The sequence below is a fragment of the Schistocerca gregaria genome, chromosome 7 (genome assembly GCF_023897955.1).
Source record: "Schistocerca gregaria isolate iqSchGreg1 chromosome 7, iqSchGreg1.2, whole genome shotgun sequence".
NCBI lineage: Eukaryota > Metazoa > Arthropoda > Insecta > Orthoptera > Acrididae > Schistocerca > Schistocerca gregaria.
In genome coordinates, this window is record NC_064926.1 from 267,807,206 (window position 1) to 267,951,384 (window position 144,179).

General features: G+C 43.4%; 1 protein-coding gene and 1 non-coding gene across 2 annotated transcripts; both read right to left on the reverse strand.

Moving 5' to 3' along the window:
• Positions 1 to 11,920: 11,920 nt before the first annotated feature.
• On the reverse strand, positions 11,921 to 79,089 carry LOC126282368 (uncharacterized). Its single transcript, XM_049982027.1, has 4 exons — positions 78,892 to 79,089; positions 70,602 to 70,707; positions 31,030 to 31,271; positions 11,921 to 12,250 (listed from the first exon to the last, which is right to left on the reverse strand). Exons 1-4 carry the CDS (start codon positions 79,087 to 79,089, stop codon positions 11,921 to 11,923), a joined length of 876 nt encoding a protein of 291 aa, XP_049837984.1.
• A 22,265-nt stretch (positions 79,090 to 101,354) lies between these two features.
• Positions 101,355 to 101,428, reverse strand: Trnas-gga (transfer RNA serine (anticodon GGA)). Its single transcript has one exon. It is a non-coding gene; the product is annotated as a tRNA-Ser (tRNA).
• Positions 101,429 to 144,179: the final 42,751 nt, after the last annotated feature.

Below are 144,179 nucleotides of genomic sequence, written 5' to 3' on the forward strand. Positions count from 1 at the left end.
AAAGGCAGGAGCAGGAAGCAAGCCAGTATGTCACAAGTGGCTCAGGTCGCCGACTCATTATGACATCTTGTGTTGAGTGAGGAAACGCATTCAGCAGAATAGAAAATGGTTCACATGGCTCTGAGTACTATGGGACTTAACTTCTGAGGTCATCAGTCCCCTAGAACTTAGAACTACTTAAACCTAACTAACCTAAGGACATCACAAACATCCATGCCCGAGGTAGGATTCGAACCTGCGACCGTAGCGGTCACGCGGTTCCAGACTGTAGCGCCTAGATCCGCTCGGCCACCCCGGCCGGCTTTCCTGAAAGTATTTTTGGGAGTGTAGCCATGTGAAACATGGACCATAAACAGTTTATACAAAAAGAGAATAGAAGGTTTTGAAATATGATGCTACAGAATAATGCTGAAGGTTAGATGGGTAGTTGACTTAACTAATGAGGAAGGAATAGAAATGGGAAGAACAGAAATTTGTGGCACAACCTGTCAAATTGCACATTATGAGACGGAAGGGATTACTAGTATAGTAGTGGAGGGAAATGTGGAGGGTAGAAACCGAACAGGGAGATCAAGTGATGAACAAGTGGACCAGATGCGGGAGAGTGGATGTTGCAGTAGTTATTTGGAGATGAGGAGGCATAAACCAGATAGAGCAGCTAGCACAGCGACATCAAACCAATCTTCGGGCTGAAGACCACAACAGTAATGCTAAAGTGAATGTCCTGAGTGAGTGGGTGAGTTACGGCTGTAGTGGCCGAGCGGTTCTAGGCGCTTCAGTCTGGAACCGTGCGACCGCTACGGTCGCAGGTTCGAATCCTGCCTCGGGCATGGATGTGTGTGATGGCCTTTAGTTAGTTAGGTTTAAGTAGTTCTAAGTTCTAGGGGACTGATGACCTCAGATGTTAAGTCCCATAGTGCTCAGAACCATTTCAATTTTTGAGTGGGTGAGTGAATATCGGCAAGAAGCAGCTAATACATGACCTATAACGTGGCAGCTATGTCATAAGACAGAATGATGGAACATTATTGGTGACTTACCTGGTGTCTAACACCAAGAGTAGCCTGTCGGTATTGAGGTCATGAATTCGTCACATTTCATCGCTTGTCTCCACTGGGACAGCTGAAAATCGCGTTACCTCACATGTGATCCTGTCTCGGTGCTGAGGCGCCGTGGATTCACGATTGTTTCCAGATGCTATGGTCAATGTTTTATTTCCTCATTGCGTCGTCCGTTATGGGTTATTTAGCTTCCACTGTAGCAGAATTTCTTATCTCCGTCTACATCGTGACCACCACTGTCGGTGTTGCGTTTTTCGCTTCTCTCATTTCTGATCCGTCTTTGTTCAGGTACATACTGTGTATTACCAGGATTTCCCTACAGCTCTCTACTATTTCTCTCATAATCTGAACATCTTGCCCCATTTTACGTTGTCGAACGATTTTCTAGGTCGACGATTCCTATGAACATGTCAAGATGTTTCTTCAGTATTGCATCTACTGCCAAACTAAATGTCCGAACCGCCTCTCTGGTACCTTTACCTTTCCTAAAGCCAAACTGGCGTCATCCAACATAACCTCCATTTTATTTTCCATTATTGTGTAAGTTATTCTTGTCAGCAGCTTGGATGCATGGACTTTTGAAGTGTTTGTGTGCTAGTTCTCGCACTTATCGGCCCTTGCTATCTTCGGAATTGAATTAATATTTTTCCGAAATTCTGAAGGGAAGTCTCAGTCTCATACATTCTACATAGCAACTCGAATAGTTGTCTGGTTGCCACTTCCCCCAATGATTTTAGAAATTCCAATGGCTGTTTATCTATTCTTTCTGCCTCACATGTTCGCAAATTTTCCAGAGCTCTATTAAATCGTAGCCTTAATACTGAATCTTATATGTCTTCCATTTCTACCCCTATTTCTTCCTCTATCACGTCATCAGACAATTCCTCCTCTTCACTGAGAGCTCGAATGTACTCTTTCCACCCATCCGCTATTCTGTATTTGACAGTGGAACTCCCACTGCAGTCTTAATGTTACCTCCCTTGGTTTTAATTTCATCGAAGGTTGTTCCTTCTTTTATGTATGCCGAATCATTCGTTTTGAGGGTCATTTCTTTTTTGATTCCTACACTTTTTTTTTGTAGCCGTTAAGCTTTAGCTTCCCCGCAGTTCCTGTTTATTTGCATTGCTGTATTCGTGTCTTTCTCGATTTATTGAAATATTTTTTTCTTTTTCCATGGTTTATTTGCAGTTACTTGATAAGCAGCTAAGTTTTGCTGTTCTTTTTAGCAAACTTCAAACGCGTCTCTTCATTCATCATTAATTCAGTACCCCACTTTCTTACACAACTGATTTCGAAGTCTCTCTATGACCATGATGTAATCCAGCTGGAGGCATCGCGTATCTCCCGGACTTTCCCAAAAATTCTTCCAACTGTTGTGACTGTTGAACCAAGTATTCGCTATTACTATCCGAAATTTATTACAGAATGATAATAAAGACTTCGAAATGTGAGCTGTGATTTTATTTCAGGATTTTTTTTCTCTGACGAAACCATTATCCACTTTCTGGAGGACAAAACTGTATCTGTGAGACGCAGGAACAATGATAAACTGTATGAAGATCGCGTAGTTGAACGAGTCATGTATCCTCTATCATGAAAGTTTCAAACCAAATGGTTCAAATGGGACTTGACATCTGAGGTCATCAGTCCCCTAGAACTTAGAACTAACCTAAGGACAGCACACACATCCATCCCGAGACAGGATTCGAAGCTGCTACCGTTGCGGTCGCGCAGCTCCAGACTGAAGCGCCTAGAGCCGCTCGGCCACACTGGCCGGCCAGGAAAGTTTGGTCTGTCAGATGAAACAAAGGAAATGGGAGCAGGAAATGGGCGCATTTATGTTAATGTTCGATGCGTCAAGATCAATACAGTTCATAACTGGCAACTAGACTTCTTCCTGAACTGTAGGAATGAAGTACAACTTAAGCACGATTCTACACAGTGTCACAAGGCCAATCTGAGCCTATATGATTAAATGACACAAGAAAGGATGTTCTGGACTGGCCAGCGAATTCCCCAAACATAAACACAATTGAAAATAGCTGGCAAGGACTCAACGGGGATACTGAAAACGGAGATGTATTCACAAACATGATGAGGGTGCCCGAAAACTTGTCAGGGTATGCAGTAGAACACCTGAACTCGAGACAGTTTCGAGGAAATGCATAATGAATATGCCAAGGAGAATTAAATATTTAATCGGTGCTAAAAAAAGACATACTAAGCATTGAGCACATCTTTGTACCTTTGAAACGTCCCCTTAGAAAAATTTGTGAATGACTGTGCTGATAAACCCCTTTCATTATTTGATCTTCAAACAGCTGAGCATAACTGAACGTACTCAGACATTTCGCTCTTTACTTATTCTGATCAACACTAACCTGACATCCAATATCTTTAGCGCAACGCAATCTGACTTTCAATAATCCATACAAAAGAATGGCCCTGACTAACAATAACCTATACTTCTCATGAATCACTTACCTCACAAAAATCTTCGTTAGTCGAAGTACTGCAATGCAGCAAGGCCACTACTGCCAGCTAAATAAACGATTCTAACTACTGAAGGCACTAACTACTGATAGGCATAGATTGCAAATGAAAGATTTTGATAGAGAACAAGCAATATATTTACCTTAATAATATTCAAGTTCCAGTCTCACAAATTTTCTCTTTCTGATTGTGCGCTCTCAAAATTCTGCCATCTTTCTCCCCGATGCTGGTGGCTCACCTCCAACTGCACAACAAACTGCCCTACACTACAATAGTGAATATTCCAACAATGCCAACCAGCAACAGAATGTACACAGCACAGTCAGTGATTTTCGTACAGAGCGCTACGTGATGTTGCAACATAAAAACCTATACAGCCTACTTACACCTTTCAGTAAAATTTTTTGTTCTACACCTTTCCTTTTACTTTAAAACAGATTAGTAATTCCATAGAAATGTAATATTAGTGTTAAATTTCGTAGAAAACGGTAGAATAAAGTGGCATAAATATTGTAATATGTTTGTTGGTTCGATATTTAGAGCTGAGAACGTCGTATGACTTGCCACTTTAAAAGAAATAATCCTAGAGCCTTGTAACAGTGTAGTGTTGGCATTGCAGTTTGTTAGGGGAAATTCTGTGGGAATCGGTCTATAAAGAGCCAGAGACATATTTCTTGGTGCAGCCGAAAGGATCCGCGGCCGGCGCCTCTATTTCTTTCGGCGAGAACGGAGCCTGATACATGGAATATTTCTGTACGTAAGATGCTGCGGCCCTTTTCCTGACGTCTCGCCAAGGAAACGCACGAGCTAGCCGAATATTCCGTGACAGACGCCGGAGCGAAAGTAATCGAGCAGTCAGGCAGGCCCTCCGGGGAAATCAGGGGCGTCGGTGGAGTCTGCGGCGGCGGCGGCGGCGGCGGCGGTAGAAGCGCCGTCGACGTCTCCCGCTGACCAGGTGAGTCGGCACGGTGCCGCGACCCTCGGGCGCCCGCTCTCCGTGCCGCAGCGCCGATATGCACACTGCCGTCTCGGCGGCTAGCTGGGTTGTCCGAGCGTGGTGTTTCCGAGTCTTTTGTAGGTGTCGCAGGTAGCGCCCGACTTCCGATCAAGCGGTTTTGCACCGACCGTTTTTCGACCATGGCTGATCTGCGCCAGTCGTTCTCCAGCAACGGATGTGTTGTCACCGGCAGTCAGACAGTGCCCTCGCCGGCAGCCTACGTTTCCATGCAGATTCATAGACCTAACCTACAGTAGTTATACAGGGTGGTCCATTGATAGTGGCCCGGCCAAATATCCCAGGAAATAAGTATCAAGCGAAAAAACTACAAAAAAGCTTGAAGGGGGAAACCAGAAGGCGCTATAATTGGCCCGCTAGATGGTGCTGCCGTAGGTCAAACGGATATCAACTGTTGTCTAGGATACCGAGCAGCATACATGACCGTTGGGCTATTTGATCACAATAGCCATACATCAAGACGATATCGACCTTTTCCGCAATTAGTAAACGGTCTATTTTAACACGGGTAATGTATCACGAACAAATACCATCCGCACTGGCGGAATGTTACGTGATACCACGTACTTATACGTTTGTGACCATTACAGCGCCATCCATCATAAAGAGAAGATAGTGGTCCAAGTAAAACATTCATATTTCTTTACGTACTACACGAATAGGTAATAAAAATGGGGGTTCCTATTTTAAAAAACGCAGTTGCTAATTGTTTGACCTATGGCAGCGCCATCTAGCTGGCCAACCATAGCGCCATCTGGTTTACCCCTTCAATCTAGACAAATTTCGTTCTTTGTATTTTTTTCGTTTGACGCTTATTTCGTGAGATATTTGGCCAGGTCACGATCAATGGCCCACTCTGTATAGACTGTGAGTAGTGGAAACAATTACAACGAAAGGGAAGCCGTACTTCTCAAGATTTGTAATCTCCACCAGGTACACAGAAAACGTGGTGAGTATAGGAAGTGGTTGTACGTGAATTCCGAAGATCGTAAAAATTGCAAATGGAATCTCATCCAGCTAACGAAGCAGACGTGCTGATTCAGAAAGGAATGCATGACAGCAGGAAAGTTTTATATAATGGATTCGCAAACGGCGAGTATGCATTGATATCAGCTGTATATTTTTTGATGGATCTGGAGTCGAATCCGGATTTCCCGCCTTTCGCGAGTGGTCGCCTTTACTACTTTGGCTACCATCGCACGCCTCCTGGACCGACCCAGACTTCCACGACCTACGTTTGCTCATTTGCCGCATGCCTTACACTCGCATTATCGTGATTCTCGCGCAGGGGAAGACAAATTTTTCTTAACCGTCATTTTAGCTCGTCGAGGCATGTATATCTATGATTTGCACAATATCTATTTTCCATACAGTGTTTGCCGCGCGGGATTAGCCGAGCGGTGTTTGTACACTCCTGGAAATGGAAAAAAGAACACATTGACACCGGTGTGTCAGATCCACCATACTTGCTCCGGACACTGCGAGAGGGCTGTACAAGCAATGATCACACGCACGGCACAGCGGACACACCAGGAACCGCGGTGTTGGCCGTCGAATGGCGCTAGCTGCGCAGCATTTGTGCACCGCCGCTGTCAGTGTCAGCCAGTTTGCCGTGGCATACGGAGCTCCATCGCAGTCTTTAACACTGGTAGCATGCCGCGACAGCGTGGACGTGAACTGTATGTGCAGTTGACGGACTTTGAGCGAGGGCGTATAGTGGGCATGCGGGAGGCCGGGTGGACGTACCGCCGAATTGCTCAACACGTGGGGCGTGAGGTCTCCACAGTACATCGATGTTGTCGCCAGTGGTCGGCGGAAGGTGCACGTGCCCGTCGACCTGGGACCGGACCGCAGCGACGCACGGATGCCACTTCCCAGCAAATTAGGGACACTGTTGCTGCTGGGGTATCGGCGAGGACCATTCGCAACCGTCTCCATGAAGCTGGGCTACGGTCCCGCACACCGTTAGGCCGTCTTCCGCTCACGCCCCAGCATCGTGCAGCCCGCCTCCAGTGGTGTCGCGACAGGCGTGAATGGAGGGACGAATCTAGACATGTCGTCTTCAGCGATGAGAGTCGCTTCTGCCTTGGTGCCAATGATGGTCGTATGCGTGTTTGGCGCCGTGCAGGTAAGCGCCACAATCAGGACTGCATACAACCAAGGCACACAGGGCCAACACCCGGTATCATGGTGTGGGGAGCGATCTCCTACACTGGCCGTACACCTCTGGTGATCGTCGAGGGGACCATAGTGCACGGTACATCCAAACCGTCATCGAACCCATCGTTCTACCATTCCTAGACCGGCAAGAGAACTTGCTGTTCCAACAGGACAATGCCCGTCCGCATGTATCCCGTGCCACCCAACTTGCTCTAGAAGGTGTAAGTCAACTACCCTGGCCAGCAAGATCTCCGGATCTGTCCCCCATTGAGCATGTTTGGGACTGGATGAAGCGTCGTCTCACGCGGTCTTCACGTCCAGCACGAACGCTGGTCCAACTGAGGCGCCAGGTGGAAATGGCATGGCAAGCCGTTCCACAGGACTACATCCAGCATCTCTACGATCGTCTCTATGGGAGAATAGCAGCCTGCATTGCTGCGAAAGGTGGATATACACTGTACTAGTGCCGACATTGTGCATGCTATGTTGCCTGTGTCTATGTGCCTGTGGTTCTGTTAGTGTGATCATGTTATGTATCTGACCCCAGGAATGTGTCAATAAAGTTTCCCCTTCCTGGGACAATGAATTCACGGTGTTCTTATTTCAATTTCCAGGAGTGTATATTATAGTGCAGTACTTTCCTGACCTGCACGTATGCTGACGACAATACGTATTCACAGTTGACGAACCCATTACATAATATTTACAACAGTAATCATCGAGACAGTTACATGTTTGAAGAACACTGAAATGTAATATGCCGACACTGTATAAAACACAGGCATCACGTAAGTCATTGGTCCACATGCCTCGACAGGTAAAAATGACGATAGTAAAATAATTGTTCTATAAAATTTCGTTGTGCATCGGCATAAAATCAGTTTCTTCTTCTAATATCTCGGCTGAATACCGTCCAGGCATCTTCAGAGTGAGCCGAGGTGACTAACTCTCCTACACCTGCTCCATCCTTTTAAACTCGAGGACCGAACCACTGCTAAAGATACACAAGGCGACAGAGACGTTGATGGGCTGCAAAGAGGAAATTAAATCTATGGCTCCGCAGTCGATCTACGCGGTGATATCGATGTGTCACCGAGAGATGTACCGTCGCGACCTCTTTGTGAATTAATAACAGAAATTGCCGGATTCCATGATTTGTCTAAGCAGATGCCGCTGTGTCTATTAATGTGTTCCGTGTACTAGAGTTCTCAGTACACTCATCGTCTGCAAAGAATGGTGGCAGGTATTTGCACGTAAATGTAAATCCCCATGGGTCGGTTTTCGATACACTGCATGTCCCAAAGTTCCATCATCTTTGGGCCGTACCAAAATCTGGCACTATACCATGGTCATGGCACCTTAATAAAAAAACTTAAAGAGCTCAGTAACCTTGCTCTCAAGTGTCTTAACTTGCCCAGCCGGCGAACATTTACGTTAATCTCTACAAATGAAATCAACATTGGGCACAAGAAAAGCGGAAGAAGACCGGGAAGTTTTAAACCCATGGCTTTCCTGCCATAAGTGAGAAGCTTTCGTCAAAAATAGAACGGATCCTCAAGACACACAAAGTGAAAATTATTTTTCGCCCTCCACCAAAGACTTCAGACTTCCGTTACAGATGATTTGGTGTTTCGGAAGCCTGGTGTTTATCACATCTCCTCTGAGTGCGGCCGTTCATACATCGGACAGACGACGCGTACAGTCCAGAATAGATGCACAGAACACGGCAGGTACATCTGCGGTGGCAGAGTACTCTATTAACACTGGGCACCCTTGGTGTACGATAATGTCGAAATTTTATCCTCGACTTCAACTTTCTGGGACTCAATAGTGAAAGAAGCGATTGAAATTCGGTTGGTGTCGAATTTAATTAATAGAGATAGCGGCTTCAGCTTGGACTAATCATGGAATCCGGCAATTTCTTTAATTAAATCACAAAGACGTCGCGACGTTACAGCTCTCCGTGACACATCGATATCACCGTCTAAATCGACAGCGCAGCCATAGAATTAATTTTCATGCATATGTTACATCTCTTTGACGCCTATCAACGTCTCCGGCGCCTTTGGCTGCACACACAGCGGTTCGGTCCTCGAGTTTAAAAGGACGGTGCAAGTGCTGGAGCGTTAGTCACCTCGGCTCACTCTGGAGATGCCTGGACGGTATTCAGGCGAAGTATTTGAAGAAGAAACTGAATTTACGCGGCTGCACGCCCAAAACTTTATGGAACAGTCTTTAAGCCTCGAAAACATGAAGATGTACAATAAAAAAGTTGTCTCTTCCTGTACAGGAATCACTCACTTCGAAAAAAACACTAATGCCATACTAGTCGCTTGCCTAAATGTCGCTGCTTATATCCCCGCATCGGAGTTGCGTTACGTTGGATATACGCTGCGGCAGCGCGAAATAGAAACTTATACTGTATTGTGATACTGAAAGACCTCACAACACTCAACAGTTCTAAATACCCTTAGTTTCTGCACTTCGCATCATTAGACGCCAATATCAGGAGAAAAAGTCACGTAAGTTGAAGACTTTTGCGTAACAGAGCTGTAGCTGTATCAGTTAGAACTGAAAATTGTAATTCGCTAATTCAAGATGTGTGAAAGCCCGAACCGCGTGTTAGGTTAAATAAAAATACATAACAAAGTGGCTGGATGCTGTATTTTTTAAAGTAATATAGCACACAATCGCAGAGTTCAACAATTGAAATGAATGAATTACTGTTTCCCAAATACATTTGAAGTTACTGTCACATTAACTCACTATTGTTACCTGCCTGGGTGTTCTGTACGTCGAAGAAGAAATAATGGAAATAAAAGAAAGGTTTAGGAGTGAAATTAAAATTGAAGGTAAAAGGATATCAGCGCTATAGTTAGCTTATAACATTGTTTTCCTGAGTGAAAATGAAGAAGAACCACATGATCTTCTGAATGGAATGAATGATCTAATGAGTACATCTTATAGACTACAGCGCCGCCTAGGCATAACAGAGTCATAAAAACGTCTGCCTTTGGAAGTAATATCAAGTTGAAATATGTTCGTCGTTGCTGAGTGCCACTTCTTCAATGGCTTTTGAACAGAAAGGCTTATATTTGACCGTACTCCGCGACACGCAGGTACTAGGGTGGAGTAGTAAGTACCATACAAGCGAAACGAAATTTTTTATACTTACGTTAAATTTTACGTGTGCTAGGAGATATAATGAGTGTGGTTATACTCAAACTTTCTGTTAGTGCACACAAAAAATATGTGCCACAGAGAAATATGATAGCATCAACCCGGAGTCTCCAGCTTGACTTCACTTTCATTGCAGCAACTATCAAATCGTCTATAATTACATTAAACAAAATAATTGTAAGAGTAAATAAGTTATCTCATTTTCAGAGTAGCTTATCGACAGTTAAACTAATTACAGAATACTGATTTATATGAGTTGTAAATAAATTTTAGCTTTCCCCGGGTATTGTTTGCGGTTGGTCTTAATGATGAACAGGAAAATTTCTGTGGATTAATCTAATGAGTGGACTGGCGTGAGATGTGTGTGGAATGTATCCTGATAGTGGGAAAGACGCCAAATCTCTAGCGAATTTTATTTACTGAAGACATACATGATGTGCCAGATGAAAATTCACTCGGTATACTTTGCTCTGCTCTGGGAGGAGACCAAGTGGATATTATAACAAACAGAATATTAGTACACTTTATTATAACATAGATGAGGAGAATTACTTAACTTCGTGCAATCCATTTCTACAATAATGTCATGAGTATTTACAACTGTCTCTGATACAGACAAAATAGGTCTCTCGCTCAGAGTACATTCAACAATAATTTTCACTTAAGTTTTCTGCCAAATAAACTGATGACTAGAAAACGATTCTGTCGTCTTAGCTGATGGTCGCGGTCTGTCAGAGCGGTCATGTGCTCGACCGTAAGTAGAATGGCCCTAGCAGCGGTATGAAGAAACTCTGCTGGGCGTGGTTACGCCGGCGTCACTGTTTCGTCGACCTGGCTTGCTGCGATCATCTTTTTTTTTTTTGTGGTTGCGTTGCGAGGTACCATCCTTGCTTTGGCAGCTCGACCTTCAGACGACATCACATTTGAGTTGACAGAAGTGTAAATTTGTGTTCTCCTGAACCCACTGCTCAACCGTAATACGTTTAGTAGATGCTTCTGAGGAACCAAATGTTAAACAGTGTCCATCACTTGGAGTCCAAGAAAATTTCTAAATTATCCTCCCAAGAATGTTACTTGCAGAAAACATGTAGTCGTCTCACATTGGAGGAGATGCTAGTTTCGTGGACTTAAACACCCCTCGTCATTATTTGCTTCTCATGTGCTGAATATCTTGGAAATACACTTCAACCAACTCCTTCTCCCAGACAATGAGATCGGCCAAGATATTTATCCGTTCTACCAACTTTAACTCTTCCCCAACCCACTCCACTCCACATCAGGTCTCTTGTCCTTTTCCCACTCCTTCCGTACCCATCCTTTTTCTCTTGTAGCCACTACCCTACCCATACACCACACTACCCCACACTCTCTGTCTTTCCCATCGACTGTATTTCGCGCTACCCACCTCAAATCCTACCTGCCGTCTTCAAAATTTTCCCACCTAACAGACCAGCATCTTTTTATTCCCACCCCTCAAGCCCATGGAACATACTTTCTCCCTCGACAATGCTTGTCACCCTCTTCATATCCTTCAGATTTTAAGTGCAGTGCTTCATTGGTCTTACGTTGTTGTTTTTTTTTTCTTTTAAATCAGAAGAATTTCAACTTCCTACAATTTTCCTTCCTTTATCTTACAGTTCTTGATTTTTAGTTGAAAGTATAAAATCAGCTCCGTATTTAGTTTCTAATTGCCCCCAAAAAATTATAAAAAAATTTGATTGAAGAGTGGAATATTGCACTGTTGGCAGCACACCCTCGTTCATATAACGATAAAGGAAAAAAAGGAAACATCATCACAAGTCTCAAATCTAGTAACTACACTGCAACAGAAATTTTACTTTCTTTGCAGGGCTACACAACAGAATGAAATGTCAATGTGAAAAATGAGTTTAACCTCAGAAAGTGGGCCAACAAGCCCGTTAAAGTTGAAAAACTACCTCTTTCATAGCTAAGACGAGAATTTATAGGGTAGTAAAACTGGTATTACACATTCATTGAGTAGTAAAGCAAGCTATACGATTACATAGTGGAAAATATGCCCCGCCGAAGAGGAGAAGGGCCTGAAGGCGAGACAGCAGTGCAGGAGCGAGTAGGTGGGATGAATGGCGGCGCCGTGTAGCGAGCCGTGGGTGAGTGAGTGAGTGGTAAGGTCAGCCGCGGAGCAGCGCGGGGGTCGCTGCATAAGCTGGCTCCGGCCACGGAGGGGCGGCTGGACGGACGTTTTAATGCTCCTCCTTAATGTCCGCACGCCGCGCTCGCCGCAGTAATCAATCACGTGGCGGGCTGTGTGCTCTTGAAGGCGGCGGCCGTGTTGCGGAGCAGAGCCGGCGAGGGGGGCAGCCTGTAGCGGGGAGCCACAGCGTCGGCCGCACACGGCTATCCCACGAGAGGCACGGGCTGTTCACTTAGACATACGCGAGTGGCCCACGAGTTTCGATGCGGGTATAGCCAGGACCAACAGAATTACTTCAGAACAAGACTACCTCTTCGACACTTATGAGGAGGCTGTCCTGAAGTCTAAAACCTTGGATATTCGGCGATCACGGACCCTGAACATCAGGTAACCTTGTGCTCTTCGCATCCACCTCTAGTGGGTACCCAGCTGCTGAAGGTCCTTCTCTCAGCTGATCACCCCATTACTTCCTTGTCTTCCAATTGGACGAGTTCCCTCATGTTTTCCCATAACCCCAGCATTGGCCCGGCACGTTCCTGGCCTCCTGGCAATGTACCGTGCCAGTCTTATTCTCCGCACTTCTGACGACCACAGACGTTACAGTTCGTGCACTGATCTTACAGTGTTCTTCCACATCTGGCCATCTTGCGCACCTTATTCCATCTCTCATTGACACCTAATAGCTGAAGTTCCTTCGTTAGTTAACCCTCCCATCCTTTCTTGGCCTTCCAAATAGACGATTTGCATGAGGTTTTCCCACAAAAATAGGTTTAGCTTGGAAAATTTCTGGTCTCCTGGCAATGTGCTCTACCAGACTTATTCTCCGCGCTTTCATTTTCTGCACGATCTTCGGTTGTTTCATTAAGCTGTGTAGTTGCTGGTTCTTTCTATGTATCCAAGTGTTACTTGGAAGCAGGCTGTTTAGGTTTTTATGTTGGAACGCCATGCAGCGGTCTGTATGAAAATCACTGGCTGTGCTGTGTGCAGCCTGTGGCTCCTTGTCATTGTTGTAATATTCGCTATTGTTGTGTTGGGCAGTTGGATGTGAACAGCGCATACCGTTGCGCAGTTGGAGGTCAGCCGCCAGCAGTGGTGGCTGTGGGGAGAGAAATGGAGGAGTTTTGAGATCGGACGATCTGGACGTGTGTCCGTCACAAAAACGAAATTTGTAAGACTGGATGTCATGAACTGATATATGACTTTTGAACAGTATTAAGGTTAATAGCATTGTTTGTTCTCTATCAAAATCTTTCATTTGCTAACTATGCCTACCAGTAGTTAGTGCCTTCAGTAGTTAGAATCTTTTATTTAGCTGGCTGTATTGGCGCTCGCTGTATTGGTGTAGTTCGAGTAACGTAGATTTTTGTGAGGTAAGTGATTCGTGAAAGGTATAGGTTATTGTTTGTTACGGCCATTCTCTTGTAGGGATTATTGAAAGTCACATTCCGTTGCGCTAAAAATTTTGTGTGTCAGTTTAGTGATGATCAGTATAAATAAAGAGAGAAATGTGTGAGTACGTTCAGTTTTGCTCAGCTGTTTGAAAATCAAATAACGTAACAGGTTTACCAGCACAGTAATTCATAAATTTTTGTAAGGGGACGTTTCAATCTTTCTCATGATTTTCCGTTCAAAGAGCAATAGGTTCTCTTGATATTTTGTGTGGTGTTTAACGTTTTTTCCCCACACAACAACACCGTTACTACCACTGCAGTACTGGCGTTTTGGATGACATTATCTACTTCGAACAGAAGAAAGTCTTACACCCATTTACAACGCTGATTGATTTCTAGTTTTCGGTTACTATGTCTTGGACCAGGTACAAAGGTGTTTCATGTTTTCGACTCTGATTATATTCCATATTCCAGCCAGTAAACAGGCATTTTTAGGGTCTTCTCTGGCTACTTCTGTCATTTCGGAAGTTTCCAAATTAATGTTCAGTCCTAACTGCGCGTTGCTACCAGATAAATAGGTTTCCGAACTGAGATATGACACAATGGAAAATATTTTGTAATCGGATAGCCGTCACCAGATATGGGTTGCACCGGCATTGCCGTCTGCACTGCGCAAAAAAAAAAAAAAAAAAAAAAAAAAAGTCTTTCAACGCTTAGTGTAGAGCTCAGCGAAAAGCGGAATGCATAAGATATTAAAACCGTCATGGGTATCTATGTCCGGCTGGTATAGACAGTGCGACAACAGCATTAATAGAGGACGAATGACCAAATCATCCAATTTTCCAATGCATGGTTTTTACAAAGAATCCCAAAAGCTACCAGAAATGACCGGTGCAGATATCGAGGGGGAGTACTGCACAATACGCAGTGAACAGCGGTGCCGGAACAAGCTGAGTTTTCGGTCATTAACGTCAACTCATAATGTGCTGTCGACACCTCTGTTCCAGCTGCGCCTCTATCATATGAATTAAAAACATACAGGAATGAGGAGGTTTAAAATATAATTGAAAAGCCGAACAATTTTGACATTGTACTCTAATAAGAAAAACTATGTAAGATTTTAATTGGAATTTATACAAGACTGAAGCTTAATGGTTGTGGTATCTTATCAAGATAACGCACGAAAGACGACTCTAACAAGATTATTCCAAAAATCAGAAGAACAAAGCTGGCGGACGAGTGAAATTATTCCAGTGTTTACATTTATCTTGTACACATAAGGGTTTAACGATCGATACAGCAAAGTAAGAGTGTAAATTCAGAGTAAGTGCACAGATACATCGTTTACACAGTTATTCTATGAACATTTCATACGTGGAAATTCTAGTAGACAAAATGTATTAGCACGCCGTCTTACTGGAATTCTTTGCTAAGTCCTCTACGGTCCCTGCCGTCTCTTCGACTACGCTATGGTTTGCAATGTGGTCTGCATATCCCAATAGCTATATTCTTCCATTTAGCTTCACCCCTTTACCTTCCCTTTTCATTTCCGGAATTACTTTCTCCAGGACCAAATTAGAAACCAATAGTGAAGTGGCATTACTTTGTGTCACACGCGCTCTGACGCTGAATTCCTAGGATAGGTTCCTTTGTGACTCCACACATTCACCAAGTTAATTAATTTCCTTGGTGTGTCACGCTTCCTCACTATGTGGCACTTAGCTAATGTGTGTAAATCATCATAAGGCTTTGATAAATCTACAAACTTTACCGGGAATCTATGACTGAGCTGTATTTCCAGCACTTGCCCCAGAATTGCCTCACGGTGAAAACTTGTTCCGTGGTTGATCTGCCTGCCGGAAAGCCTGCCTGGTCTCTTCCAACAATAGCTTCAGTAAAAGAAGAATTATTAATGATAACACGTTTTACAGTACACTTAGTAAAGAAATACCTCTGTAATTACTACAGTTCCTTTTATTATTCCTTTTATGCAGTGGGGATAATGGTACCTGACAATTTTGGGATCTCCTCCTCTCCTATACTTCACTTATCAGGTTGTATATCTCATTCTGAGATGTTCCGCCTCCCGCCTTAAACATCTCTGTTGTTATCCTATCTTCCTGGAATTTCATTTTCTTAATTGCTCTATTTATCTCCGGTGGGGGTACTTTAATTTCTTCTTTTCTACATCTTCCGCCAGTCTTCATTTTGGAAGACATTTTCAGGATCTTTATCACTCAGCCGCTGCTCAAAATATTCCCTCCACCTGTCCATAATTGTTTGCTTGTCCGTTATCGTAGTTCCATCCTTGTCATTAATACCTAACGCACCGTTTCTTTGGCAGTTCCTTACATGTTTGAACATTTGAAAACATTTTCTGCTGTCAGATATTTTTATTTGACCTCTCTGGTTCTTCAAACATGTTGGTCATGAAGTTTCTTTCTCAGAATCTTGTTTGCTTCTGTTTTTTTGTTCTTGTCTGCTTCGTGCTTTTCTGCACAATTACTGTCCAGCATACGTATTCCCATAGTTTTGTTCCTGGCCGTCATAGCTTGGTTCCTGGCTTTTTTCTTCTAGAATTTCCTTCGCTGCTTTAGTTACAGCGGTCATTATACGTTTCCATTAATCATTAACACGTCTTTCATTAGTGCGTCTTTAATTGATGCCAGAACGTCAGATTTGTTATAGACTCTCATATTATACTGGTGACGTAAATCTAAATCCTTAAGCCTCTGAACGTCATATGTATCTTGCCCATGTTGTTCCTCTTTCTTTTACATACGTCAAAAAAAGTTTTCCATCGTCTCAGTTCCGAGACTTCCGCAAATTGTACAGAGAATTGGAGTAGAGATCAACATAAACATCATTTCCGTCCTTTTTATTACTCACGAAAGCCACCCAATGCATTTGTACCAACATACAGCGAGACCTTCAGTGGTGATGGTACAGATTTCTGTACACACCGGTACCTCTAATACCCAGTAGCACGTCCTCTTGCATTGATGCATGCCTGTATTCGCCGCGACATACTATCCACAAGTTCATTAAGGCACTGATGGTCCAAATTGTCCCACTCCTCAACGGCGATTCGATGTAGATCCTTCAGAGTGGTTGATGGGTCACGTCGTCCATAAACAGCCCATTTCAGTTTATCCCAGGAATTTTCGATAGGTTTCACGTCTGGAGAATATGCTGTCTACTCTAGTCGAGCAATAAAGCTATCCTGAAGGAAGTCATTCACAAGATGTGTACGATGAGGGCGCGGATTGTCGTCCATGAAGACGAATTCCTCGCCAATATGCTGCCGATATGGTTGTACTATTGGTCGGAGGATGCCATTCACGTATCGCACAGCCGTTACGGCGCCTTCCATGACCACCAGCGGCGCACGTTGGCCCTCGCATAGTGCCACCCCAAAACAGCAGGGTACCTCCACCTTGCTGCACTCGCTGGATAATGTGTCTAAGGCGTTCAGCGTGACTGGATTGCCGCCTCCGACGATTGTCTGATTCAAGGCATTTGCGACACTCATCGGTGAAGAAAACGTGATGCCAGTCTCGAGTGATCCATTCGGCATGTTGTTGAGCCGATTTGTACCGCACTTTATGGTGTCGTAGTTGCAGCGATGGATCTCGCCATGGACGTCGGGAGTGAAGTTGGCATCATGCAGCCTATTGCGCACTGTTTTAGTCGTAACACGGGGTCCTGTGGCTGCATGTGAAGCATTATGCAACATGGTGGCGTTGCTGTCAGGGTTCCTCCGAGACACAGTCAGCCCTCAGGCATGTCATCGACAGTTCTTGTCTCTCTATCTCCTCCATGTCTGAATAACATCGCTGTGGTTCACTCCGAGACGCCTGGACCCTTGCCTTATAGAGAGCCCTTCCTATCAAAAAGTTACAATGCGGTCGATATCGAACAGCAGTATTGACCGTCAAGGCATGGTTGAACTGCTGACAACATGAGCCGTGTACCTCCATCCTGGTGAAATGACTGGAACTGATCGGCTGTCGGACCCCCTCCTTCTAGCAGGCGCTGCTCATGCATTACAATTTCCGCCCCTCCTGTTCTATGTATGCTTCTAACATTCTATGTGCCGACTCGTAAACCAAGAAGTCTAGCCGTTTTCATCCCGCGTGTTTCCACCCTTTTCTGAGACACACTTCTGAGCTTTAACCCTGCATAGTTATTTTTTTAAAGTTTTGTGTAAGTCTGAGGGCTTTAGTATCCCTTGTCGTTGTATGTAAAACCGTCCAGCCCATAGAAATGCATAATTCAATTTTTTGTTTTACGTCAGTCCGAAGGATTTCACACACCTGGTCGTTGAATATAAAACCTATTAGGCTTCAAAACTGCGTAGTTTTTGGTGTTTAACATAAGTCTGCATGCTTTTGCAGGCCTCGTCAGTGAATGTAAAATCTCTTAGGTTGTTTTGCGGCGTCATGTTTCTGTTTAGATATCTTTTTCGGGGTTGACGTTTAAACCCGTCAGCTTGGATCTTCTTCAGGACCCAAGGCTTCAGCTAGTCACCACAAGATTCTGAAGAAGACTCCATCATAGGGGTTTCTTAAGAAGATATCTGTAGAGACACGTGACGTGGCCCAACAATCTGAATTGTTTTACATTCAGTTTTTAGTTTGCTTTAAGGTAAGTTACGTGTCTAAAGTCCTGCTACACATTGAAATCCCCAATCCAAATCAAGCGTAGATCCAAGAGAAGGGGTAGGGTCCTAGGGTCCAAATTAGCATGTAAACTGTTTTAAAAAAAGAGGGGAACAAAAAATTCCAAACTGTGTATAATACGTTTTTCAATTTCTCGTGTGAAGGCTAACCAACATGGATGCGGTTGCAGAATGACCGGCTGCCGTACCTACCGCCGGAAAAAAAATCAGTGTCTTTGAATGCACAGGTAGAGCCAGCAAACCACAGGAAATTGAGTAAGGCAGGACTGAAAGAGAAACGGCCTTCTCTAAGGTAAAAAAAAATTCAGGAAGTTCTTAGACGAAAACGACTCCAAGAAATGTCATTCATCTCATTTACAAGCTCTAGAAGAAATAATCTGCACACCTGCACTCACAGTTATACCACTAACTGAAATAGTGATTATATTTGGTTCACACTTTTCATTTTATATCGTTAAAATTATTATTCTTCTAAGTTACGTTAAAGCAATGTAGTAGGCAGTAAAGTAAACTATTTATTATTTTCATAGTAAAAAGGTTAAGATATTTTAATGTTATACTTATTAAGTCATGGGAAATTGTGGTATGCTATGAGTAGGAGTCACAGTATATTATATTCGGGGAGGTGATATGGGGAAGAAGGATACTGATAACGCATCCCTGGATACGTGCGTACTCCACAGTAGGCGCAAAATTATGGCACAGCGCACTGATATAGTGGAGTATTGAGCAATAACCCTTCCTCTGCATTTTAATCAAACAACGCTGCAACAAACAACGTCGATTTCTTGGAGGTGTACGTTAACACACAATGGATACGTGGCGCAGATGGCTTCAGATGCGAAAAACAACGAAAGAAGTGGGAGGCCGTCTCGCTGTGAAGAATTGGCAATTGCAGTGGTGTCCGAAGATCGGCGAATCGCAATCGGGACTAAAGTGAAATAGCTGAAAATCTATGACAAATTGGATTTATTAATTTTGCTAGACATTTTGGACGAAGTTCACACCTGCTGAATTCAGCGGTTGCACACACCCCTTGAAGAGCCTGGAAAAGTGCTTCAGCAGCTGCAGTGTTGCAGCTCTGTCGGTACAGATGACATCTTTAGACAACTCACACCACTGTAACGTTCCCGATTTTGTGGGAAAAGAAGAACTGCGCAGTAGTCAACTTTTCCTCTGGCTGCACATTTTGTTTTGGCTATACTCTAGTTACAGCGCTGTGGTGTAGCGCTATCGGTTTGTACTAGCACTGTACACGTGTACCTGAAAACAAAAAGTTAATTACAAAACTTTATTTGTTAGAAGAGGTGTTTTATACTTTATGACTACCCAGCACATTGAAGCTCACCCTCTGTATTACTAAGCGATTACCGTAGGCCCAGAAATTCAATGCCAGATGCATGCTGCCTGTCTAACGGGTTACAGGGGTAGAAAAATTTTATTTCCCATATTTCGCAAAATTACTCACCGAACTTCCAAATTTAACATTCTGTCATAATCTACTTATTCAAACTGAATTGTTGGATGGAGTACGTTATGTATTTAAATGGTTCCTGTATCTGACATACGTTAATTAATTCTCAAATACGAAACTAGGAATCCAATGAATACTAAATGAAACGAAGTGATCAATTACTTCACTTTATTCCAATGAAGTTATTAGTAATAACAATTGCAATACTATTATATTAAGACATGAACAAATCTAACCAAAGGTTCAGGGGAAAGAGTCTAGTAATAGCACAAATAAAGTATTTTCTGTTGCAGAACTGCACTGTGATTTTCGTGATAGCACTACAGAAGGGAATTTGTGGCACCTGAAGTTGGAGTTTAAGGCTGGCTGTTCACTAACTAAATGCAAATCTTCAAAGTGGACCTTGAAGTACTACTCATATTGTGGTTGCACCTGGACCTCACCACGGTAAACTGCATGTGGTGATTGAAATGGTTGCAGAAACAGTCGCTGGCAGCACCAACGGCTTTCACCAACAGCGAAGTGCAGATCAACGCGATATAATTCTAAAAACCACATAGGTGAATATAGGCTACAGAAATACAAATTACATTAACAAGAATCGCCACAAAATTAACAAAATTAAGGGGTCACGATTACAAACGCAAAAAAATCCATCATAAGGTACCAAAGTTTTGTCCCAAAAAACTTCCCAGAGGGACTAGGTCTTAAATAACTGGTAAGGGGTATAAAAATATAATAATTAACGTCTCCTAAAGCAGTTTAGGACAACTTGACTCCAAAACTGCACGACCAAGTGCCTCCTTGCAACAGAATAGAACAAGTAAAAGCTTATGATTACGTTTACCCCTCCATGGGAACATTTAATGACTGGGTGGTACAAGGGTGTTCCCTGGCACCTAGAACGTAGTTTCACAACACACATATTAATACATGGAATTCGCTTTTAAATAATTAAATGATTTTCTTTTTTTTTCGTCATCGGTATTCTGACTGGTTTGATGAGGCCCCCACGAATTCCTCTCCTGTGTCAACCTCTTCATCCCAGAGTAGCACTTGCAACCTACGTCCTCAATTGTTTGCTGTATGTATTCCAATCTCGGTCTTCCTCTACAGTTTTTGCCCTCTACAGCTTCACCTTCAGCTTGCGACGTCGGCACATATATCTGAACTAGCGTTGTCGATTCAGATAAGAACAACACAACCAATACTGTTCACAGTAACACCTATCTATTCATAACGAATCCAAATGCCGGCCGCGGTGGTCTAGCGGTTCTAGACGCTCAGTCCGGAACCGCGCGATTGCTACGGTCGCAGGTTCGAACCCAGCCTCGGGCATGGATGTGTGTGATGTCCTTAGGTTAGTTAGGTTTAAGTAGTTCTAAGTTCTAGGGGACTGATGACCACAGATGTTAGTCCCATAGTGCTCAGAGCCATTTGAAACATTTGAACGAATCCTAATCCTGTTGTATCCTGCTGATGTTGAATTACCCTATACTCATCTCACCAGAAATTCTTGTCTTCTCTCCACTTCTCTTCACTGACCCCTGCTATTTCTAGATTGAGCGTTTGCATTTCCCTTTTCAGGTTTTCTATTTTCCCTACCATGTTTAAGCTTCTGACATTCCAAACCCCAACTCGTTGAACGATATCAAAATGGTGCAAATGGCTCTGAGCACTACGGGACTTAACACCTGTGGTCATCTGTCCCCTAGAACATAGAACTACTTAAACCTAACTAACCTAAGGACATCACACACATCCATGCCCGAGGCAGGATTCGAACCTGCGACCGTAGTGGTCGAGCGCTTCCAGACTGTAGCGCCTAGAACCGCTAGGCCACTCCGGCCGGCTGAACGTTATCCTTCCGTTGATTATTCAGTCTTGTTCTTTTGATGACCTACCCCTTGGCGGTCCCCTCCCGGAGATCCGAATGAAGGACTATTCCGGATGGTAACCTCCACCTCAGCAGTCCCCTCCCGGAGATCCGAATGGGTGACAATCCCAGAATCTTTTGCCAATTGAGAGATCATCATGATATATCTTCAATTACAGGCCACATTTCCTGTAGATATACGTTACGTGTCTTTAATGCAGTGGTTTCCTTTGCCTTCTGCATCCTCATGCCGTTAATCTTTGCTGACTCTTCCGTCTTTAGGAGCCGTTTCCCACCCCAAGGACAAAAGAGTGCCCTGAACCTCTGTCCGCTCCTCCACCCTCTTTGTCAAGCCTGTTGGCAGAATGACGGGTGAGTTTTTATCCCGGAAGTCTTCGGCCGCAAATGCTGATTGTGAATCAAAATTTAAGCAGCTGCGGCATTCGAAACCGGGACCGAAGATATTTTCATTATGAATCAGAGACGCTACCGCTTTTTTTCCATGTTTTTTGATATAGTACGTTGCGTTTGGTCTGGGCGGACGTCACAAGACATCCGATCAATTTGATCTTTGATTCCTTGATTCGGTTTTTTTATTACAGAGAGCACGTAGCCCTCTGACCAAGCCCGCTACGCTACCGTGCCGGCTACCGCTAGATCACGGGTGCAAACCTCTCAAAACTGCAAAAAGTCTCTGACTAGGGAACAGGAATTATGGCACACAGCTCATGACCAAGTTAATAACATTGAGTAAAGAACTACTTTAAACACTAAAGGTCAAACAGTAAACTGCCCTACACCCTAGGCGAAAGTTAAGTATCGCTAGCAAACCTCTGAATTTCAAAGAGCTGCACGATTTATGGCCTTGGTAATCACAGCAAGTAAAGGTCTCAGTGGCACACTTTACCGCCAACGAAGGTTTAGTCACTGACTTACACCAAAAATTCCCACCAATTAAATTAACGCAAAGATACAACACTGTTGCTGCCACGATTAATCACAATAAATTTAAATGTTCCAGTGATCCATAAGGCACCAACAGCAGAGGACCAATTTGAGAGAGCGAGCAATACTGACTGCAAATTTTCCAGGAATGGTCCCTGCATAGAGGGAAAACGGTGAGGGCAAGACCGCAAGCGTTCAAGTCAGCACAACATGGATAAACATTGAACTACAAATCCTCTGAAAGCCGGAGAAGGACACCGTTGATACCATAATGTGATTGCCACTACCCTTTGAAATGACAAGTCAATCTGGGCACAAACAGAAATGACCGCCGAAAGAACCAATGTGCGGGAAAAAGTCACGTGTGATACTTTTACGCTACGCCTCTCCAGCTCGTTCTCACCACACAAACACTCTGAGCCAGTGATCATCTACGAAAACTGCAAGTAAAATAGCGCAGTCTGCCGAGGCGCCAATGGAAGAAGGAAATAAGGACATAAAATAAACTGGAGCCGCCGCGGTTCCATAGTGAGAATTACTGATTTGGAAGGATTTCCTTTCAAGTGTCATTTGGTATAAAACTCACGAAGAGAGTGTAGATCACTATTCAGGGTCGCTCCTAACTGTTCAAACGACTGATTTTGTGGCAGTTGCTAAATCGTCTTCCACATCATATAATTTGTCATTCTTATCCAGAAGAGAAATTGGCCAACAGTTCGTCGGACCGTCTGCTGGTTTTCACAGTTTAAATATTGCAGTCACGTTGGCCTCCTTCCATATGTTTGATAGTTTTATGGAGTCAAGTATTTCCACAAATAATATAGCCAACCGTATTTTGATCTTTGTCTCCTAATGCTTTTAAATATTCCGGTAGTAAACAAACCACATATGCCTTATGGTTTTTCACTTGTTTCAGAGCAGCATCTATTTCGCCAACATCAATACTAAGTTCACTTTCTGTTTTCCAGAAATTTTCTTAACAACTATTCATCTTTCTACTCATTTCTTCATGCCTGAACTGCTAATTTTTATTTATGATGTGTTCTCAAGTGTGGAAGCAACATGGTTTGGCGAGAAACAGGTAGTCAAGTTTTCATACAGTTTAATTATCAGAGATTCCTAGTAAATTCTATCCCTTAAGACACGAAAGTGTTAAAAGATGTCACTGTCTCCTGACACATTCTTCGTCATTCTTGATTGAAGAGCTTGATTATTCGCTTAGCAATTTCACTTGCATCAGTTCCTGAAAAGTAAGCACATAGATTCTCTCATTCTATTGACCAGCATGGGATGCACGCTTTCCTTCGTCCACAAGGGAAGGATTCTTGTACTGCTGCTGTCATTAGTAGCCCGGTAATCTATTTAGTTTTGTGATGTCTATAATTTGCAGAGTTAGGCTAACGTAGATTGTCACTGGCAAGTATCAGCTTTTAGAAAAGCCCTCTAGTACCCTTCTTGACGTCTGAAAGCTACTACCATTTCTTTCACGTATAGTGAAGCATAAATTGTTGTTGTTGTTGTTGTTGTCTTCAGTCCTGAGACTGGTTTGATGCAGCTCTCCATGCTACTCTATCCTGTGTAAGCTGCTTCATCTCCCAGTACCTACTGCAACCTACATCCTTCTGAATCTGCTTAGTGTACTCATCTCTCGGTCTCCCTCTACGATTTTTACCCTCCACGCTGGCCTCAAATGCTAAATTTGTGATCCGTTGTTGCCTTAAAACATGTCCTACCAACCGATCCCTTCTTCTAGTCAAGTTGTGCCACAAACTTCTCTTCTCCCCAATCCTATTCAATACCTCCTCATTAGTTATGTGATCTATCCACCTTATCTTCAGTATTATTCTATAGCACCACATTTCGAAAGCTTCTATTCTCTTCTTGTCCAGACAAGTTATCGTCCACGTTTCACTTCCATACATGGCTACACTCCAAACAAATACTTTCAGAAACGACTTCCTGATACATAAATCTATATTCGATGTTAACACATTTCTCTTCTTCAGAAACGCTTTCCTTGCCATTGCCAGTCTACATATTATATCCTCTCTACTTCGACCATCATCAGTTATTTTACTTCCTAAATAGCAAAACTCCTTTACTACTGTAAGTGTCTCATTTAATAATCTAATTCCCTCAGCATCACCCGATTTAATTTGACTGCATTTCATTATCCTCGTTTTGGTTTTGTTGATGTTCATCTTATATCCTCCTTTCAAGACACTCTCCATTCCGTTCAACTGCTCTTCCAAGTCCTTTGCCGTATCTGACAGAATTACAATGTCATCGGCGAACCTCAAAGTTTTTACTTCTTTTCCATGAATTTTAATACCTACTCCAAATTTTTCTTTTGTTTCCTTTACTGCTTGCTCAATATACAGATTGAATAACATCGGGGGGAGGCTACAACCCTGTCTCACTCCTTTCCCAAACTCTGCTTCCCTTTCATGCCCCTCGACTCATATGACTGCCATCTGGTTTCTGTACAAATTGTAAATAGCCTTTCGCTCCCTGCATTTTACCCCTGCCACCTTTAGAATTTGAAAGAGAGTATTCCAGTCAACATTGTCAAAAGCCATCTCTAAGTCTACAAATGCTAGAAACGTAGGTTTGCCTTTTCTTAATCCTTCTTCTAAGATAAGTCGTAAGGTCAGCATTGCCTCACGTGTTCCAACATTTCGACGGAATCCAAACTGATCCGCCCCGAGGTCCGCATATACCAGTTTTTCCATTCGTCTGTAAAGATTTCGCGTTAGTATTTTGCAGCTGTGACTTATTAAACTGATAGTTCGGTAATTTTCACGTCTGTCAGCACCTGCTTTCTTTGGGTTTGGAATTATTATATTCTTCTTGAAGTCTGAGGGTAATTCGCCTGTCTCATACATATTGCTCACCAGCTGGTAGAGCTTTGTCATGACTGGCTCTCCCAAGGCCGTCAGTAGTTCTAATGGAATGTTGACTACTCCGGGGGCAATGTTTCGACTCAGGTCTTTCAGTGCTCTGTCAAACTCTTCACGCAGTATCGTATCTCCCATTTCGTCTTCGTCTACATCCTCTTCCATTTCCATAATATTGTCCTCAAGTACATCGCCCTTGCATAAACGTTCTATATACTCCTTCCACCTTTCTGCCTTCTCTTCTTTGCTAAGAACTGGGTTGCCATCTGAGCTCTTGATATTCATACACGTGGTTCTCTTCTCTCCAAAGGTCTCTTTAATTTTCCTGTAGGCAGTATCTATCTTACCCCTAGTGTGATAAGCTTCTACATCCTTACATTTGACCTCTAGCCATCCCTGCTTAGCCATTTTGCACTTCCTGTCGATCTCATTTTTGGGACGTTTGTATTCCTTTTTGGCTGCTTCATTTACTGCATTTTTATATTTTCTCCTTTCATCAATTAAATTCAATATTTCTTTTGTTACCCAAGGATTTCTAGCAGCCCTCGTCTTTTTACCTACTTTATCCTCTGCTGCCTTCACTACTTCATCCCTCAGAGCTACCCATTCTTCTTCTACTGTATAAATTGTTAATCGACTTAATATTCCATACTTTTAACTTTTAAATCGGAAGTTGCCTCCTCTTTTGGGTCATAAAGAAATTCATGACAGTCTGTCCTAGTGGTCAGTCTTTCTCCATCCTCCGTGTACCCCATCGTGTGTAGTGCGAATTGAAATCCCAAACACAAACTGCCAGGTGTTCAGCATCCGAGAGAATTCCTCTAATCTAATCATCTATTCATCATTTGAGATTTATACACAGGGTTTTGAGGGAACAGGTACAGATATTTTGGTAACGGGTACCTTAATATGTACGCATTTCAGCCTCTTGCTTTTTCTCTGCTTCAGATAGTCTTCCCGTAAACACATTACTTAGGTTACTACCCTATTTTTCTGTGCGGTCGAAACTCTGCCACGAAGTGGACTACACGTGTCAGTATAGATACGCTTTTCAGTACCTGAACTGTTGCCCACTGGAAAATAAATGTTAATGCATTTCTTGTACTACGCGTACTTCGATGTACGTATAATCACCATATAAACACATTACTCGTATTAGCTATAATTATTAGTGTGTACCTCCCCTCCATGAACCATGGACCTTGCCGTTGGTGGGGAGGCTTGCGTGCCTCAGATATACAGATAGCCGTACCTTAGGAGCAACCACAACAGAGGAGTATCTGTTGAGAGGCCAGACAAACGTGTGGTTCCTGAAGAGGGGCAGCAGCCTTTTCAGTAGTTGCAAGGGCAACAGTCTGGATGATTGACTGACCTAGTCTTGTAACACTAACCAAAACGGCCTTCGTGTGCTGGTACTGCGAACGGCTGAAAGCAAGGGGAAACTACGGCCGTAATTTTTCCCGATGGCATGCAGCTTTACTGTATGATTAAATGATGATGGCGTCCTCTTGGGTAGAATATTCCGGAGGTAAAATAGTCCCCCATCCGGATCTCCGGGCGGGGACTACTCAAGAGGATGCCGTTGTCAGGAGAAAGAAAACTGGGATTCTACGGATCGGAGCGTGGAATGTCAGATCACTTAATCGGGCAGGTAGGTTAGAAAATTTAAAAAGGGAAATGGATAGGTTAAAGTTAGATATAGTGGGAATTAGTGAAGTTCGGTGGCAGGAGGAACAAGACTTCTGGTCAGGTGACTAAAGGGTTATAATAACAAAATCAAATATGGGTAATGCAGGAGTAGGTTTAATACTGAATAGGAAAATAGGAATGCGGGTAAGCTACTACAAACAGCATAGTGAACGCATTATTGTGGCCAAGATAGATACGAAGCCCACATCTACTACAGTAGTACAGGTTAATATGCCAACTAGCTCTGCATATGAGGAAGAAATTGAAGAAATGTATGATCAAATAAAAGAAATTATTCAGATAGTGAAGGGAGATGAAAATTTAATAGTCATAGGTGACAGGAATTCGGTAGTAGGAGAAGGGAGAGAAGGAAACGTAGTAGGTGAATATGGACTGCGGCAAAGAAATGAAAGAGGAAGCCGACCGATAGAATTTAGCACAGAGCATAGCTTAATCATAGGTAGCACTTGGTTCAAGAATTATAAAAGAAGGCTGTATACATGGAAGGAGCCTGGAGATACTAAAAGGTATCAGATAGATTATGTAATGGTAAGACAGAGATTTAGGAACCCGGTTTTAAATTGTAAGACATTTCCAGGGGCAGATGTGGACTCTGACCACAATCTATTGGTTATGACCTGTAGATTAAAACTGAAGAAACTGCAAAATGGTGGGAATTTAAGGACATGGGACCTGGATAAACTGAAAAAACAAGTGGTTGTACAGAGTTTCAGGGTGAACATAACGGAACAATTGACAGTAATATGGGGAAAAAAATACAGTATAAGAAGAATGGGTAGCTTTGAGGGATGAAGTAGTGAAGGCAGCAGAGGATGAAGTAGGTAAAAAGACGAGGGCTAGTAGAAATCCTTGGGTAACAGAAGAAATATTGAATTTAATTGATGAAAGGAGAAAATATAAAAAAGCAGTAAATGAAGCAGGCAAAAAGGAACACAAGCGTCTCAAAAATGAGATCGACAGGAAGTGCAAAATGGCTAAGAAGGGATAGCTAGACGACAAATGTAAGGATGTAGAGGCTAATCTCACTAGGGGTAAGATTGATAATACCTACAGGAAAATTAAAGAGAGCTTTGGAGAAAAGAGAGCCACTTGTATGAATATCAAGAGCTCAGATGGAAACTCAGTTCTAAGCAAAGACGGGAAAGCAGAAAGGTGGAAGGAGTATATAGAGGGTCTGTACAAGGGCGATGTACTTGAGGACAATATTATGGAAATGGAAGAGGATGTAGATGAAGATGAAATGGGAGATACGATACTGTGTGAAGAGTTTGACAGAGCACTGAAAGACCTGAGTCGAAACAAGGCCCCCGGAGTAGACAACATTCCATTAGAACTACTAACGGCCTTGGGAGAGCCAGTCCTGACAAAACTCTACCATCTGGTGAGCAAGATGTATGAAACAGGCGAAATAACCCCAGACTTCAAGAAGAATATAATAATCCCAATCCCAAAGAAAGCAGTTGTTGGCAGATGTGAAAATTACCGAACAATCAGTTTAATAAGCCACAGCTGCAAAATACTAATACGAATTCTTTACAGACGAATGGAAAAACTAGTAGAAGCCGACCTCGGGGAAGATCAGTTTGGATTCCGTAGAAATACTGCAACACGTGAGGCAATACTGACCTTACGACTTATCTTAGAAGAAAGATTAAGGAAAGGAAAACCTACGTTTCTAGCATTTGTAGACTGAGAGAAAGCTTTTGATAATGTTGACTGGAATAGTCTCTATCAAATTCTGTAGGTGTCAGGGTATAATATAGGGAGCGAAAGGCTATTTACAATATGTACAGAAACCAGATGGCAGTCATATGAGTCGAGGGGCATGAAAGGGAAGCAGAGTTTGGGAAAGGAGTGAGACAGGGTTGTAGCCTCCCCCCGATGTTATTCAATCTGTATATTGAGCAAGCAGTAAAGGAAACAAAAGAAAAATTTGGAGTAGGTATTAAAATCCATGGAGAAGAAATAAAAACTTTGAGGTTCGCCGATGACATTGTAATTCAGTCAGAGACAGCAAAGGACTTCGAAGAGCAGTTGAATGGAATGGATAGCGTCTTGAAAGGAGGATATAAGATGAACATCAACAAAAGCAAAAGGAGGGTAATGGAATGTAGTCGAATTAATTCGGGTGATGCTGAGGGAATTAGATTAGGAAATGAGACACTTAAAGTAGTAAAGCAGTTTTGCTGTTTGGGGAGCAAAATAACTAATGATGGTCTAAGGAGAGAGGATATAATATGTAGACTGGCAATGGCAAGGAAAGCGTTTCTGAAGAAGAGAAATTTGTTAACATCGAGTATAGATTTAAGTGTCAGGAAGTCATTTCTGAAAGTATTCGTATGGAGTGTAGACATGTATGGAAGTGAAACATGGACGATAAATAGTTTGGACAAGAAGAGAATAGAAGCTTTCGAAATGTGATGCTACAGAAGAATGCTGAAGATTAGATGGGTAGATCACATAACTAATGAGGAGATACTGAATAGGATTGGGGAGATGAGAAGTTTGTGGCACATCTTGACCAGAAGAAGAGATCGGTTGGTAGGACATGTTCTGAGAAATCAAGGGATCACCAATTTAGTATTGGAGGGCAGCGTGGAGGGTAAAAATCGTAGAGGGAGACCAAGAGATGAATACACTAAGCAGATTCAAAAGGATGTAGGTTGCAGTAGGTACTGTGAGATGAAGAGGCTTGCACAGGATATAGTGGCATGGAGAGCTGCATCAAACCAGTCTCAGGAGTGAAGACCGCAACAACAACATTAGTCTGCAAATGAAGCAAATAGCGATGTAACGTTGCTCAATACACTGTCCTTAGTCATCAAAAGGAATATAAGCACTTAGACTCTAAGACCTGGTATACTGCTGAGTATCAAGTACCGTAGCTTTACACCACAAGCATACTCAGCGGCATTTGTCAAGCAAGTAGAATGCTTTAAGCAGCAGACAGGTAGTCTCGCCTAATCTTTGCTACTGTGATTTAGTTCAACACGGCACAAATAGTGAAAATTCTAGATGCCTCGAGCTAGTGATGAATGCTTGCGTTAGATACGTGTGCAATATACGGTTGTATGATCATATCTGTCCTTCATACTCCCAGCTAGGTTGGATACGCCCACATAAAGCACGCGATCTCCACACGATGTGCTTACTTCATCGAATTCTTAGCCACTGGTGCCCCCAATAGTTATCTTCTCACATTAAACACCTATCATCATTCCACAACCGCAGTACCAGATCGGATACGTCTAGCATCTTGGCTCTACCTTTACATAACACAAAATCTTTCTCCGTGTCATTCTCCATCTCAGCCACACGACTATGGAACGCGCTCCCCTGTGGCCTGCGTCTTATCCAGAACCACTCAACATTCAAGAGGGAACTCAAAACTTACATATTAGGGACGGTATAGCCACCATTGTTGTGCTCTTCTCATCTCTTTCTATCTCCTCTCCATCATAGCTTCGAATTTTACCATTCTATTTCTCTTCCTCTATATCTTCTGTATCTCTTTCACCCCATTCTATCGTCTTACGTCTCTGCTCGATGAGAATAGCTCACAAGCTGCAAGAACATAACGAGAAAATTCCCAACTACCAATAGGACTGACATTCATAAACGAAAAATATGTCTACTTTAATATACATAGTCATTACTATTATTATTCTTGATTGTTATAATTATTTTTTGATTGTTATAATTATCATTGTACTACTGTTATAATTTCTATTTTTTAACATTAATACTGCATAACACGTTATATGTCCATAATGTTCTGTACAAACTGAAATTCGTTCAATCTGAGTGTGCCTGGTTAGGTGTAAGAGAGAGCCTGAAGGCCCTAATATTTCCAGGTAAAATAAATGAATAAATAAATAAATACATAAATTAGGAGGAATCAGGCTTACAGATGGGGTTGTATCATTCTTTGCTCCTGAGAGACGCAAGAAAATATCCGTCGGGATATCGTTACCAAAGAAGGTGCTGTCTGTCGTTTTATGGAGTAACTGGGATTGGAGCCATCATGAATTAAGCTGTAGAAAACGATGGCCGAAGTTTCCAGCTTCTTAATAGCCATCATCTGATGACGGATGGCAGCCAGCCGCGGGGGCTGTTGTTTGGTGGGTGGACTTGTGGAGCGGCTGAGGAACGCAGACCCTCCTCTGCCGTTACGCTCCAGGTCCGCCACGTTGCACGCGAGGGCATCGCCAGAGCCTATGTATAATTCATAGCAACAGAGAGAGAGCGGGGGCGGACGGGGATTATACTCGTTTCTGTGGCCGGACCACCTCCATAATTCTAAATAATGGAACATTTCGGGTTTTCTCATTTTTATTTGCCTTCCCTGCGGAATGACAACCCGACAAATCGTCGACAGTCTGTGTATACGCGGAAATAGGGGGACTTTTTAGTGGAAGGAGAGGGGAGTTTTCTGTCCTCCGAAGTCGTTATTAAATTACAGTTACGGAGGGATGAGGAGGGGAATGAAGTCGATTCTATCGCCGGCAGGGGCCGTACCCATCGTCGTCAACGTTATTCCGCTTCGTAGATCACACACAAAGCACTTCCACTTCCTCGACTGTAGAGGCGAATAGGCTGTAGCAAATCGGAAGGGATTTTGAGCAATGTTCGGAAAGCCCGCATCACTCAGCGTAAAAGTTTATCATACTACGAATAGATCTCTTTGGTAAATAATGCCCTCGTTTTGTTTTAAGGAAACGCTAATCTTTTTTATACACGTTCAATGTGAAATTAAGAATGGGAGATTAGCTGGGGGACATGGAATAAAAGAAACGTCCTACAAATCGTAGTGTGGATAGCAAAATATCTCAACGTTGTAGGAAAACTAGAGAACCTAAGAAGTGACATAGGTGACCTCAAAGACTTGGTAGGGAAGTGGAATCGAGAGAGTAGAGAAAACTTTTACTTTAAATATCTATAAGTTAAAAACAATACCATCAGTGCGTGATGAACAGTTGTTGGCATCGTTACAGATGAAAGTGTTTATAGCAAAGTTAGTCACTGTGAGCAACACAATGACCGAATTATTATCCGGAGGGCTGATATGAAGCTAAAACCAAGGAACTATGTTTATATTTACATGCCGACATCACATTCTGATAGCAATTAAATACAGAATTTTTGCTGTGAATAGAGGTATTAACAAAATAGATATGAAGGCTAATGAAATTTTGATTGCAGTAGAAGACTCAAAAGCCATTTTGGTAAACTGATTGGAAGATTGGCTTACTGGAGAATATCGGTTGTGGGAAACGAATGAGAGGGCGAGTCTACGTCTACGGTTCTTCCGTAAGTCACAAGCGAAGAAGTTATAACTGGAAATAGTCGTAAGGCATAAAAAAATATCAACTGGACCTTACCATGGGTTGGACATAGATTTCGGACTGGCAGTCAGTATTAGAAACAACGCACAGGTGTGATCATAGACCAATAACAAGTCGCCAAATATACACGTACATACTGAAGAGCATAAACATAAAGTATAAAAGACTTCCACGAATCATATCATATTATCAGTGTTGATATTTTCACAAATGGGCCTATATATTTTTCCTAAATTGTCTGTTTAAATGTTCGGTCAGATACTGGAGAAAGAAAAAGTAGTTTGTTTTCTGTGAAATAAAACAGTAGTCCTAGACAGCTTCCTCAGGAAATCCGTAGACATCAGTTGTTCGTCTTGTACATCAGTAACATTTGATCTGCACTGTCTTACTTCAACTGCCATTTCCATATCGGTGATTTCTTTCTGAATTTCGCTGCCTAGTCTGCGAACATTAACAGTTAGACGCACGCATTGCATCAGGAATGCGCAGAGCGAAGACCTAAAATTAAATACGAGTAAATACTGCTTAATATCAGTATTCATTGCGATTCTGAACATCCAGGAGTGCATGGCTCCTATTCTCTTTCCCATTCTTGGTAACGCAGTACCCTACCAGAAAGGAGAGAAACTGGGGAGAAGATTTCATCTTGCCGCTGTCTCTCCACATTTTTCAAAACATGGCCTCCAACAATCAAAGACTTACGGATCATTGACTGGAAATGGTCACTGGTCTTATTCAACTACTTGAAGATCATTTGCAGCCATTCATGGACTTCATGTTCCCAAATAACGGTGCAAGTTTTTCGGATGAGAGTGCGCTACGTTACTGTGGCACAATAGTTCACGACTGATTTGAAGAACATTCAGAATAATTCGAGCGAATGATTTGGCCACCCAAATCGCCCGACATTAAACTCGTCGAAAAGTTACAGATCACAATCGACAGCTCAGTTCGTTCACAAAATCCTGCACCGGCAAGATTTTCGCAATTAGAGACAGCTATAAAGGCAGCGTGGCTCAATATTTCTCCGGGGAGCTTCCAACGACTTGTTGAGTCCATGCCACACCAGGTTGCGGCACTACTCCTGGCAGAAGGAGATCCGACACGATATCAGGAAGTGTCCCATGACTTTTGTCACCTCAATGTAATCCAAGAACGCACGAGTAGAGAAGCTGGCTGGGTTACATTGCCACCATTAGCTTGTTTGGCCATGCATGTGGCTCCACAGGTCAGATAAGCAAACCGGTCAGGAAATGAGTACAACCCAGGAGACATTAGACAGATGCCTTGAAATATCTCCCCTAGTTTCGGTAATGTCATCGCTTCGGCGAGGAAAAGAGAAAAATATTTCTTCAAGGATGCTACATCAAGCAGCATCTACTAACTGATGATTAGGGCTCGAATTTTATAGACAAGTCAGTTTTATTTAAATTAGGGCGAAAGCAGACAGATGCTTTTATTGACCATACTGGTCCACCTTCAACAGTGCAATCATTCTTCAGGGACTTTCGTGAGGCTACGATGTTCAAAGTATATCATTGGAGACTCTGAAGACAGTTCATAGAGAAGTAAACAACACTTCCAGTTCCAGGTTAATATGCATTAAGAAGAACTATTTGTCTGTGACCTACGAGTAGGTGCTCATCAACAAACAAATTGATGCTGCTGACTAAAGGTCTGAGTGTCCGTAGATGAAATCATCGCTACGGCTGAGTGTTATATCCATAATCTTGTTGCTGTTTTAAAAGTGGACGGGGCTGGAGAAATTTTTTGCCTCGAGACAGTAACCAATTCGACAACTGCTACTTTATTTGACAATTCTATGAAGCCACTGTGGTCAGATAGTGTGAACAGAGACAAATTATTGACGCTGGTAAAAGAAGGTGCTTCACACATGGATAAAGCAGCCAATTGGGGGGGGGGGGGGGGAAGAAGTAGGAGGGGGGGGGGGGTTCAGATTCTCTACCCACGTGTTGTGTATGCTTCTTGCCTTGCATCTGTATTACACAGTGTTTCAGAAGAGGTGCTATCAAGTTGCCCTGACGTGAAGAAATAAATTTCCTACGGGAAGAAAAACTATATGAAATCTCCACTATGGGTGCAGAAATTCAAAGAACAAGCATCTTCACTGCCTCTACTCCCTCAGCCTATTCTTAGATAGCGAGACTCTTCGACAAGAGCTGCTGAGTGTTATTGCACCCATTACACCAAAATATAAACTGTCTTTTCTGATCTTAATAGCGACGAATCAAATGATATGAAAACTGTGAAAGAGGTCTTTGTAGATACCTTGTGTAGAAACTTGGTATACATCAACGAAACCTTTCCAATTGTATCAGAAACCATCACACGACTGGATTGTGCTGGTACTATGTGGCACCCTGGATACTGCGCAACACGTGCAAAGTTAAATGGGTTGAGCTCGCGGTCATGTGACCGACTAAGTTCACAACACATTGAAAAATGTTCTCCATCCAAATCGTGGATAATTTACAACGTGCAAAATTAGTGACATTCTTTCTGGGAATGCCATGACATTTGACGAACAAGAAATAAAGCTGGCCTCCTATGATCTGGCCATCTTCAAATTCGCTCCTGGGATATCCTGTGATGTGGAACTTTGGACATGACGTGTTACAAACCACACATACAATTACATACGCCTTAATGGTAATGATATCTTCTTTGCGGATGGACACTTATGTCCAAACTCTTGTGGGTATCAGGTAAATCTGTTAGCAGTAAGGGTGAAGGATGGTGTAGCGTGCGACAAGTTGAGAATTTGTGTCTTAAGGGAAGCCTGTCCAGATAGCTGAGCCGGCCAGTTTGACTCGAGAAGCCATGCATTGCAGATGTACTGTTTACGTCCATGTCGCAGAATATATGTCCAGTGTGTTTCTACTCTCTTTGGTCATATCGTACATCCTAGTGATTCATCGATCAGATTGGCCAACTATTACAGAAAACAGGCGCAGTAATTCAGTTTCAGGAGTGAACTGGCTAGACCAAAAAGCCTTGGAAGTAGAACTACTTCTCCTAAGCGAAGAACTTCTTAGTATACTCCTTTCCACTGTCAGCAGTATAGTGTGCATTTAGCTTCTCAACGAGGCAGTCTGTAACAGGATTCTTCGAGAGACTCAAAATGGGTTCTCATTCTGCTACTCAGATTGTAATGTGTGTGCTGTGGAGATCAACTGGGAATGACGACGATCCATACCTTCGAACTTCCTTTCATACTGTCTGCGGACCAGGCAGTGACAGCGCTTCGCCCATACGTAACAGTGCATGGACATGAACACTGAGCATATATCCTATACTTAATGGAGTGTGTCGGGTCCTCATTACTTTAAATAAATGTGTTCCATCCTATTTATATATTCGAGGGCGCAGAGCCTTCATTATTTACTACTGCCAGCCAAAGCCCTGCTCAGGAGATGGCAAAGAAAGTCACTTCCAGTCCAAATGTCGGCGGAGGAGGATAGTACAACATCCATCAACGGACTTGCTTCCGCCTCCGCTGCAGACATCCTTACCTGTGACATATGTGGCAGTGCTCAACAATGTTGTTGCCACTTAGCCGCCTCTAATAGGCCCTCGTTAAGCTGTGTTGATGTGATAGGTACTACAGATAAGAGTGACTACCACACCCACCACACGTCCTGCCCCTGTCCTGCGAGCTATGTCGACGAAAGGTAAAAATGCCAGTGGAGGCATAAACGTTGTCATCTTTATATTGCCCATGGCAGTTAGACCGTCGGGACTCCGTCGTTGTACGACAAAGAGGCCCTCTCACGTAAACAACGATCGCCGAAGATGTGTAAGAGGAGATGGAGGACATCATCTGAGGACCAGTGACGCAGTCACAAGCAGATGGTTGTTCGCAGACGATAAGGCACTCATAGAAGCCGACGCCGACACAATGAAGCTGAGCCAGTGGCCGAGGCCTTAGCGTCCCAAGATTAATAAACTTCTGGTGAAATGGAGGAGGATGAGTACAAGGATAATGAGGAAGATGGCGAACCACCGCATCCATCTGTTGCAATGAGTGCCCCTGCGCCTGAAAACCTGCAGCAGGCCTACCAGATTGGTTCCATCATCCCCGTTTTCAAGAAGGGACGTCGAACAGATGTGCAGAACTATAGACCTATATCTCTAACGTCGATCAGTTGTAGAATTTTGGAACACGTATTATGTTCCAATATAATGTCTTTTCTGGAGACTAGAAATCTACTCTGTAGGAATCAGCATGGGTTTCGAAAAAGACGGTCGTGTGAAACCCAGCTCGCGCTATTCGTCCACGACACTCAGAGGGCCTTAGACACGGGTTCACAGGTAGATGCCGTGTTTCTTGACTTCCGCAAGGCGTTTGACACAGTTCCCAACAGTCGTTTAATGAACAAAGTAAGACCATACGGACTATCAGATCAATTGTGTGATTGGATTGAGTTCCTAGATAACAGAACGCAGCATGTCATTCTCAAAGGAGAGAAGTCTTCCGAAGTAAGAGTGATTTCAGGTGTGCTGCAGTGGAGTGTCATAGGACCGTTGCTATTCACAATATACATAAATGACCTTGTGGATGACATCGGAAGTTCACTGAGGCTTTTTGCAGATGATGTATCGTGGTGTATCGAGAGGTTGCAACAATGGAAGATTATACTGAAATGCAGGAGGATCTGCAGCGAATTGACGCATGGTGCACGGAATGGCAATTGAATCTCAATGTAGACACGTGTAATGTGATGCGAATACATAGAAAGATAGGTCCCTTATCATTTAGCTACAAAATAGCAGGCCAGCAACTGGAAGCAGTTAATTCCATAAATTATCTGGGAGTACACATTAGGAGTGATTTAAAATGGAATGATCATGTAAAGTTGATCGTCGGTAAAGCAGATGCCAGACTGAGATTCATTGGACGAATCCTAAGGAAATGCAATCCGATAACAAAGGAAGTAGGTTACAGTACGCTTGTTCGCCCACTGCTTGAATACTGCTCAGCAGTGTGGGATCAGGACCAGATAGGGTTGATAGAAAAGATAGAGAAGATCCAACGGAGAGCAGCGCGCTTCGTTACAGAATCATTTAGTAATCGCGAAAGCGTTACGGAGATGATAAATAAACTCCAGTGGAAGACTCTGCAGGAGAGACGCTCAGTAGCTCGGTACGGGCTTTTGTTAAAGTTTCGAGAACATACCTTCACCGAAGAGTCAAGCAGTATATTGCTCCCTCCTACGTATATCTCGCGAAGAGACCATGAGGATAAAATCAGAGAGATTAGAGCCCACACAGAAGCATACCGACAATCCTTCTTTCCACGTACGATACGAGACTGGAATAGAAGGGAGAACCGATAGAGGTACTCAGGGTACCCTCCGCCACACACCGTCAGGTGGCTTGCGGAGTATGGATGTAGATGTAGATGTAGATGTAGACACAATTAGTTCTAAATTAAAGGTTAAATTGCTGCTAGATGTGGCAAGAATTTCAAATGCGGACATTTTTCTCATGCGAGAAGTTGGTTTGGAGACCTTTTCAGGCTGCTATGTTTATGCTTCGTACGTTATGCCTGCTGATGATGCCGGTAGCGGTACGGCCATGCTGGTGTCGATCCGATAACAGACACGACCGGTCGCGTTTGTATTTGGAGGAGATGAAGCCTCTCCTGGGACACTGTGATTACAGGAACATGCTTCATCCAAAAGATCAATACTGCCAAACACACAAGTTGTCCTGAACTCCGTTTCCTGTTGCAGGGACTACGTCTTCTAGACACTTGATAAAGGTTGCAAGACGACTGTGCAGGACACATGTGAATGTCTAGGGCGATGAACACTGGTAGAGGCCCCCGTCAGGTCAGTGCACTGCCCTGTAGTCGATTGACACACTTAAATACCTGAGCATCCTCTTTACCCGCGATATTTATCACACCTTGGCGGTTAATGACAGACGCCTTCTAGAGACAGTTCAAACAGGCGTCATGGGACGCTTGTTAAGAGCATTGGAAACCGCCCAACGAGTCATCTTTATCAGGACCCACATGGCATCCAGAATGCCGTATCTGCCTCATATTTGCTCAACCGCAGCCGTGATGGCACGATTACTGGCGGCTTTCGGTTATTGCATTAGCGCTGGACATATCCTCAAGATATGACTTACAGGCACGCACGATGATGGGTTGCAGTTTGTCAGCGTCTGTATGAACACAGCGGCACTGCATTTCAGCATAATGGTTAAGCTGCGGACTCATCGCTTAAAACATGTCCCTGATGTCCTGATGAAACACTGAGCTCTGCTTCCCGCGTCCCGCGCATTGCCGTTACACACATCGCGCCCACTCTCTCACACATCAAGATGTTCTCACATGAACATAAGTATGTGTATATTTACTTCGCCGGCACCAGAGTACCTACGTCGCTTGACGCATATCACCTAATGGTAAGGAACCATTCTGAAATGCGATTGAGAGTCGCCGTCCCAGGGTCCTATTTACCGTGCCTTCCTCTTTTGAACGGTGGTGCGCACCTTCCGTACCATGTCATAAATGCTGAAACCGACACACGGATTCGATTGCACAATATTCGTATGATTGACTCACCCCTCCACTGGCAATGTTGCTTGATGCACGCGAACAAACTTCGCCTAATGCGTTGACCCCCAGGAGACGTGTATTTCCCTTCCAATACCGCCACATGAGGTCGTGCTACGGAAGTAACTCCCGGAAAACACGCATTTTCCGGTCATGAAGGCCCACGTGCTGATGTGGATCAAAGAACCATCAGTTTACTATAGTTTCCGAGACGGTATAAGCGGTGTGCTCGACTTACCCCCGCATTCTTACAGCAAAGGCAAGAGTCTTTAACGAAATTTTCCCGATACCGTCAGCTTTCTGCCAATTACTTGAGTAGGGTGTACCGGGCAGAAGAAGATGATCCGACCCTGACATAGAATGTATTCGCCTAGAAGACATGCTGATCCACGCGCCAGCCTTGGCCAGGAATCTACTTTTTGTTTATTTTTTCATTATACTGTGGTTTCCGAAATTGTTTTTTTTTCCTTTGTTTAAGCTGCTCTTCTTCTTTCTTGCTCGTACACATCTAAAAAAAAAAATTGTCGGTTAAGGCTACCGTTCGCTTGAAACGGAAATCCGGGTGCAAGTCCCGACAGGGCACAAATTTTCACTTGTCCCCGGTGAATTGAATTCAATGCCCAAGTGCACCTGAGATCTGTATTTCTCTTAAAAGCGTGTTAATTAATTACTGTCGACTGACAGAGAGTCGAACTATGATACAGTTGTGATCCCGTTCGTACTGTTACATGTGCAGGTTGCAACCTCTTCAAAAGTCTTACATGACTGCAAAGATAGTAACACTTTCTGGTGACATTGCTACTTCCGTGACAGAGTACTGGTCGCACGGAAGGAATATGTGGCTGAAACCACTTTCTGATTATGTGTCATATGAAAAACCCAGGGAGTCTCAAATTAAGCATGGGGCTCCTGGTTCTGAGTCCAATGGAAAGATTGAACCAGAGATATCGAAGGTTATGTGACAAGCTAGAGGGTAACTACGTGGACATTTATCATAGCGCTGAGAACTGCAGGGTCCCACTGAATGGGTGAAGTGTATACTACACATCAGAAGCTGCTAGCCACATAGCTGACTGTGTGTGTGTGTGTGTGTGTGTGTGTGGTGCACATGAGGGTTTTTACATTAAACTACTCTCCATTCAGGTAACAGTTGCTGTAGGAGACCTGGAAGTGTCAGTATAAGCTCTAAAGAAATCCGCCCATACAGACGAGAGTATTAAAATGCTAGTGATTAACTACAAAGCGTGTTACCTACATCTTATTGACCAAACTCAGCTGTTGATGTTTTTCTCTGTTTCCATTTCTTTTTGTCTTGACTGTGAGATAACCATGAGGTAGGGTCATCACCCCGTTCTGATCACACTACTTAAACTAGCTTAAACTAACTTACGCTAAGGATAACTCATAAAAACACACACCCCTACGCCAGAGGAAGGACTCTAACCTCCGACGAAAGGAAAATCCTCAACGTTTTCGTGGGAATAGCGGGGATAGGGTTGTCTGGTGCTTTTAGATTTAGTAGATGGATCACAATACAAATTATACCCCACTGTACTTTCTTCAAACACTGTAAACATATTCTGAAATTCTTTAACAGGATTCTTTCGTTAAAGTCTAAGGCATTTGATTATTCAAATTTTCAATTCAAGTGATAATTATAGAGTTTATTCATGTAGATAATAATGCAAGAGCGTGTTCTGTAGGTTTTCACCAAAATCCGACAGTTCTTCTTTGACGCTGTGTATAGCACGAGTCAATGTAGGCAGAGCAATTCTTCTTATGTATGTTTTCCAATGAAATGAGTCGAACAGATAGAACAAATGATTTCAGTCACATCCGGAGTGTTTGAACTTTGATTAAATTAAAAATATGTATTTTCTTTTGCTTTCTTGTTTCATTCTCCATATCACACACTTGCTTCAAATCTGGATAAATTGAGACACATTTCCATGCTCGATACTCCAGTTATCGAATAGTAGGTAACGCTCTCTGACATACTATGGCACAGAATGTCATACACACACGTAAGGTGCTTTGCAGAAGATCACCACTGTAATGATGGCCGCGTTAAGAGGCCACGCGGTTTGAGCCGCCAGGTCACGGTTGGCACTGCCCCTCCCCCCGGAGGTTCGAGTCCTCCCTCGGGCAAGGGTGTGTGCGTTGTTCTCAGCATAAGTTAGTTTAAGTAGTTTGTAAGTCTAGGGACCGATGACCTCAGCAGTTTGGTCCCTTAGAAATTCACACACATTTGAACATTTGTAATCAAAGAAAATTACTTGTTCATACAACAACGTAATAATATTTTCGTATTGCTCAAGAGGCCTGCTACTTATCAGAGTGCGAAAGAAAATTACTTTCGTGCGGAAGGCGAATTATCACAAGGAATTATTCCGAACAATTTCTTCGCTGCAGTTAGAAGTGAGACACAGTGTGGGAACGCTTACTGAGGCGAGGGCGCTTATCTGGCTAGTGTTAACGGCTGTCATAAAAAGAGCTCAACTGTTAGTTTTTCTTAAATTTCCGCTGCTCTCATTTACTGTCTGGAGATAAAGGTGTATGTAAATTAACGCAGCAGTCGAATGAAGCGGTCCTGGCCAATGGCGGTCCTAATTGAGGTAAGGAGACGAAGCGATAAAGATAAGTGAGCAGATTAGTCGTCCAGATAAATGCAGTGTGCGTCGTTAAGGAACAGAGAGCTCTAAATACCGTGAGAAGGCTGTGGACTGTAGTCTCCGGACGATTAGGTTTACGTTATTGGCGACCGGTGCGCTTCGAGTAAAAACGAAGACGACGAGAGCGGTGTGAGACTAGAAGTTAACTGCCCGCCGTGACTGCAGACTTCTGGCGAATGAGGCGAGCAAAACAAAGTATCTCAAAAATGCTGACTTGTAACTTCCTGGCCTGTAGATATTATCAAAGTAATTTATAGTAAAGTAAGATTATTTGAAAGCTATCAGATGGTAGACTTGCTAGTTGGTGCTCGTAGTACCATGTTGTACCATTCCTAGACCATTAAATACTGGCCATGTAATCACGTTAGAATTAAGTCGGAAACATTTTCACAGGTGTCGCTGTTACACAAATAGCTTGGCTCCAGTGGCAGAAACTAGTAGAGCAGTGAAGGAACTTTTGCAGAAAGTAAAAAAAGAAAAAAAATGGTGTTTAGAGGACACTAATCTTCGAGGCCTTCAGCGATTTTGGTTAAAATGTATTAAAAGAACAATAAAATGTGGAACCAAGCTGTCTCAACATACGCGGCACAATTAACAGGGATTTAAAATTTATCTTTGACATCTGGAGGGACATAAAAGATAATACAAGATACCCAGCTGAAATACTACAGAAGTATTGTACATAAAATGAGTTACGAATGACCAAGAGAGATACGTTTAAAGACAGAATAATTAGGCTGGGTGACTACTCCAAGCAGATGGATGACATAGCACTCAGCAACGCACTAAAAACTCACACTCATTATTTTGGGAGGTAGCACTGACAACATGAAAAGAACCTACAACAGTCGTCTCATTGCCATTCAAAATAGGAGGCCGGTCTTGTGGGAGACACGGATCTGCCCCAGCTATTAAAAAAAATGCAGTCAACTGAAATATTTGGTATCCTTGGCATACGGAAGGATCTCCCGTCCGTAAGTCAAATCCAAGAGTCAGGGGACAATGTCCTACACATAGCTTTGTAAGGGCTCTTTCTTCAGGTAATTGCTGTAGGAAGAAAGTAAGTCATGGTAGCACTATAGATTTCATTTCAAGGCAATTGACTTTCTAGTAAGACATGGTCTCTCGGGTCACGTGTGTGCTAACTGCCCGTAGGAGAACAGAGAAGTGAATAGAATGTGGGAGCGAATAAGACTCCTTGCCAGCCGCATCGGCAAGTTTATTTATCTCGATCCCTATGTGCCCTAGAAAGTAGAAAATCATTTCCTCCTGCTGCCTTTGCAATAATAGAAGAGGCTATTGGATATATTGGACCAAACTATATGCCAAGTACGTCTGTCCAGTACTAAGAAGGGCTATGAAGTAGAGCCGAATAAGAAGTTCTTGCCATGATGTCGTCTCATCTGCTTCACTACCCTCAAAATAGCAAACAATTCCGCATAAAAACGTTAAATCCCTCCTCAGGCACTGGTGGGCCCATTCCTACCAAACGACCGACCACCGTGTCATCCTCTGCTATTGGCGTCACTGGATGCGGTATGAAGCGGTGTGGAGTCAACAGACCGTTCTCCCGCCGTTGTCAGTTTTCGTGATCAGTACCCGCTTCTATTCAGTGCAGTAGCACTGAAAACTGCGCTGTGAAGCTTATGCTATTGATGATGGGACTGAACAGTCTTCGATGTCCCCCACTTAGACCCGCCAGTCTAAGTATAAATAAAATATGGGTGGAGATTGAAAATCTCGTAAAATTCCGTTTTAAAAATTGAATGTGGGATGTAAGCGTACTCGCGACCCTGAAACGGGAACAACAATAAAATATTTGGGAGTATGCGTCCGGAGCGAGCTCCAGTGGAACGAAAGTAACTGTAGGAAGTTTAGATTCCAGATTGTCATTGTGAAACATTGCTGTTACAAAATGTCTTTCATATTCCTCACTGTCAGTTGCGAATTGTAAGGCAGTGACAAAGTGCAGAGACACTGTATGCACTGCTTCTTCTGTTATGACTGCCACAAAGGTACTTCGGATGTAATACCTGATGACCAGTCCCGTAACAAACTTGAATCAGCTCGCCTGTGTGGATGGAGAGACTAGCGTCCCCTGTGTTGCTGCCGATAGCTAGGGTTGGTCACATTGCGTGGGCTCTGTCTGCAATCTTCATGGTTCCGTTGGTTAAAAAAAATGGTTCAAATGGCTCTGAGTAATATGGGACTTAACATCTGCGGTCATCAGTCCCCTACAACTAAGACTACTTAAACCTAACTCACCTAAGAACATCACACACATCCATGCCCGACGCAGGAGTCGAACCTGCGACCGCAGTGGTCGCGCGATTCCAGACTGAAGCGCCTAGGACCTCTCGGCCATACCGGCCGGCTTCCGTTAGTTCTAATTCGACATTATTGTCTAACAGTTTACTTCGATGGCTGCAACACACAAGAATTTATGGTGAGAACAATGCCTGCTACCGTACTTTAACAACACAATCTATTCTAGATTCTTCTTCGTGATATACTTCGCGAGTGCGAAACCGTGTTCCATGTTGAGATATCAATCTCAGTCTTTCATTAATTAATTCGTGAAGACAGGTCATGGTTTTTGCTGCCATCCTACCATCCTACTTGTTTAATGTTACTACGGGGCCATGAAACGATATGGGCTTTTTTTTCTTTACGACATGGTTATTTTATTCCACTTGGTTCCATATAGGACATACGTAATTTCCTAACATTCTTTTGGTGTGCAACCTAGTAGAGGGAGGAAACAAATTGATTCGACGTGCCAGCCGGGGTGGCCGAGCGGTTCTAGGCGCTACAGTCTGGAACCGAGCGACCGCTACTGTCGCAGGTTCGAATCCTGCCTCGGGCATGGATGTGTGTGACGTCTTTAGGTTAGTTAGGTTTAAGTAGTTCTAAGTTCTAGGGGACTAATGACCTCAGAAGTTAAGTCCCATAGTGCTCAGAGCCATTTCTTTCGTGATTTTCTATTGACTAGTAATCAAAAGTTGTTTCAAGTTTCCTCAAATATCTGTAATCACGAAACCATTTATAAAGAATCATCTTGCAGATTCCATGTGCTCACTTATCGTTTATCCAAAGTCGTAGCTGATGCGATCATAGTTCACTGAATACATTCGGCCTTCAGTAGAAATGTTATTTAGGTTAACTTAAATCGCTAAATAATAAATTTCTTCCTTTGTATGCAGTGTATGGTAGGTCTGCGCTACTGGAAACATTTAGACACGTGCTCATTCATAATGTATTGAAGGGACTATTGTGATCAAAGCTTCCTGTGAATAGGTGTTATACTATACAAAGTGCAGTCTACATCCCGACTGTACACAATTTCTCTCTCAGAATTGATGCAAAATACCTCTAGGTTGTGTTAACAGACTTGGACGTATTGGTGGTAATTTAAACACATTAAACTTATGTTCAAGATTCCCTATTCTTATCGTTACAATACGAAAATCCTTCTCACCTCCGAAAATTTCATAAATACCAGTCAGATCACGTTATTATTTATGGGTCAAAATTTTGTATGCTAAGGGGAATACTGTTGGGGCATTAATCTGAGGTCATAGGCGAGTTATGCACGCATATTAAACTTTAAAAAAGGAGAAATGGCTTTCAATTGGAAGAACCGCAAGAAATGTAATCCATCCACGAACTAGGTACATTACAAAACGCTGCTAGATCGACTCCTGGACACTGCCCTTCCCTGGAAAACCGTATTAGGGGGAGGAATATAGCAGACAGAGACCATCCAAAGAAGTGAGGGCTCGCTAGTAAGAGCGAGAACGCCACTGAAATGTTAATCTACTCCTGTCGTAGATGTTAGAAGAGAAGCTTTGAGCACAAGGAGATGCTTCCCGTAAAACTTACTGGAGAACCCGTGTCATGAAGTCAGGCATTCACATTTATCTCGCAGAATGATAATGATGCAAAAACAAGGGACATTTGAGCTGATACGGAAATTGGGAAATTGACCTCCTTCCCTGATGGAATACAAAAACGTGATGAAGAGGGGGTAGGAATGATGCATTCACGGTCAGATAGCCTGTGGAGCGCTGATGCAGATGTCGATAAGGAAATGTATTTCATATCAACAGGACACAACGTTCTTCACGTAGCTGTAATAGCTTAACAGATTTATTAAAGAAGTTATATCCCGTAAAAATCAAGACATCGACATGTTGAGAAGTATCAGTAAGCTGCAGAATGATTTTGTTAACGGATTGTGCTCGTAACTTTTCAATCGTCCCTGGTGTGAATCAGTTTTGGCAGTATGTTGATTCATAATAATAACAACGATAATTACAAGTATTTAAATGGGAATAAACAATTTTAACAGAAATTTTCAGATTAATTTAATATTTTGAGTATCTCGTGATATTTTTTCTGTGAGAAATTTCACTCTAGAACTTAAAGACAAAGCATTATTTTCGAGAAATCGCAAACACGGTTAAAAATAAATTCTGCCTTTTGCAATATAATTGCTTTAATATACCATCTTAAATACATTTCCTCTGAACTATTGGAGGTAAATTGACAGGGGACAGTAATATTTTGTTCAGTTTACACAGTTTATAAAAGTCAAATCAGGATGTGGTCTAGAAGTGTCTAGCATTCTAACGACACAGAAAATTAATCCGTGCACGACAGCTTTCGAGAAAGCCGTGCACGAAAATGCGATTTTGAAGGGGCTTGTATCTCGCGCGCCATTGATCACACAGGTAAGGGGCAAGTATTTTGGATAGCCTCTGGTCTCGCGACCATTTCATACCCATCGGAAGAACGGTCATACCGTAGCTAACGTGCGGTACAGGGTCATAATTTAAACATCATACATTTCCTCCAGCCTAGGCAAATTGAGCAAATAGGTTGCCTCCATTGTATTAGGGGTGGAATAGGATGCACCTTAGGTGGCTTCTAAAAGCAACACTTGTTCATGGGTGTTTCCTGAGAAAAACCCCGAAAAAAAAACCATGACTTTTGGGTATGAAAGGTGCAAATTGTGGGGATGGCCATTTCCATAATTTACGTTCAAGGTAGATCGTGGGAAGCTCTATTATATGTTCTACAGATGATGTTCTCTGGGTACCTTGAAGCTTTTTACGATGTCATCATCCGTTACCGAGCTCCAGAGGTACAAATTTACGTTATATATACACCTAAAACATGCACCTAATGTACGGTCTCAGGCATAAATTTAGTATTAGCTGACGTGGTTAACACATAACCAGGGTTTTAAGATCATCGTAAGGTGCAAGTGTTTTGAGGTCACAAGACTGTATTTTACTGTCAGCAAGTTTTCACCAGTAACAACACATGTACATGTATGCCAGCAGTGGTACTGCAGTGACACAGAAACAGGCTAAAAGGGAATTAACATAGCTGAAAATAACATAAAATGACTGTTAAAAACACTGTAAAATTAGTAAGACTACTAATTCAGAAAAAATATGTCTAATTACTTTTTAACTCTTCTAAGATACAAATCATGAGCCTCCTGTTTTCCAATAATTGCGATCGATGAACGAAGTATCCGGAAGAAACGCAAAGCAAACGATTTTGTGTTAAACGTACGCTCACGTATTTGTTATTGGTACTTGTCAAAGTATATAAATGTGTCGAAGTATATAAATAATCTGTCAAAAATGAAATTTCCAGTCTGTAGCGGAGCGTGCGCTGATATCAAACTGCAGATGAGACTGGCGACGTACCATCAGACTTCAAGAGGAACGTCATCAACACAGTTCCGAAGTAACAAGAGACGACAACTACAAGAGTTATTGCACAATCAACTTAACAGCTCATGCATGCGAGTTGCTGACAAGAACAATGTTTGGATTTTATCTCCGTTACAGAAGCCATTTTCAAGGCTACATATAGCCCCGTGACCAATCGTAACTTCATGAAACTGTTTCATCAATCATTAAGTTAAGTAGTGTACATATGTGAACATAACATAGTTATAACACAAAAGCGGTATTTTTAACGCCACCGATTGTCTCTTGATTGTCTAAACATATCCACAAAAATCACTGCCCTCAGTGGTAACGTGTCTTCAATGGAACAATGGTGTTGCCGCGTGAAGTGGCCGCGTGGTTTGAGGCGCCATGTCACGGATTGAGCGGCCCCACCCGCCAGAGTTTCGAGTCCTTCCTCGGTCTTGGGTGTTTGTGTTGTTCTTAGCATAAGTTAGTTTAAGTAGTGTGTAAGTCTAGGGATCGATGACCTGAGCGGTTTGGTCATTTAGGAACATACACACATTTAAACAGTTTTTGAACAGCGGTGTTGAGAGAATATTTGACCTTATTTTCTAACAGATTCAGTTTCGACTAAACAATATAATACACCAGAGCTATCGTCGATTATCAAAATTACGAGGTGTCGCAGCTGCCGAGACATTACATACTGCTGGTTTGTTACAGCTCTCCATGCTGCTCTGTTCTTTGCAATATCTTCCTCGCGGTATAGCTACTGTGACCTACCTCCATTGAAATTTCATCATTGTATTCGAGCCTTGGATTCCCTACAAAATGCCTACCCCACACTTCCCACCATTACCAATCTCACGACTCAGGAGGCTCCCTACCAACCAATTCCTCCTTATCGTCAGATTGTGCCATAAATTTCTTTTTTCCCTCGTTCGTTCATATTTCTTAGAAGAATATATCCTTGGAGTAGTGAAGCAACTTAAATCACTTAATAAAAGAGAGTCTTCTGGGCCAGACTGTATACTAGTTACGTACCTTTCACGGTATGATGATGCTATAGCTCCATACTTAACAATCATATACAGCTACCGCTGCGACTAAAGATCCGTACACGAAGACTGGGAAGTTGCTCAAGTCACACCAATATTCAAGAAAGGCAATAGAAATAATCCACTAAAATACGTTCTCACATCATTAACGTCGATATGCAGCAGGATTTTGGAACCTGTATTGTGTCCGAATATTATAAATTACGCCGAAGAGAAGAATCTGTTGACACATAGTCAACACGTATATAGAAAACACCGTCCTTGTGAAACAGATCTAGCTCTTTTCTCACACGATGTTGTGTGCTATCAACAAAGGTTTTCAGATTGATTCCCTGTTTCTAGATTTCCAGAAGGCTTTTGATACTGTATCTGACAAGCGGCTTGAAATCAAGTTGCCTGCTCATGGAATATCGTCTCAGATATGCTACTAGATTCGTGATTTCCTGTCAGAGATGTCACAGTTCGCAGTTACTGACGAAAAGTCATCGAGCAGAACAGGAGTGATTTCGGGTGTTCCCCAAAGTGTTATTGGCCATCTGCTGTTCCTTATCGATGTAAATGATTTAGGAGACAGTCTGAGAAGCCGTCTAAGGCTGTTTGCAGATTATGCTGTCACCTGTCGTCTAGTGAAATCACAAGAAGATCAAACCAATCGCAAAACTGTCTAGGTAGGGTGCAAAAACTGGCAATTGATCCTAAATAACGAAAAGTGCGAGGTCATCCACATGAGAGATAAAAGGAATCCGTTAATCTTCGGTTACACGATAAATTAGTCAAATCTGAAGGAGGTAAATTCAACTAAATACCTAGGAATTACACTTAGGAACAACTTAAATTCGAAGGAGCACGTAGAAAATATTGTGGGGAATGCGATCCAAAGACTGCGATTTATTGGCAAAACACTTAAAAGTTACAACAGATCTACTAAAGAACAGACTAAACTACGCTTGTTCGTCCTCTTTTGGAGTACTGCTGCCCTGTATGGCATCTTAGCCAGATAGGATTAACAGAATTCATCGACAAAGTTCAAAGAAGGGCAAAACGTTTTGTATTATCGAGAAAAACGAGAGAGAGTGCCACGAAAGTGATACAGGACTTGGAAAGGACATCATGAAAACGAAGACGCTTCTTGTTGCAGTAGGATCTTCTCATGAAATTTCAGTCACCAACTTTCTCCTCAGAATGCGAAAATATTTTGTTGAAGCCGACTTACTTAGGGAGAAATGATCGCCGTAATTAAATGAGGGAAATCGGAGCTCTCCTAGAGTACATAGGTGTTTGTTCTTTTCGCTCGCTGTTAGCGAATGGAATAACAGAAGATTGTTGTGAAAGTGAGCAGACGAATCCTCAGCCAGACACTTAAGTGTGATTTGCAGAGTAGACACGTACTTGTACTTCCTCATTATTTACCGATATGACCAACTGATCTTCGAAAAATACTTCCTAAAATATAATGCTTTTCTTTCCATATCAAAACTTACGTACTTCTATCGTGTCACGTTTCCTAGTATAATTCCCTCAGAATCGCCTGATTCTATTATGTTCCATTACTGTTGTTTAATGTTTGTTGATTTCAGATTACACCCTCTTTTTAAGACACCCGTTCAACTTTGCTTTTATGTCTTTTGCTGTCTCTGACGGATTTACTATGTCATCAGCATACCTCATTGTTTTAATTCTTCTCCTTGAATTTTAATTCCCCTTCCAATTTCTGCTTGTTTTGCTTTGCCGCTTACTCACTGTAAGAGTAAATAACATCGGATGTAGACCACAATCCTGTCACATTCCATTATTTCCGACAGAGATTTTCGTCTTACGTAGCTAGTACGTTTTAATTTGACATCACTCTCTATTTTGTTATGTGTCTTTGGCTACAATGTACAATTAATACACATGTATTTCACAGTTTATTGTTGATACACATATATGACGTGAAAGAATTTATCCGAACTATGAAACTTTATTTGTAAATATATTTCTTGTGTTGTACTTTTGTAACATTAATCTGCTGAATGTGTGGAGGTTAGTCGTAATTATTATCTATTGTTCTGTAAGTGAAGAAGAAGGTAATGGAGAGTGAAAAGGTAGTGTGAGACGATGGAAGTTTCTTAGCGGGGAAACGCTTTACGTAATGACGACGCTTTACGTAATGACGAATGAAGAAATGGTTTGAAGGAATGTTCAAACTGTGATGTGCGGAGGAGAATTTAAAAAGATGTACCGCAACGAGGAGCTAGCGTGAGGCTATAGTACGCAACGCAATCAAAGAATCATTTAATTGAAATCCCGTAATTGCCTCCCATTGCGACTCAGATGTGTGAAATTTGTCTCAGAGATGCCTCTAAGCATCCTCTGTAAATATACAAAAGCTGACGGCCAATAACTCACTCTCGAGCTCGGAAACGCTTCAGACAGCGAAAAGACACTAGAGGACAGAAGTTCATGTGCCCTGCAAGCTCGGTTAATAATGTTACATAATCACCAAACATTAAACCAGTTCTGTCCAAGACCACTGTAGACGTGTCACATGGTGGGAGGAAGTCACCATCTCTCATCTCACATTTCATCTCTCGTCTGACGCCTCTGGTATGGTGATTAGATTCACGAAGCCTACCGTTGATATAAGTGGTTTTATTGTATTTGGTTGAGGAATGCATTTCAATCACACCATCGCTTGAAATCGACTCGAAAAAGCCTCAGGAGGTATCATAAAAGGCGTCAATGAAGCCACCCCTACACAAGGAGAGTCCATTTTCATTATTTCGCGCTGTGAAACGAACAACACTTTGTAGATCAGTGCACAACAGGACGACGCTGTTGACAAATTTTGTCACTGCTGCCAGTCCCTAGATGATTCAACTCTTTTTTTAAAGATATCACCCGGCTGCAGAACCATTGAACGTGATTTCGTCCCTTCGATTTCTTTAGACAAGCGGGCGGAAGGAGAAAAAGTAGAGACTAGCGGCTTGCAAAACTATCAGCCGTTTTACTCGTCAATGAAGAGAATGGCGTTTGTAGACAGTAAAGTAAATGTACAAACTGGGTTTAGTAAGAAGTGCATGTTGCGTCGACATTCGTATGCAACGAACTATACAGAAGTCTTCAAATATCAGGGAAGGCATAGCACATGATTTGCGGAACATGAAGTTTCAAATAAGTGATGTTGATGATCATGATGATGATCAGGTCCCATACTCCGAGGTGCTTAGGGGACGATGCGGGAGTCACGCAACGCCAGCTAGGCAAGGTCCTAGCGGAGGTGGTTTGCCATTGCCTTCCTCCGACCGTAAAAGGGATAACTGATGATGATGAACACGACACAACAACACCCAGTCATCTCGAGGCAGGGAAAAAGCCTTGACCCCGTGGGCGTGAAGCGAGAACGCTACCTCAAGACCAAGAGCTGTAAATTGAACACACAGAATAATGCAGGTATTTATCGTCGCTACAAACAGCTGCGATCCTCACAAAGAACCTCACCTGCATAGCATAGAGAAATTAGATGCATTTGTGGAGAACGAGGATTTAATAAATTTGGAATTTTTTCAGTCATCTCAGGTCAGCTATGGCAGCGCGCTTCAGGATGTGTCGCATAGCATCGAGAGACAACCAGAAGTAGGGGAATATCACAAACATATTTTTGGTTCCAACCAAAAAGAATATCCCAGATTGAATACTAATAAACTCTGTGGTATTCACATCGAGCAAGTACATCAAATAAACTATTTAATAATTTTGATGCGGTAGGAATATTTGAGCAAAGAAAGACAACTTACCAAAGTGAATTTTTGAACTACAGAGCAGTTTAACAATAAATACTGAAAAGCAATGTCTCTGAATATTTTATATGAAAACTCTCAAATCGTTTAAAATAAAACGAACGTTAAACATTTTACATCTTTTTATTCATATCTGCCTATAGGGAGATCCGAACTGTAACGTGTAACATGTCGATGCGTGAAGTAACTATATTGGTATGTGAGAATCGGGATGCTAAGATCGATTTTCGAATTCAAAGAGTTCGTCCACACGTGGAGCACCTCTCCTTCATGATGAAAATGCCACAACTCACTGGAAAACTGCGACATCTGCAACAATCCTTCATTCAGTCCCGACTTGGCCCCATCCAGTTTTCATCTATTTTCTAAACTCAAAGATTACCTTCGAGGACTTCACTTTGGTAATGATGAAACGGTGCAAGCAGAGGTGAGGTGGCTCCATCAACAAAGTCAAACAATCTACATTGACGGCACCAACAAACTAATCTCTAGTTGAAAGAAATGTTTTCGTCGCTGGATATGTAGATGTGAAGAATAAAGATGTGTAATGTGAATAACTTTTATTTTACTTTTAAAACTTTAATAGGTTTCACATAAAAATTTTCGGATGCATTATTTTCATACACGCCCTCGTACTTTCCAGTGTTGCAGTGTGAGAGATGCCAAATTTTACCTCGAAGTTACATTTATATGACTTCAGTATACAAGTGTAGAGTCAAACTTTATGTCCGTTAACTCGGAAACTGATTTTTGGTTCAATGTAACTTACGTTAATCCAACCACGTAGCTAATTAATTTTATTATAATTCATTATTGTTTTTTATGTTCAGTTTTCTTGGCCGATGTATATGATTTTGGATGCGTGATAATATTAGTGGCCGGCCGTGGTGGCCGTGCGATTCTAGGCGCTTCAGTCCGGTACAGCGGGACTGCTATGGTCGCAGGTTCGAATCCGGCCTCGGGCATGGATATGTGTGATGTCCTTAGGTTAGTTAGGTTTAAGTAGTTCTAAGTGTAAGGTGTCAGGCAAATCCAACACCTTCCATGAAAACCCTGACATGATAAGCAAATCCACTAGTATGGCACGTAGCTCCGAATAAATCGTGACATTAAATTAACCAAAGTAATACGAGTAACGAGTGAGCAAATGGAATACCACAGACTAACACAAGAATGCCTAAACGCATGTCGTACCTTCCCACCGTGAGGCAGACGCAGTTCCGAGGGGAGAAACGAGAACAGAAGCCGAGATCAGAACCGTGTTAAGCTAGAAGGCCCTACGATAAGGGACGGACTGGACACCCACGTCGGCAGCCTACCTCTAAGACTACCACCCACACCTTTTAGCATGAGACTTTTTCGCGTCCCTGTTACGTCAAGGACCACCCCCCAGCCCATGTTAAAAGCTACAGCCCTCCAGAAAAACAGTATAGATCTTACGATAACACAAAAAGGGCCACTACCACCCGCAAGTTTTAGCGTGAGACTTTTTCGCGTCTCAGGTACGTCAAGGACCACCACCCAGCCCATATTAAAAGATAGAGCCCTCCAGAAGAACACTATAGATCTTACGATAACGCTAAAAGGACCACACCAGCTGCAGGTTTTAGCGTGAGACTTTTTAGCGTCTCTGTTACGTTGCAAACTTTAAAAATATTGCCCCATTCCGAAAAATATAACGTTTCTCAGTGGATAGACAGAATTTTTGTAGGCGGAGCTTAAGGTTAACGTTGAAACCCTAATTGGTCAGATAAACCACAGCCAGATAGTTTTTTAAACCAACTTTGGTAAATTGTAGTAAGGAGAAGTTAGGAGGGTTAGTTCCGAGATGGCGAGGTGAGCGGAGCCGCTGCCCTGACACTGCCTAAACACCGACAAGGTAATGAACGCACGCGATGCCGCATTTTTGAGCGCATAAGGCTTCACTCAGAACTGCAGAAATCTCATCTGTTACACCCCCTTTTTGCGTAATACTAGTGTCGATCGTTAATTAAAACTCATGGTGTTCACATTTGCGACTTGAAGAACAGATCTGAAACGCGATGATTTTTCTTTTATATAGTTATTGAGAAGCCACATCAGCCACTGTAATTTACGACAAGTTAGATAAGTTATAAAAGATAATTGAGGGTCACTGTAGACCATTTTGATAGTTTTTTCTTTTGTAAAACTTAAATTAAACCTAGATTATAGATGTGATATGGCATAGGTGATCCTTCGATCCATTCTAGAACTTGGAAACCCATTCAGGGAATATTCGTTCACATTTTTGTTGGACGCTGTTGCTTTTTACCATCCTGTATTAAAAAATTCCTTTTATCAATAGTGTAATGTATAAACATTGTTTTGTGAGTAGAATACAATTTCCAATGGTAAACTTAACTGCTTTTTCGACGTTATTTTACCAGCTAACTAAAAATAGGAAAGTCTTGAACCCTTTCCACTAAATTTAGTTAGTATTAAGATTCTTTTACAGGGAGTGCAGTGGAGCTGACGCTAAGATCATTTAGTATTTGGTTACATCATCGCTAGTCTCACTGAACTCTTCTGAATTCTACATGTCATGTGTTGTCTGGCGTCTCCTTACCAGCAACAGGTCCCAGGTTCAAACTAGTTAATTCCCTAAAAAACTCGCTCAGAGCGTCGTTGCGCGAAAGTGGTAGGGAGACACGATATAGAACAAACAGACACCACCATGAATGTTTAGATAAGTTCTAGGGGACTGATGACCTAAGATGTTTAGTCCCATGGTGCTCAGAGCCATCTGAACCATTTTGATAATAGTAGTGTTGTCTGCAAAGAATTGGTGAGTCAGTACAGCTATCAGAAACGTTTACTTATCAATATATGTTGTAAGCGATTGGATGAATGGGAATGAAACAGTAACAACGTATATTGGAATGCAGTAGTTTTGTTGAGTAAAATATGGACTGAAATACCAAACAAGTTTGAGCACAGTGACAACTGCCCGGATAAGATGACAGTCAGTCGTAGGTTCATACGGAAAACGAATAGACCTTTCTATTTATTTTATATAAAAGTCATTAATTCAAAGTATCCCCGTTTTGTTCTTAACCATTCTTTCTTTCTCGTGTCCCCATGTACGAGTTGTAAATACACTTTTGCTCACTGAATTTTATCCCTGATGCCTACAGAACATAAAAGAGTATATTCATTCAAGGGCAGATTGCCCAAATCCTCATATAAATATGAGTACTGTAAACATCGGTTTGCTTGGAATCACTCATTCGTAGTTATCTAGCAAATGGGTTCTTTTTAATGCGTGTCTGCTGGCAGGTTTTTGTCTGTGCTATCGAATGTTTTCATCTACGTCAGTTTGCTCTATTAATTTTCAGTTGCTGTGTACGCGTATAAGCTACTACCCACAATCAATCCAGTAAAGGACAGAAAACTTATGTCAATTTCGCTGGGCCAGTATTTGACTTTCTCTCGAGTACGAGCCTCTTTTGTCCAACTAATATACAGAAGATACTTTTCATGCGATTCGAATATGTTATCTACGTTTGAAAAAAATGTGCCCATAAGCTTCGTTCACTTTCAGTTGGTATTGCAATATCTGTCAGTTTTGCTGATGTTAAAGCAGGAATAGTCGCAAACTCCTAGCTGTGACATGGAAAATCTGATGTTGTAAACTTAACTTTTTGGTGTTCTTTCTTTTGGATTTCTTCTCTGGATATTTGTTCCATTAGCTTGAGTGGCTAGTATTGCGGAAGGTTCTTCCTGTATTGCTGGCAGAGCCAACACGTGCTCACAAAAGCCTCATCAAGTTTGTAAATAATTAACATATGTTTGTTAGATCATTTTCTTGTTTTTTTTTCTTTTTTTCATATTTAGTTATGTGCTTGTAACACATAGCATGTGTTACAAACACATTAATGAGAATTTTTGCGAAAGTAATTAAAAACAAACTGGAAAAAGATTTTAGAACCCAAGAAGAACAATGTGGATTGACGACTGGGAGATCATGTGTAGACCATATTTTCACATTACGACAGATTTTGGAGAAACATAGGGAAAAATAAAAAAATATAGTGTAAGTAGGCTGTTTAGTTTTTTTTATTGGTAACGCCGCCGCCACGTAGCGCTCTGTATAAAAATCACTGGCTGTGCCGTGTGCAGTCTCTGGTTGGTTTCCATTGTTGTCTGCCATTGTAGTGTTGGGCAGCGGCAGCTGGATGCTAACAGCGCGTAGCGTTGCGCAGTTGGAGGTGAGCCGCCAGCAGTGGTGGACGTTGGGAGAGAGATGGCGGAGTTTTGAAATTTGTAAGAATCGATGTCATGAACTGATATATATATTATGACTATTAAGGTAAATACATTGTTTGTTCTCTATTAAAATCTTTCATTTGCTAACTGTGCTTCAGTAGTTAGTGACTTCCGTAGTTTGAATCTTTTATTTAGCTGGCAGTAGTGGCGCTCGCTGTATTGCAGTAGCTTGAGTAACAAAGATTTTTCTGAGGTAAGTGATTTGCGAAACGTAAAGGTTAATGTTAGTCAGGGCCATTCTTTCGTAGGGATTTTTGGAAGTCAGATTGCGTTGCGCTAAAAATAATGTGTGTCAGTTTAAGCACAGTCGTGTATAATTGTTCTAAGGGGACGTTCCATATGTCGACCCTTAGCCAAGGATACCTCACTGGAATCTTCTGATTTTTTCTTGTAGTTTGTGTAGTTAGTGTAGCCTTTGTTTATTGCTAGCACGTAATCATAGAGAGAATTTCCTTTGTAGTTGCAGTCTTTCATTGTTGTACAGGAAAACAGTTGTGGCATGCATGTAGATTTGCACCAAGTATTTCGCAGCTTCGCTTGCAATTAACTAGATATTATTTTCAGTGCTATGTTAATGTGTTCTCTTATTTTTGCTCTTCAAATTGTGCTTTTATGTGTTATCGTGTGAAATATTGTGACAATAATGGCGTGTGAAAAACGTAACACTAGGCTCCAAAGTAAACTGAGAAATAATAGTGACGACGAGCGACGCTTATCAGCACCACTGTGTAGTGAATTAACAGACATTCGAAGTAGTAATTTGGTAATTGTGCATAGGCAAATGGAGCGGGCAGCAAATAATGGTGTAGACAATGAAACAAGTAGTGAACAGGGAACAATTATCGATCGATCAGTCGGCAACAGCTCGCCTCAGGAATCTGAAATGACAGAACAAAATATTGCAAATACTGTAGACTTAGGTTATGGGTCCTCACCGTTTTCTCAAATGAGTCAAGACACATTTTCTGCCTGTCAAAATGTAAATGTTGCCGGTGAAAATGCACTGCCAAAAGCATAGAAAAACAGATTTCAGTCACTAATACATTATTATTGCAATTAATGCAACAAATGGAACAAAATCAGAGACAAACACAGCAAAAGCTTCAAAAGTTAGACACAATGGAACAAAATCAGAGACAAACACAGCAAAAGCTTCAAATGTTAGACACAATGGAACAAAATCAGAGACAAACACAGCAAAAGCTTCAAAAGTTAGACGCAATGGAACAAAAGCTTCAAAAGTTAGACTCAGTGGAACATACACTTGAACCAACACGTGATAATTTAACTACTGAATTACATAAAATCGAATCGAAATGTCAAAAAGTCTGTAATGACGTAAAAACACAAATTTGTGAGCATTTCCAACCTATTTTTTCGCGGCATGAAAATGCATTACAGGACCACGAAGCATCCATAAAAGAACTGCAAACTATTGTTCATGAAAATAATGAGACCTTGCAAGCTAAAATTGACTCAGTTGCATCCACAGATCGTGACCAAAACAGACACCAACCGTATGACAACCGTTGGCAGAGTAGTAATAATTACAGGGAAAGGTCACCTCTCCGCGGTAGTGACTATCACAGAGACAATCAGACAAACAGACAATATGGCAACCAGAAATATTATTATTATCAAGGAGACAGAATAACGTCAGACGCAACGGTCCAGCGCGCAGCTACGTTTCAGGGAGAAATTCTCCACCACGTGGCCGACAAGAAAGAAACTATGGAATCTACCGACAAAATGACAGACCTGAATTGCATCAGAACTGGCGGGATTCCTACAGGACAGGGCCCTCTCGGCAAGGTGAATTTGTAGAAGTTAGGTATCCTAATCCCAGTAACGACGCGCGCCAACAAAGAGACAGACAGTGACTCGCACCGCAGGCAGCCGCGTGCTCCGGCTGGCGCAGAGAAAAAGAACATAGATGCTAACCTTGAGAAAAATTCCAGTATTCTTTACCGACGTATACCGCATGATAATTGCGTTGAGACCGAAACTCTGTGTACTAGGAAGAGTAAAGATTTTCACCACATTTCGCATGTAAAACCGTTTATTGAAAGATAATCTGCTTTTTAACTTTTGTCTTTGCCATAAAATTTTTCAGTTTACATTACTAGTATGCTTTGTCAGACTTAGAATCTGTTAATATGCAACAATATTTGATTTTAAATATCCAGTCTAGAACCTACGGAACATATTTAGAAAGTATTTACGAGTGCATTGTTATTGTGAACAGACGACACAGTGTTGTTGTGTGTGTACATTCTTGCTTGTTAGTGGCACGATTACGTAACGACCATAAGGCTCACATACTTAGAACATTTACCAGTACTGCTAATGAGATTTTAATGCAACATTTTGGTTTACTTGAAAATACATTCTGGATTTAAAGTACTTTCTGTGACATACCAGATGAAACAGTGGTATATGTGACATCTACAGATTTTATCACGACGCTACTAACGAGTGACAATTTACAATGTTGCTTTTGCGGTCTATCTGTTTTATATCTGCACAGTTTTTTTTTAATTCTTCTGGAAAGGAAAACATGTTTTAGTAGTAACTTTGTGGTATAGCTGCAATGAGACAGCCTTTTCTGTAGCACAACAATACGTTACAGTACAGTACTTACTTCATCATGGCAATAGGCGTAGTAACTACGATATGTATACGCAAAGCATTTCACTTTTGTTTATCATGAGGTAAGTACATTGACTTCTGTAGAACTTAGCTTTCGGAGGACGATAACTACGACACTTCCACAGAGATTATCTTACAACACGACGCACTGTTTAGCGCTACAGTACGCGTATTTGAGTGACTAATTTTGTACTTAAAACATTCATTTTTAAAGAAATTTTAAATACAATGATAAAAAGGTTTTCCGTGTTACATTTCATTATATTGCTGTAATCTGTAACATCTGAGGATATAATTACATTGATCTTCAGAGGGGTACACGCTTACTTTGTGTACCATGTGTTTGGCAAGCACAAGGAGCCCTAGCTAATATGGTATTTGCTTATACAACTTTACACATCGGTACCATATTTCTCTAACACAGAATTACACAGCTATCTGTTCATTTAACTGAGAGAGACAAATATTTATTTTACTACTTCAGTGACAGATGTTTACGTAATTACACAGTTGAATAACTTCAAACTTATGAAATTGTATTTTGTCTGTACTTTGTGAAATGTTCATATTGATACTATGAGATCTTTGAATGATATATTTGGTAAGGGGATCATGATTTTTAAAGTACGTTTGAGGTAGATGACACTTTTGACATGAGCAGAGAATTTTTTTAGATTTTGAAATTAGTGGAGGAAGCTACGACGATTTTGATAATTTGACTAAGGTGTTATGATGTTGTTATTACGATGACTATGTGTATTATGCTGTTGCGGTATGTTTATGATCAATATGCTGATGCTATATGAGTTATTTGATTATGCTACGTATCCGTTATGATGAAATATTGAAGAAGTGTCGACGAATAAGGTAAGGAATAATGAGTAGTGGTTAGGGACTCTGGTTTGTGAAAAATGTTGTTGAAATCCAAGAATCGTACTTTAACAGTTATGAAACGTATGTAAATGGTTGAATGTATTACAATGCCGACGAAAACTTCTTGGACACTGTTATATTAATAGAATTTTGTTTCTACAGATGTGTAACGCAAATTCTTGACCTGTGAAAATTTTTATATGAGACTGCCACTGTAGCGGAAACTGGTGTAAATATTTCGATACGACAGTTAAGTGACCACCTGCACGTATTGCGTTGTGGTCACCGAGCTGCGCGACAACCACCTGGCAAAAGCAAGCCATCAGCGTGTGCCTTTCAGAGGCACAGGTAAAAAAAAAAGAAGCCATTATCCTCGCTATTGACATTCCTTTGTAGAAAGCATAGTAAATACGACACCCTCAAACTTGAAAACATGATTGCACTGTAGAGTTCTTAATTTACGATATTTACTGAAATGAAATGATGAGCAACGTTTCATGTCTATTGTTTTGCTAGTTGGAAGATTGTTTACTGCGTTATGAAACGCCATATGGCTAGTGAATGACGTTTCACGCCTTGCTTCGCCTACTTTGTTTAATATCTAGTTTCTAGCTGCACTGCAGCATTGGTTACAATAAAATTTAATGGATGTACTAATATAGATATTTTATGCCTACAGATGTAGTACTTAATAAGAAAACGAAGGAGTACAAACAGACTTCCCTTCACAGGAAACGCATACATAATTTCCTTTTCAAGTACTTGGTAATTTTTATGGTAGAATAAGTTGTGGCGCACCACTTTAATTATATAGACATTAAGATGTGAATATCCATTTCCCTTATCTGCGTTGTTGTCTTTAGTGTACTAATTTTTCTGCTTGTGGGTTTGTCATGTTTAAGTATAAGTTATTACATTTATTGCTGCTTGCTTATCTTACTTGCATTTTTCGTCATTGATGTTTGTGTTAATTTGTTTTGTGCTGCTGCATTGCGTCGTCCCTTAGTTTAGCATCTGAGCTCAGTAGGTTTAAGTTAGCTTAAGAGGGGGTAGACTACATAAGAAACTATGATGAATTGGAAGATAAGCATTGAGAAGCTATATGAAAATGATTTGGCCAAAAAAAGTAGTGTACAGTGGAGGAAAACTATTTTTGAAAGAGGAAAATACAGAAAGCATGCTTGGATAGGATATTTTGGTGGAAAAAAAATATTGAGATAAGACGAAAGATCTACAGAATGACGTTTTGGGTTGGACTGCAGTACCAAATGTTACACTGAAAACAAACCCTGTCCTTTCCTTGTGTTATCCCGCTATGTGTTTGTGTACCCTTGTGTATTTATGTTCTTCCGGTCTTTATATGTTTATCTGATAAGATTTATGTTGTAGAATTTTTCTAATACTCAGTTACATGAACTATGATGAGCAATACTGTTATCCTCAAAAATAATTTGAATTAATAACATGTAATTTACATTGTAAAGATGTTTACAAATTATTTATTCTGTTTTGTTCTAATGCTCATGTGTGAAGTTGATGTTTCAAAAGTTATTCTGATCTTTTATGTATGTACTTATGTCGTAATTTTTGTAACACTGATGTATTTGCTATTTCAATTTATTTGTAAAGCCTGCACTACTACAAATGTTACCTGTATTGTTATGTTCATTAATGATATATTTTGTACCTTTGTTATTGTATTCTTATGTTATAAAATTGTAGTTGACACCATTTCATCAAATTAAGTAACTTGTAAGTTACATTTCACAGCACACATTTCTGTTGGTCATAGTATATGGACAATATGTGAGAAGTAGGGACTGGTAGTGTTTGCACTTGCGTTAATAATTCAGTAAGGGACTGGATAACAGCATTGCTGGTTGTAAGGACATATGAAAAACAATTTTTGTGAGTGCACAAGTGGTGGTTATGGACTTGCTATATTATCCACAAGACTCTTCAATGGTGAATGTGCGCCTGCACAGTTAAACCGATGGCTGCTGGCCATCTCTACAAGGACTACAGTGGGTCTACACCTTTGATGACCCACCAATACCACTATTTCTACAAGGACTGCAGTGGGTCTGCATCTTTGATGGCCCACCAATACCATAATCTCTACTGCAACTACAGTGGGTCTGCTCTGTGATGACCAACCTACCAATATTCTTCAAACCTTCGCCTGACTCTGCTGTGGTTTTGCTCTGTTGTGGCCCATTACCTGTCTGCATGTCAAGAGTCAGCACTGTCTTTCCGTTGGAAGGACAACACTACTTCTTCAAGACTACATGGAAATCCACTAATTCCATGTGCATTTTCCTTTACTACTCAGACTTTGAGAAAAACACTGCAATTTTACTTTGATGAATGATCAGTACTGTCTTTATGGACTGTGAGAAAATTTTAGCTTTTGACCAACATTATATCGATAAGTGTGTGCATTTCATTTCTTAGTCATTGTAATTATGAAAAAAATTTTAAAATCTGTATTGGCCACTGCCCAAAACAATTTATAAATTTTTTGTGGAGAGCATGGGGGCTATGAAAGTAGGCTGTTTAGGTTTTTTTTATTGGTAACGCCGCCGCCACATAGCGCTCTGTATAAAAATCACTGGCTGTGCCGTGTGCAGTCTGTGGCTGGTTTCCATTGTTGTCTGCCATTGTAGTGTTGGGCAGCGGCAGCTGGATGCTAACAGCGCGTAGCTTTGCGCAGTTGGAGGTGAGCCGCCAGCAGTGGTGGACGTTGGGAGAGAGATGGCGGAGTTTTGAAATTTGTAAGAATGGATGTCATGAACTGATATATATATTATGACTATTAAGGTAAATACATTGTTTGTTCTCTATTAAAATCTTTCATTTGCTAACTGTGCCTCAGTAGTTAATGACTTCTGTAGTTTGAATCTTTGATTTAGCTGGCAGTAGTGGCGCTCGCTATATTGCAGTAGCTTGAGTAACGAAGATTTTTGTGAGGTAAGTGATTTGTGAAACGTATAGGTTAATGTTAGTCAGGGCCATTCTTTCGTAGGGATTTTTGGAAGTCAGATTGCGTTGCGCTAGAAATAATGTGTGTCAGTTTAAACACAGTCTTGTATATGTTTTACGTTTCAATAGGATTAATTTTCATAGATCTAGAAAAAGCGTATGATACTGTTCCAAGAAAATTACTTTGGAGGACACTAAGTATGGTAAACATAAACCCTTCCTTGATTAAAATAATACAACAGATGTATAAAGATAACATTTGCCAAGTTGGTAAGAAACTCTCACAGAAATTTAGAACAAGCAATGGCCTTTTACAGGGCTGTCCCATGTGACCATCACTATTTAAAATCTATATAGATATTAGCCTTAGAACAAGGTCTCGTAAATCTAATAGTATGGGATTAGAAATAAGAGATGGAGTTTACCTACGTCATTTATTATTTGCTGATGATCAAGTAGTCGTAGCACGAGATGGGGAGGATGCTAACTATATGTGCAATCAACTAGCAGTAGCACACAAAATTTGGGGTTTGAAGAATAATTACCAAAAAACAGAATACTTGACTAATGATTCAGATGAGTTATACATTGAAGGAATGAAAACCAAAAAGATAAACACTTTCTGTTATTTGGGATCCATTTTAGAAATCGAGGGAAAATCAGAATGAGAAATCAAGAAAAGAATTAATTGCGGATGGAGGGTCATTGGGATGCTTAACTCAGTCTTATGGAGCAGGAATGTAATGAGGAGAACTAAAAAATTAATATACAAATCCATATTAGAGAATGTGGTTCTGCATGGAACGGAGACCTGGACAATTAACATGAAGCACATTAAAAATTACAAGCTCTAGAGATGGACTTTTGGAGAAGATCTGCAAGAATCTCCAGGATAGAAAAGATAAGGAACACAGAAGTAATAAGGAAGAATTGAAATAAAAGAAAGAATATATGACGTAATGGATAGGAAGAAATTACAGTGGTACGGGCATGTACGATGGATGGAGAAAACCAGGATACCAAAATTGATATTGGAGTGGGAACCTGAGGGGAGAAGAAGAAGAGGACGCCCTATGACCACCTGGATCCAAAATGTACAGCACACAATGAGGAGAATGGGTGCAGAGGAAGAAGACACACAAGATCGAAACAACTAGAGAAATATTTTGAGAATATAGTTTAAGAGCGGTTATTGTTTATATTGTAATTTCCAAGTAAATTATTATGTTGGAGATAAACCTCTGTAATGTGGAAAAGCTCAAACTAGTAAATAAAATATTTTGCTGCTGATATTATACGAGTTGCTCAATGCGCTAGAGGCTGTGAACTGTGAACATAGCTCAGAACTGGATGACATTGCAATATTAACTCGCTCTCCTATCTGGTTTGTGGTGGTGGTAACTTTCTTTGCCACTGTCATTACCTGATGAGTCAGAGATTTGAAGGTTTCAACATAGCTCAGAACTGGATACCAATGCAATGCTAAGCCGCTTATGTATCTGGTGAGTGATGTGGAGTATTTTGTGTAGCACTTGTGTATCCGCTTTTACCTGTACCGCTTGTGAATGTTTCGTGGTAAAAATGGTTGCTGGAAAATCCGAGTGTTGCTTCATATCTCTCTACTTTTTTGTATCTGTTGTAATCTCATCAGAATGTTTGTAATCGACTGAACAATTTTACACACACAGGGATAAAACGGAGAAAATAAATAAACAAATAAAAAGTTTTTAATATAACATGTTCTAAAACAAACTAAAAAGTATAAAACAATTTCTCCTAGTCCCATACAGAGTCCTAATCCCTTACAAATAGTCCTGAATATGTAGTCGTGAATGTTTAATAGCTATGAAAATACTGGTACTGAAAAGAACTGGGGTGAAACGAAATTTGCGGTGGAGCTTTATCAGGAAAATGGATCAGTTAATAGGACACAGCCTGAGACATCAAGAGATCACTAGTTTAGGGCGAGAGGGAAATGTGAGTGTACGGGGCGGGGGAGAGGGGGGGAGGTAAAAATCGTAGAGGAAGAAGAAAAGACGAGTGCCGTAAGCAGATACTGTGTGATGCTGGTTGCAGTAGCTATTCGGAGATAAAGAGGATTGCGCAGGAAAGAATGGCATGAGGAGCAGCACCAAACTAGTCTTTCGCCTGAGGAACACAATAACATATAAATTCAGATATAATTTAACACGAAAAACGTGGTGCACACGTAATACATAACCGATGCATTAACAGTTCTACTCCTAACTATTATCCATTGCATGTGACCCAAGATTCTAGTTTTAAATTCTGCAAGCATATTCATAGCTATTAAAATTCCCAAGCACAGAACTTCAGGACTGTCTGTTTGGGGTTAGCAATTTGATAAATAATTTTATACTTTATAGTCTGTTTCAAAAACTTGTTATATCACAATGTTAAAAATTACTTTAAAATTTATTTTTGGTTGATTATGAGCTTGTATGGGGTTGGTTTGTTGTAACTTTGATGTTGTTTATCTTTGGATGGCTCTGTGCATTTCCAACTGCAAGAGAAACCAAATATATCTCCCTGCGAGAATGCAACATGAATTTGGCCCTGTTTTATAATGTTTCTAAAAATGTGCAAACTGCTAAATTCTGAACTTTGCTGTTATTATCTTTAATCACACAAAGTTATCCTTCTACGAATAATGTTGTTAATGAAATGGTCCCTGTGCGTTAATATTTCTCATAGCAAACTGATCCTGAAAAGAAAATATTTTACCTCGTAATGTAATTGCTTACAAACACGATGCTTGCCGCTATCTGTGCGCCAGCTGCAAATATCTGACTATAGTTGCCGAAAGCTTAGTGCAATGCTCCAGACAACTAGTAAACTATTTTATACAATTCATTGAGTGGCACACTCTTTAAATAAAAATGGCTAGGATCGAGGATGTGGACACCACTCTTACTTGAAATATTACTTTAAAAACTGTTTGTAAATTATCTGCTATCTTGTAACTCGTATGAAATTCATGTTACAACACTCATTGACATTAGGTTACCCTCCATTCAGAGCCTGTTGTACGCAGCGACCGTTATTTTTTATTTGTAAATAATAGATTTCAGCTATCAGTCGTCCGTTGGAATATATATTGGCAGATGTAGATTTCGGCTAGCAAGTAGCCTTTCTCAATGCACTATCCTTTATATTTTGGTCAATGCATGTAATGCCTGTTGGTCTGGCTTTGAACACAGTTCATGGAATAGTATTCCATGAACTGTGTACAAAGCCAGACCAACAGGCATTACATGCATTGACCCAAAATACATTGAGAATGGCTAGTTGCAAACCGAAATCTAGATCTGCCAATAAATATTCCAAAGGACGACTGCTAGCTGAAATCTATTATTTACAACTCATTGACATTGATAAAAGGGAATAATGATTTCAAGCTCTTACAGTCATAGAAAGTAGACAAATAATCAATGTACATGAAATATACGTTGCAGTGAAAATTCCTCATTCTTTAATGAAAAACCTTAAGTTCCTCGATGTGGAAGCGTTATTCAACAATGGTTCGAAACCACGTGACTTTCAATGCAAGTAAATAAAAAACATTACCTTCATTCCTCTTCATACACTTTTCCAATCTCATTACATCTCATTTCATTCGAAGGCACCAATCGAATCTTTCTTATTTGTTTCATAATACGCAAACACAGATCATTTTACTTAAACACAGATGCACCTAGCTTCACGTCTACATTGGCAAGTGTCCTCCTTCTTGACTTTTGTCTCGCATCTCCCTTAACGATAACTCCCGCGTTCCTCGCGGCCAACCAGTGATGACAAAACAAGCACATCTTCCCAGCACACAGTTACTCTGACCAAAAACTGCGAGCGAATAACAAGCAACTCAAAATTGTCGCATAGCGTTTGAGACATCCATATTATGTACAAATTCCAGAAACGCAAATAACAAACTCTCAAAAGACCTATTTCAAAAGCTTTCTATTAAAATAATATTTTTTAAATTTATTTCTGTAGTCCTAGTACACAGTGAACTCTCCGCACGACGTGCGCTTACACTCCGAAAGAAGAGTCAAGATAAAATGGCTCACTTATTGATAAAATGGAGATGGAAAGTGTGATTTGGTTTTTGCTTGTCTAGTGACCTGCCGCTGTTCTGTGGTGTGGGGACTCCAGTGTGCACTAGGAGCGAAGAAATAAACTTTCAAACAATAAAACATTATCTTCATGTTTCTCTAGTGTTACGTGAATACAAAAACATTATAAGAATAAGGGATTAAAATATAAATGAAACCATATCACAAATACCTGAGCTCCTTAAAACGCAAATTTACTTAGTATTACATCCAAGACTTGATCATCGAAAGTAATATGGTGCCACTATTTCAAAAGCTTTCTACTAAAATAATATTTTCTTTAGTTAGATAACAACAGTTAAAGTTTTTTCTTAACTTTACGTTTGTTCAAGCTGATATACTGACGGAAAAATCGCAACAGCATAAAATAATTAATGTAAAGTAATGAAATTTTGGGAATACACTTGTCTAGGTAAGATATTTAATTACTTAACACCGCAAGGTCACGGGTTAATCTGAGAGCGAGATAAGCCAATGCAAATGTGAAATTCTGGTACGTTAATAACCGGTGAAGTGCTAGAATGTTGAATGCATGCATGCAGACGTGCATGCATTGTGTTGTACAGATGCTGGATGTCAATTTACGGCATGGAATACCATGCTTGTTGCACTTGGTCGGTCAATGCATGGGCGCAGGAATTGTCTGATGACGTACCGTATGTGCTCTCTTAGAGACACCTCTGGTGATCGAGCAGGCCAAGACAACATGTTGACACTTTGTAAAGCATATTTGGTTATAACATCGGTATGTGGGTGAGCCTTACACGTTGGAAAACATCCCGTTGAATGCTGTTAATGAATGGCAGCACAATAGGTCGAATCACAAGACTGACGTACCGATTTGCAGTCAGGGAGGATAGGATAATCCTGAGAGTGTTCCTGCTGTCATACGAAAGCCATAACTCCATTTCGCAGGTCCTCAACCAGCCTCCTTCTAACCAACACACGGCCATCACTGGCACCGAGACAGCATTCCCTTTCATCACACAACAGATCTCCAGCCTGCCCTCAAATGAGCCCTCACTCTACACCACTGAAGTCGCAAATGGCAGTGCTTTGGGTTCAGTGGGATACGCGCCAGAAGATATCTGACTCGGAGCAGTCCGTGAAGGAACCGATTTCAAAATGTTCAAATGTGTGTGAAATCTTATGGGACTTAACTGCTGAGACCATCAGTCCCTAAGCTTACACACTACTTAACCTAAATTATCCTAAGGAGAAACACACGCACCCATGCCCGAGGGAGAAGTCGAACCTCCGCCGGGACCAGCCGCACAGTCCATGACTGTAGGGCCTTAGACGTTCGGCGAATCACGCACGGCAAGGAACCGATTTGTAATAATTCTTTGTATCACTGTGATGCCAACTGATGCTCAAATTGCTGCTGCAGGTGCAGCACGATGCGCCAAAGCGATACGCTACCCATGATAGTCACCCCTCTCGGCAGCGCCACGTGTCCCTTCAGAGGGCGGTCTTCTTGGGACCCTACATTCCAGTGACCACTGCTGCCAGTAATCATGTGTGGTGGCTACATTCCTGCCAAGTCTTTCCGCAGTATCGCAGTAGGGACATACAGCTTCTCGTATCCCTATTACACGACCTCGTTCAAACTCAGTGAGCTGTCAACAATAATGTCTTTGTCGTCTTAAAGAAATTGTTGACTAACATCAACTCACCGCGTCCCGTCTCGGTGGTAACCGACGCACACGACCGGACAGCATGTACTAGGGTGAATCAAATGAAAACCTTAAATTTGTAATAACAAATCGAAATTTTGCACCGTTATCCTGTAAGTTGATAAACATGCTACAAACAGCGTCAGAATGGCCTGTAGGTGGCAGAATAGTGCAGATGCACATATACCGTCGCAGTATCAGTATAAAGATGGCCGCCCCACTTGTGACTTGCACCAGGGAAGAACTGCGTTCTGTTATTCGGTTTTTGCGTAGTGAAGGTGTGAAACCTATTGAAATTCATGGAAGAATGAAGGTTCAGTACGATGATGCATGTTTGTCACAGCAGCAAGTCTACAAATGGAGTAGGAAGTTCGCAAATGGTGTGACTTCAGTGGAAGATGCTCCTCGTCCAGGTCAGGCACAACGAGTTGTGACTCCACAGAACATCCCAGCAGTTGAAGCTACAGTGGTGGAAAACCGCCGAGTGACACTGAATGACATTGTAGCATGTTTATAGATTAGTCATGGGTCGGCAAAGCACATCGTGTATGATGTGCTCCAGTTTCACAAAGTGCCTGCAAGATGGGTGTTACGGCAGATGACTCCTGAAACGAGAGTACGACTTGTTGATGCTTGTGAAGAACATCTTTGGCGCTTTTGAATGAGAAGGTGGTGGCTTCCTTGCAAGAATCGTTACTGGGGAGAAAACCAGGGTTTACTTCCACCAATCGGAAATGAAGAGAGCGAGCAAAGAATGGCGCCATTTCTCATCAACAAAACGAAAGAAGTTTCGAACAGACCCACCAGCAGGTAAGGTTATGCTGACTCTCTTCTGGGACGAAAAAGGCGTCATTTTGTAACATTACATCCCTAGAGGGACCACTGTCACCAGTGCATCATACACAGATCTCGTAAAAAATTACCTGCGACCTGCAATCAAATCAAAACGACGTGGACTGCTGTCAGCAGGTGTCGTTTTGCAACACGACAATGCACGTCTCCACAACACGACAATGCAAGTCCCCACACTGCCAGTAGAACAGTTGCAACAATCACAGACCTGCATTTTGAGTGTCTTCCTCATCCACCACACTCACCAGATTGTACCCCAACTGATTTCCATATGTTTGGACCACTCAAAGACGCAATGGGAGGAAAGAATTTCCGTTTGGATGAAGAGCTACGCCACGCGGTGCATCAGTGATTGGGTGGACCACTAAAAGAGTTTTTTTCTAAAGGAATTTATGCAAATTATAAGCGCTGGAGGACATGCATTGAGCGTGGGGGAGATTATGTTGAAAAGTGATACAGCCTTGTACCATTTCTGCACAATAAATAATATTTTGAAAAATACTTAAAGTTTTCATTTCACTCACCCTCGTATTTAAAGCAAACCTGGTTTGCATTCTCATAGTGGTGTTATTAGCACCACTCTTGTGCGAGTGGCGCAAAATTCATATACAGATCGTCTTTCAGATGTAGAAGCACACCTGCCAACTTTCCTTTATGTCGCATGCCTCATTCTTGGTGATGGGATTTGTTTCCGTCTGTACATTTGTGATATGGATTCAGTTAGATCTTAGTGCCTGATTCTAATTATGTTCTTGAATAACGTAGCTCAGAAGATAGCTAGACAGTAGCTGAAATTGATCTGCAATAAATAGATTAAGAATATAGGTCTGCAGCCGATGCTCCCCTTCGTATCGTCAAACAAGATACTTGACGAATAGATATAGCATAGCGTTAGTAATTTCCACGCCTCCTGCCTGTTGGCCCGGTTAGAACGTCGACCGCATGGCTGCCGCTGCAGCTGGTGCGCCCCCGAGCGCCACTGCGTCGTGACGCGGGAGACGGCGGCTCCCTGTGCCTCTGCCTCCGCCATCGCCGCCGCCTCCGCCTGCAGACGTGATGGATTACTCGGGCGCCCGCCAGCACACGTCAAAATTTACCCGAAATCACTGGGGCGCGCCGCAGGGCAGAGTAAGCAACGCTGTTTGCATCTCCGCCTGCAGCAGCGGCGGCGGGGGCGGCCCCACGGCGCGAGGGTGTCAACGGGGACCCGCAACTTACGACGGAGCGGCGGCGCGCTGGAAGCCATCAGCGGGGCACCCGCGCAAGTTCTCTTTGCAAAGATCTCCAGTTGTAATATGGCGCAACACTACTTTCCAGATGAAAGTTACTTCCCTTTTCCTTTTTCCTTAGTCGTAATGGGTATCACTCATGTTTCACATACAGTATACACTTAAATACACATTAATACGCAGCAAATCACTGTGAAGTACATGACAGAGCCTACCTTCCATTGTACTAGCTACTTCTACATCTGAATACATACTCCGCAATCCACCATACGGTGTGTGTCGGAGGGTACCTCGTACCACAACTAGCATCATCTCTCCCTGTTCCACTCCCAAACAGAACGAGGGAAAAATGACTGCCTATATGCCTCTGTACGAGCCATAATCTCTCTTATCTCATCTTTGTGGTCTTTCCGCGAAATATAAGTTGGCGGCAGTAAAATTGTACTGCATTGAGCTTCAAATGCTGGTTCTCTAAATTTCCTCAGTAGCGGTTCACGAAAAGAACGCCTCCTTTCCTCTAGAGACTCTCACCCGAGTTCCTGAAGCATTTCCGTAACACTCGCGTGACGATCAAACCTACCAGTAACAAACCTAGCAGCCCGCCTCGGAATTGTTTCTATGTCCTCCCTCAATCCGACCTGATAGTGATCCCAAACGCTCGAGCTGTACTCAAAAATAGGTCGCACCAGCATTCTGTAAGCGGTCTCCTTTACAGATGAACCACATCTTCCCAAAATTGTACCAATGAAACGAAGACGACCATCCACCTTCCCCACAACTGCAATTAAATGCTTGTCCCGCTTCATATCACTCTGCAATGTTACACCCAAATATTTAATCGACGTGACTTTGTCAAGCGCTACACTATTAATGGAGTATTCAAACGTTAGAGGATTCATTTTCCTATTCATCTGCATTAATTTACATTTATCTATATTTAGAGTTAGCTGCCATTCCTTACACCAGTCACAAATCCTGTCCAAGTCATCTTGTATCCTACAGTCACTCAACGACGACACCTTTCCAAACACCACAGCATCATCAGCAAACAGCCGCACTTTGCTATCCACCCTATCCAAAAGATCATTGATGTAGACAGAAAACAACAGCAGACCTACCACACTTCCCTGGGGCACTCCAGATGATACTCTCACCTCCGATGAACACTCACCACCGAGGACAACGTCCTGGGTTGTATTACTTAAGAAGTCTTCGAGCCACTCACATACTTGGGAACCAATCCAATATGCTCGTACCTTAGTTAGGAGTCTGCAGTGGGGCACCGAATAAAACGCTTTCCGGAAGTCAAGGAATATGGCATCCGTCTGATACCCTTCATCCATGGTTCGTAAGATTCCATGCGAAAAAAGGGCAAGTTGCGTTTCGCAGGAGCGGTGCTTTCTAAAGCCGTGCTGATGCATGGACAGCAACTTTTTGTTTCTCTAGGTAATTAATTATAGTCGAAGTGAGAATGGGTTCGAGAATCCTGCAACAAACCGATTTTAAGGATATTGGTATGTAATTTTGAGGATCCGTCCTTCTACCCTTTCTCCAGTCGCTCGGGACTTTACGTTGGGCAAGAGATTTGCGATAAATGCAAGCTAAGTAAGGAGCCAATGCAGTAGAGCACTCTCTGTAAAACCGAATTGAAATCCCATCAGGACCTGGAGATTTATTTATTTTCAACCCATTCAGCTGCTTCACAACCTACGAGTGTGAGTCAAATGAAAATCTTAAGTCTGTAATAACAAATCGAAATTTCGTGCCGTTATCCTGTAAGTTGATAAGCGTGCTACAAACAGCGTGCAGAATGGCCTGTAGGTGGCAGCATAGTGCAAATGTACATACACCGTCGCAGCATATGTATAAAGATGGCCACCCCACTTGAGACTTGCACCAGGGAAGAACAGCGTCCTGTTATTCGGTTTTTGCGTAGTGAAGGTGTGAAACCTATTGAAATTCATTGACGAATGAAGGTTCGGTACAGTGATGCATGTCTGTCACAGCAGCAAGTCCACGAATGGAGTAGGAAGTTCGCAAATTGTGTGACTTCAGGTCAGGCACAACGAGTTGTGACTCCACAGGACATTGCAGCAGTTGAAGCCATGGTGAAGGAAAACCACCGAGTGACACTGAATGACACTACAGCATGTTTACAGATTAGTCATGGGTCAATACACCACATTGTGCATGATGTGTTCCAGTTCCACAAAGTGTCTGCAAGATGAGTATCACGGCAGCTGATACCTGAAATGAGAGAACGACGCATTGATTCTTGTGAAGAACTTCTTTGGCACTTTGAACGAGAAGGTGATGGCTTCCTTACAACAATCGTTACTGGGGACGAAACCGGGGTTCAATTCCACGAACCGGAAACGAAGAGAGCGAGCTAAAAACGGCGCCATTCCTCATCATCAAAACCAAAGAAGTTTCGAACAGAGCCATCACTAGGAAAGGTTATGGTGACTCTCTTTTGGGACGATCAAGGCGTCATTTTGGAGCATTACATGCCTAGACGGACTGTCACCAGTGCAGCATACACAATTCTCATAGAAAATCATCTGCGGTATGAAATCAAATCAAAGCGACGTGGATTGCTGTCAGTAGGTGTCCTTTTGTAACACACTGTCCGTACAACAGTTGCAACAATCACAGCCCAGCATTTTGATTGTCTTTCTCATCCACCATTTGAAAAGAGATACAGCTTTGTGCCTCTTCTGCACAGTAAATAATATTTAAAAAAATATTGAAAGTTTTCATTGACTCATACTCGTATGAAGGCCTTTCCCCCTTCCAATCACCTATGGAGCGAAGGAAGAATGGTTGCTGAAATACCTCTGTATGGGCTGCAATTAGCACAATCTTGTTTTCGCGACACTTCAGAGAGCGATACATAGTGGGCGGTAGTACACTCGTACAATTATCACTTAAAGTTAGTACTTGACATTTTGCAACTATGCTTCCACTAGATAGTTCGTGTCTATCTTCGAGCGTTTGTTAGTTCAATTTTTAGGGAATCCCCATGCTTCTCTTCCGTGGGTCAAAGATACCTGTCTTTCTTTATATATGTTTATTAACTCCCTATCAGTCCTCTTTGGCAACAGCCCCGCATAATTGAGCAATATTAGGTCGCACAAGTGATTTGTTGGCAGTCTCCTGTGTAGATCGGTTGTCCTTCCGTAGCATTTTACCAATGATCGTCGTAAAAGAGCGTAAAGAGAGCAATAAGAGAAGCGTTCATTGACTCTACAAATAAAATTTTATAAGAGATCTGAGTAAAATCCCTAAAGGGTTTGGTCTTACATTCATTCACTCAGAGTCGGTAAGTAGTAGAGCAACCTATGTATGGTCCCAAAGTACCGTTATCCAGGATTGCGGACGTGACGCAAGTACGTGACGTCATTAAAGATGGAGGCTTTTGGCCGGAAGATATATCAATTGGGCTACCTCTAATAACCTAAGTAAATGGCTGGAGAAAAAGGCACTTGTGCTACCTCCACTAACCTAAGTCACCTCTTCCTAGGAGCTGGACGTAAGTCTTTATTTAAACAATTTGGGGCACTACCACCATCCAAGGATTGCGGACGTGCCGCAAGTACGTGACGCCATTGAAGATGGAGGCTTTTGGCGGGAAGATATATCAATTGGGTTACCTCTAATAACATAAGTAAATGGCTGGAGAAAAAGGCACTTGTGCTACCTCCACTAACCTAAGTCACCTCTTACTAGGAGCTGGACGTAAGTTTTTATTTAAACAATTAGGGGCACTACCACCATCCAATGTGCTCGCCATCCTCTCGGAAAATGGTTGGGAATTTCGAATTTTGCTCCAAAAGCTTACTCCTACAGCTGAGGGGAGTTAGTATGGTGCTGCTATCAGTAGAGTCTGCCCATAATGCCGTTCAATTCCAACATAATTTGTTCAAGTTTGTATAAATTTCTTTTAAACAAACACATGGCCGTAACAGCAAAAAAAAGAAGAAGGAAATCATGACTTCGAATCTATATACCGCAGACATCAAGTATATACCAACAACTCAACGTTTAGGTCCGAAAACTGCAGTGGCACATCATCATCTTGCCTTTCTGCGTCCTTCTCGAGTGTTGACAAAAATATTCAATACTAAGATAATAACGTCATTACTCCAGACTTCGCTACCTGTAATAATTGAAACATGCTTTCTGTTTTTGACCTTATAGTATTACTTTTTTCCTTTCTACTGCAGTGCGTATCATTGAAACTACAGATTCAATATTTTTATCACATTGTCTTTGGATGCAATAAAAATTACACGTATACAACTGCATTTCCGTTAATGGCCGAGTGGTTCTAGACGCTTCAGTCTGGAACCGCGCGTCCGCTCCGGTCGCAGGTTCGAATCCTGCCTCGGGCATGGATGTGTGTGATGTCCTTAGGTTTGTTAGGTTAAAGTAGTTCTAAGTTCTAGGTGACTGATGACCTCAGATGTTAAGTCCCATAGTGCTCAGAGCCATTTGAACCACTCATTAGAATGGAAAGAAAGCAATGCAGTACTACCAAATGGGTTAAGCTCTTCCGTTGTACGTAGCAGAAGATCGGCAACTCAGCATTCATTCTAATGCAAAAATGCCCCAACCTTTATGTAACTGCAAGTTTTTCTGCTACTGCAATTGGCTTCGCCGCTCGGTTGTACGAGTTGCTTCTCACTTTATCCTCAATTAACGAAAGAAATTAATGAAACTGGTTGATTATAAAACGGAAAAATACCATAAACTTGTACGCATCGTCGATTAAATGCTACACATTCTTTCGCCTTCACGACCAAGCGCATTTGTCTCAATGCTTGCGGTTCCTGAGTACTGTTCCAGTAATACAGAGTCTTCTTCATCTTCAGCAACTTCCATGTACTTTCTAAGTACCAGTATTAACAGTTATTTAGATCGAGCACTGCGCTGAATGTTTCGCCTTAGCTGTATCCACTACTACTGTCGCGCCACACTGAAATGTAAAAGGAAAAACGTTTGCCGTTTACTACATTTCGGATGTTGGTTTGGTAAAACTTCTCCTTCAGATGTGAGATTTTAATTTATTACTGCACTATTACTGACTCACTTGGGCAGAATGCTTACGATGTTATCGATATATAATAGTGAAAGCAGGTATAAAACTATGCTGTTATACGATTGATGATTTAGGAGATATGGCGTGTTAAATACTGAGTGCTGTGAAAAATCTACTTTTCTTAAAATCTTAAATATTTCTCTATTTCAATAGCACCTAAGTTTCATTGAAGTAAAGGAAAGGTATTAAAAGATAGTCGTTGTATCATTCTATTATTCAGAGGAGTCAAATTATAAAAATCCCCACCTTAATTTATTAATTTCTGACGAGCAACCTTGATAACATTTTCAACCAAAATACAGGGTGATTATAATTAAAGGTAAGCTTTTAAACCACTGGCCAGAATGACGTCAAATTCCAACGGAATATTATCGGAGAAGAGGAAAAACATATGGCGCGAGAAAAATAAATAATTACAAAATGTAGCAATAGATGGCGCTGTGAGCATCACAGTTTAATAGTGGTCGACTACAAATGACAAATTGTATGCAACAATGCCTGGGGTGTGCGTTCGACGTTAAACAATCTGCACTACTCGGTGTTCATGGGTGTATAGGTGTGATACTTTAGTTGCGTAAGCCCATCGGCTACGACAAGGTCATATCATATGGGATGGGAAAAATCGGTTTTTGAGTGTCCTGAGGCCAAAAAGCGCATAAAAAGCATCAATCACGACGGTTTTTGATTGTCCTGATGCCAGAAACCACATGAAAAGCATCAATCAAAATCAAATCAGCTTATTAATTTCCATGTGAATGGCGCAAAACCTGTTCAATATGCTGTCCATGGTTTTCTGCAACCAGTTGAAATCGAGATACAACATGTAAAAACTGATGGAAGTGTCTCCGCGATCGGGACGGCCAGGCTGTAGGGAAATGGCGTCCGATAATCTTAGCATTTCCGAAATGGCGCTTCCGCAGATGCTTAACTGGATTTACAATGTGCGGAGATGCACCATCTTGCATAAAAATGATCCCATCTACACATTTGCGCTGCTGGACAGCTGGAATGACGTGGTTGCGCAAAAGACACTCATAGCGTGTACCAGTGACTGTACTGGTAACAGGACCGGAAGCCTCTCTCTCTTCGAAAAAGTGATCTTTTCAGGATGAAGTGGTACTGGTTGATTTGCGTTTGGATTTTCCGTTGCCAATATTCGACAGTTCTCTTTATTGGCATAACCTGTCAGATGGAAGTGGGCTTCATCGGTCCACAAAATGTTTCACGGCCATTCATTGTCCACTTCCATGCAAGCAAGGAATTCTAAAGCAAACGTCTTTCTTGCTGGCAGGTCAAAAGGATGCAACTCGTGCACATGGGTAATTTTGAATGGATAGCAAAGAAGGGTGTTTCGTAAGATTTTACGCAGCGCGCTCACTTGTATGTCCAATGTTCGGGCAATTCTCCACGCACTACACGTTTGCACACCACCACTCGTCTCGTCCTGCATTGCTGGTGCCACTGCTTCCACTGACGTCGAATCAATTTGTTTGCTCCCTCTACCAGGTTTCACACCAAAAGAACCTGTTTTTTCGAATTTCCGAATCTTTTTCTCCAGTCCCACGGCAGTCATCGGAACAAAGTCTTTTCAGTGTCCGGATGTTCTGCAGAGTGACGTGTGCTCAGTCATCATTCTGGTAATCCAGCTTTACAAGCAGAACGCGATCCTGCATTCAGACAGTCATGGCGAACGTCGCAGTCGCGAAAGGAGGAAAAGCCTCGTACGTGTCGTGTTCAAACAAACTTCAATGGGTCGTGAAAACGACAGGCGTTTTCATTTACGTATTCTGACACGTACAGCACCATCTGTTGATCAGTTTTTACTTTTATTTCTTCTGCCACATGTTTTGCCCCTTCTGCGATAGTATTCCTTTGCATTCTCACGTCATTTTGACCAGTGGTGTTATTTCTAAAGCGTTTTGAAAGTTTAATTACAATCACCCTGTGTATCGACCACCACGGATGTCTTTGATCAGGACTAAAAAAATATGGAAATCGCATGAGGTGAGATCGGGACTGTATGGAGGGTGTGTAAGGGCTTCCCAGCGGAACGTCTGCAGCCTACCCGAAACAATATCGGCAACATGTGGGCGGGCTCTTATACGCTCTCAGACATTTTTCCCTCAAATTAAAAGTGGGTTTTGGACAGCAGTACGTTTGTTTTGGCGAGAGACCCCCTTTTTTGCGGTGCTACTTTGCTTTTTACGTCCGCTACCTTCGGCTTTGTTTGGTTTACCCTCAGCCCACAGAGTGTACGCATTAGATTGTTCATTAATTAAGTCAGCTTTATTATTGCGGCAGCGGAGTAGTTGCGAAGCTGCTGAGACAGCATCTACTTTCTCAGGAGATTAACCCAAAAAATTCGTAGCAATTATGACATTTACGATATACATTTGCAGTACATTTTAAAAAATCCCGTAAGAAACATATAACAGTCTGTATAAAGTTCTAAATAATTATTACTTGGCTAATTGTCTAATTACCAGTAACGAGAGAAAATCAGTACTAAGAGAAAAATATAGGCGGCTTAAGAATTATTTCTTGATTGCTTTGTAGAAACCGTAGCCCCTTTCTTAATCCATACTTTCAATTCCGCATACCCCTCACATCTTCCGGGGGCTGATTACGAGCGCCAGAGGAATACAGCCGGGTCCACTAAGGAGGGAAATAGGTTCAGTCGGTGTCCTTCGTCCTTAAAGAGAGGCGCTCCCCCTTATCTGCGCCGAAGTTGGAGCACAGAAAAGAAGGGAGACGGCCCGAGTCGGTAATAGCATCGACAGTTTATCGATCAATCGGTCCGCAAGCGGCGAAGATGGGACCGTGCGGCCGACGTCGCCCGCAAACTCCCTAACACTATTATCGGAAATTTAACAAGGCGAACTTCCGGCCGCCCACTAACCTGCAGAAACCCCGCCGACGTCGGTGGAGGCGGCGGTGGCGGCGGCGGCGGCGGCGGCGGCGCCTGCGGTCGCACCGGAGACATCGGCGGCGGCGCCCGAAAGACTGCTGCCCTCTTAACAACTCTATTATCCTGCGCGAGGTCAGTTTGAGAGGAGAAGATGGGTGCATCTAGAGTCGCCGAATACGTTACCTCCATGGTACGATGCACACAGCACCTTTTTTTTTTTTTGTAATCGCAAGTTTAGGAGCAGTTTGTCAACTGTTTTGCTCGCTGTCCTATGATACACCATCTAAGCAACGCTACAAAAGAGTGGTCGTCTTGTATCCTGGCACATCTTAATGACCCATCTTAAGAAAGCAAAACGTTCTGAGATTTTTTCAACGACGCCGAAGACGGACATTTTGAGGCTAAATGAATGTGATAAACTGAAATAGGTTCAGCGCCCACAAAAGTAAATATAGACGGTGAAACTGGAGTTTTTACTCCGAAACTAGTTGGACTAAAACAGGAAAGTACTTTTAATTGCAGGCTGTCCGTAGTTAACAAAACTATTCCTAACCTGAAACAATGACAATATAGATATTTCTATAACGAATCACTTAAAGCTTCGCATTTGTGAAGATACATGGCATCACCGTTGCTACAATTTTCCTATAAGCACCAAATTCGCATTTTGATTTGCACTTCCTTCAAAAGAAATTAAAAGAAAACAAAATATTAATATACATAGATTTTCAGCGTGTACGGTTACGTTAAGGTCGAAAGAAAACACATATAAAGTCTGTGGGAATTAAGAAATTGGCTAACTGTGACTACAGCGATGAAAATACACCTAAAGATACAAAATTTTAAGGCTTTCGTGGCCACTTGTTGACAAACTGCCTATTGGCTTCTGTCTCAGGATTTTAGGCCGACGTTTATCTAATGATTTTACTGACGTTTCGCCAGCGCGAATGGCTGGCATTGTGAAAGTTTCACCCTCCATTGCCGGTGGTGAACTGGAACCGATCTCGCGGCCGCAGACTATATGTACCTGGCGCGTTTACGTCCGACGGCTTTTCTCCTGTCATTTCCAGTGCGGTTATCCTCTTGCTACCTGCGACGATCGTTCGCTGCAGTACGAGAAGCCTGGATCCGTTTACCTTAAGGCTTTCCTCTTTCTTGTTGAAACTTTTCGCGTGTCTTTGTATTTCTACAGTTTCTCTGAACAAGCACGTGTGGCAGGCCGAAAGGGTCGAGCGGTTTTAAGCGCTAAGTCTGGAGCCGCGCGACTGCTACGGTCGCAGGTTCGAATCCTGCCTCGGGCATGGATGTGTGTGATGTCCTTAGTTTAGTTAGGTTCTAAGTTCTAGAGGACTGATGACCACAGCAGTTAAGTTCCATAGTGCTCAGCGCCATTTCAACCATTTCAGCCCAGCGCGTGTGATAGTGATTCTCTACAGCCAGAACTTCCGTGTCAGCGAAGTTTATTATGTGATCGGTCTCACTCAGTGCGTGCTCTGCCACTGCCGATTTCACCATCTACATGATTAGTCTGCAATTCACATTTAATTGCTTGGCAGAGGGTTCATCGAACCACAATCATACTACCGTTCCACTCTCGAACAGCGCACGGGAAAAACGAACACCTATACCTTTCTGTTCGAGCTCTGATTTCTCTTATTTTATTTTGATGATCATTCCTATCTATGTAGGTTGGGATCAACAAAATATTTTCGCATTTGGAAGAGAAAATTGGTGACTGAAATTTCATAAATAGATCTCACCGCGACGAAGAACGTCTTTGCTTTAATGACTTCCATCCCAACTTGCGTATCATATCTGCCACACTCTCGCCCCTATTACGTGATAATACAAAACGAGCTGCCCTTTTTTGCACCCTTTCGATGTCCTCCGTCAATCCCACCTGGTAAGGATCCCACACCGCGCAGCAATATTCTAACAGAGGACAAATGAGTGTAATGTAAGCTGTCTCTTTAGTGGACTTGTTGCACCTTCTAAGTGTCCTGCCAATGAAACGCCACCTTTGACTCGCCTTCTTCATAATATTATCAATGTGGTCTTCCCAACTGAAGTAGTTCGTAATTTTAACACCCAGGTACTTGGTTGAGTTGACAGCCTTCAGAATTGTACTATTTATCGAGTAATCGAATTCCAACGGATTTCTTTTGGAACTCATGTGGATCACCTCACACTTTTCGTTATTTAGCGTCAACTGCCATCTGCCACGCCAAACAGCAATCTGCAATGTCGCTTATGTTCTTTGATCCTGGTGCTGCTCAATCGTCCAGTCATTCCGACATAAACTTTTCGGCATGTGCGTGGTATATGGTATATTCCCGACATTGCAAGTGGGTCCCTTTTTTCCATTGCAGATCTAAGACACTCTTTGATCTTCCTTGTCGGTTTTAAAATCGTGTTTACACCATGTTTGCGCAATATACGGCCGATGTGAGGGACGTTCAATAAATAACGCCACATTTCTTTATCGGCCAATCTCGGTTGAAAAACGTGGAATTTGTTATGGGACATCCTGCATCAGCACCTGCAGTAGGTGCCGGCGCTGTACGTGGTCTTCAAAGTGGCGTCTGTAACGGAGGCGAATTCCAAACGGAGAACTGTCATTGAATTTGTGTTGGCGGAAAACCAGAACATCGCAAATATTCCGAGGCACTTGGAGCATGTCTACGGAGACCGGTGAGTCTTTGTGCGAGGCGTCAGTGATCACGAACAACTAGATGGCTCAGAGCTGCCAGATCTCCCACGTGCCGACCTGCTGCTCACTGCTGTGTCTCCTGTAGCGTTGAAACGTGCGGACAGTCTCATTCGAGGTGATCGACGGATCACAATCAAATATATCGATGCACAATTGGATGCTTCTGTTGGTAGTGCTCACACACTTGCCCATCTGTTTGAATAACCGAAGGTGTGTGCCAGCTGGCTTCCTCACCACATGGCAGAACCTAAAACGCAACGGAGGAATTGCTTGCGCACTACGAGGTTCATTGTGACATTTTTTTGTCGAACACCGTCAGAGGCGTTGAGCTGTAAGTTCATTACTTCGAACCGGAAACAAAACAGCAATCGATGGAGTGGCGTCATACCATGTCTCCTCCGAGGAAAAGGTTCAAAGCAGCACCCTTAGCCAGTAAAGTTTCATGTACGGCGCAGCGATCAACTCTGCGGCATATTGTGCTAACCTCAAGAAAATAAGGAAATGACTTTAGTGCACTCATCAACATAAGAATGTAAACAAACTTCTCCGTCTCCATGACAAAGCGTGGCCTCAAACGAGTCTGCGCAACCGAGACGAGCTCACAGAACTGCATAGGAGTGTTCTTCCTCATCCACCCTACAGTCTGAGTCTCGCTCCTTCCAATAAAGAATACACTCTACGGGAAGCAGTAAGTGGATGAGGGGAGGTTACTGATGCAGCAAGACGTTGACTCCGACGTCGACCAGTAAAAAAGTTCAAATGTGTGTGAAATCTTATGGGACTTAACGGCTAAGGTCATCAGTCCCTAAGCTTACACACTACTTGATCTAAATTATCCTAAGAACAAACAAACACACCCATGCCCGAGGGAGGACTCGAACCTCCGCCGGGACCAGCCGCACAGCCCATGACTGCAGCGCCCAAGACCGCTCGGCCGTCCAAGTAAGGTGGAGTAAGGCCGTCGCATTGAACAGAGATATGTTGAGAAACTGGCTTCCGTACCCAAAACAGTAGGGAGTAATATGGTGTATTGGAGTCCCGAACAAAGCCAATCTGGTTCCAGAAAAAATGTTGCGTTACTTATTAAACACCCTAGGTAGTGATTATGTTTTGCTACTAAAAGTCGAGAAGTAGTCTCTGAAACTATTCATACTTCAGCAGTGCAAAGCTGGAGACATGACCAACTTATTCACTGGGTGAGAAAGCCATGATGGTACATCTACAGATTCATGTAAACCACTATGCTTTTATGAACATAAAACTTGCAAAACATGAAACGTCTTGATGGTCTTTATCTAGGGGTCTTGTTATACAGTTGTTATTCATTGAACTCGGGAGTCACACCACATTAGCAAGACGAGGGACAGTGTCTGATCGGAGAATAGCTTGCCCCACAACACCAAGTTGGTGTATGACAAAACACAGTAAAAAATAAAAAAACACTCAAGCTCGTGTTTATACGTCTCCCAACTAATTTTTTGTAACCTTATATCTAATTCATACTAGGTGCGTTCAGAAATACCAAGAATTTTGGTCTTCTAGGTTACAGTTTTATTAATCCGTCCACCTCAATGAATACATAATTCGAAACTGTTCCAATTATATATTATCCACCTATGCCATCTCTTTTTGCAGTCTCAAACATTTCTGGAACTCGGCCTTTAGAACAGCATTTAGCCTAGTCAGCGATGGGTTTTCAGTCTCAACTATACTTTTTAGGTGCAGAAGGAAGTCTGAGAAAATGAAGCTAGAGTGCAATTACAGGGTAGTCTTCTACCAAAAATTCACGAACGATCCAGACGAGGAAGTGCATTACAGTGCTGTAAAAGCTGTTAATTTTTTCACTACAAACTTAAGGATGTTTTTACGGATTTCTTCAAATAAACGGCATTGAGTCCCACTCTTTAATCGTTCGACCTAGTGGCAAAAACTCGTGATGGATTACGCAGTTAAAATCTAAATACATCTTCATCATAATTCTTACAGTTGATCTTTCTCCGTGTTAGGGATCCAGAACAGTTTCCCTTGGACGATTGAGTCTTAGTTACGAGCCATATCTGCAAACCAATGTTTCATCAGTAGTTGTGATAAGTTCCAACGGTTATGCGTCGTTCTTGATTTCGTATAGCGACTCCTAAGTTATTTACATACACCGTTGTATTTTTTTGAAATTCAACAACTTTGTAAAAAAATACGGATTTTTTTTTTAATTTGAGACATCTCATACAGTAACACCATCAGCAACTTCTCTGACTGTGAGTCTGTGTTCATTCATAACCATATCTTTCATATTTTCCACGATTCAGTGGATTGATAATGTGATGGTTAGACAGGGTACTCTTCAAGGTCTTCATGCCCGTTTTCTAAACTTTTATAGCGGTCGTACACTCTTGTGTTAGTCATATCAGACTCACCAGAAGCAATATTCAACATTTATAAAACATTTCCATGCTTTATTCTGTTCTTATAACAATATTTAATTCAAATTCCGTGATTCATTTTCAAACCGAACAAAATTCGCCGATATCACCGCAACGGTTGAGAACAGTTTGGAGATGGTTCGATGAACCCTCTGCCACGCACTTAATTGTGAATTGCCGAGTGATATTGGAGATGCAGATGTAGATATAGAACTTACGTTATCTTTTTCATAACTGACAGTAGATTAAATTAATTCTTTATAACTTGGCCAGAATTCGCGTTATCAAATTATATTTTTATTTTATTGAATGAAATTGTATATTATATAACATAGAGTGTATCATGAGTATTTCCTTCCGTGGAAAATGGAAATGCCGTGTGGCGTCGGGTAGACCGTTTGCCTGCTGCAAGTTCAAATGGTTCAAGTGGCTCTGAGCGCTATGGGAATTAATATCTGAGGTCATCAGTCCCCTAGACTTAGAACTACTGAAACCTAAGGACATCACACACATCCATGTCCGAGGCAGGATTCGAACCTGCGACTGTAGCAGCAGCGCGGTTCAGGACTGAAGCGCCTAGAAACATTCGACCGCAACGGCCGGCAGGTGAAAGTCTTCCGAGTTCACCCCTCTTCGTCGTCTTGCGTATCGATGGGGATGAAATGTTGACAATAAAGACACTTTTTTTTTCACTTGTCGCCCTGATTTTACGACCCACCAACTAATTGCTTAAGGTGGGTCTTTATTGACCACTTAGCCGCTGCGATCGGTATATGGGCACTGATATTGTTGAACCTCCGCACCAGTCTTCCGAGTTCACCCCTCTTCTTCGTCTTGCGTATCGATGGGGATGAAATGTTGACAATAAGGACACTTTTTTTTCACTTGTCGCCCTGATTTTACGACCCACCAACTAATTGCTTAAGGTGGGTCTTTATTGACCACTTAGCCGCTGCGATCGGTATATGGGCACTGATATTGTTGAACCTCCGCACCTGTTCCCGCATCCGATCGCACCGTTGCCCATGTCCCGCCACGTGGAGGTGAGTCATAGTTGATCGAGTTTTGTTTTTGTCTCTTTTATTTTGTTTTCTTTTTCTTGTTTACCTTTGTTTGGTATTTATCTTGTTTTCTTTTCTTTATGGCAGCTTTCCCAAACAGCTTAACAAAAATTTACGTAAAGTTTAAATTTTGAAAATGATAAGGACAACAGGACACCCAGTCCCTAAGCGTAGAAAATCTCCGATCCAGCTGGGAATGGAACCCGGACTGTTAGGTATGACATTCCGTCGAGCTGACCACTCAGTCGTCGAGGGCGGGAATTTCTTTCAGTGAGCATATTATATGCTACTGGTATTGTGAGAGGATAAAGCAGTGTGTAGGACACTTCGTTGTCTTTCGCTATTTATGTTTCCGAGCGCTACCGACATATGGAGTCAGGGACTGCCAAACTGATTCGACAGTTCTCGGTTGCCCGAAGGCTTTCGATACCGTTTCTCACAAGCGTCATCTAATGAATTTATATTCCTATGAAGTGTCGCCTCAGTTTTGTGACTGGATCCGTGCTTCCCTGTCAGATCACATTTCTTAGCAATTGATGGAAAGTCATCGAGTAAATGGGAAGTAATATCAGGTGTCTTCTGCTGTTCGTGATCTACATAAACGACAAAAGAGACAGTCTGAGCAAATCTTCTCACATTGTTTTGCAGACGACGAGGACCGTGGCAAGGGGGGTGGCTAAGGGTGCTATATCCCCCCTCCCCAATGGAGTATCATAATGAAAGAAATAATAAAATGATTTCAAAAATCTGCGAATATATTACTCCAACAGATTCAATTATTTTTTATAATTATATAGCAATATAGGTTACAATGTGTTTCAAACACATTTTAACAAAAGAATAAGAGTGGAAAATAGCTTACTATCTAAACCAACAGATATCGTTTAACTTAAAATGGAAGTCTTATTATTTATTAAGGCACATTTTTTTACCCTGAACTCGAAAACAAACTACTTTAAGCAATATCAAATTTTACCAATTTGTCGGTGGAGCACCCAAACTCTCCTTTTTTTAAGCGATGTTCCATTCCCCCAATCCCCATCCCAATTAGACCCCCTCCCCCCCCCCCCCCTCCTTGCCCGACTTTTAGAATCGACCTTGGCAGATGATGCAGTTATTCGCAGTCTTGTACGGTTATCAGAGGGATAAAACCTATTGCAAAGTAATTTAGACTAAATTGTGAAGTCATCTACGATAGTACTAAAAGAAATCGGCTAAATTTCGGTTACGCGATAAATTATGTAAATATAAAGACCACAAGTTCAACTAAATTCTTGGAATTACACTTATGAGTAACTTGGAACGATCACATATATAATGCGCTTAAATCAAATCAAACTCTGCGATTTATTGGCAGAACACTTAGAAAGTGCAACAGATTTGTTGAAGAGACTACATACACAACGCTTGTCCGCCCTTTCCTGGAGTACTGCTGTGCGGTGTGGGATCAGTACCATATGAGACTGACGGTGGACATCGAAAAAGTTCAAAGAAAAGCTTGATTATCACGAAATAGTAGAGAGAGAGCAACGGACGTGATAAGTGAACTGAACTGGCATCATTAAAACGATGGTATTTCTCGTTGGAGCAAGATCTTCTCGTGAAATTTAAATCAACAACTTTATGCTCTGATAGTGAAAATATTCTGTTGGCGTCACGTACATGGGAAGAAATGGTCATAATGATACAATAACATAAATCAAAGGTCGCATAGAAAGATTTAAGTCCTCGTTTTTCTTGCGCGTCATTCGGGAGTGGGATGGTAGGGACCACTTTGACGGTGGTTCGATGGGCTCTCTGGCAGACACTGAACTGTGAATCACATAGTAATCGTACACATGTTGACGTATGCTTAGATGTAGAACACACGTAACCTTTTTCACAGTTGACAACCTAGACTACATTTACTCTACAGGTTGCCCAGAATTCGGGTGTATCAAATAATCTTCCTTTCTTTTTTTAAAAAATGAAATTGAATAATGACATAACATAATGTATCATGTGTATTTTTTCTGCGAGCGTTTTACACACTGCGGAGTCGAAACTTCATGGGATAGCGATATGCACATTAATAGGTGCTGGTTGCTTCGCACACACAAGGTCTACATGGCTAGTGCACTGGCGGAGCTGTCATTTCTATTCCGGTGATTCCTGTGAAAAGGTTTCCGATGCACTGACGCACGACGGAAATTAACCGACTTTGATCGCGGAATGGTAGATTTAGCTAGAGGTAATGGATATTCTATTGCAGAAATCGTTAGTAAATTCAATATTCCGAGATCCACAGAGTCAAGAGTGTACCGAGAATACCAAATTTCAGGCATTAGGTGTCGACACAGATAACGCGGAGAGTAGAAACATTTTCTTAAGGTTGTCAGTGCTAACAGACAAGCAGCACTGCGTGAAGCTACAGTAGAAAAATGTGGGCCACAAGACGAATGTATCCATTGAAACAGAGCGACGAAACGTGGCGTTAACGTCAATGGCGGCAGATAACCGACGTCTGTGTCTTTCCTAACAGTACGACATCACCTGCAGCGCCTGTGCTTGGCTACTGATCAAATGACTTGGACCCTAGAAGACTGGAAACCCGTATCCTTGTCAGACGAGTCCCGATTTCAGTTGGTAAGAGCTGGTGGTAGGGTTCGATTGATGCGCAGACCCCATGAAGCCGTGGGCCCAAGATGTCATCGAAGCACTGTGCAAGCAGGTGATGACTCCATAATGGTATGGTGTGGACTGTGTTTACATGGATAATTGATTAGAAAGGGTAATTTTAGGCTATTTGGAGACCATCTGCAGCCATTCATGTACTTCATGTTCCCAAACACCGATGGAACTTTCAAGAATAACAATGCACCATGTGTCTGGGCCACGATTGTTCGCGATTTGTTTGAAGAACATTCTGGACGATTTGGGAAGCCGTCGACTGGTCCTGGGACATTATCGAGAGGTCAGTTCATGCAAAAAATCCTGCACCGGCACCACTTTCGCAATTGTGGACAGCATTAGGGGCAGCATGGCTTCATATTTCTGCAGGTACTGGCCACAACTTAGTGTAGTGCCACGTAGAGTTGCTGCAGTACGCTGGACAAAAAGGAGGTCCGATACGTTATTAGGAGACACCCCATCACTAGCGTCACATCAGTCTAAACTACAAGATTTGTGACAAGTTAAAACACTATCTTCTATATCTACATTTACGAGCGCGTTTAACCTGCCTAATGAAAGTATCACCTCGTCACTGGATCCTCTCGCGTCGTTACAAACTCTTCGCAGCATGTAGCAGCTCTGATGATATATGGTTGTGGATCAGCAAGTCAACTTTAGTGGATATATTGGATCTAACGTAATGCGAAATATCTAATCCAGATTTGAAAATGCTGGAGATTATGATCATCAGCTTTGTGCATAGAGTGCTTGACAAAAAGTGGGAGCCAGCCGGTGTGACCGAGCGGTTCTAAGCGCATCGGTCTGGAACCGCGCAACCACAACGGTCGCAGGTTCGAATCCAGCCTCGGGCATGGTTGTGTGTGATGTCCTTAGGTTAGTTAGGTTTGAGTAGTTTTAAGTTCTAGGGGACTGATGACGTCAGATGTTAAGTCCCATAGTGTTCAGAGCCATTTGAACCATTTGCAAAAAAGGGAAGCACCCAGGTGAGGAGGAAACGAAATAAAACCTCACGGGTTGAGAGCTTATGCGAAATTATTTAAATGATTACAAAATTGACTCAAAACGACAGAGATCTTTACAGTATGAGCCCACTTTTCTGTATGATGCTGCACCCGCTCTGACTCGGATGCTGCAATCATTCTATTGTGAAGGGTTGCATAAAGCCTTTCAATCCTCTCCTGTGGGAAACTGGCCGACAACTGTTGAAGATGGTCCTTAATACTCTGGGTACTAACACTGGGATGGAGCTGGTGCCATATATGTTTTATATGTAACTTACGTGGCGATCTTTCTGAGCACGGTAGTACCTCAGCTTCACGCTAACAGTAGATACAAACTTTGCTCGGGTGCGAAGGATGTCCGTGACGTATCGTAGTGTGTCAGAGTGCCTCATTCAGTGCCAGCAGTGACCTGACTCACCACACCATTACTGTAACAGTAACACCGATGTGCCTTTCCAAAATATTGCAAGAATGGAACCTCTCACTAGGTCGCCGAATTAATCGCATATGATGGTCATCCGTGGCAGTGATGAACCGTGATCGATCGGAAATGGAATGCAATGTCATTCATCAACATTTCGTGCTACCCTGACACGGCACTTCTCCAAAAGCAAAACGATTGTTTCAGAAAATGTCGTATTACTGTCTTTTAATGCTGGTAACTAGTTTCAAACGTCTGACTGTCATCAGGTTCATAAAAGTATTCACACCACTGTTCTAGGCGAAATATAAAATCGTCATCGTCAGGTGATAAAACCATCAATTATACACTGTTACCATATCGTAATATAAATTACATTGTCGGCCTACAAAAACTGTGTCAATTAATACACTATCGAGCATATTTTTTATAGACTGACGACGTAACGACGTTTTTCAAATAAATGAACTATGGGGTACCACCTCCAGAAATGCAAAAGTTTGTGTTGCGGAGATAACGGCAACCTACGCATGGGACGCTGATTGCCGAGTTCTGCTGCTTCTTTCAGCGGCGTGGGATGATCCGAGAGTCCATTCTTTGTTCTGGGTGGACATGCCCAGATGTGTAGCAGTGCTTGGTGCACAATCCAGCGGACCTTCATTGCAGTAGTAAGACGTGTTCGTCCACAACCCTAACGGCGAATGTGCAGGCCTTCATGTTTCTACGCAGTCCAGCATCAGGCCACGGGGTATACCTGGATACACCACAAATCTGAATACTGCACGATTCGATCATCCAGCCAAATGGAGTCTGATAATCGTCCATTTTTAAAACTATGTCAGGTGCTGATAAACATGTCTCATACGAATACGTGGTATAACCTTGCCCTTCACTGTGAACACTCAGCGTCTGACACTGATTACGCCTGTGATGCACCCTACCTCCCCTGGTAACAACACTCTTTTGGCCAACTAACAACACTCCGGCTGCCGTCCTCCTCGTTATAGGGAATTGTAACTCCCATAATTTAAAAACATTCCGATGGTGTGCATGTGTACGAAGTGACATTGACGTTCGATCTTGTCTTCTATGTGGTACGCTTCCTTTTTGTCAGGCGCTATAGAGGGCACCAATAACATTTACTCTTCCGCCTTTGACTGAGCAATACTTTATAATAATATAATCATGGGTTTTCTGTGCCGCTACATTTCACAGCCACCTCACGTCTCCCACTGTTCCCGATTTAAGTTATTTTTATGATACGTGACCGATTCGATTACACACTTAAATATCAGTAGAGCTTTCCCAGTCGATTGATGTAACAAATATAACACATGACTTCGGATACTTACAGACGCGAATGTTGAATGCCTCCCCTCCCCCTCACCCTTTTCTCGGGCGATGCTAAATTGCCAGACTGCAGACGATGATATAATGTGGGATAAGTATATATGAAACATATAAAAAACGGCAGAAACAATTCCATCGATGACTTTGCTGATGAATACGTTTCTGTAGATCGTAGTCTGAAGCCTAGAGTACGTTTTGCATCGCATATTTGGGTAATTTCTGCCTCCCCTAATTATTACACCCTGCTAGTTGAACTTCCTCATGGGTGCATACTATTCGCAGGTTATCCTCTGTTCTTGATAGTACACACTACTTATAATGCCCTACGTTTTGAGGAATGGCATTGTGTGAAGAAGAAGTATTCCTACGAAATTTGGTACTAGAGAAGAGGCTTGAAGTTTATAAATTTATGTTGCCCAAGATGGTTTTCTTTCAGCAAGTTAAGTTACGAGGTGCCGGGGTGGAGAAGAGTTTGTACCTCCTCAATTCAGACGAATCTTGCATGAGAACGAGACACGCACTCGATCCCCTCCTTATCTACCAGCTAATTAATTATGCGCACAACGGTAACGGAAGGAAATGATGGTGTACCCTGCTAGTTGGTAAAATAAGAAGTGCACACTCACAATAATTTAATAAAAATCGTAGTCTACTCATAAAATAGAACTTTATCACAATAAACAACAGGAAATGGGATTCTGCCTATATCTACGAAATGATATGCGGATTAAATATTACAATGAGATTATTTATATGTTAGAACATAAATGCACATGATTGTCGACACACACAGTAGGTTAAAGGATAGGGTATACTGAAATATTATGAGAATAAGAGTTGGCTCGAGAACAAGGGGCTCCTACTCTCTATGATGCAGTAGACTGACGATAATGGCTGGAGGTCCTTATGAATCGAACATTAATCTCCCGACTATACGGCAGTATCGCAATTAGTAGTGAGAGCTCAAATGGGATCACATGGAGAAACAAGCAAGGTGGACTTGTAGCAAAGCGAGCTCGCGTGCTGTTAAGGGGTTCAGTATAAAATTAATAAGGTCCTACAATGTCGGAGCCGCAAAATACTGTACCAGTACTGAAATCTCCAGCACGTCGACGGTAGGCAGCGTCCTGATGATGTAGGCGCCGACTTCTGCCTTGCAGCAACTCTGTGTCTGTGTCATCATGGCGTAAACTAGCCTCAGTTTAAGTTCACCAATCATGCCTCTGCTATTCAGCTGAGGGCACAGAACTTGCCGTTTGACCGGCCGCGAAAACAACCTGCCTCGACCACCGGCTTTCCGGTGCCAGACAGTCGCACCCAGTAGGTTACAGTCCACAAGTAATCTCACAATCAGGACGACAGTCCAGTCAGTCTGTGCCAGGAGTCTTCGTTCTGGACGCGCCGGAACGGTAAACACATAAACTGTGGTGACAGTCAGATGTCTCGCAGGTCGTTTAACCCTGCATACAACAGGCGAAACTCGACCGACGTCAGTTGTTCCACCAGGGTGCTTAAGCTCATTGTACGAACCCCCAGAATTCGGGCAAGTGCAGCCCCCAAACGCGACCTCCGATGCACGCTTCGCACAGGACACACAGGGAAGTAACCCAATATGTTTAGGAATCGAGTGAAAAATTCTTTTGAGCTCTCAGTACAAATGCTCTCATTACAATAACCTTATTCTGTCTGTTACTACCGTGCAATGACATAGAAAAAAAGAGGGCGTGGAACCTCTAAAAGTTGTGCAGTTGTTACCAAGCAGAAGTAGAACGATCTAGTTATCGAAAGTATTGGTCGTTGACACTTTTGGGACAGAATTCGTGATAGTGAATCAACTAGATCTCTAGATAATCCGTAGCTCCTTACAACAGTCTAATACATCGACAGTACATCAAAGGAATATCGGCCCAGAATTAGAACCAGAAATTAGAAGATGTAAATGTTATTCTTGAATGTACGGTGTACAAATATCGTATCTTCGTGTCTTCAGTGAAAATACATTTTCATTATTTGTCGCCCAAGTGGTACCACGAGCTTCGACGTGCAGCGTAGTAAAGTGTCCAACCGTGATTAGCACTGCGCTGTCTGTAAATTCCGTTATTGTTCATCCATTTATTACATTGTTACCTGAACCAACGATTCATTCTTACTCCAGTTACTATGAGCAGCAATCAATACTTATTTTCAATACATCAGAAAGTTATGATAATAAATGAGCTGCCGGTATAGCAAAAATTAATGAATGTCTTGTCTGCTTGAGACTGTTTTTCTTTGAAACCCACAACTTATTTGGTCATTGGGTACTGTGGCCCTTCTATTAATTACTTACTATGAACATTAACGGTTTATTAAATTATTAATATCATTCAGCAGTACTATATGTCAAATAACTGGAATAGCTTCTTTTCCGGTTGTGCTTTTATGCTTTGCACACGTGTGTTTAGTAAATATCCTCCATTTGACATTAACACAGTTTATGTCGATAGAAGTTTCTTTTTGGTGAAATCGTTCTTTACATGAGCCAGGTTGGTTGTTTTGATTGTTTTGGATCCACCGAACTAAATTGAACAAAAGCGTAGGTTCTATGAACGTCCAGTTATTCGAGTGTTAAGGTGTCGGATGTCTGACAGAGAATGCGATACTGATTATTTACTGCAAGAAATGTTTTCGTGGCCAAACTAGGTAGTTCAAGTGTAAAGACGCCACTGATGCGCGATTTGCTATCTGGTTGGAATGTAACAGTCTGTGTGTTTCCCTGATGGCTCAAATACCAGGACCTCCTCCTCATCCAGTACCATGTTTTGTCAGCTACTTTGTAGAGTGCGTGAATGGATTAACGACATTGTGAGTGGTGCCAATCTGTTTATGAATTTACGTTTGATGGCTAACGACATTTTAATCTGTTTTCTCCTAGATGAATAAGAGCCATGAATTCATGAAACGAACAGCAAAGCGCTATGCAGATTCGTTAATATAAATATTAATAATGAAGAACAAAAACTGTTTAACAATACGGGCATAGCTCAGCTCGAAATCTTGATTGCATCGATACCTAGTGACTCACTCTCTCACTTTTGGCTCCGAAGTGTCAACCTATCTAAAAGCACATACGAACATTCGAAAAACTCGCGTTTCAATACGATAATACCAAAGAAATTATGTACCCCAAAGAATTTTCCCTGATTAGATGAGGTATCCTTTTAATTTGAAAACCTCATCTCATGGCATCACAAGCAGTCACTGTGACAGAAGTATGGTGTTACAAACACTGTAACTTTGGATTGCCATATTACATATACGTATGTTTAACTGCATATCTCGTGGCCTTTACAAGCCCGTAGTTTCAACCGTACCCCTAGTTTACTATGCTAGAAGTGGCACATATAAGACACATAGCAAGATGAGACTTGTTGGTGAATACGATCATGTTGAGTGACTGTAACAAACATAAAGAAATTTAAAGAGTAACACATATATTAGATTGCTATTTTTGAGATGAGTGTAACAACTTGTTATGTCTTCTTTTCAACTCTTGATTAAACACTAGGCATGTACAGTGTTGGGATGGTGTAGAAACTATGAAAATTTGTAAACCTCGAATTGTTCTCATGCAATGCACATGTAACTAAAACCTGAAACATAGCTTTTGCTGTTAAAGTGACAACAGCGGTACAAATTGCAGGAATAGTTACAAAACTAAAGCAAGGATACTTAAAAAAGTACGAGGGCTACTCGTTTATCAGGTTACGACTGGTCGCAAAACTGAACCCGTTGTGAAAATCCAGTGAATCTTTGTGCATGATGTGTGGGCGTGGCTTGTAGTATACCCGTCAATGGCGTTACGTTGTTCTTCTCAGTTCTCAGTGCACGGTGAACACGTATACTATGTCATCAAAAGTATCCGGACACCTGGTTGAAAATGACCTACAAGTTTTTGCCGCCCTCCATCAGTAATGCTGGAATTCAATATGGTGATGGCCCAACCTTAGTCTTGATGACAGCTTCCACCCTCGTAGGCTGTCAGATGCTGGAAGATTTCTTGGGGAATGACAGCCCATTCTTCTCGGAGTGCAGCACCGTGGAGAGGTATCGATATCGATCGGTGAGCCTGGCACTAAGTCGGCATTCCAAAAACATTCCAAAGGCGTTCTATAGAATTCATGTCAGGACTCTGTCCAGGCCATGTTACTGTCGTGTTACCATGCCGCCACAGGCCGTGCATTATGAACAGGTGCTCGATCGTGTTGAAAGATGAAATCGGCCATTCCCAAATTGCTCTTCAACGGTGGGAAGCAAGAAGGTGCTTAAAACATCAATTTAGGCCTCTCCTGTGATAGTGCTACGCGAAACAATAAATGGTGCTAGCCTCTCAATTAAAAACACGACCACACCTTAACACCACCGCCTCTGAATTTGACTGTTGGCACTACACACGCTGGCAGATGACGTTCACCTGACATTCGCCGTACCCACACCCTGCCACATTGTGTACCGTGATTCTTCACCCCACACAACCTTTTTACACTGTTCAATCATCGAATGTTTAGGCTCATTACAAGAAGCGAGGCGTCGTTTGGCATTTACCGTCGTAATGTGTGGCTTATGAACAGCCGCTCAACTATGAAATCCAAGTTTTCTCACCTCCCGCCTAACTGTCATAGAACTTGCAGTGGATCCTGATGAAGTTTGGGATTCCTGTGTGTGGTCTGGATAGATATCTGCCTATTACACACTACTCACGTCTTCAACTGTCGGTGGTCTCTGTTAGTCAGCAGAAGAGGTCGGTCTGTACGCTTTTGTACTGTACGTGTCCTTTCACGTTTCCACTTCAGTATCACACCTGAAACGGTGGACCTAGGGATGTTTCGGAGTGTTCGAAGTCAGTGAGTTCTGTGGACCGCCCCATTCTGCTCTCTCACGATGTCTAACGACTACTGAGGTCGCTGATATGGAGTACCTGGCAGTAGATTGCAGCACATTGCACCTAATATGAAAAACGAATGTTTTGAGGATGTCCGGATAATTTTGATCACGTAGTGTAAATAAGCCTAGAAAACAAAGTCTCCAGCCAAGTATGAATTCTGATAAGAAATTTTGTTCTATTTCGTGCAGCAACATAAAGTAGCTGTCGTGCATTTCCGTTTTCACAATTCATGACAGACACTGCAGCAGTGAAGAAGCACACATGAACCTATGGCTATGAAGAGAACATTTTGGCACAGACAACGAGCCCCAGACTAGCGTAGAAGAAGCACACATGAACCTATGGCTATGAAGAGAACATTTTGGCACAGACAACGAGCCCCAGACCAGCGTAGCGAAGTGGAGGAAACCACACGAGGCTGCCTTCTGTGAGGAGGGTATTGAAAAATTCGCATAACGCTACAAGTAATGTGTAATTCGAATGGGTGACTATGTAGAGAAGTTTTGCAAAGTGTGGCTAACTCTTCGAAATAAGTTATCTTTTATTTTCACTGTGGTTTCCATTTAGCGACTGATCGGAGCTTAATGAACGAATACCTATCGTAGTAACACCTTAATAACCAAAAACTTAGCCGAGAATGAACATTTTATTTGCGTCAACGACGGCGTTTTACCGCCATGGAGTTCATAATTCACAGCTTTTACTTGGATCACACGCATAGTGAATTCGAAAGAACCTCAGTGACACAAGGCTAATACTCCCGTTCTTGTTTTAAGTAAGACTCGAGAGTTGGGGGGGACGTAGATACTGCAGAGGTAGATTAACTTAACATGTTTTTAATCTACACCTTTAGTAATCTTCTGTAGCTAGTCGGCTGCGGGATGCGGATCGTATACTACTGAAGTAACAGAACAGATAGGGCACGCTAGCGAATGGAAATATGGGAGCGTGTCGCGTTTCCAGGGAGACGCCTACCTGCTGTGTACAGTGGTGGCGTGGGCGGCGGCCCTTGGCGGGAAGCCGGTGACGCCCCGGCAGCAGCGGCAGCAGCCACACTGCGCCACGCCATTAGCCGCAGCAGAATGACGCGTATTTCACTTTGATGGCCGACCTGTCGTGTGACGCTCCCCTCGCTGGTACGAGCCTGCGGCGAGCGCAACGAAAAAAAAAAAAAAAAAAAAAGTTGTGAAAAAGGGGAAAAGTATGATACTCAACACCGAGGGCTCTCCACCTCCCCACGCAACATTTAACACGCAGTCGATTCTGGGAAGCAGCAAAATGCTCTGTAAGCGAATGCCTGTAACGAATCCTCCTGCAATTGGTCCATATTTATGATCGTTGTACCCTCTCGTCGATTGAGTGTATCGCTGTTGGCTAGTGGAATGCTTGAAATCTAGCAATGTTTTCATAAAGCTCATAACCAGATATAACACACTTCGATCCAAAATTTGTAGGTGTTTTAAAAAATCGTGTATTTCTACCGATACAGATAAACTATTTAGTGTCTTAGAAAAATTTGGAGCTGACAATAAAACAATATCTTTCATTAAGCAAACTTCGACAAACACGATTTCTACAGTTGGGCGAGTATCGAAGCCTTTCTAAAGGCGAGAGACAGGGTTATGGTGGGACGGCCTCTCTCCACTATTATCCAACTGCTTTTAGGAAAAGGTAGTACGAGAATGGAGAAAAAGAGCAGAAGAACAGGGAATGATTAAGGTGAAACTTAGTAGAGAGAGAGACCCTTGAAACTAACTGTTTAGCTTTTCCTGAGGATTTGCATATCTTCGGCAAGGTGGAACGAAACTGGTAAACTTTCTCCATGAAGTATCAGGAAAAACTGGATTTCAAAATTCGTTTCAAAGAACCATATACATGAACTTGTTAAAGATGTACCAAAATATAAGGAATCAAAATATGGGAAACCTAACTGCACTCGTGGATGTGCTGGTATATCAGTAGTTTTGTGATGGTGAGCAATGGTGAGTAAACAAGCGTTTACACCTATACCATATTTAAAAACCTTAATAAAACTCAGTACAACCTGATCTGTATAAACAATTTAGGAGAAAATTTGAGAAAAGGCTGTTTCCAGATGATACAGTCAATTACCGACTTGGAAAGTCATGAGACGATCAAAAACCATTGAAACATGACGTGTGGATCGTGCGACAATGGCAACTGACTGCAAATAATGAAAAGTCTGAAGTAATCCACTTGAGTAACAAAAGGAATCCACTAATTTCCGTTACACCAAAAACCACACAGTACTACAGGCTGTAAAGTCAACTAACTGTTACGAATAACTCAAGCTAGAAAGATCACATGGTTAATGTCGTGGGTAAAGCAAACCAAAGACTGGTTTATTGGCAGAAAACTTAGATAAATCAATAGCTCTACTAATGAGACTGCAAATATTACACTTGTCCGTCCTCTTCTGAAGTACTCTTGCGCTGTGTGCCAGCCGCATCAGACAGGATGACATCGAATAAGTACAAAGAAGGGCAGCTCGTTTTCTGTTATCCCAATTTCTCTGCCTCGTGATGACTAGGTGTTGTGTGATGTCCTTAGGTTAGTTAGGTTTAAGTAGTTCTAAGTTCTAGGGGACTGATGACCATAGATGTTAAGTCCCATAGTGTTCAGAGCCATTTGAACCATTTGTTATCCCGAAAAATCAGTGAGAGTGCCATCGATATGTTATGCGAATCGGCGTGGCAATCATTTAAAAGGAGGTGTTTTTGTTGCGGCCTAATCTTCTCATGAAATTTCAATCACCAGCTTTCTCCTCCGAGTACGAAAATCACCGAAATCACCGATACGTCATCATTATAATAAAATAAGAGAAATCAAATTTCTCCCCCAAAGCTTCAAGTGTTCGTTTTTCGCGCCCTTTTTGAGAATGGAATGAACGTAAGAAACATTGGATGGAGATAGTTTGATGGATTCTCTGTCAGGAATTAACTATGAACCGCAGAGCAATCACGTAGAAGCAGATTTAGGAGCAGATATCCAACGTAAGAAAAGATTGTAACGTTGTTTTAGGAGTTGAACAGACTGAAAACCTTTTAGAAGAAGAACAAAACGGAAAGGTTTTTGCAGAAACACAGAAACAACTAAATACTGAACAGCAGCAAATTTTAAGAAGACTTTGATAAGAGGAGGAGATTAGTTTTTCAGGTCCCGTCGATAATGAGGTAATTAGAGACGGAGCACAAGCTTGGATTATGGAAGGACGGGGAAGGAAACCGGACGTGATCTTGCTAAGAAATCATCCCTGCAACAGCCTTAAGCAAATCACTGAAAATCTAAACCATGTTTGCCAGACCCCATTTTGAAACGTTCTCCTACCGAATAAGACTCCAGTGTTCTAACCACGGCACTACCTCTTTCGGTTTCAATAAGACTTCTCTAAAATTAGAAGAAAAGTAATTTCACTTGCTTCAGGTATTTACGATTACAGAAAGTCAGTAAAAGGATTCACAGCCAAACGCAATAAAGTGATAAACAACTGTCTAATTTGTGAGTATGTTATCAAAATAAAATTAAATACAGGACTGAAAAGTACAAATGATCTATTATCTACAATAAGATGGATACCTATTTCTAGGAATCGAGTGAGGCACCGAAATAAAATGTGTGCCTCGTAATATTTTTAAATAGCCTTAAATTAATGAAGAAAGAAAGTAAATAATTTCTAGTTAAGTTTGGCACAAATTTTACCATATTCTTACGTGAAATACTATCATCTTTCCTCATGAGTCTGCTTGTTTCGGTAAACATAGCTCATGATGTGCATTCACCCCGTCCCCAATTGACACAGTGCACAACGACACAGCACGAGCAACATCGTTGTTGGGATGCGCTTACGGGATGGGGGGAATGGTAGCAGGAGGCAGCATCTATGTCTCTAGCTAATGAAACAGATGTACATTACACAAAGAAGAGCCAAAGAAATTGGTATACCTGCCTAATATCATGTACAGCACCCTCCTGCACGCAGAAGTGCCTCAACATCTCGTGGGATGGACTCGACTAATGACTGAAGAACTGTTGGAGGGAATTGACACCATGTATCCTGCAGGTCTGTCCGTAAATCCGTAAGAGTACGAGTGGGTGGAGATCTCTTCTGAACAGCACGTTCCCAGGCATCCCAGATATACTGAATAATGTTCATGTATGGGGAGTTTTGTGGGCAGCAGAAGTGTTTCAACTCATAAGAGTATACCTGGAGCAATTCTGGACGTGTCGCATTGTCCTGCTGAAATTTCCCAAGGCTGTCAGAGTGCACAATGGACATGAATGGATGCAGGTGATCAGATAGAATGATTATGTACGTGTCACATGTCAGAGTCATATCTAGACGTTTCAGGGGTCCCACATCACTCCAGCTGCACAAGCCTCAAACCATTACAGAACATTCACAAGCTTGAACACTCCGCTGTTACGTGCAGGGTCCTTGGATGAATGAGGTTGCCTCCATACCCCTACACGTCCATCCACTCGATGCAATCTGAAACGAGACTCGTCCGACCAGACAATGTGTTTGCAGTCATCAACAGCCGAATGTCGATGTTGACGGGCCCAGGCCAGTCGTAAAGTTTTGTGTTGTGCAGTTATCTAGGGTACACGAGTAGGCCTTCGGCTCCTATAGCCCATACTGATGATTTGTTGTTGAATGGTTCGCACGCTGACACTTGTCGATGGCCCAGCACTGAAAACTGCAGTAATTTGCGGAAGTGTTGTATTTCTGTCAAGTTGAACGATTCTCTTCATTCGTCGTTGCTCCCGTTCTTGCAGTAACATCTTCCTGCCGTAGTAATACCTTAGATTTAATGTTTTACCCGATTCTTTCACGATACATTCGTGAAATGGTCGTACGGAAAATCCCCACTTCATCTCAGTATCGGAGATGCTGAGTCCCATCGCTCGTGCGCCAACTATAACACCAACTTGAAACTCAACTAAATCTTGAGAACCTGCCATTGTAGGAGCAGTAAACGATCTAACAACTGCCTCTGACACTTTTTGCATTGTATAAGCTTTACCGACCGCAGCCTCGTATTGAGCCTGTTCGCATACCTCTGTATTTGAATACACATGCCTATACCAGTTTCTTTGGCGCCTCTCTCATTATTATTACTATATGTGTGTTTTAATATACTATATTTCTTCACACTTTAATAGTCATCCGATGATGTAGACGACCTACCAGACTTATGGATTCAGGAGAAGTAATCATTCGAGTTTCCAGTGTCAGGATACCAACAGCGACAACCATCTGATTTGTAATATTTCAGGTTCCTACAGCAAACTGATTTACTCTGCAGTGCTGAGTCTGTACCAGAGCTGTAGTGCTTGGCAGGATCAATGTTGATACCATTCATCATGCAGTTAACATGGTATATCTTTTCTATTAAAGTAATCTTTTTCTCTCTAACATGCAGTTAAAATATAATTGGGATCAAACATGCGGCTGCAGGAATGTCTTCTAGTGATGAGTTCAATGTAGTGAAAGTGATTGAAAATACCCCGATTAGTGACATGAAAGTAGTGGCTTCATCAGCTGAGTGGTACAAATTATGTCAGAATTTAGGAAATATAACTGCACTGTTCAACACTGAAATGGCTCCTGTGTTACTGTGCTGTCATATTATGTTAGGGCTGCGTAAAAACAAATAAAATGTGCAACAACGAGAAAGCTGCAGAGTGCACCAACTTTCAAGTATCAATATTCTGACACCAGACATGTGCTAGCTCTGCTATCAAGTGTGCTGTGAATAAACACATTGGGGTATATGTCTATGAGATTTTAGGAAACTTATGCTACTCATTCAAGAAGTTCATCCCTGACAAAACTTCAGAGGAGATAAAACTTCCTGGCAGATTAAAACTGTGTGCTGGACCGAGACTCGAACTCGAGACCTCTGCCTTTCCAGGGCCAGTGCTCTACCACTGAGCTACCCAAGCACGACTCACGACCCGTCGTCACAGCTTTACTTACGCCAGTACCTCGTCTCCTACTTTCCTACGAAAGGCAAAGGTCCCGAATTCGAGTCTCGGTCCGGCACACAATTGTAATCTGCCAGGAAGTTTCATATCAGCGCACATTCCGCTACAGAGTGAAAATCTCATTCTGGAAACATCCCCCAGGCTGTGGCTAAGCCATGTCTCAGCCACATCCTTTCTTTCAAGAGTGCTAGTTCTGCAACGTTCGCAGGAAAGCTTCTGTGAAGTTTGGAAAGTGGGAGACGAGGTACTGGCGGAAGTGCAGCTGTGAGGACAAGGCGTGAGTCGTGCTTGGGTAGCTCAGTGATAGAGCACTAGCCTGCGAAAGGCAAAGGTCCCGAGCTCCAGTCTCTGCCTAGTACACAGTTTTTATATCAAATAGCTCTGAGCACTATGGGACTCAACATCTGAGGTCAATCAGTCCCCTAAACTTAGAACTACTTAAACCTAAATAAGCTAGGGACATCACACACATCCATGCCCGAGGCAGGATTCGAAACTGCGGCCGTAACTGTCACACGGTTCCTGACTGTAGCGCCTAGAACCGCTCGGCCACTCCGGCCGGCCAACGAGGTACAGACACTAAAATGACCAGCCATGTACTATTGGAAGTGAGATTGTAAGTAACGAATGTTCAGTCTTAATATGTTTTAAAATGTTGTTTGTAAAATAAATTCTGACTCTACTGTACTCGATTTTACTTTTGTAGTCAGTAAATTTCATGTCACAAAAATGAGTAACAAAAAAATTCAACGAGACCCACTCAGGATATAGCGTTCAGCGCCTCCTATACCAGACTGCATCAATCACAGACCGTTGAATAACTTAATTAATCAGCACTGGCTCCTGAGGAGTGACTGCAGCCATATTTAGGCCGGCCAGAACAGCCAGGCGTAAAGCTAAGGAATGAGTCTCATACATAGCACTCACCATGGAATGTATGCATGAAATGGATCGGTTAGGAAGGGTGTCGTAAAGCCGTTGTAGTCTATCCTGTGGCAAACTGACCCACTATTGTTGCAACTGATCCTCTATATCCTAAACGTGGCACTGGGACAGATTTGACGTATAAGGTAGTCGGCACACATTATGTTAGGGATATATCTGGTGATCTGGCTAACCATGACAGTATATCATCATACAGACAGTTCATAGAGGCACGAATGCCACAAGTAGATGAGCATTGTGTTGCTGACAAGTGGCACCACAATACCATCGTATGAAAGGTAACGAATGAAGACGCTGGATGTCGGTGACATACCACTGTATTATCAGTACTCTCAATCACCACTAACCATGACCTGAAGTCATACTCGATGGCTCCCTATACTATGACTGAAGGAGTAGTATCGTTGCGCCTCTCCAAAATAATTTAAGACGAGACCGCTCGCTAGGTCACCGCCATGCTCGCCAGTGATTATGGTCTTTGATATTGCAGTCCACCGTTGCAGGTCACTGCACAACTCCAAACGAAGCCGTTCGTGGTTTGGAGTCAATGGAAACCTACACTTGTGACAATAATTTCCTAATCCGGCTGCTGTTAGTTCCCATCAAATGCTGTGGAATGACACATAACGCTGCAGGGAGCCCATTACTTTTTCTCAGATGGCAGGCAGAGTTGTGAAGGGGTTACCGTGTGCTTGGTGAAGAATTCGGTAATCTGTCCTTGAGGTGGTCAGACGCGATCGACCAGAACGTTGATGACGAGCATGCCTGCCCTTGTTTACATGCACACCAGAATCAGGACACTGTCACATCTAAATGCCTCACAAATTTTGGATACTACACAATTTGTTTAGCCGGAGATGTGGAGACCCTTAAGAGGCCATTTCAAACTTCGTCAGGTGGTGATAACGCCGTATCATATAAGAACACTGCGTCTCCGTGTCATTCACAGTGACCCACAACATCTGATGTTGTTCAAACCTAGTTGTATACACTAGGTGTTCACGCAACTACACTAAACGTGAACAATCCTAATGTTCTCTGGTGACCATTGCACCGGTCAGAGAGAACTCTAGCCATTTACATACCCGCCCTTGGCCTGTATTGCGCGAGGTTACACGACATTCGACCATGTGCTTCAATGTTTTGTCAGGTAGTGTAATCAATTCCAGTTACCTAATGGTAGACAGTTCGACATTCCACTCGAGTGGTCGGTCAGATATGAGTAATAGCCAGTTAAATTACTGAGCAATTACGTGAGTAGAAGCTTGACATTGCTTCCTTCACTTCTTTTAAATACAATTTTTTTTCTATGAAACTTTAGTTTACGACTAGTATTCGGTTACAATACCTACGGGTCAATGAATGTTTTAATTCGATATCGAAGTCAGGTGGTTTTCCTTTAATTGTTTTTATTTTTTGTGCAACGCAACAACATTGCTATGTGAGGACTAAATAGGCCACTGAATTTTGTGAATAATAATTAATCTATTAAATATAAACAAAATGTGTGTTTGTAAAATTACGTGAAGTTATTAATATTGAGTACGGAATGATGAAGGTGATTGTGATGGTGTAGTATTAACCATCATGCATTCTCCAGGAATTTTAAGGAGAACTGAAAAAAAGTGATCACGTGTTAGATGCGTTTTGCGCTTTTATTTTAAGGCATAAACTAGTGTAAGAGGGCGTGCAGAAACGTGACGCCTTCAAATTTTGAATGTTATAATAATTACAACTTTTTAAATAACACAAACGTTATTATCATTCTCCTTCTTCATATTTCATGTATAGGTATTTATTTCTCAAAATAGTCAACCTAGTGACGTACACGTTTGTCCCAACGAGAGACCAGTTTGTTCACACCGTCACTGAAGAACGTTTGACTTTCTTGACGGAGTCACCTCTGCTTACACTGCTTCTTCGGTATCGAAGGTGTTCTTTAAGTTACCGAAACAGATGAAAATCAGATGGGACCACGTCGGATTGTTGCAGTTACGGCAGCGCTCGTGTGTGGCCTGTAATTGTTATGCCGAAGGAGAGGGTGTCCCACGTGTGGACGAACTCCTTGAATTCGGAACTCGATTACAGCACGATGCCCCTCACGCACAGATATACAGGGTGTTTCAAAAATGACCGGTATATTTGAAACGGCAATAAAAACTAAATGAGCAGCGATAGAAATACACCGTTCGTTGCAATATGCTTGGGACAACAGTACATTTTCAGGCGGTCAAAATTACAGTAGTTACAATTTTCAACAACAGATGGCGCTGCAAGTGATGTGAAAGATATAGAAGACAACGCAGTCTGTGGGTGCCCCATTCTGTACGTCGTCTTTCTGCTGTAAGCGTGTGCTGTTCACAACGTGCAAGTGTGCTGTGGACAACATGGTTTATTCCTTAGAACAGAGGATTTTTCTGGTGTTGGAATTCCACCGCCTAGAACACAGTGTTGTTGCAACAAGACGAAGTTTTCAACGGAGGTTTAATGTAACCAAAGGACCAAAAAGCGATACAATAAAGGTTCTGTTTGAAAAATTTCAACGAACTGGGAACGTGACGGATGAACGTGCTGGAAAGGTAGGGCGACCGCGTACGGCAACCACAGAGGACAACGCGCAACTAGTGCAGCAGGTGATCCAACATCGGCCTCGGGTTTCCGTTCGCCGTGTTGCAGCTGCGGTCCAAATGACGCCAACGTCCACGTATCGTCTCATGCGCCAGAGTTTACACCTCTATCCATACAAAATTCAAACGCGGCAACCCCTCAGCGCCGCTACCATTGCTGCACGAGAGACATTCGCTAACGATATAGTGCACAGGATTGATGACGGCTATATGCATGTGGGCAGCATTTGCTTTACTGACGAAGCTTATTTTTACCTGGACGGCTTCGTCAATAAACAAAACTGGCGCATATGGGGAACCGAAAAGCCCCATGTTGCAGTCCCATTGTCCCTGCATCCTCAAAAAGTAGTGGTCTGGGCCGCCATTTCTTCCAAAGGAATCATTGGCCCATTTTTCAGATCCGAAACGATTACTGCAGCACGCTATCTGGACATTCTTCGTGAATTTGTGGCGCTACAAACTGCCTTAGACGACACTGCGAACACCTCGTGGTTTATGCAAGATGGTGCCCGGCCACATCGCACGGCCGACGTCTTTAATTTCCTGAATGAATATTTCGATGATCGTGTGATTGCTTTGGGCTATCCGAAAGATACAGGAGGCGGCGTGGATTGGCCTCCCTATTCGCCAGACAAGAACCCTTGTGACTTCTTTCTGTGGGAACACTTGAAAGACCAGGTGTACCGCCAGAATCCAGAAACAATTGAACAGCTGAAGCAGTACATCTCATCTGCATGTGAAGCCATTCCGCCAGACACGTTGTCAAAGGTTTCGGGTAATTTCATTCAGAGACTACGCCATATTATTGCTACGCATGGTGGATATGTGGAAAATATCGTACTATAGAGTTTCCCAGACCGCAGCACCATCTGGTGTTGACAATTGTAACTACTGTAATTTCGAAAGTTTGTGTGCCTGAAAATGTACTGTTGTCCCAAGCATATTGCAACAAACGGTGTATTTCTATCGCAGCTCGTTTAGTTTGTATTGCCGTTTCAAATATACCGGTCATTTTTGAAACACCCTGTATTTACGTTACATTCGCTACAGTTCGAAGACCTCTGGCTGCAGGGGCCGAAAAATGGAGAAAAGAAGGATAAATGAGTAGAATATTAATGACGTTTTTAAGAGTTTTCACGTAAAAAAACTCGGAGGCATTACTTTTCAACACGTCCACCTTCATTATCAACAGCCTACCATACAAGAGTTAAGGGCAGTTCTATTTCGTACCTTGGGAGTAAATTCCACTTTCACTTCCTGTAAACTATTCAATCTCTAATGTAAATGTAAATGACAAGGGTCTTCCAATTTTGTGTATGAGCAGATAAGTGTTTGTGGTTGCAGTAAAGCGCGAGTCATACAAGAGATACTAGCCTCTAATACCGGAAAAACTTTTAATTTACTACTGTGACAATAAGTCATGGTTGCAAAGTACTAACACGAATTGCACGGACTAGTGGAAAACCTGGTAGAAACCGACAACGTGGTAGAACTGGAACAGATTGGATTCCGTGGACATGTAGGAACACGCGAGGCAATACTGACCCTACGACTTATCTTAGAAGATGGGTTAAGGAAAGCCAAACCTACATTAATGGCATATGTAGGCTTATAGAAAATTTTGCCAATATTTGACTGGAACAACCTCTTATAAATTCTGAAGGAGGTAGGGGTCAAATACAGGGAGAGAGGAAGGAACCAGGTGGCATTTGTAAGAGTCGATGGACACGAAAGGGAAGCAGCGTTTGAGAAGGGGGTGAGACAGGTTTTTAGCCTATCAGCGTTGGTATTCAGTCTGAATATTGAGCAAGCAGAAAAAAAAAATTGTAGGAAATAAAATCTTCAGACAAGAAATCAAAAACTTGAGGTTTGCCAATTACATTGCAATTCCGTCAGAGACAGAAAGGGATTTAGAAGAGTAGTTGAACGGAATGTACAGTGTCTTGAAAGGAGGATATAAGATAAACATCAACCAAATCAAAAGGAGGACAATGGAATGTGGTCAAATTAAATCAGGTGATGCTGGGGGAATTAGATTAAGAAATTAAACACTTAAAGTGCTAATTGAGTTTTCCTATTTGGGGAGCAAAATAACTTGAGATGGTCCAAGTAGACAGGATACCAAATGTAGGGTGGAGATGGGTAGGAGGGGACTGATAACCTCAAGTGTTAAGTCCCATAGTGCTCAGAGCATTTTGAACCATCTGATGGGTAGGAAAGCGTTTCTGAAGAAGAGAAATTTGTTAACATCGAGTAGAGATTTAAGTGTTAGCAAGTCTTTCCTGAAAGTATTTGTATGGAGTGTAGCCACAAATGCAAGTGAAACATGGATGGTAAACCGTTTACAAAGAAGAGACGTTTTTGAAATGTGGTGCTACGAAGGAATGCTGACGATTAGATGGGTAGATCACGTAACTAATAGGGGACACTGAATAGAATTGGGAAGAAGAGGAATTTGTGGCCCAACTTGACTAGAAGATGGCATCGGCTGGTAGAATACGTTCTGAGACCTCAAGGTATCACGAATTTATTATTGGAGGAATGCCGGGAAGGTAAAAACCGTAGAGGGAGACGAAGAGATGAATACACTAAGCAGATTCAGAAGGTTGTAGGTTGCGTTAGTTACTCGGAGATGAAGAGGCCTGCACAGGGTAGAGTAGCATGCAGAGCTTCATCAGACTACTCTTTGGAATGAAGGTCACAGCATCAACAACAGCTATGTTTTATAACAAAAATTATCTCCGTTAAAAGTACAGTGGGTAGTGCTCCAGGAAACAGAAGGAATTCGGCGGAGCAACGTGCATCATAGACTTGTAAATGTGTCGCTTATCACCTTGCACCGAGATTTTTTACTTACATTTGTGTGTTTTCAGAAATGTTCATTACCATCACCCTCCAAACTATTATTGGTTGTATTTCTGTTTACAGTAACAATTCCCTTATTGTTAAAAAGGAGGACACAAGATACAACGACAGCACCTTGGACCTCACGTGCTGACACAGATTTCCCGACAGCTTAACAGGAATGGGGCGCACCCAGGACAGGACGAATGTAGGACACCTGTGCCCACGTCGACAGCAGCTGATTTACAAGGCGAGGCAGCCAGCTGCGAGATAATGCCAGCCTACTTCGGGAGCGGCCCGGTCCCGCGCTGCGCTGCCACAGAGGGAGAAAAGAATGGAATAAAGTAAGGCGGAGACGAGACGGCGCGGGCTGGGCTGGGTGCGTCCCGCCACGCCAGGTCGGATAGCGGCGCCGATAAGCCCTTTGTTGGGTTGACGCTGCGCGCTCCCTCGGAAGATTGATTCACGAGAGCTGAAAGGGCGAGGGAGTGGCCCCGGGCAGGCACGGCCCGCTCTCTGTGTTCAGCGGAAGACAATAGCGAGAAAATTAAGGCAGGTACGCCGCTATCTGGCGGGGCCATCTGCCCCCTCCTGATTGGATGCGCGACCTGCAGACCGACACCTGTGTCGGCTACCCGCGCTACCTCCACTTGACTGCAGTAGAGATACCAGTACGTCTGTGGAATCTGCTTGGTAACGTACCTGCCCCAATTTTGAGAATTCACTCTTCATCCTTTCGTGAGCAAATTTCTTAAAGAATCTCATATTACTAAAAAAAGTTTGTTTCTTTTGTAATGGATACCGAGTCTGGCCATTTTTCTCAATTTCAGTTGTTGCTAATAGTTTTATGATTATCTTAACTGAGAGGCATATGTCCCGCAGGACTCGAGGAGAAAGTGCAGCGGAACATATCAGTCCCACTTACAATAATCATTGGATGAAGTGAAATCATGGTGTGGCATTGTTGGCCGGGAGGCCCCGTCCGCAGGGTGGCAAGTCTTGCTTCAGGTAACGCCGCATTTGGCGACTTGCGCGTCGGTGATGATGAGGACAACACAACACCCAGTCCACGAGCGGAGAAAATATCCTACCTGGCGGGGAATGAAACCCAGCCCCGCTGCATGCTAAGCAAGCATGTTACCACTCAGCTATGCAGGTGGGCTCCTACGGATGGGGACCCATAAAACCTAGAAAGTAGGCGCCTTTACTATTGTAAGTAGGCTGTTTAGGTTTTTATGTTGGTAATGCCACGTAGCGCTCTATATGAAAATCACTGACTGTGCCGTGTGAAGTCTGTGGCTCGTTGGCATTGTTGGAATAGTCGCTATTGTAGTGTGGGGCAGTTGGATGTGAACAGCGGGTAGCGTTGCGCAGTTGGAGGTGAGCCGCCAGCAGTGGTGGATGTGGCGAGTGAGATGGCGGAGTTTTGAGAGCGGATGATCTGGACGTGTGTCCATCAGAGAGAGTAAATTTGTAAGACTGGATGTCATGAACTGATATACATATAATGACTTTTGAACACTATTAACGTAAATACATTGTTTGTTCTCTATCAAAATCTTTAATTTGCTAAGTATGCCTATCAGTAGTTAGAATCTTTTATTTAGCTGGCAGTATTGGAGCTCGCTGTACTGCAGTAGTTCGAGAAACGAAGATTTTTGTGAGGTAAGTGATTCATGAAAGGTATAGGTTATTGTTAGTTAGGGCCACTCTTTTGTAGGGATTATTGAAAGTCTGATTGCGTTGCGCTAAAAATATTGTGTGTCAGTTTAGTGTTGATCAGAAGAAGTAAACAGAGAAATGTCCGAGTACGTTCAGTTCTGCTCAGCTGCTTGAAAATCAAATAACGTAAGAGGTTTATCATCACAGTAATTCATTAATTTTTTTTAAGGGGACGTTTCACTATGTCAAACAAATTTATTTATTGATAGCTTAATATTTGTATGACATTTTTCAAAACATGAAACTTCTGTAAAGTTTGGAAGGTAGGAGACGGATACTGGCAGAAGTAAAGCTGTGAGTACCGGCCGTGAGTCGTGCTTCGGTAGCTCAGTTGGTCATAGTCGGCTTTCGGCCGTGGTCGCGTGCGGACCGGCTCCGCGCGCCGGACAGCGCATCGTAGTTTGTTTACTTCCGCGTCGCGGTATTTCGTGTTGTGTAGCGTCCATTTCTATTGCACCTCATGGCGCACTGTTACCGCCGAGCGACAGTTAAAGTAACATTCCAAGCCGAACATGCTAGACCACGCGCTTCTGAAATTGAGCAATTCATTCGCGAAGAGCTACGTCTGGACCCTCAGGAAGTGATAGGTATTCATTTCTCTATCACTAGCAGCATCGTCTATATTAAGATGACGACGGAGGAAGCGTGTGCTAACGTAGTTCGACAACACGCACGCGGACTCAAGTTCAAACATTCTGACGGGCATATTGGAGAGGTGACGGTCGATCACGCTGGTTTCGGACTTCGAACAATCCGGGTTTTTGAGCTCCCTTTCGAAGTGCCGCAAGATGTGGTCGTCGAAGCTTTCCGACCCTATGGCAATGTTGTGGGGCACATCGTGGAGAAATGGCAGACATTCACGACATACAACGTGTTGAATGGTGTCCGCCAAATCAAAATCGAACTCTCCAAACATGTACCATCCTATCTGCTGATAGGTGGCGTGCGAGCCATCGTTATGTATGATGGCCAGCCGCGGACGTGTGCCGGTTGCGGACAGGAGGGCCATGTTCGGTCAGAATGTCTCCGCCGACGTTTGCTCCAGGTCCCGACCAGTGACTCAGCTCCCAAAGTGACGGCCGCTTCTTTACCAGATAGCTACGCCACAGCCGTACGCAGCCCCGATGCGTCACTTCAGGAAGCACCTCTTCTCCACCCGGCACTCCCCACTGGAAATGACGGTGCTGCCATGGCCTCACCGGCACCATCTCCTCTGACGGCTACGACACCACCAACTCTCCAGAGCTCGATGGACATCGACGCGAATGCGGTGCCTACCTCTGCCTTTCTTCAGACTGGCGCGACCTCGGACATCGAACATCCACATTCTGATTCAGAACAGCACCTCCGAAAGCAATGGTCGCCCAGAAAACGGAAGAAGAGGAGTCAAACGCCATCTGACGACACACTTCTTCATGTGGCATCACAGGCAGTGGAGCTGATACACGACAGTGATCTCCCTTCGAGCGTTCTGACGACAGGAGAGGCTGCTCCTGATGTCCCATCTGAAGAACGATCTCACACGAATATGACGAATTCCAAGGAGGGTGCCTCCCTGGACCCCACTACAGCAGCGTCGCTACAACTCGCCCTCGAGCAGTGTGACAGTCGCTCACCGTCTGTTCCAGTCTCCTGGGCTGATGATATCGACGAAGGAGCAGTTCGAGATGGTGGTCCTCCCATCAGGCAGTGCCCCATGGAGGTGCCTGACCCACCTTCCAGCCAGTGATTACGACAACGGTGACTACGTCAGATGTTACACGCCAGCCAGACATCTCTGCCGGAACATCTGTGCCAATGGTGGGAGCACGCCCCCAACATTACCGCATAGCGACGATGAATCTGGCCACCATTCGGGCCCCCCATAAACTGGCAATGTTCCGTGAGACCATTTATGCTGCTGATGTCGACATTGCCCTCCTCCAAGAAGTGTTTGTCGCCGATTTCCATGCCCCCACTGGCTACGTGGCACACATCTCCCATGCTTCTGACAACGGTAGTGGAGTTGCCATCCTCCTCCGTTCTGGACTCCCTGCTGAAGATGTAGTGTACCTTGCTAATGCTAGGGGTATGGCTCTCACGCTGTTCGGCGTCCGTATCCTCAATGTATATGCGCCGTCCGGCTCCAGTCGACGTCGTGATCGACACACTTTCTTTGCTGACGAGGTAACGCCGCTGTTTGAGGGTCCCCTAGATGATATGGTCCTCGGTGGCGATTTCAACTCCACGCAAAGGCCTGAAGATCAATTACCGCATCATTCCCCTTGTGCGGCCCTCTCCGTCATCATCGACAGACTCCAGCTTGTTGACACATGGACAAAGGTGCATGGCACCCGTGCAGGTTTCACATATTATACGGCGCATTCATCTAGTCGTCTCGATCGTATATACCTCACACGTTCCCTTGCTGCCGACACTCGACATGCCGAAGTATGGCCTATGGCTTTCTCTGACCATGACGCCTACATCTGCGATGTCGTCCTCGCCCGCCAACAAGCGTGGCACAGCCGCGGCTTGTGGAAATTCAACGTTTCCCACCTGACTGTCCCTGACTGCCGACGAATCGTTGAGGATGCGTGGGCCCTCTGTCATCGTCGTCGCCCCGCCTACGCATCCACCTTATCGTGGTGGGTATCATGCGCGAAACCAGCTCTGCGCAGGGCGCTGATAGGATATGGCAAAGACTTCAAAGCCTGGCAAGCGAGCACCATGGACTTTTATTATGCAGTCCTTCGTGACTGCACTTCGATGGCCTTCTCTCCTGATCGTCAGATGATGGTGCATCGTGCTAAAGCGCAGATCACTTCCCTCACGCGACGGCGCTTAGAAGGGACTCTTGTCAGATCCTGCACCCGTGACCATATGCCTCATGAAACGCCATCGATGTACCACCTTCTCAGGGAACGCCGACGTCGTCGTCGAACCCTCATCCACGATCTCACAGATGCGGAAGGACGACGACACACTACGCAATGCGACATTGGTCACGCTTTCTATTCTCATTTCCGTCAACTGTTCGCTGCCGTCCCTCATCCCCCGACCTTAATTGAGGAGGTGGCAGCAATGACTGTCAACACCATGCCAGAGGATGTGGCTCAAGAACTTCAGGAACAAGTGACCTCTGATGAAGTCCTAGATGCAATCAAGGTGGGGGCTGCCAACAAGTCCCCTGGACCTGACGGCCTCCCCCTCGACTTTTACAAGTATTTTAGCCACCTTTTGTTACCTGCTTGGACGTCCATCTGTCGTGAATTGATGTCACCCACAACGATGATCCCAGCCACCTTCCTTGATGGGGTCATCATCCTGGTCCCTAAGCCACATGGGCGATCACGGATCTGTGATTACCGGCCCATCACTCTACTCAACATTGACATGAAAATTTTCACCCGTTTGTTGGCCTCACGCCTCAAGAAGGCAGCAAGATCCGTCACCTCCCTTGATGAGACTTGTTGGGCGGTGACAACAACATCCATACGGCCCTTTGCCGTTATAGGGACATGATTGCGCTCGCGCGCTCGCGACATTTACCTGGCGCATTGGCATCGCTTGACTTCCGTCAAGCTTTCGACCGTGTCGACCATACTTTTCTGAAATCGGTCCTCCAACACATGGGTTTTCCGGTTCGTACAATCACCGTAGTAATGCGGCTCTTGAGCGGCGCAACTTCAAGAATACTCTGTAATGGTCGCCTCACCGCGCCTCTAGCGATCGAGCGCTCTGTCCGACAGGGATGCCCACTTTCCACGATACTGTATGCTTTGGCATTAGAGCCCCTCCTACAGGGGCTTCGCCAACGCCTGGTGGGCCTGACATTGCATGGGCACCGCTTCTGTTGTACAGCCTATGCTGACGATCTAGTCCTCTACCTCCGCAATGAAGACGATGTTCGCGCTGCTCTGACTTGGGTGACGACTTATGGGGAGGCATCGGGCAGTTCTCTTAACATTTCCAAATCGAAGGTTCTGCTCATTGGTGAGGGTCTACCAGAAAGATCTGTCGCTCCTCTAAGTGTGGCCACCAGTGTCCGCTGTTTGGGCATTGATTTTATGAATGACCTCCGTCGCTCAGCGGCAACCAACGGTCGACGTCTCCTACAAACGATCAGGGCTGGCCTTGTGGACCACCGCCTTCGATCCCTCGACATTATACAGCGCGCGCAATACGTGAATGTTTATCACGCCTCACGCATCCCCCATGTGGCACAAGTGTTCCCGGTTCCGATTACCCTCGCACGTCGTATGTTGATGGCGATGGGATCCTTTGTCTGTGCCGGGATGTTATTTAAAGTTCAATATTCCTCCCTTGCCCTCCCGCGGGAGCGTGGTGGAGTGGGCTTATTCCATGTGCCAGACAGAGTTACCGCACTTTTTGTTAGCTCCCAACTGAAAGTCTGGCGTCGCTGCCCGACGAGCCTGACCGCACTGCTTTTGCGTGAATACGCACCAGTCTCCATGTCAGCCCCGGTCATGTTATCCGACATTCCACCCCCCTTTTATCACTTTCGGTACTTCTTCTTTGAAATCAGTTACATTCTGCACTCCTTACCCCTTCTCCGTATACTCCAGACAAAGACTGTATACGACACCTTACAAATGTGTCAAACCCCCAACCCCATTGAACACAAGTTTCCCCAGATCATATGGCGCCGTGTGTGGAAAGCAGTGCATGCTGGTTACCTCGACACCAGCGTTCAGTCCACCTGGTATATCACCGTCAATGGCAAACAGGTCAACCAGTCTCGTTTGCACCGCATCCGCCTTGCTGACACACCACTCTGTGTTCACTGTGGTGTAGAGGACACGGACGCTCATCGGTTCTCATGTGGTCCGTCTGCTGACGTCTGGAGGCTCGCGCAGCGTATCCTGGCTTTCCTCACCCGACAGCCGCCTGCTCAGATTATTTTCCTGACGCTTCTATTCCCGGATGTGATTCATTACCCCACAACAAAAACTAATGCCGTGAATTGGATACGCGGGCATACAGTCCGCTACCTTTTTGGGCCCGATGAGAAATCAGAACTAGGTTATTGGACGTACCTTAACGATCGACATTGTGCACTTGTTCGCAACCCCAGATACAAGCAGTTCTTTTCCAATTTTCTACGGAGCGCCTTTCATGACCCGCCTTCCAGCTGGAACGTCCAAGCCATGAGATGCTGATGCTTTTTTGCCGATATGATGTTCTGAACGTACTACACACGGAATCCCCACTAAAATTTCGAGAAGACACGTTTGGATGTTCCGCCAATCAGACGGCGCAAGCGACTCCTAGAATTCTGGTGCAACGACTGCCATAATACAAAAAAATGAATAAATAAAAACATACATACAAAAAAAAAACAAAGAAAAATAAAGAAAACAAAAATGCAATACAATAAACTAAAAAAAAAAAAGTTGGTAGAGCACTTGCCCGCGAAAGGCAAAGGTCCCGAGTTCGAGTCTCGGTCGGGCACACAGTTTTAATCTGCCAGGAAGTTTCATATCAGCGCACTCTCCGCTGCAGAGTGAAAATCTCATTCTGGATTTTTCAAAACATGTTGAGTATATAGTGATACGTTGCAGTAGCTACTTATGAAATTGCAGCACATAACTTGCTTCTGTGAGCTGCATTACCTACATGGTCTCCTTGTGCTTCTGTCTGGAAAACTTTTTCCAACTGCATGTAAGGTTTATCATCATCCATACGAAAGGGTATGTATTTGCATAAAAATGTCACGATAATATATCTGTTATAGTTTTGTCAACTGCTCACCACGCAAAAGATATACGATTCGTCATAGGAGATAGGTAGGAATGGTACAACCTCAACAACACCCTGTTGAGCACCCATAACAAAGAATACGGCTATAATGGTGTAAGACGTGTATACTTCTATAGTCTATTGTCAAACCACAATTTATGAAAAATTTTTATATTTTATTAATAGGATTAAGTAGGAAAAATTAATATTTGTCATTTTGGAAATAATTGTGGTAGCAGGGAATGTCTGCACCAAAGTATTGTTGGCGGGAGAGACGGCACATTGATATAATTTTAAAAACGGTGGGAGAGACCGCGTATGCATACATTTTAAGAAAAGAGCGGAAAAGACTTCGCATTGGTACATTTTGTAATGGTAGCAGGGATTGTCTGCACCTGAAATTAATGTTGGCGGGAGCGACCGCACTTTAGCCTTCGTAGGAAGTCAGTAGGAAGCGAGATGTGAAACGAATCGGTAGCAGGTCTGAAGCGAGAGGTTGAGAGGAGCGGTGTGCCTACCAGCCACCAACTATGATTTAAAAGAGATTATAAACGGATGTACAGAGACATCAGCTAACTATTATCATAAGAAGAACTAATATTATTGAATTATTTTTTGAGAAAACCCCAGCAGCGCCACAGTGGAAGGGTGCAAAGAAGACAACCGCCGCCCCAACGTTATTGGTGGCGACGCCGACCGCCGTAGAGGCAGCCCCCGCAAAAGGGCAGCTTAAATCGTGCATCCGAAAGAGAACGGCCTGCAGCTTAGCGATGACACTGCGACGCACTACTGCGAGCTAGCAGAGCTGCTCGAGGAGCAGCTGCGGCACAACTGCTCCACGCAGTAGCAGGGAACGTCGGCCAACAGCGAGCTGCCGCCGTTCAGCACGTCTGACGAAGCTGTGCCAAGTCACTGACACGGCGCAGCAGAGGGCGTTGCCGCACCTGACTCCTTTTATTATGACGGCACTGACACGGTATTTTCTTGCATGATACCCGCCATTAACATAACCTACCCTTGCATGAACTGTCGCAGTCAGCAAGACATTCGCTACTGCTCTAACGACACGACCTAACAATCACAGAGGGATTTATTTATTTACTTATTTTTGCACTCGCTTTGGCACTTTTCTCTCTAAGCCCTTCAAACCACTGCCCTTCATTCGACTTTCAAATCAGTCTATCTCCAGATGAGCTTGAGCGCGTATAAATGGTTAATATTAACCAGACGTACGCAAACCTCGCAGTACCCACATCCTGCGACACCTCACTTTAATGAAAACTAACCCGGGCGTGGACAGGCTCCACCTCTTTTTCGAACGTTCATCGTTGAACACAATTTCATTCGGGAGCGTTTACCGACGTCCCGGCAGTCGACATCGAAGGACGTGTACTATGTGCTTATTTGACAGATCGCCCGGAACAGAGTGGAACAGAAATATCACCCCGTTAATTGCCACGTGGTGTGGAGCACGGTACACCACCCCCACCTACCTACAACAGCCAGGTCAACATGGTACATTGTAGTGAACCGGAAATACCCAACAAATGACAAAAAGTACGCAATACATTTAGTGGATTCGTCCATGTGCGACGGCCGCAGTGGTTGAGCGATTCTAGGTGCTTCAGTCTGGAACCGCGCGACCGCTACGATCGCAGGTTCGAAACCTACCTAGGGCATGGATGTGTGTGATCTTCTTAGGTTAGTTACGTTTAATTAGTTCTAGGGGTCTGATGACCTCAGATGTAAAGTTCCATAGTGCGCAGAGCCATTTGAACCATTTTCGCCCATGTGTCAGCAATGCTGCATGCTGGATACGGACGACCACTGGCTGGTATGCGGCGAGGCGTTGGCTGTCTGGATTCTAGTGAGGAGGATACTAGCGTTCATGCCGTGCACTGTATATACAGCAGTATCTTCCGACATAGTATTTTTTCCAGAGGAAACGTATTTTCCACGTGATAAGAAGAACGCAGAGGCATGGATCAAATGTATGACGGTCCATTACATATATAGAGTCACACCTCTGAACTTACTGAACGTATTGGATTACTGGCAATACTGGCAAGATGGACACATAAAACTGTTACGGCTAAGGAAACCTATGCGAGTATGCGATCCAGGAAGAGCTAACACTTACACAGTTATCAATGGAATCGTTCGTCGAATTTTGTCTTAATATCTATAAACACTTTTTTAAGGGTGCCGGAGGTGGTCCCACTATGTTGTTATTTCATTGTTGTTATTTATTGGACGGCAGCGGGGTTCTTTCCAGGAAAGTTATAATTTATAAGGACGTACTATAGTTTTGTGAATAATAAAGGTTTCGGTTTCACCTACTTTCCTTAAAAACAAAAACAAAAAAGTCGGTAGAGCACTTCCCCGTGAAAGGCAAAGGTCCTGAAATTGAGTCCCGGTTCGGCACACAGTTTTGATCTGCGAGGAAGTTTCATATCGGCGCACACTCCTCTGCAGAGTGAAAATCTCATTCTAGGTATACTATTCTCAATAAGTCACTTTAAAGGTGGCCTCGTCTTTTTTCTTCTCTCTTAAGTGTTGCAATATTAAACAGTTTCAACACGTGAAATTATAAAAATGGAGAGAAATGTGACCGGCTTTCTTTTCACCTTGCCAACGGTCTGGCCGTAGTGGTACCACCCAGTCCAATCACTGAAACTAAGTGCTGTCTGGCTTGGCCGCCATTTTCACGGCTTATGGTTCGCGTCTGCCGGGCATTGTTGGCAGGTGGAGTGCCCACAGCCTTTGTGAGGTCAGTTAGGACAACTTGATCAAGAAACAGGCGCGCTAGTCGCGAAAACTTAAAACGACCGTAAGGGCGGTGCACTGACCACGTGCATCTCCATATCCACATCCAGTGACGCCTTTGGATGAGTATCACACAGTGAACCGTCGGTATCCTTGGGCCTTCCATGGCATGTTCGTACGTAGAGAGTTTCTCTTCACTTCTTCTTGTAAGACAGCTTTCAACTGGGAGAAAAGTAAAGGTTAGGGGGAGGCAAGTATTCATCATAAAAAACAAACCCGGAGTTTGTTCAGTTGTCTGTTATTATCATAGCAAGGATAATAAAATATGATCACAGTAGTGAGTAAAAAACTTATGTCACAGATATGAACAAAAGCTATGAACAGAAATTCTCTACCCTTACTGGCTGTTAGGTAACAACAGTAGAAGACATTATAGTAATTTTATCATTCAATATGTGCACCAGTCTGTATATTCCTAGCTCAATGTACAGGGTGTTTCAAAAATGACCGGTATATTTGAAACGGCAATAAAAACTAAACGAGCAGCGATAGAAATACACAGTTTGTTGCAATATGCTTGGGACAACAGTACATTTTCAGGCGGACAAAATTACAGTAGTTACAATTTTCAACAACAGATGGCGCTGCAAGTGATGTGAAAGATATAGAAGACAACGCAGTCTGTGGGTGCGCCATTCTGTACGTCGTCTTTCTGCTGTAAGCATGTGCTGTTCACAACGTGCAAGTGTGCTGTGGACAACATCGTTTATTCTATAGAACAGAGGATTTTTCTGGTGTTGGAATTCCACCGCCTAGAACACAGTGTTGTTGCAACAAGACGAAGTTTTCAACGGAGGTTTAATGTAACCAAAGGACCGAAAAGCGATACAATAAAGGATCTGTTTGAAAAATTTCAACGGACTGGGAACGTGACGGATGAACGTGCTGGAAAGGTAGGGCAACTGTGTACGGCAACCACAGAGGGCAACGCGCAGCTAGTGCAGCAGGTGATCCAACATCGGCCTCGGGTTTCCGTTCGCCGTGTTGCAGCTGCGGTCCAAATGACGCCAACGTCCACGTATTGTCCCATGCTCCAGAGTTTACACCTCTATCCATACAAAATTCAAACGCGGCAACCCCTCAGCGCCGCTACCGTTGCTGCATGAGAGACATTCGCTAACGATATAGTGCACAGAATTGATGATGGCAATATGCATGTAGGCAGCATTTGGTTTACTGGCGAAGCTTATTTTTATCTGGACGGCTTCGTCAATAAACAGAATTGGCGCATATGGGGAACCGAAAAGCCCCATGTTGCAGTCCCATCGTCCCTGCATCCTCAAAAAGTACTGGTCTGGGCCGCCATTTCTTCCAAAGGAATCATTGGCCCATTTTTCAGATCCGAAACGATTACTGCAGCACGCTATCTGGACATTCTTCGTGAATTTGTGGCGGTACAAACTGCCTTAGACGACACTGCGAACACCTCGTGGTTTATGCAAGATGGTGCCCGGCCACATCGCACGGCCGACGACTTTAATTTCCTGAATGAATATTTCGATGATCGTGTGATTGCTTTGGGCTATCCGAAACATACAGGAGGCAGCGTGGATTTGCCTCCCTATTCGCCAGACATTAACCCTTGTGACTTCTTTCTGTGGGGACACTTGAAAGACCAGGTGTACCGCCAGAATCCAGAAGCAATTGAACAGCTGAAGCAGGACATTTCATCTGCATGTGAAGCCATTCCGCCAGAAAGGTTTCGGGTAATTTCATTCAGAGACTACGCCATATTATTGCTACTCATGGTGGATATGTGGAAAATATCGTACTATAGTGTTTCCCAGACCGCAGCGCCATCTGTTGTTTACAATTGTAACTACTGTAATTTCGAAAGTTTGTCTGCCTGAAAATCTACTATTGTCCCAAGCATATTGCAACAAACGGTGTATTTCTATCGTTGCTCGTTTAGTTTGTATTGCCGTTTCAAATATACCGGTCATTTTTGAAACACCCTGTATCTATTGCAGGCAGGGGAAAATAAAAGAAAAACGCAAGGCACGCAATTAAGCGATGTCTCGCGCATTAGGTGTCAAACAGTAAGCTTGTTAGCCCCAAAAATAAGATTTATTCAATGCTGGTTCGCAGCACCAGATATAACAGCTTTGACTACGATTTCGTGTTGAAATGATCTAGATTGTTTAATTTTTAGCCTCTGTTTTCTAATAATGTAGTTATTTTTAAATTTTGCTGCGTTAGGTCGTGGACGCACGGTTATCTGTATCTTCAAACCTTCATTTCTACTCCTGTCCTGCTTTCCTATAACAACAGTTGCAGCACCACTCTGTATCCCACCCATTTTTCAATTTTATTTTATTATTTGTTTTCACCACTGACAACTTAGCTGATTGACGTAATATTAACATTCCTTGTGCAGTGAGCACAGCACTATTTGACGGACACGTTCTGCTACATTCCTTGGTTGCCCACTGACGCCCAGTGTGAATTGAGTATTAAGAAGATCCTGTAAGTAGATATCTTCGCATAGTATTTCCTTATCTGCGTCCACAACTGCAGCTGTTCCGAGGTGACAGCACTGTTGTTGGGTACCTCCTGTTTGTCTCCAGTCTCTCCACATAATATGAAGCCACCGGCGGGCCCGCCAGGTTGCCCGCTCCGCCGTTAATTTCGCAGCGCCCGCTCAGCCCTCCCACCCTCCCTCGCCACCCAATCTACCTGCTGTACCGGCACCTAGTGCCTCCAACCCTCTTCCCGGCTCAGCGCGGCGGGCGGTCGCTGACGCAGCCGCTTGCCTGCGCACGAATGCCGCACCGCATGCGGCGCGCCCCGTAAAGCTAGCTGGCTGTTCCGCGACACTTTTCTTCGTGCGCGCACACTAATTAACAATTAATCACGTTCCGCTGGGCCGCTTGTTTCTCGCCTCTCGACTCCCGCAAGCAGTTTGAGCAGCTTTCCGGCAGACTACATCCGAACGCGAATGCAAGCACGCACCCATTCGGCAATTAACTAATTGAATCCGACAAGGTAAGCCTAACGACTGTGTGTGTGCTTTACACGAGGGCGCCGCCCGGACGCAGTCAGCTGTTCGCTGGGCTGTTTTGTGTTTGTGCCTAACACTGTGCACAACAATATAAGCGGCTGATGCGCTTCGTGCTTGAATGACGACCGTCAAAAGTGCCATGGATGGAGAGCCTAATTCAGTATCTATTTAATCACTTCATTATGTGCTACCTTTCACAAATTAGTCCTGGCAGTCTTGCTGAAAAAGTCTGAGGGAATCTTTTTAGTTGTTCCACATGTTTTTGGTGGCGATGAATTCGTATTTGTAGTTTTCCACCAAGAAGGCATGGCTGAGGATAAAATAAGGTTGTGAAAAGCCATGTATCTGGAAGGTGTTTGGCCTTTAGCTCGAAAGTAATGCACATAGCAGGGAAAACAAAAATAAAGTGGATTAAATGTACTAAAATTACTGTTTATAGTCTTCCAAAATTACCTTACGATTGACACTTCGGCAGGAGCATGTGGAGGCGCAGAACAGAGCTGCCACGTCCCGTAGGCATATGACGCGCAAACTACCTCTCTTGACTGCCCTCGTATGGGAATCCATTGGCCAGGGAAACGTCGTAGAAATTGTCCACTTAAAACTTTCTACGAACTTCCCGTTGACAACGAATAACGGAAACAACGAGTAACAGTAACAACGAAAATAGCGGTAACAACCAATAACTCTAACAACGAGTAACAATAACAAACCCTACAACCGTAAAAACAAACAGAAATTCACAGGACGCAACGATCCCACAGAACAGCAAGTGAAGCCCACTGCAAGCAAGAAGTATTATGTGGCGTAACGGTTTCGGCAACTTCAGGAATTTTCAGCAGCTGCAGTTAGTGTGGTATTCGCGACGACTTGCCCATGGCTGCCGTGTGGGTGACGTAATTCTGGACAGACAACAAGAGTTTTTAGTCAGAGATTAGATCAGGCACAGCGAGCGGTCAAATATTGCGCTGCTTTCATCTCCTGTCGTCCTTGGGAGGAACCGACGCTTTTCTCTGCCGTTCTTCTTAAACGTTGGCGATTCCCCAAACACCTCCCTTGCCATTTGCTCGGCCGGCGAACAACGGCATTTAGTTTCACTGTAGTCACCTACACGTCGGTAATGTGTTCACTATGTCTGTCAACACGCGGTTAATTTGTCGTGAGACGCTACATGTATTGTTTCATATTGCCGGGGACCTAGAAACGACGGAGAGGCGTAATCCCCGCCTCAGCCGCAGGGGAACGTCTCTAACCAGAAGAGTGTAACCCCAATGTTTGAGTTGTAGAGTAATAGAGTAATTACGGTGCACGCGTACGTGGAGAAAGTGTTTGCGCAGCAATCGCCGACATACTGAAACTAAGTCAAAATAAGGGGAACCAGCCCGCATTCGCCGAGGCAGATGGAAAACGGCCATAAAGCCATTCACAGACTGGCCGGCACACCGGACTCCGGCACTAACGCGCCGGGCAGATTTGCGCCGGGGACCAGCACGCCTTTCCGTGAAGTATTGTATTGAAAATGAAAATTGTCGGGCAGGGAATGGGTCGACGTTTTTCAAACTCGCACAAGAGGTTAATACGGAATAATAATTTTCGGGAAGAGGCTGTGAAGATGACGTCAGCCAATAGTACGCTGACCGGCCCCTCTCTAGGACGACACCGACACAGCAGCGGCCTCTAGGCGAAGAGGAAGTGCGCGCCGCGCAGCCTGGCCTCGGCCCAGTAGAAGACTAGCCGTTGTACGAGTTCTACAGTAGTGACTTAGGAGATTTATTGTATTAAGAATTGTACATACTGAAGAGACTTCTTATTTGTATGTCGCCTATTGCTTGCGACACACTATTGTAAATTCTCAAGTTAAGTATTGTCATTTATCTTACTATAATAAAAATTCATTAATATGATTTCCTTGAATGTTCTAGCGATTCGAAAAGCAGGTTTCTTAGGCACCACGTATTTGACGAGTAGGCACGACACAACAAACAGCATCAGAAATAAATTATCTAAGAGAATGGACATCATCATCATCTCTACAGTATCGCCATTAAAAGCTTCTATAACATTGAGAACAAGAAACAAATAAAATAGTAGCAGAAAAAACTGCAATAGTACCAATAAAAAATCTACTGGACCAGATAAAAATGCAACAGTATAAATGAATAAACCGAACAGTAACTACTGCTCTTCAGACGGCCGCTTTGGCCGAGCGGTTCTAGGCGCTGCAGTCTGGAACCGCGCTGCTGCTACGGTCGCAGGTTCGAATCGTGCCTCGGGCATGGATGTGTGTGATGTCCTTAGGTTAGTTAGGTTTTAGTAGTTCTAAGTCTAGGGGGCTGATGGTCTCAGATGTTAAGGGGAGCCGGAGGTGTCTATGCTGCCCATGTTAAAATCACTAAGTTTGAGGAACATTTATGAATAAACTACCAAATAGAAAAATTTGAATTTTTTTTACATATAGAGTGGTTTAGTATGGCAGTTATGACAGAGCGATTTTGGAATACCTTTTCTAGTTTCCTTCCAATTATTTTTTTAATAATGACCCTTTTTTTTACAAATAATAGCTTTATAATTAAACTGAAATGAAACTACTGAACATATTGCCAAATGGCTGTGTTACAATGTGAGTTCGACCACTAGGAGTGCTGTATAAAAATTTCATCTCTCTAGCTTCAGTGGATTTTGAGAAAATGTTCCTTATATTCGAAAAATTCTAATTTACGGGAAACGGCTATCAAAGTTTCTCAATACATTCCTGCACTATGGGATGGATTATCAGGGTCTTCTTCTTCATCCTCCAAAAGTTTCCTCTTCTGTCTTCTTTTCTGGCCTGTTGTTCCACCATGATTCATATGCCTTTCTCTTCTTCCTTCTCCTCTTATCCTTTCTCTGTCAATATTTCTTAGTGCTCGTGCAGTGTTCACCCCAGCTGTAAATCCTAATGCCTTCAGAACTTCATACTTCACACTGTTCCCTTGGTGGTAGGTTGCTATTGCATCATAAATGCCAAAGTGCAGTGTTTTTATTCTTACAAACAATCTTTTAGGAATCACTTTCAAAATCAAATTTTTTACCCTCTCATTAGGACTCTGCGTCTTTCCGTGTAGACATTTGTGTAACATTTCTGGCTGTGCTAAGTCATGAAAAATTGGTTTTATTGCATTTATCACAGCTGCTGGCAAACCATGTTTGTGATCATAGTCCTTTTTTGCATTATATTAGCACCACGAATCTTTTGGGCATAGGCTGTGTTGAGGGTATTCATTGAAAGAGGCAGTATGAAGGAACAATGCCCACACTGCTTTTCGCATGTGACTAACATTACTAGTATTTTGCTTTACAGCATACCCATAGTATCTCTGTAGACGTTCAATCACCTCATCAGTAAGCCTGCCTATCCCTTCTTTTGTCTTTCCATCACTGAGCTTACTTGAACCCAGTTTGTTTGAGCCTTCGAAGCCGTGCACCCATACGCTTTTGCACATGTCCAATGCATTCCAACTTTTCAGCTACAACCCTTGCACACTCGCTGTTTGCGTAACATAAGGCGCTGTATGCGTAACAGGCCGAGAAAATCCCAAGCAGTTCGCCAGGAAGTCACGAGAGGGTGTTAGATGCAAACGGCCGTCCATTTCCTCTGCAGGCGTGGGCAAAAATGGTAATAACTCCACTTCTAGGGCGAGTAGAACAATAATTCAAAGTTTGCATTATATATGAATATTCCAATTAAGTTTCGGTAGCAAAACCTCCGGGTTCCCTTAAGTCCCATAGTGCTCAGAGCCATTTGAACCAAAAAATGGTTCAAATGGCTTTGATTATCGTCGAGTGTGGCATCAGATCTTCGGCGTAACTCGAGAGGGTTGCGCCCTTCGATATTATTGTCGTTAATATCGAAGTGCTAGGTGTTTCAGTGATCGCTGCAGCTGCCGTTGTCCCGAGCCTTTGCCGCCGTTGGTCCCAGCCGCCGCTGCCGCCGCCGCCGGTTCCCACCGCCGCCGCCGCCGCCGCCGCCGGTCTCCCGCCGACGCCGGTTGCCGCCATCGTATCCGGTTCCTGCCGCTGCTGCTGTTGCCGACCGCCGCCGACGCCGCCGCCGCCGCCGCCGCCGCCGCCGCCGCCGGCGCCGCATCTTGTTCCTGCCGCCGCTGCCGCTGCTCGCCGCCGACGCCGCCGCCGGTTCCCGCCGCCGCCGCCGGTTTCCGCCGCCGCCGCCGGTTCCCGCCGCCGCCGGTTCCCGCCGCCGCCGCCGCCGCCGCCGCCGCCGCCGGTCTCCCGCCGACGCCGCCGCCGGTTGCCGCCACCGTATCCGGTTTCTGCCGCTGCTGCTGTTGCCGACCGCCGCCGCCGCCGCCGCCGCCGCCGCCGCCGCCGCTCCCTGCCCGTCTTTCGTTCTGTCGTCTCTGCTTACGTCTTACCCTTCCTCTTCGTCAGTCTCTTGTCCTTGTCCTTTGACTGTCCCCTGTTATTTTTCCTCTTTTCCCCTCTCCCACTTATCCTCTCACCATGACAACCCCCACAACTACCGCCACTACCACTGCAATCGTGTACACGTCCCCCTCACTTGCTGCCACCACCATCACGTGGTGTGCTCAATCACCGCCTCCCCCATATATTCCCCCCCTCCTCACTCTTCCCACCCCCGCTCCTTTTGTTGCTCCCTCCCCTGTTCCTACCCCCCATGCCTCACGTGACCCATTCCCTCCCCTCCCACATGTAACTCATGCCACCCCCGCCAGGGTTGTTGCCCGTCGGGCCACCACCCACGCCACACCATCATCATCGTCATCACCATCACCATCGCCCTCGCCATCGCCAGTGCCAACCACTGCCACTGCATCTTCTGTGGCGCCAGCTCCAGCTCCAGCGCCAGCACCAGCACCACCACCAGTGCCTGCACCGCCGGTGGGGCCTGCCATCTCCCGCCATCTCCCGGTCGTCCCCATCCCCCACACCTCTTCCCATCCCTCTCCCGCTGTGAAACGTCCCAGCGGCACCCCAGCCTCTTCTGCTCCCAAGAAGTCGCAGACTCTCCCCCCTCCAACCCCCCAGGATGCCATGGATACCACCCCACCTGCCCTATCTACTCCCTCCTCTACCTCCCCCTCCTACAGGTACCTCCTTTCTCACCCTGATCCCTCTCTCCTGGAGGCCCGCAATCTTACCCTTCTCCTCCGCCAGCACTTCCCCGGAGCCCCGATCTCCCTTCTCACCCCCCGTCGGGACTCCGTCCTGATCACATCCCCCAGCCCCACCCTCCACTCCGACATCCTCTCCCGCATTCCCCTCACCCGGTTTGGTCCCCATGCCTCCCTTGCCCCTGCTCCCTCCCCCTCCTCATCCCGACAACCCCAGCCGCCCCGTCGCCCACCGACCCTCACTGCCGTGATCACTCGGCTTAGCCCGATGATCACGGAGGAGGAGGTGTTGGCGGAGCTGAAGGCCCATCCCTATCTAGAGGTTCGAGCTGTCCGCCGGATTCACAATCCAGCCGGCCCCACCCGCCTCATGCGGGTGTTCTCCGAGCATGCTCCCTCCATAGACCTCCTCCTCAAGGAGGGTGCCCTCCTTTTCAACCGCCGTTATAAGGTCGACCCCTCCTGCTCCCCTCCACAGTCCATCCGCTGCCAGAGGTGCTTGCGCTATAATGCACATCCTACATCTGAGTGCCGCGAGGCCCCCGTCTGCCCGCACTGCAAAGAAGCACACTTCCTCCGGCAGTGCCCCAACCTTCAGTCCCCCCCCCCTCCTGTAACACCTGTAACCTCCAACACCCAACCTACTCCCAAAAGTGCAAGGCCCGACCCCCTCCCTCCGCTCCTGAACTCACTGTCCCTGTCCGCCCCTTGGATGCCCCCACCCCTCCCGGCAATTCCCTCCGTCCCCCCCCCCACAGCTGAGGACATCATCCGCTTTGTAACCGTTGTCCTTCAGAACATCCACCCCTTTCAGCGCCCCCACACCCTCCAGCAGATATCCCTTGCCGCCCGTTCCGTCTTCCAGCTCACACTTACGCCACCTACTCCCATAACCAGGCCCATTTTACCTTCTCCCGTCTCGACACCCTCGTCTGAATTCCCACTATGGCGCGACAGCAACGTATCCTGTTTAACAACATCCGTTCCCTTCCTGTCAACAAGAATCTCCTTATGCATACCCTCACCACCCACCGCGTGGATGCCTTCCTCCTAAACGAAACATTTCTCCAGCCCCACCATACTGTCCATACCTCGCCCTACCTCCTTCACCGCTCTGACAACCCCCTCCCGATAGCGCGTGGCGGAGTTGCCATTGGCCACCATCGCCAGATCCCTGTTCGGCTCCAACCCCTCCTTCCCAACCCCACGGAACACCTGATCCTTAGTCTATTCTTCCCCGGCCTCACCGTTACCTGCGCCACCATCTATGTCCGCCCCTCTGCCCCTATTCCTTTTGACTTCCTTTCCCACATCGACCGTACCTTCTCCTCCTACGTGATTGCCGCAGATCTCAATATCCATAGTCGCTCCGCCACCCAGTTACGGCGGTGGCATCGGTTCCTCGCCACCATCCAAGGAGATGTCCTTCCTCTTCCCCAACACACCCGCCCTGAATCCAATACCACACCCGATGTCGTCCTAGCCTCCCCCAACCTCCTTGGCCGCATAGCGGTGGACGTCCTCGACCCTATTGGCAGTGACCATCTCCCTGTCCTTCTTACCATATCAGACGGTCGTCGCCCCCGTCCCGATCCTCGCCTTGACCCTCCCCCCAAGTATGTCCATGATTACTCCCGTGCCGACTGGAATGCATACCGGGATACCCTTACTACCCGAGTCGATAGCCACCCCCTCACCTACCACCGCCCACATGACATAACCCATGCCGCATCCTTTCTCCAGCAGACCTTGTCTGAGGCCGTGGAGGCCCACATCCCTACCGTCGCCATCCACCCGCACCGTCCCACTTTACCCCCACAGGCCGTCCTCCTCCTTCGAGAATCCCGTCGTCTCTACCGTGCCTTCCTCCACACGCGTGACCGGGACACACTACAACGCCACCGGCAACTCCAGAGACACATCCGGAACTTGCTCGCGGCTAAGAAACGCCGGGACTGGCGACAGACATGCACCCGTCTTAATGCTACCCTACCTATTAACTCGTCCAAATACTGGTCAGCCTTCCGCCGCCTTACTGGATCAAACCCCCCCCCCTTACTATCCTCTCCTTCATAATGACAATCCCTTTCCTGACAACCTTAGTAAGGCCAACCATTTTGCCTCCTACCTCACCGATGTCTTTACCATCCCTGACGATCCCCAGTTCGATTATTCCCTCTTCCCCGATGTCCGCGATCGAACTGACACCTCTATCCCTCCACTAGCTCCTGGCTTCCAGTACTTGGACAACATTACACACACTGAACTCAATAACCCTATAACTACTCAAGACATCATCGATATACTCCGCACCAAACGCAACACTGCTCCTGGTCACGACCGTGTTACTTACCGTCACCTCCGTGAAGCTCCCGCCCCCTTCCTCTCCACCCTGGCCAGGCTGTACAATGTGGTCTTGTCCACCGGCTTCTACCCCGACCTGTGGAAAACCTCCCGGATCCTGATGTTCCTCAAACCCGATAAACCACCTTACGCTGTCTCCTCCTACCGTCCTATAAGCCTTACCTCGGTCTTCAGCAAGGTCCTGGAATCCATTCTAACCCGCCGCATCCACCAGCATCTCCACCGGCACCGCTTCCTTCCCTCCACCCAATGTGGCTTTCGACCATCCTTCTCTGCCGATGACCTTCTCCTTCACCTCACTCACCTCCTCTCCGAACAACTCAACTCCCGTCGCTCCGCCATATTCCTCTCCCTTGACCTTGAACGCGCCTATGACCATGTGTGGCATTCTGGTCTCCTCTTCAAGCTCCAAACCTTTGCTCTTCCTATTAACTACGTCCGTCTGATCGCCTCCTTCATTTCCCACCGCCCTTCCTATGTCACTATCCACAACACTGATTCCTACACCTTCTACCCCTCTGCCGGTGTGCCCCAAGGTTCCGTCCTTTCCCCTCTTCTTTACCTTCTTTATACGGCGGACATGCCTCCACCTGCACCCCCCCTTCACCTTCTCCAGTACGCCGATGACACCGCCTTCCTTGCCCTTGCCCCCACCCTGCAACGCTCCCAACACCTTCTCCAATCCCATCTTGACCGGTTCACCTCTTGGTGTAACCAGTGGTTGCTCAAGGTCAATCCTTCCAAGACCCAGGCAATCATCGTAGGCAAAACCACCCCTTCCTTCCGTCTCCTTGATTTCTATCTTACCATTTATGGCCGTCCTATTAACCTCACACCCACCCTCAAGTACCTTGGCGTCACCCTTGACCGTCGCCTCTCCTGGACCCCTCATCTCCGGACAATCCAAGCCAAGGCACGCTCCCGACTCCACCTCCTGAAGCTCCTTTCTGGCCGCACATGGGGTCTGGACCCCTCCACCGTCCTCCACACCTATAAATCTCTCATCCACCCTATCCTCTGTTATGCCCATCCTGCCTGGATCTCTGCCCCGCCTACCTTTTACAAATCCCTTCAAATCCTTGAACGGCATGCACTCCGCCTCGCCTATCGCATCCGCCTCCCTTCCCCCACGCGGCTCCTCTATGACCTCATCCCCTTCCCACACCTCCTCCTCTTCCTCCAACGGATACGGATCCTCTACACCTCCCGCAAGCTTGATCCTCCCCACCCGCTTGTCTCTTCCATCCTCTCCCACCCCAACCCACTGCCGCGCCTGTACTCCTGTATCCCACCTGCTCTCCATCTTCACACTCTCCACACCCTCTCCCAAGGTGGCTTCCGCCGACTCCCCCTCCCGGATGATGCCCTCCTCCCCTCCATCTACCACTCCTACCAACTTTGAGCCTTGCCTTCCCCTCTCCTCTCATTTTCCTGTGGGCACCCTCTCTCCCTTCTCTCACTCCCTCTCTCCCTCCTTCCATCCTTACCTCCCCTCCCCCTCTCCCTGGGCTTCCACCCCCCCTCTTTTCGTTTTCTCCCCTCCTCCTCCCTGGCATCCTATCTCCCCCTCCCTCCTTCCCTCCCCCTGTTTTTTCCCTTGGCAGGCCCCCAGCTTTTCGGTGTGGACAGTGCCCCTGCAAGCGCCGAAGCCCATCTCCGCAGTGTCCGTGTCTTTCGTCCCGTCTCTGCCTCGAGTGTTTCTTCGTTTTCTGCTCCAACGTTCACCTGTGCTAGTGTTCTCTGTTCCGTGCTGTGCTGCCCGTTTTTTTAAAACTGAAACAGTGCTGCGTCGGTGAACGACTTCAATTCTTTTTATTCTCTGTTGTCTTCTGATTTTTGTCCTCCAAGTCTGTGTTTTGAGATTATGTCTTCCTGTTTTTATCTCTTGTATGTTTCTTGTGGCCGAAGAGCGGCATATTAGGTCGCTGCCGGCCTACCTTTGTAGGTATAAAATGACAATAAAGGAAAAAAAAAAAGTCGAGTGTGAACGGCTCCGTGTTTGTCTTTCTGTGTCAACTGTTTTCTTGCCCACCGTTCTGTAACCTATGTGTAATCTTTCTGTATTGTGTCTCCTCTGGCTGAAGAGCAGCATAGAACGCTGCTGACAGCCTGCCTGTTGCACAGGTTTTAAAATAACAATAAAGAAAAAAAAAAATGAGACTTAACTGCAGAGGGCATCAGTCCCCTAGAACTTAGAACTACTTAAACCTAACTATATTAAGGACACCTCACACATCCACGCCCGAGGCAGGCTTCGAAGCTGCGACCGTAGCGGCAGCGCCTAGAACTGCTCGGCCACTCCGTTCGGCATTTCAACCATTCTTTTCCCCTCTCTGACACTCAACTACAGAATTTTTGAGTGAGAGTGGAAAAAGTCTTTATTTCTATATTGAATTCGTAGCTTCCATTCGATGAGTTATGTGTGTCAAAGGATGCCATGATTATAGACATCAAATGTTTCTTACTGATTTGTTTAAAGTTTTTGAGAAACTCAACTATTACAGAAAAATCAGTGGTTTTCATAACGTGGAACTCTATTAAGATTTTAAACAGTCAGAAAATCATTCCAGTGCCGTTAATGCATGAAATTATTCATCATCGGAAAAAATTCATCCGTTGTTAGGCTTTACCAGTTTATGACATTAGAGCTACGACCAACCTTAGTTGAAATATCAGCTAATTAACAAACTTTTCCAATTTCCGTTTATTGCTTTCATAACGGACAACGTTCTATCAGTACTTACTTAGACAGGAGGTGTTTAATGTGCAAAAGAAATTAGTGATTATTATTATTATTATTATTACTAATAAAACAATTTGCAATACTGTATCAACAAAAAATAATGTGCTGTGAATTAACAATTCACAGCGGCCGTTATCCCACCTTGATTGGATGTCGGCGTGTGTTGGTGCTGCCATCCACCACTGCAACGTGTGTGCCTGCAGCAAAGCCGGTAGCACGGTGAGACGTGGAACAGCGTGCTGTTACACCGATGAACAGGCTGGTGTAAGTTAGTGAACTGGCAACATCAGCTTGGAGCCAGCACCGAGCGCCATGGACGGCAGCAGACGGGACCTCGTGGCCATTCATGGCGTGCTGGTCGAGTCTGCTCGCGTCGCAGCGTGGCTGGACCGTGGATTTGTCCATGGTAGAGGCCCTGCGTATGCAGCACGGGGCATCCCATAAGTCCTCAGAGACGTACAGTGGAGGCGGGAATATCAAGACGGCCAGCTAGAAGATACGTAATACAGCAAGCATCTGCCGGTGAGAGCAGCCGGCTGGACATAGTGAAGTAGGGAGTCGTGGAGCAAAGCAGCAATGCAGTCTGGTGGACTTGCCATCGGGGCTCGTGATGACTTAATTAAGTAGCGTAGTTTCGGCCTGGAACAGCAGACTGTGATTGTTGAAAGAAATATTGCCGGTTTTGATCAGTGCAGTCTTCTGTTGCAGATGATTGTGACTGAGCTAGCCATACTACGCCACACAGGGATCAAAAGCTTAAACCACTGTTAGGATTAGCGTATAAAATAATTTCATATTGTTCAAATGGGACTTAACATTTGAGGCCATCAGTCTCCTAGACTTAGAACTAATTGAATCTAACCTAAGAACATCACACACATCCATGCTCGAGGCAGGATTCGAACCTGCGACCGTAGTAGTATTGCGGTTCCAGACTGAAGCACCTAGAACCACATGGCCACAGCGGCCGGCTCAAATATTTTATTTTATTATTCTTTTGTTCAGTAAAACTTTAGCCTCTTCTTGTTACGTTGTTCTCATTAATTCGGCCCAGCAGAGGGTAGCCTGAGCCGGATTTCGTTCTCTTGTTAATTACTTGATTAGTATTATGGTGTCAGTTTTCGTTGGGTAAATGTTAGGCTTTGGTATTCCGTACTTTTACTGATTACTGCGTTCTTTCATGTTCTCCTTTTACTGTTAAGTTATTATTTTAGATTTGAAATACCTACCCTCATTTGTTGTAACATTCGTGAAATTCAAAGGGGCAGTTAATTTATCATTTATTCTACTTTGTTAAATCTGAATTTTCGATTTTTTTTGTACTGATTACTTTACTTGCGTCTTCCGTATTAATTGAATAATAAGTTTATTGAAATAGTTTACAAGAATCATAACTACCAGACACTTTTCACTCTCAACGTTGCCTGTGGCACAATAGTGACTCGGAAACCGACCTAATACGAGTTCCTGGAACTGGTGAGTGAGAGTGAATTTTCTGTCTATAATCATGTTACGATAAAATAACGGATTTAGCAAGTAAAGTACTCGAAGTGCCTCTGTTAAATCGAGCTACCTAGTGGATGTTCGTGTAAACAGTCTCAATTGGAAATTTTGTCGGGAAGCCGATACCTGCTAAGTGGTTCGAAGTTTACAACCTTAATAGTTAACAATACGTTCCTATGTATTAAAGTCACGAAAACTTTCAGGCAACAGGGAACAAACGATTAATTTGGCTTCGAATTCAGTAGAGTTTCCTGCATGGTGAGATAAGAAATACATCAGCTACGTGGAAATCATCTAAAACAACTATCTCCTAGTTCCAGGGAGCTCTAAACAAAAATTAGAGTTATCATTAAAAAGAACACATTGACAACAGTAATCGAAGACGCAAAGTACATAGACTAAATTGCCTTGATAACACAGTGTGTACAATCTGCAAACAACAGGCAGGTGTGGGAGTGACGAAGTATGCGAGGTGTCCCTGTAGAGAAGAGTTTATACCTGTTATTTCAGACGAAGTTTGCATGAGAACGACACAAGCACTCGGCCCCCTCCTTATCTACCACCTAATTAATAATGCGCACAACGGTAACGGAAGAAAATGCTGGTGGACCATGCTGGTTGGTAGAATACGGAGTGCACACTCACAATAATTCAATAAAAACGTAATCTATTCAGAAAAAGGAGAACTTTATCATAATAAACAACAGAAAATGGGATTCTGCGAACATCTACGAAATGATATGTGGATTCAATATCACAATGAAATTTATTACACATCGGACTAAGTTATCCGTGCACCGTTCACTCTTTCGACCAACTTTGTTGTATGGGAGCGAAAGCTGGGTGGACTCAGGTTACCTTATTAACAAGGTTGAGGTTACGGATATCAAAGTAGCTAGGATGATTGCAGGTACTAGTGGATGGGAAAAATGGCAGGAGGGTGTTCACAATGAGGAAATCAAAGAAAAACTGGGAAAAACTCTATAGATGTAGCAGTCATGGCGAACAGGCTTGCATGGTGGGATCATGTTACACGCATGGGAGAAGCAAGGTTACCCAAGAGACTCGTGGGTTCATCAGTAGAGGGTAGGAGGAGTCGAGGCAGACCAAGGAGAAGGTACCTGGATTCGGTTAAGAATGATTTTGAAGTAATAGGTTTAACATCAGAAGAGGCACCAATGTTAGCACTGAATAGGGGATCATGGGGGAATTTTATAAGGGGTGCTATGCTCCAGACTGAACGCTGAAAGGCATAATAAGTCTTAAATGATGATGATGATGATGATGATCAGAACATAAATGCACATGATTACCGACACAGACAGTAGGTAAAGGATAGTGCATTCTGACATATTATGAGAATAAGAGTTGGCCCGAGAACAAGGGGGTTTCTACTCTCTGTGATGCAGTAGACTGACGATAATGACTGGAGGTCCTAATGAATCAAATATTAATCTCCCGAATATATGGCAGTATCGCAACCAGTAGTGAGAGCTCAAACGGGGTCACATAGAGAAACAAGCAAGGTGGACTTGTAGCAAAGCGTGCGCGAGCGCTGCTGGGAGATTCAGTATGAAATTGATAAGGTACTAGAATTATGGAGCCGCAAAATACTGTACCAGTATTGAAATCTGCAGCACGTCGACGCTAGGCAGCGTCCTGATCATGTAGGCGCCGACTTGTGCCGTGCAGCAACTCTGTGTCAACCCCTGGCTGCAAAGACTATGCGAAAATTCTATGTTCTTCCGAAAACGAATGACCAAGTCGCAAGAACAGCCGACTATGAGGAAGATCAGATCCTGAATCCCTGCATGTGCAACGCAAGAGCGAAGCCAACATTGACAGGCAGCTAAGCCTATTGTACGAACACCTCAGAATTCAGGAAATTGCAGCCCCCAACCGGAAACGCTGTGTGCCGCATCATCCGATAATCGCCTCGCACAAGCCACCAAGGGAAGTAAAATAACATGTTAAGGAATCGGGTGAAAAGTATTTTTTTGAGCTCTCAGTACAAATGCTTTCATTACAGCAACCTTATTAGGTCTGTTAAGACCTGGCAATGACATAGAACATTAATAAAATTTATGAAAAAGAGAGGAGACATGCAAAAGAGGACATGGAACCTCTCAAGTTTACACCTTATTGGGGTGCAGGCTTCATAGTCAATAATAAAATGGCAAACTCCTTAATCTCCTTTTCATCTAAGAATTTTAGAACAGCTACAATAACAATCTGAGGTTAAATAAACTTCTGAATAGAAGATAAACAAGCCTGATTATGAAGATCAAGATCAGGAGAGAATCTGTTACTCACTCCAAAAATCATCTTTCCAGGCTTTAACCGAAATTTGGTTCGATATGAAACCCTTGACCCTTATTGTATTCGGGGGATAAAGTAAAATTCAGAGGGGGACTGTAAAGAAAATTCGATATCATGTGTACCATCGTATGAGGAGAAGGCCTACTACAGTACTGTTAACAGCCTGCTTGAGTAAGTTGTTCGATATGCCAAGTTTCCTCCGTCAAATAGTAGCAACTAAAGTGGAAGATGGCCATTATTAGGACATTATTCATCACAAATGTCAGAAATGCATCCAACAGAATTTCATAGAGTAACACGTAATAATAGTAGCTCCTTCAAATACCTCGAAGAACGGATAATCCAGAAAATGAATGAGCTTGTGGCTCTCAACAATAGGTCCAAAAACTGGAGAGACTGTAGTCTTTATAAGAACGGTACGCTCTCTATAGAATATTGTCTACACATTGAATATTTTGTTTTCTGAAATTTTCTCGTCTACTAACGTGTACTTTAGGTATCGTATTCAATTGCTGAGCAATACTGAATGTAGGTGCCGATTTGCGATTATCAGCAGGTCTCGAAATAAAATGTAAAGTTCATGAAACGCAAAATGACAAAAGAAACTAATTGTGTACTAATTGAAAATTATGTAACTAAACTTCAGTACCGATGTACGTTATGAACGTTACATGACATGAAGAGTAATGTTCGACTTGGAACATCCGCAAAAATAATTGATGGCTCTGGCAAGAAGAAAATAACTGTTTTGAATTTCCAGTACCGTTCACTGAAAATTAATCTGATTGCGAACACAATACCTCCCAATCCTGACTACACACTGTTTGTTCAAAAACGCCGGGTGAGATCTGCCCTGACATAAAAGTGACTTACCTTTTGCTCAGCATGCTGTTTTGTGTCTCATGCACTGACGTTGTCGGAATCATACAAAAATCAGCGGACACAGCGACTAAAGGTAAATAATCTGCTTTAAATTTTTTGCTTCTTAGAAACAGTTTGTTGCTGCGTGTGCTGTAATGTGGAAGGCACATTAAAACTTTACTATGAATCGTGGAGGTGGGTTTTACATAAAAAAAATTGTTTTTGAGATATCAATCTCTGATTATTGACAATAAGACTGGACAACATGATAAGATTCAAATAATTACAATATTCGCTCTGTATAAAGAAACTATTAACAATCCTTTAAAATTCGTCCAAAATATTCTCCGTCAATAGAAAGAACAAGAAAGTATTATAAATGAGATTTCAGCTCCATAATAAAGTACTTATATAACTTCCCCCATATTCACAGAAAACAGACCTCATTTTCTAAAAACATCAACTACTCACTACTTAGCCTCAAATAAGAATGCCCTAACGCTGCACAACTGACAGACTAGCATGTCAGTCAGAGATAAAACTAAACACAGATTCAAGGAGGTTACTCATTACTCATACAGTACTATCATTCGTCCGTGAGGCATCTGACAGCGTCCCTCACTGCAGTTTAGTGAAAAACACACGAGCTCATCTATTATAGGGCCGGATTTGCTACTCTATTCAACACTTCCTTGCATGTACAGCTCAACACGTCGCTCTTAAAAGAAAAAACTTCAAGGAAGTTGATAGGACCATTATGGTCTACAATGTTTATAAATGATGTCCTGGCAAGCAATGAATGCTCTATAAGACTGTTCGCAGATGATAGGTTTGTCTATAAGAAAGTAGCAACGTCAGAAGACGGTTTCGAATTGCAAAATGGCCAACGAAGTATTGTCTGGTTTCGGCGCTTGAGGAACAATGACCTGCCATTCTTCATAGGTGTTTAGACATCTTATTTAAAATGTCACTTAGCATACTAAAAGGCGTTAAAATGGTCAACAGTGGACAGACCCCATATTGATGTCCACCAATAGATGTTCGGATATTTTTGTTCGTTGTCTTATACCACAACTGTCAGCTGATGATCTTGGCCCACATCATCAGTTTCCTGTTCTTCGCATAAGAGACCACATCTACGGTGAGGCTATCAGCGGCGCAAGGATCGCGCATTCTCCACACAGCGTCACGGTTTACCATTCCGCCACGACACCGAGCGACCTGGCACAGTATTGTTACCACAGTGTGCTTCGGCAGTGGAACGGTTCATACCCGCCACTGGACATCCAAATATAAGATTACCGTGATTTCACTAAATTGCTCCAGGCAAATGCTCGGTCGGATCCTCTGAGACGACACGGCCGATTTTCTTTCCCGTCCTTACAATAAATTATATCGATCTTGTGCTCGGTCTATGATACCCTCGTTTTGGACGGGACATTAAATCCTAAACTTCGTTCCTTATTCTACGGCAATGATACCCAGTCCTGGAGTGCAACGCGAGAGACTGCAGCACTGGGCAACAGTACAGCGAGAAGGCCGCAGGAGTGGTCCTCACAATCGTTCTAACTGTAACTGTAATTTCACTTCAAATCGTAAATTATCGACAGATTCCACCAGGTTAGCTCCAAATTCAATTACCATTTCACTGAAAAAGTTCTGCACGGTGGCGCATTTTTTTGTCAGTATATTGTACATTGATCGACTAGAATACTCTCTTTCAAATTCTAATGGTGGCAGGGGTACAATACAAGGAGCGAAAGGCTATTTACAATTTGTACAGAAACCAGAATGCAGTTATAAGTGTCGAGGGACATGAAAGGGAACCAATGGTTGGGAAGGGAGTGAGACTGGGTTGTATGCTCTCCCCGATGTTATTCAATCTGTATATTGAGCAAGCAGTAGAGGAAGCAAAAGAAAAATTCGGGTAGGTATTAAAATCCATGGAGGAGAAATAAAAACTTTGAGGTTCGCCGATGACATTGTAATTCAGTCAGAGACAGCAAAGGACTTGGAAGAGCAGTTGAATGGAATTGATAGCGTCTTGAAAGGAGGATATAAGATGAACATCAACAAAAGCAAAAGGAGGATAATGGAATGTAGTCGAATTAAGTCGGGTGATGCTGAGGGAATTAGATTAGGAAATGAGACACTTAAAGTAGTAAAGCAGTTTTGCTGTTTGGGAAGCAAAATAACTGATGATGGTCTAAGGAGAGAGGATATAATATGTAGACTGGCAATGGCAAGGAAAGCGTTTCTGAAGAAGAGAGATTTGTTAACATCGAGTATAGATTTAAGTGTCAGGAAGTCATTTCTGAAAGTATTCGTATGGAGTGTAGACATGTATGGAAGTGAAACATGGACGATAAATAGTTTGGACAAGAAGAGAATAGAAGCATTCGAAATGTGATGCTACAGAAGAATGCTGAAGATTAGAATGGTAGATCACATAACTAATGAGGAGATACTGAATAGGATTGGGGAGAAGAGAAGTTTGTGGCACATCTTGACTAGAAGAAGCGATCGGTTGGTAGGACATGTTCTGAGAAATCAAGGGATCACCAATTTAGTATTGGAGGGCAGCGTGGAGGGTAAAAATCGTAGAGGGAGACCAAGAGATGAATACACTAAGCAGATTCAGAAGGATGTAGGTTGCAGTAGGTACTGGGAGATGAAGAAGTTTGCACAGGATAGATTAGCATTGAGGGTTGCATCAAACCAGTGTCAGGACTGAAGACCACAAGAACAACAGCATAGTAGATGAGTATCAGGAAGTTCTAAAATGTGTTGATTCGTCCTTTCCCTGTATTAGTTTTTATTTTTCTCGAAATCCAGATCGCTGGATGTACACTCTAAGCAATTACAAGCATAGAAGCTTCCAGGGGCAGCGAAGACGTATCTCTGTGCAAGCACTTGAGGCGTCGCGGTGACGCGCGGGAGCGTTTGTTAGTCCACGGTGCCGAAGTTCCGGAAGCGCGTAGCGTATCGCTGACTGGCTTGACAGCCACTCGAGGCGCTGACTGAAGAGGCTGCAGCAGCGGCGGCTATCGCGGCGCGCCGGGCTGTCAGCGCCTCGTCTCATCCAGGGCGGGCGCTTGCCGCGCTGCGGGACCTCATGAATAAAGTTAGGCCCTAATCACACGGCCCAGCGGACAGCGGCGGCAGCGCCGGCAGCGGAGCATCGCAAGGTGCTGCAGGGGTGAATGGCAGCCGCCCGTTCTGCCAGTGGTAATAACTCAAAGTGTGTATTAACCTAACAGAGCAGGCTTTTGCTGTGCAGTGGAATTGGTGACTTTGAAACCGCCACCAGCTATAAACATTTGTACACAAGTCACGTAAAAGAAACACAACGTGAATTTACAACGCGTGCAGTTTGAAATGCTCATCACTTGAAAATGACATCATCTAAGTGGTTGCCATTTCCTACACACTGATTTCAAGTCTTTTACTGACGTTAGACGTCATATCTTGGATGACTGGCACTGGAATGTAATTAACTTCCTTCCGAATATGATACTTCAGTAGCTGGATGGTGAGTGGTGGGTCACACTCATCAGAGATTTCAAATGACTCCTACAGAATAAATCAGACACTGAAAGGTTGGGGGATTTTGGAGGCCTGGAAATTACTCCGTTGGTGAAAACTTTCTAAAGACAACGCCGTAAAAATATTTCTTTATTTAGACAACCGGTTACGAGAGACTTTTCTGCCATCTCTAGCCATCAATTTTTTTTTTTTATAAAAAGTTTAAGTTCTTATATTAATAGCTGAAATGTAGCACATTATACACAGGTTGACCATAAATAAAAACACCTTGTGCAGCTGGCCATGGCTATGTACATAGCGCTCATAGGTGATTGAACAATTGAACAAGGTGCTTTTTGTGATGATAAATGTTTTATTTATGACAGACCTTTCTACGATGTACCACATTTTAGCCACTAACATGAAAACCTGGCATCAGGTTCCAAGCACAATGAACACGTTGTAACTTCCCAACAGTAAAAAATATAATTGTATCATTCACATTCAGTGTAACCTCCGAACAGGTAAATTCCGTAACCTAACAATAATAAAATGTGACTAACCCCTCAATGAAATTGTGGCTCTCTTTTAACCTTTCAATAATTGACTGTGAATTTAAACTGGTAAATTTTGGATGTCAGCAGTGCTGCGTCATGGCCCTGAAAGATCATTCTAAATAAATTGAAAATTCTTACCTCAATGAAGTAGCCGGATATATCTGCTCCTACAAGAAATTTTTCTGGCACAGCCCAGTGCAATGCTGGCCTCTAGATTTGTCATGTCTAAAAAGAAACAACTGATTTTTCCTTACGTTAATCGGGATGACCATGGATTGCAGAAATTAGTAAATTCTTTGAATGAGATGAATGAATGCCAAAGAGTTAATTTTATAAAAAAAGATTATTATTAAATTATTTTTTAAACATTTACATTGGACATGACAATACCATAGTACAAATTTAGTTGTAACAAGCTACATATATGCGCGGCTGCTTTTACCTTACACTACATCGCTCAGGCACCGCCATCGCTCCCCACGACCGGTACCGCCAACTGCATACACAAGACCGCTAGGTACTACTTACTCCTACTGACACTGCTCTTACTGCAGCCAACAGCGCTCACTGGTCTGAGCTTCTCTTATAGCTTACACATCGCAGGCAGCGCGTGAGCAATCCATCGAAATTACATCTGCTCGAGTGCGCTAGCAATAAATTCCTTAGCCGTGGACTTCTTACAACGTTTCGTAACAAAAATTTTTGATGACCTGAAGATGACATCAAAGTGAGTAAGTAAAGAAATACTTGTGCTATCTTGGCTTTAAAAACATTTTACCAAGTAAACCAGATCGGTCCGCCGGCCGCGGTGGTCTCGCGGTTCTAGGCGCGCAGTCCGGAACCGTGCGACTGCTACGGTCGCAGGTTCGAATCCTGCCTCGGGCATGGATGTGTGGGATGTCCTTAGGTTAGTTAGGTTTAAGTAGTTCTAGGTTCTAGGGGGCTAATGACCACAGCAGTTGAGTCCCATAGCGCTCAGAGCCATTTCAACCATTTGAGCCAAGCGCTGACTTGCTGACATGATGAACAAATATGTTCTGCAGCTCATTCATGACATGTCGCGAGGTGCAACATTTGGCTCCATCTTGTTGGAATAAGTATTTGCAATTACAGAAAGATCAGCAAGTCGACGCACTATGAAATAGTTGAACGTGTGAACATGAAGTTCTGCATTTACAGAAACAACACTGTTGCTATTGTCTTAAAAATACGCTGGACCTCACTCCCACTTTTTTACTGTAAAGTGGCGTTTCATGAAGCAGTTCGTGATTTTCAGGAAACTTCTGCATGTTAACAAAGCCTGACACTTAAAAATTGGCCTCATGCCTGATGATCAGACTGTCTCTCATCCCAGTTCATTAATGTCATTAATGCCCAGCAAATGCCAAGTCCGTTTGGAAGTTCTTCCGAATTCGGTTGCCGGCCGGAGTGGCCGTGCGGTTCTAGGAGCTACAGTCTGGAACTGCGAGACCGCTACGGTCGCAGGTTCGAATCCTGCCTCGGGCATGAATGTGTGTGATTTCCTTAGGTTAGTTAGGTCTAAGTAGTTCTAAGGTCTAGGGGACTGATTACCTCAGTAGTTAAGCCCCATAGCGCCACAGCCATTCTGAACCGAATTCGGTTTATGCACTATCTGAATTTGGTACGAATGGTGTTGGAGTTCTTTGTGCAATGTTCGCCGTATACTGCTGTCCGATCGGTCAGGTTGCTGCGCATTCCTTGCGTGCAGAGCGTCTGAGACTTCTTCCGCTCTTGCAACATTCTTTGGCGTGCTCTCGCGGATTGCATTTCCACCCGTATTTCACGTCGTATCACCAGTTTCTCTAATTTTTTGTACCCACACTTTAACTGCATGTGCCTACGGGACGCGGGCGACATCGTAATGAGCACGAAATACAGGCTGTGCGCCTGCGCAGCTGTCACTGTTTTATGGAAACAGGGCGTTTTTCAAGTAGCCATACTGACTGGACATCGATTTCCGGGCCAGAGATAAGGGTTTGTTGTCCAGATAACAGCGCTCTCATTTTCAAGGCTGCCAAATCACCAGTTTCACTGCCCCTCCTATTATTTCTTCCGTTCGAAGATCGGTGATTAGCATGTTTACCCGAGGTAATGTGATTTTTAAAAAAAATTAAGATTTAACTTCTGTGACGAGGCAAAAGTGTCTTCCATTGATCACACCGCTTTTATTGATACTGTGAAGGTAGCTACTACCGATAGCGGTATGGCATAGTCAGTCGTAGCCTGTGCACACCGCTGGTTCTCTGGAACATACAGAACAGAGCGCAGCTTTTCCGGCAGAAGGCACAGTGCCCAAGCGCTGCCGTTCACGCACCTTTATTTGAAAGAAGGGCCATCGATAGGATTTCACGTGGGACGGTCGTTTGCAATTGAGTGGCACAAAAATATATGAACAGCATTCAGATGTTAGCAAGGTATGAATTTAGAAGTTTCCCATCGAGTCGTACTGTAATCCCTGACACGGTACTCGTTATAGCCTGTGCTATGGTACGTCAGCAGGATTCACCTTATGAGAAAGGACTTTCGCACAGATATCGACCGCGTGTACCTGAATGGTGGCATATCAGACTTACATTCACTCTGTAATAATAATGCGTCAAGCAAGTTGGAAATACAATCACACGTCAGGATGGATCAAAAGCAAACGAGAAGATGCTACCAATGTGACAATACGGTCGCCCGCCTAATTAGGCATTAACTGAGTTTCTTCACTGTACAAGTTGGTACATATTCATGCAAAACAACAAGTTGTAACTCTGCATAATATAGTAGAATTTTAGAACCAGAATATCTATGAACTGATACTTTCACGTTCAGCACTGACATGGAAAATCATGAATACATAACACTACACTATAATGTTTACTACAAAAGTTTGTACTGTCTATTAATCTGATAAAAATCGGGCATCGGTTACCTTAGAAATTGTTGTTCCATGCCACATAGAAAATGTCAATTTTGGTAGAGATAAAGCACTGATAAATTTTGACTTTTATATTGACTTTAACTTTTGTTGGTCAAACCAATTTAGAACACTTCAGAATTCAAATGAAAGAAGGGGGGACCCTGAAACTGTTATGATTGCTGTATTTAAAAAAAAATGAATACTGAATTTATTATTCATTAAAGATTTCCAGTGTATAAGTTACTACTCTTTTCATCTCATTTACTGCTCATTTAAATGCCTTTAAATCTGTTTTGAAATAATAAACTTCATTACTACATCAATACTAAAGTTATCTTTCGACTTCGTTAGACCGTCGCTATTCATTTACTAGTTCATTTTAAAAAAATTTCGTTTAACACCATTCTAATGTAGCTAGTTCTGCAAATAATTACAATTTTTAATTTTCATTTCGGGACACTTGGACTGCACAACATTTGGGAAGGACCCTGTCTAGGTTAGTTGTGAGGATAATTAAATGATGGAAAAGTTCTGGTAATATTTAGGTTATTATTGCACCAAACAAATACAGTTCACTCTCAGATCCATACGAATACAATACTAAAAGTTTCAACCTGCTAGTATCGATGCGGTGGTTGGCGGACGGCAAGATGGCGAGGCACAGAGCACACATACAACCACAGTTACGGCTCTTGACGTATCGGCAATTTATTTCTTCTTAACGTCGCAATACTTTTCCATTTAGCACCTGTGGAATTTTGCCATGCTGTGTTGGCGTTGAAACGGCATACCCAAGGCTCAGTGCTGCTATGTCTTCCAGGAGAGCCTCCTCGCTCCAGAAGGTGTTGCTCAAACCAGTGCCAAAATCCAACTAATACTGTGCCCGTTGTGCCGTTCAGTGCCCGCGCGCATTTTCCCGTCACTCGCCTGCCATCCACCTTTTACCACTCCCTGACAGACCAGGTATTCAAATGGTTCAAATGGCTCTGAGCACTATGGGACTTAACATCTGTGGTCATCAGTCCCCTAGAACTTAGAACTACTTAAACCTAACTAACCTAAGGACATCACAC

Bases quoted from the DNA above. Each gene is read 5' to 3' on its own strand.
- LOC126282368 (XM_049982027.1), bottom strand. From the start codon at position 79,089: ATGGAGGTAACGTATTCGGCGACTCTAGATGCACCCATCTTCTCCTCT. The intron at 70,708-78,891 runs GTTAGTGGGCGG...TCACGTCTGCAG, and splicing joins CGTCGGCGGGGTTTCTGCAG to GCGGAGGCGGCGGCGATGGC. The intron at 31,272-70,601 runs GTCGACGTTCTA...AATTATACATAG, and splicing joins GCTGCAGCGGCAGCCATGCG to GCTCTGGCGATGCCCTCGCG.